Raw genomic sequence first — 144,179 nt, 5'->3', positions numbered from 1 at the left:
CTGCTCAGGGAAAACTTTCTAGCAATTATGTGTTTAACAAAGCCTTAGAGTGCTTTGCTAACAGTGGACATATTAAGGTTATGTATATAATACATGTGCATGCAATGAATGAATGAATGCAGTGAATGCTTTGTAGGGATAGAAGGGACAAGATAAACCATCAAAACTCTCATTCTACAAATGAGATACTGAGAGTGGGCACCTAGAGACTTGCACAGGTGCACACAGCTAGTAGGTGGCAGTGACAGAACTAGAGTCCAGGGCCCCTGACCCTTAGCACTCAACACTGCTAAGATCTGTTGTGACTTCACAGAATCAAGAAGGAGCTGTGGTGTGTCAGATCCCTTCCGTCTCCAGGCCAAGTCCAGTAAGGGCCACTTGGATGCAATCACTAGCTGTTGGCAGGACACTGTTTAAGGTTTAACTTAGGTTTAACTTAGAACTGCTGATAACCACAGTATTTTGTGCGTGGATGACTCCCAGTAAACATTGATGGTAATAGTAGTGGGAATGCTGTTTCTTCTGCCCTGGGAAGAGACACACTGAATATCTTCTACATATCATCCAGGTCCCCTGTGACTGCAGCCACTGAAAGCAGTCAGGGTGCGCTGAGGTTTGCAGCTGAGAAAGTGCAGTATTCTCTTTCCTCTTGAAGGACATAACCCTAGCAAAGTCCTAGAGAACGTGGTTTTCTACTGTTTTAATATTCATTCCCATTATTCCCCTTTTCCACCTGTTACATTTTCTTCTCCCTACCTCTTTCTTCCCATGTTTTCCAAAAACCTCCCAGCACATATATCAAAGGACTATAAATGGCATCAAATAAATCTATGGTTCTTAAACCATATTAAAAAGTGTTTTATTATGGAAAATTTCAAATGTACACAAACATAGCAATCATGCCTATGTCCATATTACTTACCCTCATCAATTGCCCAAAATTTGCCAAACTTGTTTCAACTACTCCCCCTTTGAACTCTTTCTTTTGAGTATTTTAAAACATATCCTAGACACCATTGAATCTCTGAGAAGGAATTTTTAAAAAACACAATCTCTATGCCATTAGTACACAAACAAATTAACAATAATTCCATAATATCATCTAACATTCAATTCATGTTTAAGTTTCTCCAGCTACCTCAGAAATGTATTTTTATAATTGCTTTGACTCAAACAAAACAAGGTATAAGTCTATTGCACTTGGTTGATATATTTCTCAAGTTTTTTAAAAAAAATCTATCAATCATGAACTTACCTATTTTATTGAGTAAAATTTACATAACATGAAATTAGCCTATTTATTTATTTATTTTTGAGACAAAGTTTTGCTCTTGTTGCCCAGGCTGGAGTGCAATGGTGCAGTCTCAACTCACTACAACTTCTGCCTCCTGGGTTCAAGTGATTCTCCCACCTCAGCCTTCAAAGTAGCTGGGACTATAGGTGTGTGCCATCACGCCTGGCTAATTTTGTATTTTTAGTAGATACAGGGTTTCACCATGTTGATCAGGCTGGTCTTGAACTCCTGACATCAGGTGATCCACCCACCTTGGCCTCCCAAAATGCTAAGATATAGGTGTGAACCACCACACCCAGCCAAACTTAGCCATTTTAAGGAGAACAATTCAGTGGCATTTAGTATACCCACAAAGTTGTACAAATACCACTTATATCTAGTTCCAAAACATTTTCCTCACACCAAAAGGAAACCCAAAGCCCTATTCATTAAGCAGTTGCTTTTCATTCTCCCCTCCCACCAGCTCCTGGCAACCATCAATCTGCCTTTTGTTTCCATGGATTTATCTATTCTGAATATTTCATAAAATAGAATTATAAAATATATGTCTTTTTGTCTGGCTTTTTTCCCTTAGCATGCTTTTGAAGTTCATCAATATTGTAGCATGTATCCGTACTTCATTCACTTCATTCCTTTTTATGGCTGAATATTTCATTGTGTATGTATACCACACTTAATACATTAATTTGTTGATGGATGTATTAGTCCATTCTCACACTGCTATAAGGGCGTAATTTATAAAGGAAAGAGGTTTAATTGACTCACAGTTCTGCATAACTGGGGAGGCCACAGGAAACTTACAATCATGGCAGAAGGGGAAGAAAACACGCTCTTCTTCACATGGCAACAGAGAGAAGAAGAATAAGTGCCCAGTGAAGGTGGAAGTCCCTTATAAAGCCATCAGCTCTCGTGAGAACTCAATCACTATCATGAGAACAGGATGGGGGAAATGGCCCTCATGATTCAATTATCTCCACCTGGTCCTTCCCAGGACACGTGGAAATTATGGAAACTACAATTCAAGATGAGATTTGAGTGGGGACACAGTCAAACCATATCAATGGACATTTGGGCTGTTTCCATCTTTTGGCTATGGTGAACAGTGCTGCTATAACATGCATATACATGTATTTGTTTGAATACCAGTTTTCAGTTATTTTGGTTATATACCCAGAAGTGGAATTGCTGGGTCATATGGTAACCTTGTTTAGCTGTTTGAGGAGCCACCAAACTGTTTTCCACAGAGGTGGCACCATTTCACATTCCCATCAGCAATGTATGAGGGTTTCAAATGTCTCCACATCCTTGCCAGCACCTGTTATTTTCTGTATTTTTGAGCATAGGAATCATACTGTGTGGAGTGGTGTGAAGTGGTACCTCCTTGTGGTTTTGATGTGTGTTTCCCTAATGAGTAATGATGCTGGGCATCTTTCATGTGCTACTTGGCCATTTACATATCTTATTTGGAGAAATGTCTATTCAAGTCCTTTGTCCATTTCTAAATTGGGTTGTTTGTCTTTTTGTTATTGCTGCCTTTTAAAATCTAATAGTTCTCCTGACTCCTCTCCTTTCTCATGCTATTTATTTACTGAACGAACCAGGTCATTTGTCCTATAGAATTTCCCTCATTCCCCACTTGGCTGTTTACTCATGGTAAATTATTTGTGGTATAATTTAACTAGTTTTTCTATCCTCTTACTTCCTGTAAAGAGATAATTTAGAAGCAGAGGCTTGATTAGATGTGTTTGTTGTTATTTTATGGGGGTACTTCACAGATGGTAAAGGTCCATGCCATTTCTAGAGCATTACAGTGAGAGGCACATAATACCTAGTTGTCCACTTTTTAATTATCCCCACTGTATGTTGAGGAACCTAAGGCTCTGCAGGGTTGCTTAAGGACCCTGAAAATGTTTAATTCGAATTTTGTTTTAAAAACACACAATTGACCATTGTTTTCTGGACTTCCTTAGGTTGGAGAGGAAGCCAAGTAGGTGAACCCCTGCCCTCTAACCTCCTTCAGAGTTGCTCTGCATTTGTGTATTTGGGTTCTAGGTAAGATTTCATCAGAAAAAGTATTACACTAATTTTTAAAAATATAAAATAAAATGAACAGTATAATAAAATGCATCCCTTCTAAAATGTTAGCTGATTATGTAATTCCATCATAACTGGGGACTTTGGAAGACAGCAAGACCTTGAGACCCAAAGGGAAGAAAGTTATTTAATGAATGAATAGGTACATTTAATGAGAGACAGGGTGAAATCTTTTTGGTGTCCCTGAAATCATACAAGGGAATCATAGTCTTCCCAGATTACACTCCCCAGATTGCCTCCCATTCATATCATATGTTCCTGCCTCATTAAATGGAAGTGGACTTTTAATAAAAGCAATTCACATTTTACAGTACAGCCCAAAGTTTTATGAGAGAACCACAATAAAAAATGGAAGGTGATGTGGTAAGAATATCTGAGAACCTGGCAATTGCCTCTGGTGTAGTATACAGTTGCCCTTCAGACGTCTTTTGCTGGAAAGATCTCTAATTCTGGTCACAAGAAAAGATCCTCTATCTTTCTGACACAGAATATACACACTTTTTGTAATACCTTAAATCAATACCTGATAGTCCACTAGGCTCTTTCCTTGGCATTCTATTAAAATTGAGCTCCTCTCTGTAACTGAATGTTGAACACATCAAGGTGATGGATAGTGCATCAGTCCCTGTCCCCAGGATTTTGGAGGCAAAGTCTCCAACCTTCTTGTGGCTAGAAGGAGATTTATGAATCTTTGCCTCACTTCCAGTTTAATCCTCAAGTGTCTGCTTTTAAATTGTCAAAGGCCTGTAAAGTCTGCCCTTCATGAAAATAGGAACAGCAGGATGGACATAGAACTGGATCACATTGTAAGGAGACAGAGTGATCACTGAGTGCCCGTATTTCTTCTGGGATGAGAAGACTTCAGTTCTAATTACCCTGTTCTTCTGCTCTGTAGTATTGTTTTCGGACAAGAAGATTTTGCCAGTAGAAGGAACACTTCAGCCAGAGTCATTGCTTATTCATTGAATACAGTTATGCGCCATGCAATGATATTTTGGTCAACAATGAACCCCATATATGAGGATGGTCCCATAGGATTATAATGGAGCTGATAAATTCTTATCATCTATCAACATTGTAGCCGTTGTAACATCTAGTGCAACATATTACTCATGTGTTTGTGATGATGCTGGCATAAACAAACCTACTGCCGTGCCAGCTGTATAAAAGTATAGCACATACAATTCTGTACAGAATGATAATTAACTAGGTTCCTGGTTTATATATTTACTATACTATATATTTTTTACTGTTAGAGTATACTCCGTTTTTTAAAAGAAGTTAGCTGTAAAACAGCCTCAGGCAAGTTCTTCAGGAGACATTCTAGAAGAAGGCATTGTTATCACAGGAGATGACAGCTCCATGTGTGTTATTGCCCCTGAAGACCTGCCAGGGGGACAAGATGTGAAGGAGGAAGACAGTGAAATTGCTGATCCTAACCCTGCCTGTGTAGGCCTAGACTAATGTGTGTTGCTTGTGTCTTAGTTTTTTCTTTTTTCTTTTTTTTAAACAAAGTTTAAAAAGTAAAAAACAAAAATAAAAAATTTAAAAATTAGAACAAAGCGGTCGGGCGTGGTGGCTCACGCCTATAATCCCAACACTTTGGGAGGCCAAGGCAGGCGGATCAAGAGGTCAGGAGATCGAGACCATCCTGGCTGACACGGTGAAACCCTGTCTCTCCCAAAAATACAAAAAAAATTAGCCAGGCTTAGTGGCAGGCACCTGTAGTCCCAGCTACTTGGGAGGCTGAGGCAGGAGAATTGCGGGAACCCGGGAGGTGGAGCTTGCAGTGAGCCAAGATTGCACCACGGCACTCCAGCCTGGGCAACAGAGTGAGACTCCGTCTCAAAAAAAAAAAAAAGAAATTAGAACAAAGGTTATAAAATAAGGATATAAAGAAAGAAAATATTTTTTGTACGGCCGTATATGTGTGTTTTGAGCTAAATGTTATTGCAAAAAAGAGAGATACATTTTTTTAAGTTTCTAAGGTAAAAATGTTACAGTAAGCTAAGGTTAATTTATTATTGAAAAAAATTAAAAATTAATTTAGTGTAGCCTAAATGTACAATGTTTATAAAGTCTACAGTAATGTACAGTATGTCCCAGGCTTTCCCATTCACTCACCCTCACTCACTAACTCACCCAGGGCAAATTCCAGCCTGCAAGCTCCATTCCTGGTAAGTGCCCTATACAGGTGTGCCATTTAAAAAAGCTTTTTATAAATAATTTTTTCTATACCTTTTCTATGTTTAGATATGTTTAGATACAAAAATATTTACCATTGTGTTACAGTTGCCTATGATATGCAGTACAGTAATACGCTGTACAGGTTTGTAGCCCAGGAGAAATGGCTATATCATACCATCTAGGTCTGTCCTCACTCAGACAGGATCAAATCCCCACTGTACCCCTTGGTCAGTGTCTGATTTTAGACCAATCACTTACGCTCTCTGTGCTTAAGTTCTTATCGTTATAATGGCAGCGGCTGCGTCACAGATTTGTGAAAAGTAAAAACGTTACCCCACGCCTACTCTTCATAGCAGCGATGAATACATTGTAAGTACACTTTAAATGGTACACATTCATATATTGGAAACATGTTAATAACAGAAAAAACTTCAGCTAATATTTCTAAGTGTGAAACTAATGGTCAGTGAGGAATATTGGATTTTAGTTGACATTTTAAGTGTAGCACATGCCTCACTCACATTCCCCTGCGGGTCCTCTGGCTCAGATGATAAATATCGGTCTGTGGGAACTGACAGAATGGCTGCCAAAGATCTGGCAATAGGAAGGATCTTCTTATCACAGGCTGTGCTTCGAATCCTGGGGAATTTCTGTTTTCTTTACCATTAGCTCTTCCTTTACTTCACCGGGCTCAGGTTAAGGTCTACAGAGCTGATTATCAAGCACCTGACTGTAGTCAACTCTTTATTCTTCCCCTCTCAAAGAGTTTGGCAGACAATAGCAGCTTTGGGGTGGAAACCTTCCCTGAGTGATTTCAGATGTAAACTTCTTTTCTATGTTCACAGAGTGGGTAGGGGCGTTTCCACTGGCACCACCTGCTTGTGAGTGTCTTCCAAAGGATCACAGTCAGTCCCAGGAACTCCAGGTGGGCAGAGTTGAAAGTGAAAGCCCCTAAGTACATTGGTTCCTCCATATTCCTGTGGTGGATCCTGTAAATTCTGGTAAACATCTTTTTCCTATGTATGTGACTGGCAAATTGAGTAACAGAAACATCACAAAGACAAAAGATTTAGGATACTACTCTCCTGTTGGTCCTGACAAAAGCAGAGAGTCACTCCATGCCACATTGCTACTGTTCCCAGATGTTTTATGTTTGAAAATCATGCCAGTGGCTCCATGGTTTTCATTGTTTACAGGCACGAGCAGCAAGTCCAATACATACATAGGACCAATATACCCCCAGATTCTTCCCTGAGTCCAGAGCTATCAAAATCATGCTCCTTCTGGTGAGCACTTTTTTTAAAAAAAAAAATCATTTTATGCCCCCTTCTTCACCTTTCGTTTAGCTCTTTTTAATACTCCTACTTGGCTGATGGTGCACTTTTCTGTAACAACCAAGTCAAGTTTCCCAAATGGCAGCCCTTTGTTCTTAAGAGTAGAGACTCCCCAGTGTATTCAAGCTTTGCTTTTTCTGGGTAAGTAAACCCCCTAATCTCAGAAATATGTGAATTACATGTGTTTGTACAATCTGCGTCTGTATAGGTACACTCTATGATGTTCACACAATGATGACATGACACCTAACCATGCATTCCTGAGACTGTATCCCCAACATTAAGTGACATGTGACTGAAGTTCTATTATCATTGCTGACATCATCATCATCACCGTCCTCATCATCATCACCATCATCATCATTATGCCTGTATTCCAACATAATGTTAGAAGAGAGGACAATTAATGCCTCTGTTAACCTTCTGTAACTCAGAAGAAAAGGGCTCAGAAGCAAAGGAAGAAAAAGCAGCCAGTCCAAGGCTCAGACCAGCTGCTGGCCCCACAAACTCCATATGTACTGTAGGAACTTAATTGCCTTTTTAATTGTCTAGACAGAATTCTCATGGATTGGCCACGAGAATTTTGGCTCGATTTCACCAGCTTTTATTGAAGCTGATAAAAAGAAGTATATACAATAAAAGTGAATTTTTAGACACAAATATCAAGGTTCATCAGCCCCCAAGCCCTTTCTCCAAGTCAGTCCCCAACTATGACTATAAGCCAAGGTGAGCAGAGACTGTTAAAAGAAAGGTCACCTCAGGCACACACACAAAGTAAAACTGCATAGCAGGCCTTCTAGGGGCCTCCTCGCTATTCACCAAGGCTGTGTTCCTTATAATCTAGAAATCATGCTTTGTGTGTACAGAGTTAGGTGTAAAATGTTCAATATGTCCAACAACTGGAGAAAACCTAAATGCTCAACAGTGGGAAGACATGTAAGTATAAGTGAATTTTGAAACATTAAAAAGGATGCTGCAGAAAATGGATTGACGGGGGAAGATTTTCATGATAAATTACTTACAAAATAAGGCAGGGGGCATTTTACATATTTATACTATTTCTTTTAAGTTTTGGGTATGTTTAGTCTTGAAGGAACTATGTGTAGTTTATATGGGAAGAGAAAGGAGTTTCTACTATAAACCTTTGATGTATTTGCACGGATTGGCTTATCAGGCTAGCTAACTGTAGAAGGCACAGACATTTTGGAGCAACAGGAATGAGGCAGAGAGTGAGAATGGCTCCACTTGGGAAGAGGAGGGAAAGGGCTTGGGGAACAAGCCTAGATCATATAGAAGCAGTACTGCCTGGTTAACGGGGGAAGGTGCAGATGGAAAAATCAGTGGAGTAAATGAAGGCTTGGTGTGATGCACCAAACTCCAGACTTTGAGCCCTTCTTAGTTTGGTCTAAGTATGTGGGGTAGTAGGGTAATGTCAGGGCCTGGGCTCTAGCTGACATGAGGCGGGATAGGAGTGACCCTGCGATGTTTCTATTTTGTTGTTATTGTTTTGACCTCTATATTCTTTCTTTAACCTACTTAGTTCTGAGTGGGGAGACTTGACTGTCCCCTCTTGAGTATCTTAAAGCCCAGGAGTGATGCAACAAACATCAGCTGAAAGAAAACAAGTGGGTTCAGGGGGAGGGTTAAATGCGGACAACACACATGCGGATCCTTTTCTCAAGTAGCAGTTCACTGCCCTAAATGTACTGCCCCGGGTAGAAGATGGGTTAGGATTCAGAGCCTAACATCAAACATTGGGTACTTTGTTTCAACAGGTTAAAAAGAAACTCATGGTGTCACTGCAAACATATCTGAAAGGTGTTGGCAGCTTCAAAGGGATTCATTAAGAGATTTTCCCATTAAAATACTTGGAAGTTTACTAAACTGCATAAAGGTGCTTTTATAAAAGCAGGCCCAGGAGGCATTTTAATAAAGACCTCCAGTTAGATAACTGGACCAAGAGAGCTGTGTTAAACGCTTGGAAGGGAGAGCAGTTTGCTGTAATACATCTTCAAGGCTGAAGTTCCTAACCCTTCTCACCTTGACTTTCCCTTCTTTAAAATGGTAATAATAATAGCCAGCCTAAACTGGGTGCTGTGTGGAGTGCCTGTAGTCCCAGATACTCAGGAGGCTAAGGCAGGAGGATTGCTTGAGCCCAGGAGTCCAGCCTGGGCAACATAATGCAGACCTTTGCTCTAATAATAAATAAATAAATAAACAGACAAAATACTCAGCCTTACACTGATGTTGAAAGGATTAAATACTCTTTTTATTTATTTGTGAACAAAGTCTATTATAAAATTGAAACTAATTAATGTTAATTCTTTTATAGGTAATACAAAAGGTACTCAACATTACCATCTGAACCAAAATCTGTGGCACTTGGTTTAGAAAGATCCTAGGTTTTCTCTCGGAGACTCATACCTAAAAGACAAGTGATAGAAGAGGAAGGTTCAACTCAGCCCACTCCTCAAGGCTCAGAATGATGAAAATGGTGGGATGTTCAAGGAAGGAGGTAGTCAGAAGGTCAGAATTTGAGTAAGAATGGAAATATTTTCTCATCCCCATCATGTTCAAGTGATACTTGGTCTTAAGAAGTGAAACCTATAAGGTCTGATAAAATTTTGGAGCTTTCTGAAAGAGTGCTCAAAAAGTTAAGAAAGAAGAGAGAAGCCATTGTTGAAATGATATATACACACTGTAATAGTGAACCCTGGACAAAGAGATACACCATGATTGCAATTTGGCTTTCAGTCCAGAGACCAGTTCAGCCAAATACTTTGTTCATGCTTTTTAAAACTCAGTGGCAAGTACATAAAAATGTCTGCAACCCTGAAGAGGTTGTTAAATTCTTTCTTAAGAACAAGACAGAAAGGAGAAGTGATTTACTGGAGTAGGTTGCTGGGTTTGTTTTTTATTTTTATTTTTGCTCTTCTAATTCCCAAGCCCACAGCAGCCCGTCTAGTTGAATCTTGATTTGTTTTTGTCTCATATGAATGTGAACATCCATCCTCCCAGCAGAAATGGTAAATAGCTGTACACGTCTCTGTCATGAAGTAGTCATAAATAACCATCATTTATGGGGCTGGTGGGAGGGCAACTTTTGGGCTTACAGAATTACCTGCAGAAACACTGTTCTGTGAAGTTTTTTTGTAACTAAAGGAGAGAAAACACTGATTTTTGTTGTGATTGCTTAAAAGTATTATTTTAAAGTAATACATATACACAGTTAAAAAAAAGAAGCTGCCATGTCATAGAATGGCATTAAATGAAAAGACTGTGTCCTGTGTGGTATCCACTTCTCTGCCCCAGTGGTATCCACTTATGGATTATAAGTTTTAGGTTACACAAATCATGCATGAATATGATTGTAAAAATTTCAAACCATACAGCATACAGATAACCTTGAGTCCCTCTAGACCATCACTCCAATTACATTGCCCTTCTCAGAGGTAACCGCCATTGTTAACACTAGTTGGTTTTCTCCCAGATCTCTATGATCTTTATAAGTATGCATGTTTTGGTTTTTATTTTACAGAAATGGTATACCACATTTGTTATCTAGCTTCTTGCTTTTTTGACTTAACAATACGTTTTGAATATCTTTCCATGTCAGTAAATATATCTTCATTTTGCTTCTTTAAACTGCTGTATACTATGAATGTGGGATAATTTATTTATGTACAGTAAACATTTAGATATTTCCAATTCTTCATTATTACAACATGGAGCTGCAATGAACATCATTGTCCCTACTTTTTGGTATATACATGGAAGTTTTTCTCTGAAATAGATAAAAAGTATCAATTTCAGCTTGTAATCCCGGCTACTCAGGAGGCTGAGGCGGGAGAATCACTTGAACCCAGGAGTCAGAGGTTGCAGTGAGCCGAGATGGCGCCACTGCACTCCAGCCTTGTGGACAGAATGAGACTCCATTCCCCGTCACCCCCCAAAGTATCAGTTTTCAGCGATTTGTATTTTTAGTTTTGTGGTTTTTTTTTTTTTTTTTTTTTTGAGACAGGGTCTCACTGTTGCCCAAGCTGGAGTGCAGTCGCGCAATCTCAGCGCAACCTCTGCCTCCCAGGCTCAAGTGATTCTCCTGCCTCGGCCTCCCAAATAGCTGGGACTATAGGCACGTGCCACCACACCCAGCTAATTTTTTTGTATTTTTGGTAGAGACAGGGTTTCGCCATGTTGGCTAGGCTGGTCTCGAATTCCTGGCCTCAAGTGATCCACCCGCCTTGGGCTCCCAAAGTGTTGGGATTACAGGCATGAACCACTGCAGCTGGCCTATTTTTAGTTCTTTTGTTGGCTAGTTATTGTAATCATTTAGAACAATATGCTAATTATTTATCTCTTGATTTACCAAATATAGATCTTATCAATTGACTTTTTACTATGAAAGATGAGGAATTTAGCTATATATATGACTTTTCACTCCCAAGTTTTATTAAATATATTTTTATTATCGGCTCTTCTGTTGGTTACAACTTTATATAGCACACTTAAGTGTCTAGTTCTTACACAGTCAACTTTAGACAATATCTTTTCATTCTCTACGATTAACAATGACGATACTAATATTTCTACTTCATCTGCTCTTCTCTTCTCCCAACCTGGGTCAGTTATAGTACTACTTTTCCTCTGTCCAGGTGTATAAATTTTTCATTCTATTCTATAATTATTTCATTATATATTATACAACCCTGCCTTCATCTTTTATGTGCTTTTGGGGCTACCAAATGCACTGCTTTTACCTGTAAATTAAATCTTAATCACTCTCTTTTTTCCAGAAAGTCATCAAATTCACTGGTATATTAATGGATTCTCCCTTCTGTTCTTTTTGTCTATCTTTAATATTATTTCAGTAAGAATTTGGATGAAGGGATTGTAAATGCATGAGTCCAGACACCCATCTTGAACCACACAAAGCAGGAATTTGTAAAAGATCCTCTTCAGTGTCACTGTTTCTTTTAAGGCATTTTCAACATTTCATGGCAGCCAGTTTCAGCAAACAAGGCAATTCGTAGTTTTTAATTAGCTAAAGACAAGTGAAAGTGATCTATAAACAAAACCACAGAACCAAACCTTAAAACCCAGCAAAAATGGTATTCATCACTGATTCTGTTACAAGACACCTAGCTGAAAAACTTACCTCTAACTCTTATCTGTCATCTTGGATAACAAGGGGAGGGACCGGGGGAAACCCCAGTGATCATAATGGAGCTAGGAAGATAGGTTGTTTAATGGCGCATGCTGTGTTGGGGCTGCCTCCGGAAACTGGCACTGCTCACAGTCGGCAAGGCAGTGATTCCAAATTTGGAATCCAGGAATTCTGACACTTCAGAGCTGCATGAGTTTTCGCTACTTAATTTCTTAAGTTTCAGCTTCCTTATCTATAAAGTAGGAGTAATAATAGTGTCCACCTCATAGGGTTGTTATGTGTATTAAACGAAAATACATGTAAATCATTTGGTTCAATGCCGACACATACTAAGCATTCAATAAATGTTAGTTGTTTTTATAATGGACCTTGCATTCTGAATATCACAGTCCTCTGTGGAATTCCAGAAGGAAACAATATGATCCCGACCCTCCATGGAGCTCCTAGTCTAAGATGGAGATGTGGCCAATATTTTCACTCTATAGTGCTTCACACATGGCAGGAGTTTAATGGATATCTGTTGATAAGGAATTGAAAAACCCACTGGTCCAGATGGAAGAGATAGCTCTTCCTTTCAGCAAATACTCTCTCAGGGAATTTCTATTTCTTAGGGAATATGTGAGAAATAAGACACATGTTATACAAACAAATATGGAGTACATTTAATCACAGTTCACTCAAATAATTCTTTCAACCAATATTTGTTACTCCTTTCTATGTGAAGAAATTATGTTAGGAAATGTAATAAGATGTGCTTCCTGCCTTCAAAGGAATTACAGTCTAGTAGATAAGATTTATACACAGAGCTAAATACATCAATGTGAGGACATTACTGATTAACTGGGGTAAGGCAATTTTCCAATTTTTCACCTCATTCCCATGTCCAAGTCCTCCCTCCCCTCTTTGGTCACCACCTATCTCTCATGATGTGTCTGTAGCAATGTTTATTTCTGAGGTTATAAAAAAATCATGTGACCTGTGTCTGAAAAAAAAAAAAATGGGATAGGTACATAGCTTCCTACCTCCCTAGATAAATCCATGGGTTTAATCTCCTTGCAGGCCAATGAGTTTCCCAGAGACTATACATTCATATTGACCTCCTAACCCTAACCATTCATTGATTTCTTTTCTATGTGATAGAAACCTTTTACTTCATTAGTTATTTTATTAATACATACCTATGGAGAAGTTGGAAAAAAATCTTGTGCTTGTACTTTTTCTCCACCATCACCTCAAAGTCAGTGTGTTATATTTCTGGAGGGAGAAAATGGTGTGAAGGAAAAAAAAATTGAAGCCAGACACACATGGGTCCAAATCCAGTCTATTCCTTACCATAGTAATAGAATTTTTAGCTGGCTATGAGGTTACCTGGAGTAGAACAAGCCCTCCTTGTCTAGGTAAATAAATTCTGATCAGAGAGATGTAGGTGGAAGCAGTGATATACTAGTAAATGTGTAACTGGCTCTACACACACACACACACACACACACACAGAGAGATCACACAGTGGTGCGATCATGACTCCTGCAGCCTTGACTTTCTGGCCTCAAGTGATCCTCCCACCTTAGCTTGCTAGGTAGCTGGGACTACAGGCAAGTGACACCATGCCCAGCTAATTTTTACAAAATTTGTGTAGAGACAAGGTCTTGCTTTCTTGCCCAGGCTGGTCTTGAACTCTTGGGGTCAAGCAATTCTCTCTTTTGACCTCTCAAAGGTGCTAGGATTATAGGCATGAGCCACAATGTATTGCCCACAATGGTTTGATTAATTTTTGCTGAACTCTTACATCTGTATGCAACCTATGCAATTCCACCATGGCTTGACAGATGGAGTTGCATTCCAATTCACTAACTCTTTCCTTAATAGTTGTATTGTTATTAAATCTGAAATGTGATCTACAATTAAACTATTTTTCATCCTTGTACAAATTATATTCATTAAACGGAAATCTCAGCTTCAACACCATATATCAGAACTTCATTTATTTATCAATGAGGGAAGTCATTTCTTTGCTGAATTTAATAACAATTTTTAAATACTGGAATAATATTTCCTTAATGTTTTGTTCTATTCATAATGTAATTATTACAGACACACCATGCTTTTAAGTTGAATCTACATTTTTAACATTTTTCTCTATCACATTCTTAAGTTTAGACCATCAATAAAGTAGTAAATCAAACCCTGACCTGTAGCAGTTGCTGATTTCTATGGTGCAAATATTCCCATCATGGTTATGTTCAAACTGCCAGGAGGTCACTGAATGCAGAGTTGGGAAGAAATATGCAGTGTTTCCACCATATGAATGCAATAGATCTTTTGTATCTTTATGGTTATTTGGAATTCTTCTCTGAATTGTCTATTAGTATTTTCTTATCATTTTTCAATTAGGTTGTTTCTTTTTCTCTCACTTGTAAGAACTCTTTGTATATTATCAGTCATATGTATCATTTGTCAATAGAATGTAAACTCCATGAATGTAGGGATCTTGTTTGCTTTATTTAGCACTGAAATCCCATAGCACCTATCACATAAAAGTTATTCAAGCAAATATTTGTTAACTGAATAAATGTGTTGCAAATATTTCCCCAGATAATCACTTGTCTTTTTATTTTTATGCTTATGTTTTTTGCTATACAAAAATGTTAAATTGTATGTTGTCAAATATGTCTGCCTTTTTCATTTATTGCATCTGAATGTTCTGTCCTATTTAAAAATATTTCTCTCATCCCAAGGTTGATTATTCTCCTAAATTTTCTAAAAATTTTATTTACTTTTTTGCTACATTCAAATCTGGAATCCATCTGGAATTTATTTTTGTATACGACATGCATTTCTTCCAGATGGCTGGCCCATTGTGCCACTTCTGTAAATAAATTACTTTTCTCCACTAAACTAAAATTCTACCTTTATGGCACATTAAGTTTCCATGTATACTGGACTCTATTTACGGTTCTTTACTTTGTTCTTTTATATATTTGCTTACTTCTGGACCTTTGTGGTACTCTTTTGATGCACCAACTTTATGGTACTTGTAATATAATAACATGCTGCAAATTGTAGTATTTGCCATATATTATTCTGAGGAATTTACATTAAATCCTCACACAAACTCTATGAGGTAGGTACTATAAATATCCCCATTTTATTGATAATGAAATTAAGGGACAGAGAGGTTAAGAAACTTGCCCAGCATCGTACCACCACTAACAAGCAGAGCCTTAGTTTAATCCATGCATTGTAGTTCCAGAGTCCATGCTCTTAACCATTATGCCAAAGTGCTTCCCTGTACAGCCTGTGACCCTTTACTTATCTTTTTATTTTATTGTTTTAATTTTAATTTTAATTTTTTTGAGGCAGGGTCTGGCTCTGACACCCAGGCTGGAATGCAGTGGCATGAACACAGCTCATTGCAGCCTTGAGTTCCTGGGCTTAAGCAATCCTCTCACTTAAGCCTCTCATGTAGCTGGGACCATAGGTGCGTGCCACCATGCCTGGATAATTTTTGTTTTATTTTTACTTAATTTTTAATTTTGAAAACGGATGTGATCACGCTGTGTTGACCAAGCTGGTCTTGAATTCCTGGCCTCAAGTGATCCTCCTATCTCCGCCTCCCAAAGTGCTGGGATTACAGGTGTGAGCCATCATGCCTGGCCTAATTTTTAAATTTTTTGTAGAGATAGGGTCTCACCTTGTTGCCCAGACTGGTCTTGAACTCCTGGGCTCAAGCGATCCTACTGTCTTGGCCTCCCAAAATGTTGGAATTATAGGCCTGAGTCACTGTGCCAGCCTTATCTTTTCAAAAAATATATTATTTTTTACCTTTTCTTGGTACTTATTCTTACATGTTCTTCTTTAAAATAATTTTGTTCAGTTCAAAAATAAAAATAAAACCTCTCTGTTGGAATTCTGATTAGAATTGCATTAACTTTATATATTAATTTTGAGAGGCACATATTTTATAAATTAGGTTTTCCATTTAGGTACATGATAAACTTTTCTGTATGTTCAAGTCTTATTTTAAGTATTCCTCATTAAGATTTTATAGTGTCTATTATACAGGTCCTATACCTAATAATATTTTATCAAAATATTTTTAAGTTTTGTTATTGTGAATGAAATTTTCCCCACTGTTAAAAGTATAGAAGAAAACATCGATTTTTGTTCGTGTGTGTAATGTGTGTACGTGTATATACACTGCTCACTGATCAAATTATCTCATTAATTCTACAGTGTTTTAATTTTATCACTCAAGTTTTCTAGGTAAATTATATCCCTTGTAGTCGAAATAATACTGTTCTCTGCCTATCTTTCCTTCCTTCCTTCCTTCCAACTTTTCATGTGAGAATATAATCCAGGTTGCCATATCATTCAGTCTTTTAAAAAGAACTAGACAGTCTCTTAGGAGGATCTGGAAAAAAATAATAATAAATGGAACTAAAAAACTTGATTTAATATTAGATCTTCTAATTTAAATATTGTTTTGAATTTTTCAAAAGTATTTTTCAGGTCAAACAACAAAAGGATAGAAGATGCCAGTTGTAAAAAAAAATTACATTTTTATTGAGATATTGTCCTTTATTTTAAAATATTTGCAGTAACTCTGTATTTTTTTGCACTCTATGCCATTAGCTATGGCCTCCAAAATATTGAGTTGTAATGGTGATAGCATTACTATTTGGTTTTGCTTTTAATAGCAATGGCTTAGTAAATTCACTTTTTAGCATGATTATTGCTATTCACTTTTGGTAATAGGGCTTATGATAATTAAGTAGTTTTCCTTAAGTCTTTATTAGAAATAGATGTGATATTTTTCTCTTTTACTTGTTAATAACATTAATTACACTGATACATTTGCTACACTTAAACAGTCTGAATTTTGGAATAAACCTAACCCACTTGGCTGGGCGCTGTGGCTCAAGCCTATAATCCCAGCACTTTGGGAGGCTGAGACTGGAGGATCACGAGGTCAGGAGATCGAGACCATCCTGGCTGACATGGTGAAACCCCGTCTCTACTAAAAAATACAAAAAACTAGCCGGACAAGGTGGTGGGTGCCTGTAGTCCCAGCTATTCGGGAGGCTGAGGCAGGAGAATGGTGTAAACCTGGGAGGCGGAGCTTGCAGTGAGCTGAGATCCAGCCACTGCACTCCAACCTGGGTGACAGAGCGAGACTCCATCTCAAAAAAAAAAAAAAAAAAGAAAGAAAAACCTAATCCACCATGGTGTATTATATTTTTTAATATACTGATAAATTTAATTTTTCATATTTTATTTAGATTTTAAAAATCTTCCTCATAAGTAAGGTTGGTCTATTATGGTCATTTAGGGGAGGAGTTCTATTTGTATGAGGTTTAAGTATTAAAGTTTTGTTAGCTTCATAAAATAATGATTTTTACATATTTTTAATTTGTCACCACTAGACCAACCCTACAAGAAATGCTAAAAGAAGTTCTAAATATTGAAACAAAGGTTTGGTATGCATCAGTATAAAAACGCTTGAAAGCATGAAACTCACAGGGCTTATAAAACAATAACACAATGAAGAAAATAAAGCAGCCAGGTAACAATCAACATGATGACTGGAACAGTACTTAACATATCAATATGAATGTTGAATGTAAATGTTTCTACGTGTCCCAATAAAAGATAGAGATTGGCAGAATGAATTAAAAAAAAAAACACACAAACCAATATCTGCTGTCTTCAAGAGACCCACCCAACGTGTAAAGATTCTTATAGGCTCAAGGTAAAGGGAAAAAATATTCCATGCAAATGCAAACCAAAGGCAAGCAGGAATAGCTATTCTTGTATCAGATAAAACAGACTTTAAAGCAACAATGGTAAAAAAAAAAAAAAAAAGAGAGAGAAAGATAAGGTCGTTATATAATGATAAAAGGATCAATACAACAAGAAAATATAACAATCCTAAATATATATGCACCTAAATCTGGAGATCCTAGATTCATAAAACAATTACTACTAGACCTAAGAAAAGAGATAGACAGAAACACAATAGTAGTGGGAGACTTCAACACTCCACTGACAGTACTAGACAGATCATTGAGCAGAAAGTCAACAAAGAAACACTGGATTTAAACTGGACTCTAGAAGAAATAAACTTTACAGACTTTTACAAAAATTCTACTGACAAACTGCAGAATATACATTCTTCTCATTAGCATATGGAACATTTTCCAAGATAGACCATATGATAGGCCACAAAACAAGTCTCAATAAATTTTAAAACTGAAATCATATCAAGTATCTTCTCAGACCACAGTGAAAATAAACTAGAAATCAGTTCCAAGAAAAACCCCTACAAACTTTACAAATACATGGAAATTAAACAATTTGCTCCTGAATGATCTTTGGTTCAACAATGAAATCAAGATGGAGATTAAAACAATTTTCAAAATGAACAACAGTGAGACAAATTATCAAAACCTCTGGGATATAGCAAAAGCAGTGCTAAGAGGAAAGTTTATTGCACTAAATGCCTGCGCCAAAAAGACAGAAAGATCACAGATTGACAAACCTAACATCACACACCAAGGATCTAGAGAAACAAGAACAAACCAAACCCAGAGCTAGCAAAAGCAAATAAATAACAAAGATCAGAGCAGAACTAAATAAAATTGAAACAAACAAAAAAAAATATGAAGGATCAATGAAACAAAAAGTTGGTTCTCTGAAAATAAAAACAAAATGGATAGACCACTGGCTAGATTAATCAAGTAAAGAACAGAGAAGATTCAAATACATTCAATCAGAAATTAAAATGGAGACATTAAGGCTGACACCACAGAAATACAAAGATCATTTTGTATTTGTGAACCACTGTGAACATCTCTATGCACACCGACTAGAAAATTTAGAGGAAATGGATAAATTCTTGGAAACATACAACCCTCCAAGCTTGAATCTGGTATGAGATCATTTAAATAGCATTGGAATAACTGATTATTTAAAAGTTAGCTATAATTTAATTGTAAGACTGTTAGAACCCACTGACTTACAAAATATAGACCCTTAATTACCTTTAAAACTTTAAAAAAGTATAATGGTTTATATGAATTTCCTGTTTCTTCTTGGGACAATTTATATTTTTACTACCAGTACATTGCACAAAAACTCCTGAGTGAAATTTCGCCTTTCAACTGTCCCTTTAATCCTGCCCAGTGGGGTAGTCTTGGATAGGTCTAACTTAGGCAGGTCTTGGAAAATAGAAAGTTCAAAATACCCAGAGTCACAAAAACAATCCCAATTGTTTAATTACACTAGTTCAAAACACTAATTAACACTTCAGTCCTCATTAAGAGTCATGACTTTCCCCTGCTTTTCCATCTGGGGTAGGCGGTAAGTAGGAGAATGTGCTCAGCTTTCTTTGGTTGCTGTAGCTGCTGCCGCCACTTTGTTCTTTTCTTCTTCTTCTTTTTTTTTTTTCCGGGGGGAAAACGTATAACTTTATTTTAACATAATAATTAATTCCTCCACAGAATAGGGACAGTATGGGATTTGTTTTTCCATTGAATAAATACAAATGAATAAAAATACTTTGTTTTGTAATGAGAATGCTTCTCCTCCCTCTCCATATCTCACAGAAGCCTCCAGGCAATTACCTGCCCCTCTGGGGCCTATAATCACAGCCCGGTCTACTCACACAAACCACTTTTCTTTACTCCGTGGGCTACATCTTATTTGCCTGCAAATATTACTTAGGTACAATAACTCTCCTTTCCACATTTCCAAATACAAGTTCTTGTATTGCATTTCAAATTTTCAGGACTGGGCACCGTGGCTCATGCCTGTAATCCCAGCACTTTGGGAGGCTGAGGCGGGCAGATCACCTGAGATCAGGAGTTGGAGACCAGCCTGGCCAACATGGTGAAACTCTATCTCTACTAAAAATACAAAAATTAATGGAGTATGGTGGCGCTCGCCTATAATCCCAGCTACTCAGGAGGCTGAGGCAGGAGAATCACTTGAACCCGGGAGGTGGAGGTTGCAAGGAGCCAAGATCACACCTCTGCACTCCAGCCTGGTGACAGAGTGAGGCTGTCTCAAAACAAACAAATGAACCAACAAAACAAAACAAAAACCCTATAAATTTTCAGTGATTCCCTTCTCAGAAGGAAAGAATCTGGCATCCACAGAAGCCCAACATGGATTTCCTTCAACCGGTAACTGTCAACCATGATGTTATGCGTGAGGTCTCAGTCAAACAGACTACAGTCCACTGGATCCATTCTGAAAGAGAAGAAAAGGATCATATAAAATCTACTGTCTGCTTCATAAACCATCCCTTATTTGAAAAATAGAAAATCCTGGCTGGGCGTGGTGGCTCAAGCCTGTAATCCCAGCACTTTGGGAGGCCGAGACGGGTGGATCACGAGGTCAGGAGATCGAGACCATGCTGGCTAACACGGGGAAACCCCGTCTCTACTAAAAATACAAAAAACTAGCCGGCGAGGTGGCGGGCGCCTGTAGTCCCAGCTACTCAGAGGCTGAGGCAGGAGAATGGCGTAAACCCAGAAGGCAGAGCTTGCAGTGAGCTGAGATCCAGACACTGCACTCCAGCCCGGGAGACAGAGCGAGACTCTGTCTCAAAAAAAGAAAAAAAAAGAAAAAGAAAAATAGAAAATCCTATTTAAATTTAACCTGTTTGAAATAGGCCAAATATTTGATTCTGCATGCAATAGATCTGTTGTTGCTTAGAATGTGAACTCCTGACCCTGTGCTGCTCAACTGGCCATGTTAGAGAACATTAGAACCACATCATAAGTCACAAAAAAGTGATCTGTCTCCAGCCTGGGGCCAGGGGACCCCGCAGGCCTACCTCCACAAGCCCATTTACGTTTGGGGACTAAGGCACTCCTCTGTGCTCTGAGCTAAGTAATGGCAGAGTCCCTCTGACTTTGAGTTTTGAAGAATGATTTTGTACCAATAGTTAAACTTCCAGTGCAACAGCAAAAAAATGTACAAAATGCTAGAGCTTCCAGTTTTTAGACTGGAAAAGAAAAATTCCTGTAGATCCAGAAGAAACTTTTACTGACACCTTAAAGATCTCACCTGCACCTGCTCTAGTAAAGCACTAGTAACTAAGACACAAATGTAAATTTTTAATAAATATGATCAGGAAAATACTACCAGTCTTTCTGACCAGCAATAAATTTCTTTTCCATATACCCCATTTCTTATTAGTCCACATTAAATAAAATAGCATTTCCTGAAAGTATTTCTAAGTGTGATGGTTTGTAATACAAAACAAATGAAAAAGATGTAATTAGATTATAAGAAAACATTTGCTTGTAAAATATGAATAAGAAAGGGGCCGGGCACAGTGGCTCACACCTGTAATCCCTGCACTTTGGGAGCCGAGGCAGGCAGATCACATGAGGTCAGGAGTTCAAAACCAGCCTGGTCAACATGGTGAAACCCCATCTCCACTAAAAATACAAAAAAAAAAAAAAAATTAGCCAGGGCTGGTGGCGGGCACCTGTAATCCCAAGCTACTCAGGAGGCTGAGGCAGGAGAATCGCTGGAACCTGATGGTTCAAGGTGGAAGTTGCAGTGAGCCGAGATGGCACCACTGCACTCCAGCCTTGGTGACAGAGTGAGACTCTGTCTCCAAAAACAAAAACAAAAACAAACAAAAAAAGAAGTAAGAAAAAGGAGGCGATGGATTTCTCATGTGTGCACAGAAGGAACTAGGAGGGACGTACAAAGAGCACCCCAGCCCTTTCCCTATGATGTAGCTACAAGGCCTCATTTCTTCGGAGGGAACACAGTTGGTATTCCATTATCTTCTGGAAGCCTGGCAGGTACAACCCCTCAACACTCCAGGCAGGAAGAGAATTCACAAGAAGTCATGAACTGCTGGGTTTGCTGGTGCTTCAGCTGAGAGAGATAGTGCTAATAGCTTTGACAGTCTACCTGAACCATCTTGTGAGGAATGCTGTAAAACTGTAGTAAGCTGTCAGTATTCTACATAAGCTGCTTTGTTCTTGTTCTTGTTGTCTTCCTCCCTCTCCTCCTCCTGCTCTTCTTCCTCTTCTTCTTTTTAACATTTCTTATTGTAAAATAAAACACAAATATAGAAATCTGCGTCAAATAAATGTATTAATTAATGAATTATTTGTAAGACAAACACCCTTGAGACAATCACTCAAGTCAGGAAGTAGGACTTTGTCAGCCATCCCGGAAACCTCATCCATGTGTCTCATTCCAGTCACACCTCTCTTTCTGCCTGCAACCACCATCCTGACTTTTAGAGTAATCACTTTCTTGTATTTTTCACAGTTTCATCACCTATGGTGCATCCCTAGACATGATAGATAAGTCTTGCCTATTTAACATTTTTTGCATGCTTTAAAGGTAACTTTTAAACTATAGTTCCTTCTCCATGTCTTTCTTTTTCTTACAATTTGTCTTTCAAACACCCAAGATGTTTCATTTGTAGCATTTCCCAAGGTCTGGATGTTGCTGATTGCAAAGTCATGTGCAGGTCAACATGTTGCTCTGGTCTCTGTATTTTCTGAAAATTGGAAACTGTATTCATATATTTGTGGTTTCTATATCAACATTCCAGGTGGTGGCATTTTCTTTCACCAAGTGACACACAATTGCAGGTTGTTTTTTCTCTTGTGATATTAGGAGTATCAATGACCAATGCCTGTATCTATTAGTTCAGTGTGGGTTTGAAAATGGTGATATTCTAATTCTACCATTTTGTTTTCATTGTCACCTGCAATACTTTATGAAAAATGCTTCCCCTAACTACTTTTGGTTATCCAGTGGTAAAAATTTATATCGGTAAGACAGAATAATGCTTGATTCTTTCTCCTTTATTTACTAGCTTTCAAGATAATGCATTAGTTTCCTATAATTCTCTGAAGGTTATCATTAGCTTTTTCCCGTTTTTTAAAAGTTGCGGTAAAATACACATAACATACAATGTACCGTTAGTGACATTTAGTACATTCACAATGTTGTGCAGCCATCACCACTGTACAGTTCAGAACATTTGTTTATCATCCCAAGAGGGACTCCTGTGAACAAAAGTTTTGTGCGAAGGAATTTGGAAGACAGAGACCGTTTGTCCATTATTCCAATGAACCGTTTGCAAACCAGGGAGACATAGCCTTCAGTGTAAAGCAAAGGTGCATTCCAGAGAACAAAGAGAGGTTTGGGTATTACAGCAAAAGTTCCCTCCCAGGTTCCCACTCAGGTTCCTTTATTTAACTGAAAAATTCAAACTTGCTTCATTCTGATTGGTTGATGCAGCTGAGTTCTGATTGGTAGATAAGCCAAACCCTGGTTGGCTGAGGCAGATGAGTTGTGATTGGTTGATTGAGGTAAGCTCTGAAAGTCCCAAAGTTTAAAGTATGAGACTAAGTGGAACTCAGAGTACTTGTGTAACCTTTGGTCAGCAAATGGCCACTTGGCTCTGTTTTAAATTTAGACCCAGTTAGTCACTCAGGATCTATCTTGAAGGACTGGCTTTTCCAGTTCACCTTTCTTCAAAACCCCTGCTCTTTCAGCAGTCATTTCCCTTTCCTCCTGGCCCCAGACACTGGCAACCACTCATCTGCTTTCTGTCTATATGCATTTACATACTCTGGATATTTTATATAAATCACATAATATGTGGCCTTTAGTGTCTGGCTTGATCAATTAGTTTTTTAAAAATTATAAATTTGTGAATTTAGACATATTTGATGGATTTCAATCAATTACAATTATTATCTTTTGAAGCTCCAATTTTCTTATGGTTGGTCAGCATAAGTCTCTTCAAGGTGGCTTCTGGGTCCTTTCCATGTGATCATACTATTCCTTGGTAAATGGCATTACAGGATATTCTAGGCTTATCTTGCATATTTGTTGCTGCAGACTCGTAACCAGCCGTTTCTCTAAGAAACACAGGTTTCTTTTAGTGAGAAATGGTATTTCAAGACTACATTTTGGGTACTAGATTAGCTCATTGCTATAGGATTCATTATTGTTTTCAGGTCTTTTCAGTGGACAAAATTAGATGGTATCTATGTCTAAATCTATATTTTCCAAGATAAAATATTCCATGAGTTTATAGTGCTATTTCCAATTCAAATTCAGGTCTACAGGTTTTTACTTACCCTCTTTTGTGTTATAATTGTATCTACTGATTTCCACACTAAGAATCCTGCTTCTCAAGGTCACAGGGGATAACAGAATTAGAATATCCCATGATTACTCATTTGCTTTATCCAAATATCACACATACAATCTCAGTAAAACAATATTTAGTGAGAACAATTGAAATGTTTTGTTTTACATTGTGTAATCCCTATTCCCTCTCATTGTTTTTTTACAATTGTACTATATGTACATTGCTTAAGCATATAAGCATTACATGCTATACCTGCTTCCTTGTAACTCTCATTTAGTCTTAGCTCCATAGATAATTATATATTGTATATTTAATATTCACCAAAGTCCTAATGTTGATATCTCTCCAGTCATTTTGCTAGTCTGAAGTTCATTCTCTAGTAGATTTTTGGGGAAGGGCTCATGGGTACAATATTCCCTGAATGTTGCTTGTCAAAATATTTTATCTATGTCTTTTGTACTTGAAAGTCTGTTTTTCTGAATACAAAATACTTGGCTTAAATTTTCTCTTTTTGAGTATCTTAAATATGTTACATCACTTTTTTCTGCTGTTGAAAGGTTTGATGTTAATCTAATTTTCCTTACCTAATAGGCCACTTGCTGTTTTTGCCTGGATAACCAAGGGATGTTTTCTTTTCTTTTTTCTTTCCTTCTTTTCTTTTCCCTTCCCTCCCCTCCCCTCCCTTCCCTCCCTCCCTCCCTCTCTCTCTCTTTCTTTCTTTCTCTTCCTTCCTTCCTTCCCTCCTTCCTTCCTTCTTTCCTTCCTTTCCTTTCCTTTCTCCCTTCCTTTCTCCTTCCCTTCTCCTTCCCTTCTCCCTTCATTCTCCCTCCCTTCTCCTTCCCTCTCCTTCCCTTCTCCTCCCTTCTGCTTCCTCCTTCCTTCCTCCTTCCTTCTCTCTTTCTTTTCTTTTCTTTTCTCTTTTCTTCTTCTTTCTCTTTCCTTTCTTTCTATCATTCTAGAATATATATTGGTGTGGTTGTTCTGGGTTGATATTCTCAGGAACAGATGAGTCCTGTAGTTTCAAATATTTTTGCACTTCAGGAAAGTTTTTTTTCAATTAGATTTTTTGATAGTTGTTCTGCTCCCTTGCTTTGGTTTTCTTCCCCAGGATTTTTATTTTGTGTACATAGAATCTTCTTTGTCTATCTTCTTTTTTTTTCCTTTTTGAGACAGGTTCTCACTTTGCGTCCAGGCCAAAGTGCAGTGGCATGATCACTGCTCACTGCAGCCTTGACCTCCTCAGCTCAAGCAATCCTCCCACCTCAGCCTCCCAAGAAGCTGGCTGGACTACAGGCACACACCACCATACCTAGCTAATTAGAATTTATTTTATTTTATTTTTGTAGAGAAGGTGTCTCATTGTATTGCCCAGGCTGGTTTCAAACTCTTGGACTTGAAGTGATCCTCCTGCCTTGGTCTCCCAAAGTGCTGGGATTATAGGCATGAGCCACTGCTCCCAGCCTCTTTTCTATCTTCAATATGTGTTACTTTCTCTCCAATCCTTTTTAAAGTTTCTTCATTTATCATTCATTTTTAAAAATTAGAAAAAGTTCCTTTTCTTCACCTTCTATTTTCCTGGAAGCATAATATGTTGTTTTTATTAGTTCTAGGTTAGTGTTTACTTTTGAAATTTTTTTTTCTTTCATTTCTAATTATTTCCTGAGATTGGTTACCTCCTGTCTGATTCTTTTCTATGTTTTATTTATGTTGTTTTTTCAAATATTATATTCTTTTCTTTATGTCCTTTAGCTCATTTTGAAATAGTTTCAACAGTTTTGATCTGTTCTGTAAGCATAACTGAATGCTTTCACTGTGGATAGCAGTGGATCTTGAAGTGTGGTTCAAGACCCTTTCAGATGCTCTGTGAGGTAAAAACTAATTTCATAACTTTACTAAGATGTTATTTCTTTCCTTCACTGTGTTGACATTTGCAATGATAGCTCAAAGCAAGAAGACAGAAAAGGCTTGTGTTTTATCATGAATATAGATAGTGGCATCAAAATGTACTACTAGTCATTTTACACAGTTTTTTTTGAAAGTCATTTCCCTTAATGAAACAGTAAAAGTTAACAATTTTATTAAATGTGATTGTTTAATACACTCTTTTTTTTTTTTTTTTTTTTTTTTGAGATGGAGTCTCGCTCTGTCACCCAGGCTGGAGTGCAGTGGCGCGATCTCGGCTCACTGCAAGCTCCGCCTCCCGGGTTTACGCCATTCTCCTGCCTCAGCCTCCCGAGTAGCTGGGACTACAGGCGCCCGCCATCTCGCCCGGCTAATTTTTTTGTATTTTTTTAGTAGAGACGGGGTTTCACCGTGTTAGCCAGGATGGTCTCGATCTCCTGACCTCGTGATCCACCCGTCTCGGCCTCCCAAAGTGCTGGGATTACAGGCTTGAGCCACCGCGCCCGGCCTAATACACATCTTTTTAATGTTCTGTGTGACAAAATGGGAAGTACACATAAAACACTAGCTTCATACTAACATATGAGGTTGTTTCAGAAAGAGTATTGTAACTGCTTGAATTGTTAGTTGAACTAACCACTTTTTTTTTTTTAATTGGAATACCACCTTTACTTGAAAGAATGACTATCAGATAAACTCTGGTTACTCAGAGTTGGGGCATTTGGTAGACATAGTTTGAAAATGAAGTAATTGAGTCTGAAACTTCAAGGGAAACCATGATAGTATTTGTTGCCAATAATAAATTTTGAGCTTTCAAGTAAAAATTAGAATTTTGGAAAATGTGTATTTGGCACTGTGATCTTAACAGTTTGTTAATACTGAAAAGACTTTTCTGGTGACATTGGTGGTAGTATTTACAATGTGACTTTTTGCTATTGGAGAATGAAATGTGTCAACATTTGGAAGTTCTACATAATTCAGTGAACCAATATTCTCCAAGTAATCAACATATTGTTAAAAAGTCATGCAAAAGGTAAAAGATACATTTAAAGATAAACCAATTAATTTTAATAAAATTAAGTTTGAAAAGTTATTTGACAGAATTTTGTATTCCATGCTGCAACTAACTTCAAGCATCTACCAGTTGTCAAAGTTTGATATAATGTCAAAAAATATTGTAATCAGAGTACTTTGGGAGGCTGAGATGGGCAGATCATGAGGTCAAGAGATCGAGACCATCCTGGCCAACATGGTGAAACCTCGTCTCTAGTAAAAACACAAAAAATTAGCTGGGCGTGGTGGTGCATGCCTGTAGTCCCAGGTACTTGGGAGGCTGAGGCAGGAGAATCTCTTGAACCTGGCAGGCGGAGGTGGCAGTGAGCCAAGATCACACCACTGCACCCCAGCCTGGTAACAGAGCGAGACTCTATCTCAAAAAAAAAAAAAAAAAAATCACAATTATCTGAAAAGGCTAAGATACTTCTTCCTTTTCCAAATATATATATCTGTAAAAGTTGTATATTTCAATGAAAACAGCGTATCACAACAGGTGGAATGCAGAAACAGATGTGAAAATCCAGTTATTTTCTATTAAGCTCAATATTAAAATGATTTGCATAAATGTAAAAAAATGCTATTCTTCTTAAATTACCTTCTATTATTTTGAAAAATATAAGTTTTTTTCATAAAATATATTACTAATGTTAACTTATGATGGGTAAATTATAATTTTAAATGCAACAATAAATATTTTAAACATCACTCGATTTTAATTTTAAAGAGGGTAATAAATATCAGCAGATATAACCCATATATATGAAAGCTTTCTGGGTTATCACAATTTTTTAAGAGCATGAAGCAACACTGAGAACAAATGTTTGTGAGCCACTGAATCATGGAGATGCTATCCTATTTCTTATTTTCTTTTATCATATAATATTATAACTTTGTGTGAAATTTGATCACAATTCTTTTTTATTTTTTTGGTAAGAAAGGTTCTTATTCTTTAATATAAAACTAATTTTTCTGAACTTTTTCAAGAAAGTATAATTGAGCATAACTTCTGTTGTTTTCATGTAACATTAAAAATGATGGCAGCATGTTTTCAGAAATTTTAATAGAAAAATATTGATTTCTTCTATTTTCAAATATATAGCCATAGAGTTCAAATTAATATTCACTCACAATATATTCTCATAATATGTGTTTTCTTATTCCCAATCTTGTGTTTCTCTCTTCTATATTTTTTCCCTTAATTAGATTTGAGGAACATTTACCTATTAAGCTTGGTGACTTTATTTATAGTTCCATAATTTTAGAAACATTTCAATAATTTTAACATTTGTCTTTATTAATTCATTTCTTTTACTTTCTTTTGGTTTGTTCATTGTTATTTTGCTATTTTACTACTTTCTTAAAAGTGAAACTCATTTACTTTTGGTACTCAGGCTATAAATTTCCTTGGAGTACAGTTTTAGCTGCTCCCCATTGGTTTTCTTATAAAATACTCTCCTTTTCATGATTTTCTATAAAATTTGTAATTTCAGTTTTAATTTCCTCTTTAAGAAAATTTCATATAAGAATTAATGGAATAAGAAATAAAAGCCATACAGATGAGCAATTATACCACAAAGTGAATCTGATCCCCCAAATTTTAGATCATATCAAAGCAGTACAGTAATTCACTAAGAGGAAGGGATAAATTTTGAATAGAATTAGTGAATACATTGTTGGATTATTTGATAATTCAATTAATGAAGATCACAAAATCATATAACGTAATGGAAAAGCATTTGTGTTACTTAGTGATTTGACATAAAATATTGGAGAAAAAATAATTATGTAAAACCTATGTAAGTCTTGTAATGAGGGCAATGATGACAAATTAGCTAATGAAGATCATCAATTCAGAGAGAACTTAAGGTTAGTCATCGAACAAGGAAAATTGAAATGACCTGAAATCTTAGTTCATACATGAAGGAAACTTGATAGAGAGTTCCCCAAATTTAACGAAAATCCTACAAAGTTACATGGTTACATGACAATAGCAATATCACACTGTAATGCTGCAGGAAACTTTTCTAAACCATTATTAATAAAAAACAAATTTTAATCAACTATGCTAGAAGAAAAACTAAATTATCTATTTTTTCTATGAAAAATAATATAAAATCATTGCCATATAAAGATACAAAGAATCTGTGGCAAAAATATTATAGAGGTATATCGATATTAATTGCCTATGTCAGGCAGTTAATAAAAATATTATTTTCTTTTACTATTTTATTTTTCTGTATTTTCTAATGTTTGCAGAATGCATTAGCTTTATAAAATTTTAGTTTACTATTATTTCTCTTTTCATTCAAAATAAATATTCATGTTTATATCTAGTTTTGCATTTGGAATTTTACATTATGTTTCTTAAAGAATACCCCTTCTTTTCCCTTCCACACATTTACATGCTTTAGGCCTCATGGAGCTTGATGCCCAGACTTGGACTAATTCCAGTTTCTCTGCTTCTCATACATAAACATACTACTTATACTAGCTTTTTTCTTGAGGGATAATGATAGTGATTTCCATGTATTACTTGGGCTGGGTTTTCCAGGGGATCTGAAGCTGAAGATAATATCAATTTAGTTTTCTTACTATGCTCCCAAGCATTGTCTAAAAAAGATAAAATGCAAAATGGCTTTTGAACCACTTGGCAGCCATTTGGAAAACTAAAATGAAATTGGATCACTACCTTGCTCTTTGTATCTAATACATTCCAGGTGGATCAAATATCTAAACACAAAAAATGAAGTTATAAAATGCTAGCAAAAGCATAGGAGAATTTCTATATAATAACCATGTGGGAAAAGGCTTTTTATGTTTGATACAAATCCCAGAGGCCATAAAAAAATGATTGATAAATTTTAATGCAAAAAAATGAAAAAGTTTTACTTGCCAAGAAATAATAAAGTTAAAAGACTAATAACAAGTTGAAAAATGACTATAACACATATCCCATAGGGCTTATTTCCTTAACATAAAAAGAATTCCAGGCCAGGTGCAGTGGCTCACGCCTGTAATCCCACCACTTTGGGAGGCCGAGGTGGGCGGATCACCTGGGGTCAGGAGTTCGAGGCCAGCCTGACTAACATGCAGAAACCCCAGCTCTATCACAAATACAAAATTAGCCGGACATGGTGGCACATGCGTGTAATCACAGCTGCTGGGGAGGCTGAGGCAGGAGAATAGCTTGAACTGGGGAGGCAGAGGTTGTGGTGAGCTGAGATCGCGCCACTGCACTCCACCTTGGGCAACAAGAGCAAAACTCCATCTCAAAAAAAAAAAAAAAAAAGAATTCCAACACATTAACAAGAAAAAGGACAAGCAGCCTAATAGAAAAATAGGCAAAAGAGATTAACAGATAGTTTACAGAAATGGAAATAAAGATAAATTGTAAACATAGGAAAAGTTGTTCAATCACTCTTATTATAAGAGAAGTGAAAATTGGAACTGACAATCAGATTGAGGAAGATCCCAAAGTGTGTAACACATTGTATAGGTGAGGATATTGGGAAGTAAGTACACTATTGGTATAAGTGTAAACTGATACAACTTCTGGAAAGGGCAGCTTAAATTTGACACGACAACTTCATTTCTCAGAATTAATATTATAGGTACATTTGTAAATTGTTACAAGTAGAAGGACATTCACTGTAGCATTGTTTATAATAGCAAAACGTCAAAATAACGTCAATCTCTATCAAAAGGGGACTTGTTAAATACATTTTGATATATCTATCAATGAAACATTACGTAGTCATAAAAAAAATAAAGTAACTCTGTATATGCAGATATGAAATCTGGTATGGTTTGAATGTGTCTCCCCAAAAGCAGGTGTTGGAAACTTAATCCCTAATGCAACAGTGTTAGGAGGTAGGACCTAATGGGAGGTGTTTAGGCTATGAGGGCTCTAACCTCATCAGTGAATTGATACCAATTATAAAAGGGCTTGAGGCTTTGAGTTTGATCTCTGGCTATCTGTTTTTCATGAGTGCTCTCTTGCCTTTCTATCTCTGCCATGCAATGTGCTCTCTTGCCCTTCCATTTTCCACTAGGAAGTCTCTAGCCAGATGCGGACACTTTAACCTTGGACTTTCCAGCCTCTAGAACTCTGAGTAATACACTTCTTTTCTTTGTAAATTACCCAGACTGTGGTGTTTTGTTATAGCAAGACAAAATGAACTAAGACACCATCCTAAAGACATATTGTTAAAAATGCAATATTCAGGGTACGACACTGACATTTAAATGGATAAAGTCAAGGCTTAAAGGTAGTGGTTGCCTCCAGCAGAGAACTAGGGAGTGGGGGGTAGGGGGCGGGTAATGAGGTGGGCAGGTGGGTGGGAAGACTTACTTTTCACTACATATCTTTTTGTACTTTTGAATATTCTTTCAAGTACCTATATTACTTATCAAAATGATATAATTATTTTTTAAAAATAAGAGATACCCAGTAACTAGGTTAGTTCCTGGCCTAGACAATTTATCCTGTGGGTATCTGAGCACTGTTGGTAGTTCTTTCCCTGAAAATACATATTTAGCACATGGAGAAAAAAGCAAGGTAGCCCCAGGCTGAAATATAAGGTTGTCCTCTGTAAAGAAGATCATCACTCCAACAGTGATCTATGAATGACTGCTTAGGAGTTTCTTAGCTGTTGAAATACCAGTCATGGTCTAAGCTCAGGAGAACATAGAAAGCTTAGCATATCTAAAGTGGAAGGCTATTCAGCTGTCCAATGTGGAGGAAGACTGAGCTGATAGATGGGAGCTGGGCAGTGTGTGATCTAGAAAAGGGAGTCAAAAATAGAATTTGACAGTATTCATCTAGTACTGACTGAGGGAGAGGATGCTTTCTGTAGTGTACAGTTACGTCTTTTAGTTTTCCTGTAAAATCAGTAACTACCATTTCAGTGATCTTTGAGTAGTGGCTAAGAACATGGCTTTTAGAGACAAATAGATCTGAGTTCAAATCCCAGTTTTTTTTTCTATCAGCTAGATGATTTTAGGCAAATGCTAATTCTCTGAGCTCCAGTTTATGTATTATTAAAATGCGGATAATAACCTTTACCTCAAATACTCTTGTGGATTTAAAAAAAACAACATAGCAAAAGTCTAACACAGTGTCCAGCATAGAGTTGGTGCTCACTAAATAATAACTATTATTTTTTCTTTACAGATGGCTTTTATCCTCTCTACCACTTAAGTGCCTAAAGATCAACTAATAATTGGAATGAATTAAATTGAATCAAACATTTAACATCTTGCTATTAGTAAGATAAACATAGCCTTCAGACAGGGTCTCTCAGACGAAGAGAGAAGCTTAGACCTTTTTCTTTCTTTCTTTTGTTCCTTTATTTATTTGGAGGCTTTTAGTAAAAAAAATAAATGGGCCAGACGCGGTGGCTCACGCCTGTAATCCCAGCACTTTGGGAGGCCGAGGTGGGTGGATCATGAGGTCAGGAGATCAAGACCATCCTGGCTAACACGGTAAAACCCCATCTCTACTAAAAATACAAAAAAAAAAATTAGCCGGGCGTGGTGGCAGGCGCCTGTAGTCCCAGCTACTTGGGAGGCTGAGGCAGGCAAATGGCATGAACCCGGGAGGCGGAGCTTGCAGTGAGCTGAGATGGCACCACTGCACTCCAGCCTGGGCGACAGAGAGAGACTCCGTCTCAAAAAATAAAAAATAAAAAACAAATAAATAAATAAATAAATAAATGAAAAATTTCAAAACTGTGTTCCAAAAAATCATGGTGTCTTTTAAGTATTGTTTACATGAAATGTAATAAAATATATTTGTGTTATTCACATGAAAATAATATTTGAAATATGAAATGTATAGTGCACCACAGGTAGGACACAAGATAGATGAAAGTTTCTTTTAGTCACTGTGTGCCTCTGGGACTGGATGAATGGTGTCCTTCGATGATAAAGTCAAATGTCAAAAGTTGAAGTTCTTCATGGAGATGAGAACCAGCCAAATGGCCATCTGAATCCCCAGGCCCTGTTCTATGGAGCAAAGCAAAATAGAAAGGCAAACTCCTAAGGACAAGAACCACATGATTATCTCAATAGATGCAGAAAAGGCTTTTGACAAAATTCAACAGCCCTTTATGCTAAAAACGCTCAATAAATTCGGTATTGATGGAATGTACCTCAAAATAATAAGAGCTATTTATGACAAACCCACAGCTAATATCATACTGAGTGGGCAAAAACTGGAAAAATTCCCTTTGAAAACTGGCACAAGACAGGGATGCCCTCTCTCACCACTCCTATTCAACATAGTGTTGGAAGTTCTGGCTAGGGCAATCAGGCAAGAGAAAGAAATCAAGGGTATCCAGTTAGGAAAAGAAGAAGTCAAATTGTCCTGTTTGCAGATGACATGATTGTATATTTAGAAAACCCCATCGTCTCAGCCCAAAATCTCCTTAAGCTGAGAAGCAACTTCAGCAAAGTCTCAGGATACAAAATGAATGTGCAAAAATCACAAGCATTCTTATACACCAGTAACAGACAAGCAGAGAGCCAAATCAGGAATGAACTTCCATTCACAATTGCTTCAAAGAGAATAAAATACCTAGGAATCCAGCTTACAAGGGATGTAAAGGACCTCTTCAAGGAGAACTACAAACCACTGCTCAGTGAAATCAAAGAGGACACAAACAAATGGAAGAACATACCATGCTCATGGATAGGAAGAATCAATATCGTGAAAATGGCCATACTGCCCAAGGTTATTTATAGATTCAATGCCATCTCCATCAAGCTACCAATGAGTTTCTTCACAGAATTGGAAAAAACGGCTTTAAAGTTTGTATGGAACCAAAAAAGAGCCCGCATTGCCAAGACAATCCTAAGTCAAAAGGACAAAGCTGGAGGCGTCATGCTACCTGACTTCAAACTATACTACAAGGCTACAGTAACCAAAACAGCATGGTACTGGTACCACAACAGAGATATAGACCAATGGAACAGAACAGAGTCCTCAGAAATAATACCACACATCTACAGCCATCTGATCTTTGACAAACCTGAGACAAACAAGAAATGGGGAAAGGATTCCCTATTTAATAAATGGTGCTGGGAAAATTGGCTAGCCATAAGTAGAAAGCTGAAACTGGATCCTTTCCTTACCCCTTATACGAAAATTAATTCAAGATGGATTAGAGACTTAAATGTTAGACCTAATACCATAAAAACCCTAGAAGAAAATCTAGGTAGTACCATTCAGGACATAGGCATGGGCAAGGACTTCATGTCTCAAACACCAAAAGCAACGGCAGCAAAAGCAAAAATTGACACATGGGATCTAATTAAACTAAAGAGCTTTTGCACAGCTAAAGAAACTACCATCAGAGTGAACAGGCAACCTACAGAATGGGAGAAAATGTTTGCAATCTACTCATCTGACAAAGGGCTAATATCCAGAATCTACAAAGTACTCAAACAAATATACAAGAAAAAAACAAACAACCCCATCAAAAAGTGGGGAAAGGATATGAACAGACATTTCTCAAAAGAAGACATCCATACCGCCAACAGACACATGAAAAAATGCTCATCATCACTGGCCATCAGAGAAATGCAAATCAAAACCACAATGAGATACCATCTCACACCAGTTAGAATGGCAATCATTCAAAAGTCAGGAAACAACAGGTGTTGGAGAGGATGTGGAGAAATAGGAACACTTTTACACTGTTGGTGGGATTGTAAACTAGTTCAACCATTATGGAAAACAGTATGGTGATTCCTCAAGGATCTAGAACTAGATGTACCATATGACCCAGCCATCCCACTACTGGGTATATACCCAAAGGATTATAAATTACTCTACTACAAAGACACATGCACACGTATGTTTATTGCAGCACTATTCACAATAGCAAAGACTTGGAATCAACCCAAATGTCCATCTGTGACAGACTGGATTAAGAAAATGTGGCACATATACACCATGGAATACTATGCAGCCATCAAAAAGGATGAGTTTGCGTCCTTTGTAGGGACATGGATGCAGCTGGAAACCATCATTCTTAGCAAACTATCACAAGAAGAGAAAACCAAACACCGCATGTTCTCACTCATAGGTGGGAACTGAACAATGAGATCACTTGGACTCGGGAAGGGGAACATCACACACTGGGGCCTATCATGGGGAGGGGGAAGGAGGGAGGGATTGCATTGGGGAGTTATACATGATATAAACGTCATGCACATGTACCCTAGAACTTAAAGTATAATTTAAAAAAAAAAAAAAAGAAAGGCAAACTCCTCTAATGGGCTACAAAACTTCCATACACATTTTTCTCTTCCACTTGTTCGGCATTTCTAAGTTGCTAATGACAAAAGCCGAGCATTTGTGTCTCATGTCTTCCTTTTGGCTGGTGTGACACAGTCTTTAACACGAATCTGGGCAGGTTGCCACTTGGGGGCCAGGATAATGCCCTTGTAATGCAGGGAACACTCAATACACTCACATTTCCCTGTATCATGGTGAGCTGCTTCAGCCCAGTTAGAAATCAAGAAATGATACAGTTAAAAGACTCTTCAAGAACCAAGAAATAGCTTCTAAGTGGGGTCTTCAGTTGGATGCCAAAGAGAAATGGCTCATTTTCTCCTTGGTTGAGTGAATTTTTGCTGCTGACCTGTAAATTCTAAACTATTTGAAAGTTACTGGCTGGTGAAATTAATGGAAACTGAGCTGGAAATTTTTCCTTTCTTACCCTTATGTGTGATGCCTTATTTAAAATAATTCAGACTCAAAGTGAATTTCTAGCAAATGGTGCTATGGCTGCTATTAAATTTATTGATGGCGAATGCATCATCCTTGCTTTTTATGTATGATGTCGCTGATGTGGTCATTTTTTTAAAGCTTCATGGTGAGACTTTTTAAAAATTCACCTCTTCCATCTGCCCCATAGTGCTAAGTGACTTCAGGTTAAGATGCCATTTAGCAAATTAATTTACCATGTTGATATTTTATGGTAAAGCTTTGGAAAACCATTAAAGAAACCACACTTATTTTTTATATATTGGGATTTTTTTATGTGCTAAGATTTTATATAAATTTGTTATTTATCTTGATGAAAGCCAGATAAATAAATGCTCCTATTGTGCCTAATAACTCAACTCTTTGCTTTCACAAGGCCAGAGCAAGGCTGAAAGGAAATTCATCTCAAAGCTATTAAGAAAAGCCAGATAGAAGGAGAGCATAAAAATGAAATGAACTATGGTGAAAAGGCCAGACCCTCTTCCAGCCTGCTCTACATCATCCCATCTACCCAGATGGAACAAAGATTTAGAGTTCCAAACAGAAGTCAAAAATAGAAAGAAATGATGCCGGATGGTCTGAGAAAGGGATCAGTCCATCCTGTGTTCATAGGAGACACAGGGAGAAAAAGAAATCATTTGGTGAAAAGTCTCAGCAGCCCAAAGCAGAAATAATATGACCACCCCCAAACTGCCACCATGGCCCCCATTTGAATACACCTCAAAAGCAGCCCTTGCTTCTATTACTCTCTTTATTCCCCATATGTGTGAGGAGATGAAACAAAGGAGTGAAGAAACTACCTGGGTGCCTCTTCCTTCATACTTGGGGGAGGGTTTGGTCCCAACGTTCAAATTTACTGAAGCCCCTGGTGGCCAGAATGCAAAGAACATGACAGGTGATACGGACTTTGAGGATTTTCTCTAATAACCTACGGTAGGTGAGCTTTCTTTTTTCTTTTTCTTTTTCTGTTTTTTTTGAGACAGAGTCTCATTCTGTCACCCAGGTTGGAGTGCAGTGGAGCAATCTCAGGTCACTGTAGCCTCCACCTCCTGGTTTCAAGCAATTCTCCTGCCTCAGCCTTCCAAGTAGCTGAAACTATAGGCAGGCACCACCACGCCATGATAATTTTTGTATTTTTAGTAGAGACGGGGTTTCCCAATGTCTGGCAGCCTGGTCTTGAACTCCTAACCTCAAGTGATCCACCTGCTTTGGCCTCCCAAACTGCTGGGATTACAGGTGTGAGCCACTGCATCTGGCCAACCTTTCATTTTAAAATCCCTGCAGCTGCACAGCTCAGAGCACAATCTCACTCTCCTGTATCATGTGATTGAGTCTGCATATCTTATCTTTCCATCAAGTTGGATGTCATTCCAAATTCCTGAAGAATCCAGTTTTTAACTCCCACCTACCTAAGGCTATTCACTCAGCTATCATGTTCTTCCCATTTTTCTTGGTCCAAATCCTGTCCACCCCTCAAGAGTAGCTAAAGTTATTTCCACTTTAAGAAACCTTTTGTAACAGCATAGGTCATTCATTGGGGCCACCTTTTCCCTATGTTTGGAGAACGACTCTTCTAAGGCACGTCTACCTTTCCCTACCACCCTAACGATGCTGGATACCCATGTCCTCGGCTTCCTTTGCAGGTAGGGTGTGGTCATGTGACCTAGACTCTCCCAGTGAAATGCCCACACCCTAAACTAGCTGTGAGAAGAAGGTGGGAAATTGTAGACTCCTTTCCGGTGGCCAGTGGGGCCAGCAGCAGTGGCAGACCACCTGGCTCCCAGAAGCAGTAAACAGCTGTGCTTCCTGCAGCTGAATTCTGCTTTGGTGGTAGTGTCTTGGTAAGCAGCACAGTGTGTGCTCAGTAGTAGCGGCTGTGATATCTTGCTGTTCCAGTTGCCTGCATAATTTGGAGCATTGTTTCTGCCTGCACAATCTAAGACTGGTTCTCCAGCTTCTCAGAGATTCTGTAATATACCTTCTAGGTTTTTGAAAACAGTTTTATTGTAATATGATTCACATGCCAGATAATTCACCTATTTAAAGTATGCAATTCACTGTTTTTAAGTAAATTCATAGAATTGTGCAATGATCAACACAGTGTAATTTTCAGGACGTTTTTGTCCTCTAACTGCCCCCCCACCACACACATAAAAAACATACTCATTAACCACCAGTCACTTTCCATTCCTCCCTCAACTCCCAGCCTCTTAGGCAACTGCTAATCTACTTACATCTCTAGGTTTGCCTATTCTGGGCATTTCATACAAATAGAATCATAGTGTGTGTGTGTGTGTGTGTGTGTGTGTGTGTGTGTGACTGGCTTCTTTCACTGAATATGTTTTCAAGGTTCATCCATGTTGTAGCATGTATTAGAATTTTGTTCCTTTTTATGATTGAATAATGTTCCATTGCATGGATATACCAATTTTCTTTATCCATTCATTAGGTGATGGACGTTTGGGCTGTTTCTACTTTCTGACTGCTATGAATAATGCCTCTATGAATATTTATAGGTATTTGTATATTTTGATTTCTCTTGGGTATATACCCAAGAGATGTTATATTTTGATCTCTCTTGGGTATATACCTAGGAGTGGAATTGCTATGTTATATGGTAGTTATGCTTAACCTTTTGGGGAACTGCAAAACTTTGAAAAAGTGGCTGCACTACTTTGCATTACCATCAGTAAGGTGTGAGAATTCCAATTTCTCCATTTCCCTGCCAGCACTTGTTATTATCTGTCTTTTTTATTATGCCATCCCAGTAGGTATGAAGTGATATCTCATTGTGGTTTTGTCCACTTTTTTTTTTTTTTTTAAGACAGAATCTTGCTTTGTCGCCCAGACTGGAGTGCAGTGGCACAATCTTGACTCTCTGCAGCCTTGACCTCCCAGGCTCAGGTGATCCTCCCATTTCAGCCTCCCGAGTAGCTGGGACTACAGGCGCATGCCACCATGCATGGCTAATTTTTTGTATTTTTAGTAGAGATGGGGTCTTGCCATGTTGCCCAGGCTGGTCTTGAACTCCTGGGCTCATGTGATCCTCCCGCCTTAGCCTCCCAAAGTGCTGGGATTACAGGGATGAGCCTCCATACCTGGCCTGTCCACTAATTTTTAAATAAATTCTTTCTGCTTAAATTTATTTTCCTACAACTAGAACCCTCACTGATCCATTCCTTATTCAGACTGAAATTTATCCAAGTGTGGATAAATCCCTGGATGTAAGATGCATTTCTACTTTCCTGGGTTGTAACCTACTGGGAATCAGAGAGCTGATCACCTACTTCTGTGTGTTTCCTGTAGTGCCTAACCTGGAGCTGAGCAATTAGAAGGCTTTAAATGCACACTTGTTTATTGGGGGATTGTTGATTGGTTAATCAAAACAGTTCCTTACTTACCTCAAAATTCTGGAAACTTGTCTTTCATACTCTCATTAAGCAGACTCAATCATGGAGAAATGTAGCAGGTGCTAAGGACATGGATTTTGGAGACTGCTCAAATTTGATTCTAATTCTATCTCTACTTATTACTAGCTGTGGAACCCAGGACTAATTAATTAACCCCTCTGAGCTTTGGCTTTCCTATTTACAAAGAGAGATGATAACAGGTATCTCAGATAAGGGTTATGGGGATTAAACTATATCCTGCATGTAAAATAATAGAACAATGATGCATGAAAATTGCTCGATAAATGTTAGTTTCCTCTGCACCCCCACATCTCCTCCAATCCTGTTCCTAGTTATCTGGCTGAGAGATGCACCCTAGCTAAATTTGCTGTTTTACATTGAGTACACAAGGACACAAAGAAGGAAGTGATAGGCACTGGGGCCTACTTGAGGGTGAAGGGTGGGAGGAGGGTGAAGATCGAAAAACTACCTGTTGGATATTATGCTTATTATCTGGGTGACAAAATGATCTGCACACCAAACCCCTGCGACACACAATGTCCCTGTGTAACAAACCTGCACATATACTTCCTGAACCTAAAATACAAGTTGGAAAAACAATTTACTGTTTTACAGCATTATCAGGAGGATAGAGCAATGCTGCTGCTTACATGACTTAATGTTCTTGCAAATGAGTATTATGTCAAGGGATTATAACCATCAGGGGAGAGAGGGAAAGACCTCACCCAAACCCAGTTTAGAGAGCAGAAAGCTGTTGATTTCAGAGAGCGCAAAGGTAAAGTTGCCACTGGGAAGGAAGGAACAGGCTGCAAGGGAGGCCTGAGCTCTGCTGTTTACATGTCCTGTTTCCCCAGAGGACTCTTTTTTTGGGCTATGACCACATAGGCATAGAATCTTTTCGAAGCAAAGTTGATGTTTATTTCAGATGACCTATTTCTAGGGGGCATTGTGGGATCGGACTTGAAGAAGCCATGTATATACTACAGGCTGAAGGATTAATTGTGGGGTATCTTGCAGGAATGTTGGTGTGTTTTGTGAAGATCGTTGTCTGTCACAGCTGTCTTTATCCATAGTATATTCAGAGAAAGTTTCCATCCTGGGGGCTTAAAATAAACCATCTAATTGAGTGAAACTTTTCCTGTAATGATGGTGAGAGGGTTGAGCTACATATTTGTGATAAACTAATGGCAGTTGAATCTGGCTTTTGAATGAAGCTTACCTGGGGTACAATATAACCTGATATTTAGTGTTAAAATTTTCTTTATCTTTTACCAAGTAATTTAAATTCCTTCAGCAGAGGTCAAAATGATGCTACAGATTCCTCAGTGAGAACTCAATAAATAAATCTAGAGGAGTTAACAGATGAATTTTTTAAAAATTAATGTGTAAATTACTGCATGGAAGGCCTTTGTGAGAGTGGGTTTTAGTAGTGAGCAGAGGGAAGTGATCATGGCGGGGAATCAGATTTCTAAACAGGACACAGTGAATGAGAAAACAGCAGGCAGGATGGAGAGGCTGCAGATACAGAAGTTAATTTAATGTCTTGGTTTCCCAGAGACAGCTCTACCTGGTTTCATTCAATCATTCAACATTTAGTGAGCACCTACTATAGACCAGGTTCTGTGCTGGGAACTTCGATGACAAAGCAGGGCCTTTATTGTGAAAATCTTTTTGTTGTGTACAGACCTGAACCTAATCTTCCTCCCGTAGATTGGATCCTGGAACTCAGGAACCTGAATTCTAGCTTAACCCACTTGAGCTGTAGCCAGCCTTTAGATCTGTGAGCATTGAGTATAAGGGACTGTTGTTGTAAGCCTCTGGTTTTTGGGGTAGTTTGTTACATAGCATCATTGTGGCAATAGCTGATTAATACATTATAATAGATTTGGATTGTCTTCTGAAAGCATTAAGGAGCCACTAAAGAATATTAATCAAGGGAGAAGTAGATAACTTTTACCTTTCAGAATGATCAGCCAGAGAGGCTGCAGTGGTCTCCTGGGTAGCCACTGCTCCTCCATCTTGGGTACCAGCATGAGATACATGGAGCAGTACTCAACCCCAAAGTAGCTGCTGGTCCAAAGACAATGAGAGCCAAGCAGAGCATATCCTAACCAACCTGTAGCTTGCAACCTAAAGAATGGATTGAAGATGGCAAGACTAGACAGAGACAGACCATCAAGGAGACTGTTGCAATTATGTAGGCTTGAACTTGGGAAGTGACAGTGGGAGAGAGGGAACTATTTAGGAGGTAGAATTCACTGGCTGTGGTGATGATCAGATGTGAGAGTTGCAGGAGAGAAAGGTCAAGGATAACTTGGTTGTCAATCAGGCAGACAACAGTGCCCTTCACTGAGATATAACACTCAGGGGAACATATTGTTTTCTAGGGGGAGATGGCAGGAGAGGCAAACAGCAGATTCATTTTAGAGCATGTTGAATTTGTGTGTTCATGAGATGTCCAAGTTATGTCCAGAAGACAATTAGATATTCAGTTGGTGTTATCAGCAAACAACAGCAAAAGGACCCCAGCAAATAGATGAACCTTCCCAAGGAGATTATGTAGTCTGAGAGTAAAAGAAGTCCAAGGACAGAACTCCAGAGAGCATGGACATTTAAAACATGGATCAAAAAAGAGGAGACTGAGAAGAAGATGTTGCAGAAAGGAGGAGACAGTGGAATCATGCAAATTGAGAGAGTAAAGAGTTGTACAAAGGAGGGAGTGGTAATGAGCAATTTTACATATGTATGCATGTATTTATTTATTTATTTTTAGATAGAATCTCTCTCTGTTGCCCAGGCTGGAGTTCAGTGGCATGATCTCGGCTCACTATAACCTCTGCCTCCTGGGTTCAAGTGATTTTCCTGCCTCAGCCTCCTGAGCAGCTGAGACTACAGGCACGTGCCACCACACCCAGCTAATTTTTGTATTTTTAGTAGAGATGGGTTTCGCCATGTTGGCCAGGCTGGTCTCGAACTCCTGACCTCAAATGATCTGCCCACCTTAGCCTCCCAGAGTACTGGGATCACAGGTATGAGCCATCACACCCAGCTATGGGCAAATTTTCCAGAGAGACAGAATGTATTAGTACATGAGCTAAAGTGGTTCAATTACTGGTACTGGAGTAAAAAAGAATTGGGTTTGAGTCCTGGTTCAGCAGTTTATAGCTATGTAATCCTTATCTACTTTTCAAAGGCTATTTTCTCATCTATAAGTTGGGAACAACCTCAGTATCTTATCTCATATGGCTGCTGAAAGGACAAATGAGATTGTGGATATATGAGTACTGACCTAGAACAGTATCTGATGTATAATGAGCCCTCATTAAATCCTAAATATTATTGTTATTGTTAGTTGTTACTTAGCAAAAGCAGGTCATTGGTGACCAAGATGAGGGCAGTTTCAATGACATGATGAGGCAGAAGTCAGGACACAGTGGGTCAGGGAGTGAATAGGAGCTGAGGAATTAAAGAAATTCTTGTAGAAAATTCTATTGCCTGACATGAAGCAGAGAAAATATGTAGGATAGTAATTTGACGAGAAGCACAATTGAAGAAAATTTTGCTTTGTTTTGTTTGTTTCTTTTACAGGAAATGAAGTTGGCATGCTTATAAGCTGTGGAGAGAGTTTCAAGAAAGGAAAGAGAAAGACAATTGGCAAAGTAGGGTCTTACAGGAAAAAACAAATAGAACCCCAGGAACGAGTGGTGAAATAAGCCTTTAATTAGTGAAGACAAAAACAAAAACCACCCAGGCTTTCCACTGGAAATGGAAATAAAGAAAAGTTTCTTAAAAGGTAAGTACAATGAAACGTTAAATTTTTGTTTTTTGTTTTTGTCTTCTTGTTTTGTTTTGCTTTTTTGGAGACAGAGTCTTGCTGGAGTGCAGTGGCATGATCTCAGCTCACTGCAACCTCCACCTCCCAGGTTCAAGAGATTCTCGTTCCTCAGCCCCCTGAGTAGCTGGGGCTACAGACATGTGCCACTACACTGGGCTAATTTTTGTATTTTTGGTAGAGATAAAGTTTTGCCATGTTGACCAGGCTAGTCTTGAACTCCTCCTTAAACCTGCCTCAGCCCTCTCAAAGTGCTGGGGTTACAGGTGTGAGCTACCAGGCCTGGCCCTCAAATTTTTATTTTCCAAATCCCAGAAAAGCTGGAGATGATCATCTGGCCAGGCAGGGCTGCACCTGCCTTAGGAAGTGGGCTGCACTTCCCAGAAGGCTGTTCATGGATGTGAAGGTAATCTCAGGAACAGGGGTTTTGGATGACTCCTGGGATAGGAGGCTGGGTATAAGGACACTGTTTTGGTGAGAAGCAGTGTGTGTTCCATATGATCCCATCCCACAACTCCTCAAGACTTCAGTGAAGTTATGAAATTCACAGAATCGCTACTGTAATAGAATTTCCTGCAGAAAATGATGAGAGGAGTTAAGGTGAGCCTCCTAGCTGCCTCAGCCTCCTGACAAAACACATGCAGAAGGAATAGACAAGCCAAAGGCAAGTAAGTGTTGTATTTGCATAAGCCTTGAGGAGAATCTTCCGACTCATACTGGGAGGGAAGTTGAGAGTTTGGGTTAGGTTAAGTTACTTAAGTCTCTGCTGGGCAGAGGGACACCCAAAGTGACATCTCAGTCATATAAGTTTGTTGGGGAGGGTTGAACAATTTTGTCGAGGTTGAACCTATCTTACTATACCCCCCTACGCTATATAATTTTTTTTGTATTTTCCAGCTAAGTGGAAGACAAAGTCATTCAGGGTTTTTAGGCAGAGTCTTTATTTAAAGTCAGGTTAATCTGACCAAGGTTTTTTTTCTTCTTTTCCAGTCCCTACTGTATATTTAATTTCACAACTGACAAACCCATATTAAACTTTAAATCATGAAATTCTAAAAAACTCAATTGATGAAAACTCATTTTCATCCAAGTTTCAGGACCATGTCATTTGTGTAAAGTGAGGTGCACCTGTGCCAATAATTTACAGTAAGCTTTTATTTAAAGACATTTACATCACATAGAATTAAAAAAAAAAACAGCAACAACAACAACCTTCTCATCTCCCAGTGTAGCAGAGACCAGCAAGTATGACTGTCTCCATCTTGCAGGTGAGAAGCTAAAGCACGGTGAGACTGAATCACTTCTTCAAGGGTCTTTTGTATTCCAGGGCATCCCAGCTACTGAATATGTGGTAAATCACGTAAACTCCCAAACAAGAACAGTGAACAAATAAGCTATCATCTGTTAATATTTATGGAGCTCTTGTGTCATGCTCATCCTATGGTGATGCTATAAATTATTAAAATAAAGATGTGAAATGCACATTCCTGGACCTAAAAATCCTATAGTTTGGTTAGGGAAACCAAACTTCAACACTTAAAAGTTTACAAAGAATTTGAGAAATAAATAGCCTTTGGAGACAATGGCAGGAAAAATCCTGAGGCATTTGTGATGTGAGTAGAAAATAGAATAAAAAATAAATTGGAGGTCAAAAGAAAGGAGAGGCCAGAATGGGCTGGAGTTGACGGAGAAGACATCATGTAGGGGAGGGAATTTAACTGGACCTTGGAGAATGGAGAGTGGTCATAGGGTCATCTTGTCATTATCATCTTGCTTATGCAAGAACAGATGTATAAACATGGAACCTCATGAGTTTCCATCTGAGAGGACACTTTCAGACCTGTCTGAAAACAATTCAGACTTCTGAATTAGCGTCAGTAAGTGTTAAGGTGGGGAGGTGATGGGAAGAAATGCACTGAAAGCTAACTTTCCTAAGATCTCATCTCCCCCCCATGGCAAGAACCAGCTCTCGGGATTAGAGGAGTTTCCTTAGGATTCTCACAACCCTGAATCTCACACATGTTCCCCTGTGCCTCAAATCTCTGGACTTGTGACATGAATGAATCCTCCAGCTGCCCTAGTTCTTGATGGTCTATTATAGTTTGCTCTTCCATGAGGTAAAAGTAAGAGAACTCTTTCCTAAACCTGTGCATTTTCCAAAATGTTCACTTCAGAGTTTCCTGAGACAGCCTCCTGGGATTGGCAAACATTGTGGCCTGCATAGAGTCATGGCAGGGCAGGGTGTTGCTACCACTTGTTTCTCAACTGGAAATCTGGTGGACAAGAGCTATAAGAATAGATAGTTTAGAGACTCTACCCATCTGAATACTGGATGGTCAGTTGATGGGTATAAAATGGTCGTTGAGTCCTCTGGACTCACTTGGTCCATTCTGGGCAGTGGACTCACATTGGAACAACTTTTTAATAATAGGTCCCTGGCATCCATAACCTGAACTCAGCAGGCTCTGAACTTGTCCATTCTCTCCCTGGCTTTCCCAAACACACACCCATGCCCTTTGTTATTCCTGAACACAAAAGCCTTATTCTCTTATTATCTCATGCAGTGGAGGTTAGGTGACCCATAGAACTTATTTGTAAGTATGTAGCCAACCTTGTTAGTAAGAAATAAAAATGCTGGTGTCAGAAATTAAGAGAATCTACAGAGGTACAGGTATTTACATTTCATGAGCAATCTCACTACCTTAGGGTATGGATTTTAACAGCTGGCAAGGAGGATGGCCAAGTGTCGAAGTCTCTTATACATGGACACAGGTTATACCTGGGCTTCCTACAGAGCATGGGTCAGGCTTTCATCCCTGGGTTATGAATGTCAAAAGAGTCAGCTAAGAGAAACCAAAATCCTTATTCTGTGCTACCGATGCAGGCTCGATTTCTCACAATATTCTCATGATACAGAAGCCCTGAGCCAAGCTTATAAACGAAATACTTGCATGGAATCAGAGAATCCTGTTGAAACCACAGCAAAGGAAGCTATGGAAAAGCTCCACGGAGTCATCTTCACAACCCAGGACACAAAGCAAAATAGACTTCAAGTGTGTTTTAAAATGTTCAAAGAAAGAGAGGAAGGAATAGAACTTGTAAGGGAAGAATAGAACATTATTTTTATTTTTATTTTTTGAGACAGAGTCTCACTCTGTCACCCAGGCTGGAGTTCAGTGGTGCCATCTTGGCTCACTGCAACCTTTGCCTCCCAAGTTCAAGCAAATCTCATGCCTTGGCCTCCCCAGTAGTTGGGACTAAAGGAACCCACCACCAATGCCCGGCTTATTTTTTGTGTTTTTAGTAGAGATGGGGTTTCACCATGCTGCCCAGGTGGTCTCGAACTCCTGAGTTCAGGCAATCTGCCTGCCTTGGCCTCCCAGAGTGCTGAGATTACAGGCGTGAGCCACTGCCCCTGGCCAGGACATTATTTTTTTTTAAAGGAGGGATTTAAAAAAGAATCATGGTAGATTGTATCTTCCAAAGTTTGTTGCAGATAGTGGCCACAACAATGCTTTCCTATCTCACATGCTTTTCTTACAATGTGTACTTGTATTCTTTCCATTAAGAGGTAGGGTCCCTTCCCCTGAGGGACATGCTTATGACTCTCTTGTGATTAATAGACTGTGGTATAAGTGATGCTGTGTGATTTCTGAGGCTAGATAGAAATGTGAGTCCGTTTTTGCCTGCTTACTGGATCACTTGTGCTGGAGCTCTAAACTACTGTGTAAGCAGTCCACCTGCTTGGAGGCTGTCACGTGTGAGGAAGCCAAAATTAGCCCATGCAAAGAGACTACACGTAGAGAGGTGCTGTAACTGCAGAGAGGAAAAGAGCTATCTGGCCATTCCCCAACTTCTCCAGTCCTCTGCTGTTCCCGCTGTAGCCACAGTCTGACTGCAATTACTTAAGAGACCCTAAGGCAAAACCTCTAGTTGAGCCCTTTTTGAATTCCTAACCCAAAAAATCATGAGCAAAATAAAATGATTGTTTTGGGCTGCAAAATTTTGAGGTAATTTGTTATGCAGTGATAAATAATTGGAACATATAGAAATTCTAGAAGTTAAAATTTTGAGGAAACCAGTGAATGGATTAAATCGTAATTTAGATTAGTTGAAGAGAAATGACAGAATTAGATATATTCTAATCACACAGACTGGAGAGAGAAAAGATAGAAAAAAATTAAAAGGAAATTAAGAGACATGGAATTTGAAATAAAAGATTACATTATACTTCTTTTTTTTTTTTTTTTTTTTTTGAGACGGAGTCTCGCTCTGTCGCCCAGGCTGGAGTGCAGTGGCCGGATCTCAGCTCACTGCAAGCTCCGCTTCCCGGGTTTACGCCATTCTCCTGCCTCAGCCTCCCGAGTAGCTGGGACCATAGGCGCCCGCCACCTCGCCCGGCTAGTTTTTTTTGTATTTTTTAGTAGAGACGGGGTTTCACCGTGTTAGCCAGGATGGTCTCGATCTCCTGACCTCGTGATCCGCCTGTCTCGGCCTCCCAAAGTGCTGGGATTACAGGCTTGAGCCACCGCGCCCGGCCTACATTATACTTCTAGTAGAGATTGCAGAGAAAGATAATAGAGAAAGGAGGAGAGAAAGTTTTGAAGAGATAATGGCTGAAAATTTTCCTGAATCAAAAACATGATTCCTCAGGCAGAAATTGCACAAATAATTGAGTAGAATAAGTAAAAATAAATCGAGATCTAGACATGGTGTAGTAGACATATAGAAAGTCAAGTGAAAAGAGAAAATCTTAAAGCTTTATGATGGAAAGCACAGATTATCTATTGAGTTAGGCAATACGAAATATAGATCAACTGTAATTCAAAAATGATTGAGTAGGACTTCTACTTATGCGTATGAAGGATTAACTGCTATGGGAATTGCCCTCCCTATGAAAATAGCTAGAAAACCAGATAAAATGTATTAACCCAAATGTTCACTAATTTGTGAACAAATAAACAGATTGTGATTTATCCACATGGTGGAATAGTAGTCTGCAATAAAAAGGCAGTAAATAACATGAACGAACCTCAAAAGCATTATGCTAAATGAAAGGAACAAGATACAAAAGAGCATATGCTGTATGAGTCCATGTATGTGAAATTCCAGAAAATTCAATCTAACCTTTAATGACTAAAAGATTGGTGGTTGAACTCGGTGGTGGCCACTGCGCAGACCAGACTTCGCTCATTCTCGCGCCTCGCTCAGCTTTTCTTCCGCAACCATGTCTGACAAATCCAATATGGCTGAGATCGAGAATTCGATAAGTCGAAACTGAAGAAGACAGAGACGCAAGAGAAAAATCCACTGCCTTCCAAAGAAATGATTGAACAGGAGAAGCAAGCAGGCGAATCGTAATGAGGCGTGCGCTGCCAATATGCACTGTACATTCCACAAGCATTGCCTTCTTATTTTACTTCTTTTAGCTGTTTAACTTTGTAAGATGCAAAGAGGTTGGATCAAGTTTAAATGACTGTGCTGCCCCTTTCACATCAAAGAACTACTGATAAGGAAGGCCGCCCCTGCCTCTCCCATCTGTCTATCTGGCTGGCAGAGAAGGAAATAACTTGCATGTTGGTGAAGCAAGAAGTGAGGTGGAAGAAGTGGGGGTGGGACAACAGTGAAATCTAGAGTAAAACCAAGCTGGCCCAAGGTGTCCTGCGGGCTGTAATGCAGTTTAATCAGAGGGCCATTTTTTCTTTTTTTTTTGTTCAAATGATTTTAATTATTGGAATGCACAATTTTTTAAATATGCAAATAAAAAGTTTTAAAACTTAAAAAAAAAAAAAAAAGATTAGTGGTTGCCAGGAGCCAGAGGGAAGAAGAGGGACTAGAATATAAAGAGTCAGGAGGGAATATTTTTGGATGATGGAAATATTTTATACCTTGATTGTGATGGTAGTTACTTTACTGTACATTTATCAAAACTTAAAATTGCATACTTAAAATTGGTAAATTTTGTCTGGGTGTGGTGGCTCACACCTGTTGTAATCCCAGCACTTTGGGAGGCTGAGGTGGGTGGATCACTTGAGGCCAGGAGTTGGAGACCACCCTGGCCAACTTGGTGAAACCCTGTCTCTACTAAAATCAGCCGGGCATGATGGTGCACATCTGTAATTCCACCTACTCAGGAGGCTGACGTATATGAATTGCTTGAACCCAGGAGGCAGGGGCTGCAGGAGCCAAGATCCCAGCATTGCACTCCGGCCTGGGTGACAGAGTGAGACTCCGTCTCAAAAAAAAAAGGTAAATTTTATTGTTTGTAAATTTATCTCAATAAAACATGGTCAAATACTAGAAATTTTATATGGTTCAACTGGATAGAAACACCGAATGACAGCAGACTTTTCATCTGTAACAATATATGCTGAGAGACCATAAATAATATTTTCAAAGTAGTAAGAAAAAAAATAGTATGCATGTAGGAGTCTTTAGCTAGTTAAATGAGTAGTTTTCCAACATTAGTGATTTTGCATCAAAATCACCTGGAGGGTTTATAAAAATGCAGATTGCAGAGGCAATCCCTGGAATTTCTGCTTCAGTAGGTCTTGGGTGGGCTGAGAATATACCTGTCTAATAAGTTCCCCTGTATTTCAGATTCTGCCATGAAAGGAACTATACTTAAGAACCACCAAGATAAACCATCATGTGAGAGGGCTAAAAAAGAAAAACTTCAGCCTTACAACAACTAAGAGAGTTTAGCACCTACACACCCTATCTGAAAGAACTAGTAAGAGCTTCTTCAGTATAAAAAAGACCAAATCAGAGCCGGTGAACGGGAGGTAAGAAGCCCTTCTTTAAATATTACCGACACATCTCTCCCACCAAATTGCCAAAACAGCATTCTCTGGAGGAGAGTCTCTTTTATTCCATCCCGTGGAAGGTTCCCTCCCACTTGCCAAGAATATGTTGAATCACTTCTTATGGCAATAAAAAAGCAGAAGGGAACGGAAGATTTGTTCTCTTACCCTTAATAGACTGAGAATTATTTTCTTGCTATGAATGTAAGAAGCAGTTAGCCAGCAGGAGGAGAGACCAATCAGGGTACACATTATAGAAGCCAGGCCTTTTATGTAGTGGCAAAACAAGTGTGGGGTGGCGGGAGTGATCCCTGGGTGCAGGCCATAAGAGGTGCATTTTCTCTAGGGAATCAAAACAATAATAGAGTCGAGCTAAAGTATATATACTTTCTATTATCACTACATGCCATCAATTCTAAATAATGTCAGTGATAAAACACTCTTCCCCAATAAAAATCTTTTGTTTGGTCTAAGTTCTAAACAATTGCTGAAGTTACCTGTTAAATTTTAGTAATATATGCAAACTTCAAATTAACACATTTTTATTACTTATCATTTATTATTATATTATACATGATAGTTAATATGGAGAGTTGCCAGTTATACAGTTGTCTCCAAATATATTCAGACTTAGGTACATGCTTTTGTTTTAAGAATAAGTTAGTAATGGTTCAAAATCACGTGAACTTGCTTTGTGTCTCCAACTCTAGAGATATTACATATTCCTACGTTTAAGCAGTAGATTAGAAATAAGTGCTCATACCAAAGTGATTATAAAAACAAAGAAACAAACGAGTTACTAAAATTCCATCTTTCTATGTAACTATTTAGACTTTTAAATTATTTTGGAAATTTAAATCAGTGGAACAAGATATAAAATTTGAGGTGATATATTTTGTTTAATAAGTGCAAATTTTAGTTCATTAATTTTGTTACCAACTAATATCTTTAAAATGAAAATTTCTGCCTTTTGAGTTTTTCTGTTGTTTTAAACTGTCATTTTTCATTATTGTAAAACACCAATATGTAAGTATAAACTTTTCTAAATCTTTGACTCCAAAAATGTATTATAATCAAAAAGTGTTAATCTATTACTGATTTCCTTTTATGCATTGCAATATTTATATGCAGTATTTACTTTTTTACTGTCATGTATGTGCATATATACATACATATATCATACACATTTAAATAAAATAAAACCCCCATTATCTGTGTTTCTTTTCTAGCCATCATGATTATTTGTTCAATTTCATGATTATTACTGAAAGCGATTTTGTCATATAGAGGAGATGTTAAAAATGACCTGCTCTGGTGTGGGCAGATAGGAGTAGGTGTATGTGCCTTCTGGAATGGTCTCCTGGACACTGGGCCCAACTCCTTCAACAAAAAGGACAGAAAAATGGAAATAAATTTAATTTTGTGGTTTTAACTCACTGCATTAAGTGAGAAAGCATCCCTTTAACTCCAGGGAATATGGGGTGGCGGCAGTGTTGGGGTTGAAATGGAGAGCTGATACTGTAGCAATGGTGGTGATGTACTGGCCGCTGCACAGGGAGGCTGTGCACAGAGAACAGTAACAGGAGACTCACAAAAACTGAACAAACACCATTTTTACAATGGAGAATTGACTAGATGAGGGCATACACCACCTATAATCTCTGGAAGAGAAGAGACAGGGAGGTTTGGAGGGAAATCAAAGCCAAATATTATTTCACTTGTCCTTCAAGCCTATAAATGCCACTAAAGCAGATGAGGCTTCAGTAAACAAAAGTTATCTTGGCTTGAAAGTAGTCTTCTCTAAGTATAGTCCTATGACATGAATCAATTATATTTTGAGTAGCAGTAGCATGAAAGATATATTGTATTTAAGAGTATATATGTGTTGGCCTATTAAGAAATTATGCAGGCCGGGTGCAGTGGCTCACGCCTGTAATCCCAGCACTTTGGGAGGCCGAAGTGGGTGGATCACTTGAGGTTGGGAGTTTGAGACCAGCCTGGCCAACATGGTGAAACCTTGTCTCTACTAAAAGTACAAAAATTAGCCAGGTGTGGTAGTGGGCATCTATAGTCCCAGCTACTCGAGAGGCTGAGGCAGGAGAATTGCCCAAACCTGGGAGGCGGAGGTTGTGGTGAGCTGAGATTGTGCCACCGCACTCCATCTAGCCTGGCAGACAGAGTAAGACTCTGGGGGAAAAGAAAGAAAAGAAAGAAAAGAAAGAAAGAAAGAAAGAAAGAAAGGAAGGAAGGAAGGAAGGAAAGAAAGAAAGAAAGAAAGAAAGAAAGAAAGAGAAAGGAAGGAAGGAAGGAAGGAAGAAAGAAAGAAAGAAAGAAAGGAAGAAAGAAAGAAAAAGAAAGAAAGGAAGGAAGGAAGGAAGGAAGGAAGGAAGGGAAAGAGAAAGAAAGAGAGAAAAGAAGAGAAACGAAAAGTAAAGAAAGAGAGAAAGAAAAAGAAAGAAAAAGAAAGAAAGAAAGAAAGGGAAAGAAAGAAAGAGAGAGAGAGAAATTATGCAAAGGAAACTGCCAGAAGCAACTCTCAACTTAATTTAAAAGTTAGTGAAGTTCAGCTTCTGTATCTGGCCTCATTCTGGTGCTTTTAACCTCTGTTGTGTGCCCACTTTCTTTTCACAAGGCACCCAGGGTCATCCTGTTCTCCCTGAAGGATCGTCCATCAAAATATTTTTTACACTAAGGTCTGAAAGACTAAAAAAAGCCAAATATGATCTCATCTGGTATATTCTTTTTTTTTTTTTAAAATAAGCTTTTTATCTTGCAATAATTGTACTTTCACAGTTGTAAGAAATAAAACAGAGATCTGGTACACCCTCTACTCAATTTCTTGCAAAACTAGAGAACAATATTACAACCAGGTTATTGAAATTGATTATCAAGATACAGAACTTTTCCATCAACACAAATATCCCTCATGTTTGTCCTTTGAGAGCTTCACCCACTTCCCTCCTGCCCCATCCCTTCCTTAACTCCTGGCAACCACAAATCTGTTCTCCATTTCTGTAATTTTGTCATGTCAGGAATGTTGTATAAATAGAATTATATGGTATGTAGCCTGTGGGGATTGGCTTGTTTCACTCAGAATAATTCTCTGGAGATTCATCCAGGTTGTGTGTGTCAGTAGTTTACTCCTTTTTATTGCTGAGTAGTATCCATGGTATGGATATATCACATTTTGTTGAACTATTTTTTATTTATTTATTTTACTTTAAGTTCTGGGATACACGTGCAGAATGTGCAGTTTTGTTACATACGTATACATATGCCATGGTGGTTTGCTGCACCTATCAACCTGTTATCTAGGTTTTAAGCCCTACATTCATTAGGTATTTGTCCTAATGTTCTTCCTTCCCTTGTCCCCCGCCCCCTGACAGGCCCCATGTGTAATGCTCCCCTCCCTGTGTCCATGTGTTCTCATTGTTTAATTCTCACTTATGAGTGAGAACATGCAGTGTTTGGTTTTCTGTTCCTGTGTTAGTTTGCTGAGAGTGATGGTTTCCAGCTTCATCCATGTCCCTGCAAAGGACATGAACTCATTCTTTTCATGGTTGCATAGTATTCCATGGTATATATGTGCCACATTTTCTTTATCCAGTCTATCATTGATGGGTATTTGGGTGGGTTACAAGTCTTTGCTATTGTAAATAGTGCTGCAATAAACATACATGTGCATGTGTCTTTATAGGAGAATGATTTATAATCCTTTGCGTATATACCCAGTAATGAGATTGCTGGGTCACATGGTATTTCTGGTTCTAGATCCTTGAGGAATCACCACACTGTCTTCCACAATGGTTGAACTAATTTATACTCCCACCAACAGTGTAGAAGCGTTCCTACTTCACAGCCTCACCAGCATCTGTTGTTGTTGAACTATTTACTTGTTGAAAGACATTTGTGTTCCAGTTTTTGACCATTATGAATACAGTTGTTAGAAACATTCATGTGCCAGTTTTTATGTAGACATACATTTTCATTTCACTGGAACAAATGAGCAAGAATTCAATTTTTTGGTCATGTGATATTTGCGTGTTTTTTTTTTTTTTTTTAAGAAACTGCCAAATTATTTTCCAGAGTGGCTGTGCCATTTTGCTTTCTCACCAGCCATGTATGAGTCATCCAGTTGCTCCACATCTTTAGCAGAATTTAGTGTTGCCACTTTTTGTTCCAGTCATTCTGATAGATGTGTAATGGTATTTCATTGTGGTTTTAAAATGCACTTAATGGCTAATAGATACAGTAGAGTATCTTTTCATGCGTTTATGTGCCATCTGTATATCCTCTTCTGTGAAATGTCTGTCCGTTCATGTCTTCTCTTTTTTTTTTTTTTGAGACGGAGTCTCACTCTGTTGCCCAGGCTGGAGTCCAGGGGTGCGATCTCGGCTCACTGCAACCTCTACCTCCCGGGTTCAAGCGATGCTCCTCCTGTCTCAGCCTCCCAAGTAGCTGGAATTACAGGCACCCACCACCATGTCCAGCTAAATTTTGTATTTTTGGTAGAGACGGGATTTCGTCATTGGCTAGGCTGGTCTCAAACTCCTGAGTTTGAGATGATTCACCTGCCTCGGCCTCCCAAAGTACTGAGATTATAGGCGTGGGCCACCGCACCTGGCCTCTCCTGCTCATTTTCTGATTGGATTGTTGGTTTATTTACTGTTCAGTTTTGAGAGTTTTTTAATTTTAATTTTTATTTTTTTGAGACAGAATTTCCTTCTGTCACACAGGCTAGAGTACAGTGGCGTGATCTTGGCTCACTGCAACCGCTGCCTCTGGGGTTCAAGCAATTCTTGCGCCTCAGCCTCCTGAGTAGCTGGGATTACAGGCATGCGCCATGATGCCTGGATAATTTTTGTATTGTTTTGAGAGTTCTTTGTAGTTCTAGATATTAATCTCCTGTCAGGTATGTGGTTTGCAAATATATTCTCCCAGCATGAGGCCTACCTTTTCAGGCTCTTAACAGAGTCTTTCACAGAGCATATGTGTTAAAATTTTTATGAATTTCAATGTATCACACTTTGCTTTCATGGATTGTGCTGGTGGGGGCTCTAGGATAGGGCCAGGGTTTTGTTTTTTCCTGAGGTGTTTGGCTGCAGCACAGCACTTATTGTCTAAAAGTTTTCTGTCTTCCTAGTCCTTAGCTAGGTTTTTCTCGGCACGTCTTAACGTCTGTGCTCATTGGTATTTCCGCGTTGCCATTGTCTTTAGTACCCTGGGACATATAAGGCAAAAAGAAAACTGAGGGAACTCACCCCCATGTCACCCCTTGGGTCTTGAGTTCCCTAGTCTCTACCTTCTTCTCTCTACCACTCAGAGTTCTTTTGCTTTTTTATACACTATCCAGAGTTTTAGTTGTACTTAATGGGAAGAATAGGGAAAAGTGTGTCTACCCCATCTTCCCCAAAGAAAACATTCTGCATTTAATTTTTATTAGGGATTTAGAAGTAAAGTCAGATATAGGAATTTGGGATGTCATATTTTTAAAAATAATAAGGCCAGTCTTAGTAAACTCTAAGAACACAGTGCCTTTGAAGTCAAAGTCAGGTTCACGGAGATGGATGTACACATAGAGGATTCACAGATCTAACTTAACACATTAAGACAAGCCACAGATAAGCAGGGAAATGTGTATGTTAATACAGGTCAAGAATAGTTGCTTTTAAGGCAGGCTGAACCAAGTCAAAATAGAGGAAATAACTACAGGAGTGTCATGAGCAGAGCTCTTTCTTTGCATCAATCTGGGAAGGCTATCTAGAGGAAATAATGTTTCAAGAGCTGCTTTCCAGAATGGGAAAAAGACTTGCCAACTGGATGATTAAAAAATCTGCAAGATGTGATATTTTCTAGTGCATTTCAAATTTCAGATATTTTGGGTTTTTGTCTCTTAAAGTTTCACTTATTTATTTATTTATTTTCAGTTTTCTACTACTCTTAATTTTATTCAGGTTTTCAACTACCTTATTTAATGAATGGAACATATTTATAACAGCGTTTCTCTGTGGAAAAAGCACTGAGTAGAAAATGGGTTGTGGAGGAGCTTTGAGGTAAGTTGAAGAAGGTGATTGGGATGTAAAAGATGACAGAAAAAAAGATAAAATTAGCCTCAGAAGTTTTCAGATGAAAGTCCATGTGTATGCACACATACACATACATTTTCTTGCAGAACCACTTGAGAACATATAGACAGTGCCCTTTATCCCTAAATATTTCAGCCTGTCTTTTCTCAGCAAAATATATAATTACCATCCAATAATCAAATTCAGGAATTTAATATTGATAACAATACTATTATCTAATATTCAGCATATATTCAAAAGTCGAACATTCACATTTTGCCAGTTTCTCCAATAATGTCCTTTATAGTAATTTCGTTTTCCCTCTAATTTACCATCCAATCTGTGACTGTGTGTTGCATTTAATTATCAGGTTTCTCTAGTCTTTAATCTGTAACAGCTTCTTAACCTTTCTTTGTCTTTTATGACATTAATATTTTTGAAGACTATGATGAGGAAGTTGTTTTGTAGAATGTCTTTCAGTTGAGGTTTGTTTCCATATAATTACGTACAAGTAACATATCTTTGACTTGCATACTACCTGAGTGACGTGTGTCCTTTTTAGTGTCAAGAAATGCATAATGTCTGTCAATTTATCTGATTATTGACGATAACTTTGATCACTTGGTTAAGATAATGTCTCAGCTGTAAAGTTACCATTTCTCCCTTTATAATTAGTGAGTACTCATTTCTGGCATTCTTTTTTCTCTTGTGTAAATCCAAATTTCCACCTCTTACCATTTTCCATCTTCCTGAAAATTTTTCTTTATCATTTTTTATAGGAAAGATCTGCTGTAAATAAATTGTCTCAACTTTGTGTAAAATGTCTTTATTGGCTGGATGCAGTGGCTCATGCCTGTAACCCAGCACTTTGGGAGGCTGAGGCAGGTGGATCACTTGAGGTCAAAAGTTCAAGACCAACCTGGCCAACATAGGGAAACCCTGTCTCTACTAAAAATACAAAAATTAGCCAGTCATGATGGTGCACAACTCTAATTCCAGCTATGCAGGAGGCTGAAGCATGAGAATTGCTTGAACCTGGGAAGCAGAGGTTGCAGTGAACCAAGATCGCATGACTGCACTGCAGGCTGGGTGATGGAGTGAGACTCTGTCTCAAAAAAATAAAAATAAAAATAAATAAAAATTTAAAAATTAAAAATGTCTTTACCTTCATTTTTGAAATACAGCTTTGTTGGAGAAATAATTCACTTTGGGAGGCTGAGGCAGGTGGATCACTTGTGGTTGAAAGTTCAAGACCAGCCTGGCCAACATGGCAAAATCCTTCTCTACTAAAAATACAAACATTAGCCAGTTATGGTGGTGCACACCTCTAATTCCAGCTACTTGGGAGGCTGAAGCATGAGAATCGGTTGAACCGGGGAAGTGGAGGTTGCAGTGAGCTGAGATCGCATGACTGCACTGCAGCTTGGGTGATGGAGTGACTCTGTGTCAAAAAAATAAAAATAAAAATAAAAAACATTTTTTAAAATAAAAATGTCTTTACCTTCAATTTTGAAATGCAGTTTTGTTGGAGAAAGAATTCTAGGTTTTTAGTTTTCTTCTTTCAGTAAAGATGCTTCTCCGTTGTCTTCTGGATTGCATAGTTTCTGATATATGTTGTAATTCTTAGTGTGTATCATGCCTTTCCTTTTTTTTTCCTTTTTTTGAGATGGAGTCTTACTCCGCCAGTCAGGCTGGAGTGCAGTAGTGCAATCTTGGCTCACTGCAACCTCCAGCTCCCGGGTTCTTGGGATTACAGGTGTGTGCCACCACGCCTGGCTAATTTTTGTAATTTTAGTAGAGACGGGGTTTTGCCGGTTTGGCCAGGCTGGTCTCAAACTTCTGACCTAAAGTGATCTGCCCACCTCAGCCTCCCAAAATGCTGGGATTATAGGCATGATCCACTGTTCCTGGCCATATCATGTCTTTTCTGAATTCATTTGAAATTTTCTCTTTATTTCTAGTTTTCAGAAATTTGATTATAATGTTCTTGGGCATGGTTTTCTCCAGGTTTATACTGCTTCTGGAGGTAATGGCTTAGATTATTTTAGATTTTTCTGCCTTCTAACAGAAGTAATGAAAGCCATGAATTTCTCTCCAAGCATTGCTTTGTCTTCATACCATAAATTTTGATATGTTGTGTTTAATTTTCATCCAAACTAAGATGTTTTCCAAGTTCCCTTGTGATTTCTTCAATTACCCATGGGTTATTTAGAAGTATGCTGTTTACTATCTAACAATTGGAGATTTTCACAGTTTCTTTCTGTTGACTTCTAATTGAATTCTGTTGCGATCAAAGAACATACTTCAAATAATTTCAGTCTTTTTAAATTTATTGAAACTTGTTTTACGGCCTAACATATTGTCTATCCTGGAGAATGTTCCATAGGAACTTGAAAAAAAAAATGTGTATTCTGCTGTTGTTGGGGTTGTGTTTTACAAATGTCAGTTAGGTAAGTTGGTTGATAGTGTTCAAGTATTCTATATTCTTACTTGTTTACTGTTTAGCTCTATCAATTGCTGAGAAGAGAGTATTGAAGTCTCCAACTATAACTGCTATTTTTTCTTTCAATTCTGTTAGTTTTTGCTTCATGTATTTTAGAGCGCTATTATTAGGTGCATTTATACTTTTATAATTCTTCTATCTTCTTACTGATGTATTTTATCCTAATACAATCTCTTTTCTAATAATATTTATTGTCTGAGTGTTTGTTTTGTCTGATATTAATATGACCACTCAAGTTTCTTGTGGTTACTGTAAGTATGGTATGCCTTTCATCATCTGTATTAGCTGGGTTCTCCAGAAAACAGGATATATATACACATACATATACCTAGATATATGTGCTATATAATACATCTTAATTATCACAATCTACTTCAGATTAATACTGATTTAATTTCAGGAAAATATAACAACCATGCTCAAATATAACTCAATTTTCACCTCTTTCTTTTGTGCTAGTATTGTCATATATTTTAATGTATATGTATTATAAACCCAGTTAATAGTGTTATAATTATTGTTTTATACAATCTTATATTTTCAAAGAAATTTAGAGAAGAGAAAATATATTTATGTATATATTATATTTTATATATTTATGAAAATATATTTATTGTAGATTATATTTCTCTATCTTGTTAATTCGTGCACATATTTACTATTGCTGTGCTCTTTGCCCTGTGAATTTAATTTACCACCTGGTATCATCTTCTTTCAGCCTGAAGGACTTCCTTTGGTATTTCTTGTATGAAAGGTCAGTTAGCAATACATTCACTCAGTTTTTGATAATCTGGAAATGTCCTTATTTTTAGTTTTGATGGATAGAGAATTCTTGATTAAAAGGTCTTTCTTTCAGCATTTTGAATATGTCACTCTACTGCCTTCTGTCCTCCATTATGTCTAATGAGAAGTCAACTACTTTTTATTTTTATTTTTATTTTTTTATTTTTTATTTTTTTTTGAGGCGGAGTCTCGCTCTGTCGCCCGGACTGGAGTGCAGTGGCCAGATCTCAGCTCACTGCAAGCTCCGCCTCCCGGGTTTACGCCATTCTCCTGCCTCAGCCTCCCGAGTAGCTGGGACTACAGGCGCCCGCCACCTCGCCCGGCTAGTTTTTTGTATTTTTAGTAGAGACGGGGTTTGACCGTGTTAGCCAGGATGGTCTCGATCTCCTGACCTAGTGATCCGCCCTTGTTCCCGTGTAAAAGATGAGTCATTTTGCTATTACTTATTCCAAGATTTCTTTTCTTTGGTTTCAACTTTTTTTTTTTTGAGACGGAGTCTTGCTCTGTTGCCCAGGCTGGAGTGCAGTGGTGCAGTCTTGGCTCACTGCAAGCTCCACCTCCCGGATTCACGCCATTCTCCTGCCTCAGCCTCCTAAGTACCTGGGACTACAGGCGCCCGCCACCACGCCCGGCTAATCTTTTGTATTTTTTTTTTTTTTTTTAGTAGAGACGGGAGTTCACCGTGTTAGCCAGGATGATCTCGATCTGCTGACCTCATGATCCACCTGCCTCGGTCTCCCAAAGTGCTGGGATTACAGGTGTGAGCCACCGTGCCCGGCAGTTTCAACTTTTTTTATTATGATGTTTCTAGTGGTGTATCTTTTTTATTTTATAGTACTTGGGGTTTGTTGAACTTCTTGGATTTGAAGATTAATATTTGTAATCAATCCTGGAGAATTGAGAGTATTGTTAGTTATTTCTTTAAAAGTTTTTTTCTGAATCTCTCTCTCTACTTACCTTCTGGTGCTCCTATTACAGGTACATGGGTATGCTTGATGCTGTCCCACAGGTCTTTGAGACTGGTGATTTTTCATCGATTTTTTCCTTTTTATTCTTCAGATTAAAAAATTTCTATTAATCTATCTTCTAGTTGCTCATCTGCTAATTAAATTTTGTTGTTGAGCCCATTTGAGGAATTTTTCATTTTAATTATTGTACTTCTCAACTCTAGAATTTCCATTTGATTCTTTTTTTAATAGATACTATTCTTTTATTGAGAGTTATTTTTAGACATTTTCGTATTTTCTTTTAATTCTTTAAACATGTTTTCTTTAATTACTTGAATATATTTACAATAGCTTCTTAGAATGCTTTACACAATACAACATCTGGGCCTATAAAGTTAGTTTCTACTGATTGATTTTTTTCCCCTGAATGTGGGCCACATTTTCTTTTTCCCTTTTCTTTTGTTTTCTTTTCTTTCTTTCTTTTCTTCTTCTTTCTTTTCTTTTCTTTTTCTCTCCTCTTTCTTTTCTCTTTTCTTTCCTTCCTTCCTTCCTTCTTCCTTTCCTTTCCTTTTTTCTTTTCTCTCTTTCTCTTTCTTTTCTTTCTTTCTCCCTTCCTCTCTTCCTTTCTTTTTTCCTCCTTTCTTCCTTTCTTCCTTTCCTCCCCTCTTCCCTTACTCCCCTCCTCCCTTCCTCCTTCCTCCCTTCCTCCCTTCCTCCCTTCCTCCGTTTCTCCCTTTCTCTCTTTCTTTCTTTTTTTTTTTTTTTTGAGACAGGATCTTGCTCTGTCATCCAGGCTGAAGTGCAGTGGCATGATCAGGGCTCACTGCAGCCTTAACCTCCCAGGCTCAATTGATCCTCCCGCCTCTGCCTCCCAAGTAGCTGGGACTACAGGCTCATGCCACCGTGCCCAGCTCATTTTTGTATTTTCTGTAGAGAGAGGGTTTCACCATATTGCCCAGGCTGGGCTCAAGTGATCCAGCCACCTTGGTCTCCCAAAGTGCTGGGATTATGGGTGTGAACCACCAAGCCCAGTCTTCTTGCATTCTTATCATTCTTGGTTGATAACTGGGCATTGTCAATGCTATACGGTAGCAACTCTGTATTCTGTTTTTTTCCCCTGATTAAAAAGAAATTTGTTTGAACTTAAATGGTGGAATAATTTTCCCCTGCGGGTGTCAGGCCACTGCTGATGTCTCTGCTCAGATTTTTATTCTGATTTTTATTTTTTATCCAGGCTAACTAGAGTTCATCACTGTATCAGTATAGCTTAGTGGTCAGCCAATGATTTGAGCAGAGATTTTGCTTAAACACCTTAAGTCCACAGGCATTCCCTTACCCTCTGCTGGCCTATCTATCTGTAGATTGAGGAGTGGGTACATTCAAAGTTCAGCTAGTTCTCAAGTGTGCCTTGACTTTTTTCTTTCCACTGGGGCTCCCTTGGGTTTTCCCTGTATATGTGTATTGTTTTCTAGTCAGTCAGGGATGGGTGGAGAGCTAATCTAGATCATCTGTGACTATGTCATTTCTAGGATCTCCTTGTCTACCTGTTCTCACTGATTGACCCAACTTGTTCACAAACTCAGGGTAACAGAGTTGTGAGTTTCATCTCTTCATTTCCTACCAAACTTGCATTTTTTTTTTGACTGACAATGCTGCCATGCTTCCAATGCCTTTTGCTTCCTGTCCCAAGTCTAGTCTGCCCTCTCTGGCAGCAAAGCTTCTAATTTTTACAATCTGCCTCATCAGTTTAAGGTTATCTTTCTTAGCAACTAAACTGGGAATGGGAGAATGGGAGTGAACCCAGGCAGGAAGACCACAGACTCCTGAGATTCTGATCTGAGGTCCCAGCAATTTAAAAAAAATCAATAAATGCCTCATAATATATTTCCCTTTGGTCATTTTTCAGGGTCCTGAAATAGTTGTTTTTGACAATTTTTTCCAGATTATACTTGTTTTGTGAAGAGAGGACTTACCTACCTCTTAATTCTGCTATAGCCAGAAGCCCTGTCTACATGTTTGACAATTTTTTAATTGGATGCCAGACATTGTGTATTTACCTTGTTTGTTGCTGGATTTTATCTTTTAACTAATGATGGATTTTGTTCTGGTGCACAGCTGTTACTTGGCTTCATTTAACTTATTTTGAGGCTTACTTTTAAGCTTTGTTAAGGCAGATCCAGAGCAGCCTTTAGGCGAGAGCTAATTTAATCTTACTATTAAGGTGTTGCCCTTTCAAGAACTCTACTCAAGTCTTCATGTACTATGAGTTCTTTTTTTTTTTTTTTCTTCTTCAACTTTTAAGTTCCAGGGTATATGTGCAGGATGTGCAGGTTTGTTATATAGTAGGTAAACATGTGCCATGGTGGTTTGCTGCACAGATCAACCATCACCTAAGTATTAAGCACAGCATCCATTAGCTATTCTTCCTGATGCTCTCCCTCCACCCACCCCTCCGACAGGCCTCTCCATCTGTTCATGTGTTCTCATCGTTCAGCTCCCACTTATGAGTGAGAACATGCAGTGTTTGGTTTTCTGTTCCTGCGTTAGTTTGCTGAGGATAACAACTTCCAGCTCTACCCATGTCCCTGTAAAGGCCATGATCTCATTCCTTTTATGGCTGCAGAGCATTCCATGCTGTTTATACACCACATTTTCTTTATCTAGTCTACCATCAGTGGACATTGGGGTGATTCCACATCTTGGCCATTGTTAATAGTGCTGCAGTGAACATATGCATGCATGTATCTTTATAATAGAATGATTTATATTCCTTTGAGTATATACTCAGTAATGGGATTGCCTCTAGATCTTTGAGGAATCACCACAGCATCTTCCACAATGGTTGAACTAATTTACATTCCTACCAACAGTGTAAAAGCATTCCTTTTTCTCCTCATCCTCGCCAGCATCTGTTGTTTCTTGACTTTTTAATAATTACCATTCTGACTGGGTAAGATGGCATCTCATTGTGGTTTGAGGTTGCATTTCTCTAATGATCAGTGATGTTGAGCTTTTTTTCAGTTTTTTTGGCCACATGAATGTCTTCTTTTGAGAAGTGTCTATTCATGTCATTTGCCTATTTTTTAATGGGTTTTTTTTCTTGTAGATTTGTTTAAGTTCCTCGTAGACTCTGGATATTGGACCTTTGTCAGTTGGATAGGTTGCAAAAATTTTCTCCCATTGTATGGGTTGTCTGTTTGCTCTAGTGATAGTTTCTTTTGCTGCTGAGTTCTTTTCACTCTGAGCGGTAGAAGCATGAACTATTTTAAGATCTATGAATTGTTCTGCCTACTCCTTTCAGTTGGTTCTTTCTCTGGCTTAGGGTAGATTCTCTACGTATGTCATAGATCAATATTCAGAGAGAGACTTGATGAGATTTCTCTGCAGACCTTCAGAGTGCACTCTCTCCCTATGCTGCTCATATCTTCTCCAATACTCTACTCCACAAATTCTAGCCATCTCAGTCTTGCCTAGCTAGATCTCTATCTATGAAATTCATGGAGATCTGTTTGGTTTACCCCTCCCAGTGATATGAACTAGAAACTACCTGCAATTGTAGGGCTCACTCAATTGTTTGTTTCCCTTCTCCCAGGGATTACAGTCTTGTACTACCTGTCTGAAAAAGTTATTTTATTTATTTTGTTCATTTTTCCCATCTCTTAGGGAAGGAGAGTAGATCTTATCTCTGTTACTCCATTTTGGCTGAAAATAAAAACTAAACAATTTTAATTAGGGAAGAGAAGTCAGTTTGTTCATGATTTGAGATTACTGTGGTTGCTTTGTAGAGAATGAATTATATGGAAGTAAGATTTGCCAGTTAGGAGGTTTTAAGTAGTAGTCCAGGGCAGAGATGAATAGTTGCCTGGTCTAAAGAAGTTGTGGTTAATGAAAAGCAAAAAATAAAAAAATTTTTTAAAAAAGGAAAAAAGGATAGATGATTGGAATGTGTCTTGATGTATCTTGGACATAAAATGGATAAGACCTGCTGATTATCTGGATGTAGCAGGCAATGAAGGAAAGTGAGCAAAAAAGGATGACTCCTGACTAGCCTAAAGCCCAGCCAATTTTTATTTCCTTTAGCCTCTTTTAAACCTGTAATTTGGCTTCTTATTCTACCTTTACCATTCTGTTCTTTGAGCCCAATTTCCTTCCCTATTTCTTGCTTCCTTTTCTGACAACAGAAAATGTTGAATGGTCAACTCTGGAAATATGAAAGATAATGTGTTATGTATTTGATGGGCATTGAAGCCCTAGTAGAGACAACTGATTCAGTGGCCCATGTCAAATGGCCCCAAAGAGTAGACAAGGACTCAATAGAACCAAATCATGTAGGATGTATAGGATCCACTACTATAATCCAATCAGCAAGATTTCAGGCAAGCAAACAAAGATTTAAAACAGGTCTCACTTTAAGGAGTGTTCCCAAAAAGGGACGGGTTCTCCCATTGATTGAGGCTTTAGCTGGGGAAAACTCAGAGCCATGTGGTTGGCCCTATCCTGGGGCTGACAGTCATAGCAAGCATAACTTCCCTAGATATGAGGGGTTTTCTTGTTTATCCCAGTAGTCTGTGGCATTTGTGTTCAAAACAAGAGTCACTCCCCCTAAGAAGACTGCCCTTTAATTACAGGCTTTGTATCGGGAGATCCCAGAGCATGGAGTACAAGAGGCCAGGGAGATATCTTAAACTCTGTGTCAATGCAATGAACAAAAAACCAGTCACCCTTGAGGACTGGGCACGAGTCTGGAGATGGAAATCAGGCTGTTGCTGGGACTCTCTGGATTTCCTCTGCAGTTCTTAGTGCCACACAGTTTAACGTGGCATTATTCTGTGCATTATTCAATAACTGCTTTGTTATGTCTCAGTTTTTAAACCTTCAGTTAGTTTCTGAGGGCTGCTAGAACGAAGTACCACAAACTGGGTGGCTTAACAACAGAAATTTATTGTCTCACTGTTCTGGAGGCTGGAAGTTCAAAATCAAGGTGTCAACAGGGCTATGTTTTTCTTCTATCAGCAAGAAAAACTACTCAGGGACTGGCATATTTACTCTATTGGACCAGTCATGTCAAGTCTAAAGCTACATTTTCCTATGAAACCTATGGGGAAGAATTCTGCCTTGACTCATTTAGCTTCTGTGTTTGCTGGAATCTTTGGCATTCCTTGGCTGATATGTGCGTCATTCCAAACTCTTCCTCTGTTGTCACATAGCTATCTTCTCCCTCTTTGTCTCTGCACCTTTTCTCCTCTTCTTATAAGGAGAGTTGGTTATATTGGATTAGGGACTCACCCTACTCCAGTATGACTTCTTAACTAACACATCTTCAGTAACCCCATTCTTAAATAAGGTCACATTCTGAGGCACTGGGAGTTGGGACTTTTACATTTCTTTCTGGGAGAGACAATTAACCTATAAGGTTGGAAACCATGTCTCAGACTTTCTTCACTCCAAGGAAACTTAGAGCACTGCTCGGCAGTTTTCTGCTTTGGGTAGAAGTGAAGGAAAATTAAGGACTATGATTTCTTTTAAATAAACAGATTTCGGCTGGGCACAGTGGCTCACACCTATAATCCCAGCACTTTGGAAGGCCGAGCCAGAGGATCTCTTGAGCCCAGGAGTATGAGGTTACAGTAAACTATGATCAATACCACTACACTCCAGTCTTGGCAACAGAGTGAGACCCTGTCTCTAAAAAAATAAAATAAAATAAAATAAAATGAAACAAATTTTATATAAGGACATAATATATTTAATTGTAATAGAATAGTCCTTTGATATTAACTAAGTCCCCTATGATTCTTTTTTTTTTTTTTTTAAATCTTACAGCCCTTCCCTCATTCTTGAGATACAGATTGTCTTAGGAAAGGTTGTTGCAGAAAAATCGGAGAACAAAAGAGTGAAATTTTACCTTTTGAATTTTAAAAGCTTAGGTCCAGCAAGGCGAAAACATTTAGAATAATACTTGATTAATCAAAGATAGTTCTTTCTCCCTCCTTTCTATCTGAGATTAGATAGTGTCCAGAACTGGGGGAAGAATAAGAGGAGCATCTGAGAGAAAGCAGGACCAGTTTTTTGTTCCTCAGCAGGGGTCCTGTGGCTTGCCCCCAGGTTGATTCCTGGGGAGTATGAAGGAAGCAAGATCTTCCCCAGATGGGAATAGAGATTTAGGAGAAGAGGAAGATTATATCTTGCTTTCAGGGAAGTCTTAAGACTTGTAGAATTTTCCTGTCCAGGTAGGATAGAAGCAGAGTTGAGTGTTTCCTCTATCTCTGAGAGGGGCACAGAAGTACTCAAGGTAGAGCCAGCCTGGAGAGACCTAGTGGTCAGGAGCAAGAGGCTGAGATGGGCTCTGGGACCAAGGCCCAGCTAAATCATGGACATCCCAACACATGCAGTTACAGAGAGATGACGATGCCTCCCCTCCTATGCCTGAAACTCATGTAATCCCAAAGATAGGTCCCTGGATTGACTCACTATGTTTCTACTGCTATATGGAATGAGGCTTATAAAGTAAATTATGTTTGTTTATTAAAAGATAAAGTTAATTTCTTCCAATCCTTAATTTGTGGCCTGAGATTTATTTCAACTCCATAAAGAAAATGATCTTTCTAAACTTGCAAGCTGCCTCATATTTGTAGGTGGCCAGTGGGAACTGAAACTGTTCTTCGGGCAGCCAAGTGTAACATCAGCATTTTCCCAGACTACAGAAGTGATTTCTGAGATCTCACTGATTCAGTCTCCAGGAGAGAGGGAAAGAGAAAAGCAAGGAGTGGGAGGGGATAAGGGTATGTGATTAAACCACTTAAATTATGTTTTAAAGTTTTGACTTACTGTTCTGAAAGGGATTCTGGCCCTTTTAGAGAGGAAGTTCTAAGAAGCTCTGAAACTTGAGGTACCTGCAAAGATAACTTAGCTGTTGTTGCTAAGGAACAAGTGTATTTGAATCGTGGTATCAATGTCACCAGCTTCTGCTCAAATGGCAAAAAGTAAAGGAAAGATGTAAAACCAGCAGTGGGGAAGGAACAGTTCAGTGTGATAGGCCATGCGTTATTATTTAAAATTGTCTCTTCTCTGAAAAATATAGCCTCACATTTGAGGATGCCTCATAATTGTTCCCATAAGGTAAATATACCAGTCCCTGCATAGTTTCTCTTTGATGGAAGAGGAGAGAAAAGTAGGAAGACAGGGAAGGGAGCAGAAGCCAAGTGGCATAACTGACCTAATTAAAGGACATTTTGGAGGAAGAGGTCATAGTCAGAATGAGCCTTTGGAATTAAACTGAGTTTTAAGCATTGGTTTTGCTACTAACTAAATGACCTGGGGCAAATAATTTGTAACTATTCCCCCACCTTGAGTTTCCAATCTGTAAACTATGATGTGTTGTACTAAGATCTCATGAATTTTGCTATTTTGTCTCTTAATATTTATTTCTAAATCATTCATGTTTTTTTTTTGAAACAGGGTCTTGCTCTGTGGCCCAGGCTGGAGAGCAGTGGTATAATCATAACTCACTACAGCCTCCAACTCCTGGGCTCAAGTGATCCTTCCACCTCAGCCTCCTGAGTAGCTGGGACTACAGGCATGCACCACCACATCTAGCTAATTTTTAAAAAAATTTTTGGTGGCATCTTGCTATGTTGCCCAGGTTGGTCTCAAACTTCTGAACTCAAGTGATCCTTTTGCCTCAGCTTCCCAAAGTGCTGGGATTATAGGTGTGAGCCACTGCACTTGACAACTTTCATTTTTATTTCAATAACCCAAGGTGGTAGGCAGCCTCTGAAGTGGTCCCTAAAGATCTCCATTTCCTGGTATTCACGCTCTTGTTTAATCTCTTCTCCTTGAGTATGGGTTGGGCCTAATGACTTGCTTCTAATGAACAGACTATGGCAGAAATAATGCAGAAATAATGGGACAACACTTCCTATATTATGTTATAAAATGACTATGACTTCTCTCTTTATTTCATTCTCTTTCTCTTTCTTTCTTTCCTTCTCTTGGATCACTTGCACTGAGGGAAGCATGCTGTCATATTGAGAGCAATTCTGTGGAGATGCCCATGTGGTATGGTGAGGGACTGAGGCCCTCAAACAGAAAGACATTGTGGATCCTTCATCCACAATCACGTCTTGAGAAAACTGCAGCCTCAGGCAACAGCTTAGCTACAATCCTGTCTTTGAGCCAGAGGTACCCAAGTAAGCCACTCCCAAACTATTGTCCCATAGAAACTGGGAGATAATAAATGTTTGGTTTTTTAGCTTCTAAGTTTCAGGATAATTTGTAATGCAGCAATAGAGAACTAATACATGGCTGAGGTCCATCTCACAGTGGGCCCAATGTGTCCTGAAATCATTGTGTGTTTACTTCCTCAGTTCCAGAATGCATAATTAGAATAGACATACTCAGTAACTAGCAGAATCCCTGTAGTGGTTTCCTGACACCTGGAATGAGGGCTATAATGGTAGGAAACACCAAGTGGAAGCCATTTTGGTTTAGTAATTAAACCATTTTAGTTTAGTTACAAAAACAATAAACTAAAAGCAATACTGCATTCTTGGAGGAATAGCAGAGATTAGTGGCACTAAAAGGAATTGAAAGATGCAGAGGCTATGATTCAGCCAGATTGACAATGCACTACTTAATCAGGTAGTGACTACCATTGTAGTTGTTTTTCTAGATGTAGTTTTGTTGCTGGAGCAAATTAACAAATCCCTGGTATGCAATTATTAATCTGGCACATACTATTATCTTTATACCTGTTAGTGCAGACCATCAAAAGAAGTTGACTTTATCTGGCAAAATAGCAATAATATGTCTTCACTGTCTTACCTCAGGTGTATATCAGGTGTTTTAGCCCGTTGTCATAATCTGGTCTGCAAAGACCTTGATTTACTTTTCTCTTCCATGGGACATCCTTAAATTGATGACACTATGCTTATTGGACATAGTGAGCAGAAAGTAGCAACTACTTACTTTAGACACATCAATAAGACATTTTGGATGTCAGAGAGTGCAGAAGATAAATCCCACCGAAATTCGAGGATCTGCTACTTTGGTGAAATTTCTAGGGGTTCAATTATCTGATATATGAAGGGATTTCTCTTCGTCAGTGAAGGTCAAATTGCTGCATCAAGCTTTGGTTACTATTAAGAAAGAGGCATGATGCCTACTGGGTCTCTGGCATTTGAAGGCAATATATTTCTCATTTGCACATACTACTTTTACTCATTTACTTAGTGACCTGAAAAGCTGTCTGTTTCATGTAGGTCCCAGAGTAAGAGTAAGCTCCACAACAGCCCAAGCTGGCATGCAAGTTGTTCTGCCGACTGGATCATGTGATTCAGAAGACCTGAAGGTACTTATTGTATTAGTGGTTCATAGAGAGTCTGTTGGGAGCTTTTGGTTGGCTGCTATAGATGAATCACAGCAGAGACCCTTAGAATTTTTTAGTAAAGCCATACCATTCTCATGGGGTGACTATTTTCCTTTTGAGAAACAGCTTTTGACTTGCTCCTGGGCTTCAGGCTGAATATGTGACCTTGAGCTACAAAGTTACCATGTGGCCTGAGCTGCCTATTGTGGGTATTGTCTGCCCTACTAAGCCATAAAGTTGGACATAGACAGAAGCACTCCATTATCAAATGGAAGTGATTTCAATAAGATTGAATTTAAGCAGGTCTTGGAGGCACAAGTAATTTGCACGAGGAAGTAGCTCAGATGCCCATGTCTTCTACTGATGCTACATTTACTTCTTTCTCTCAGCCACACTTATGGCCTCGCAGGGAGTTCCCATGATCAGTTGACTGAGGAAGAAAACACTTGAGGTTTGTTTACAGTCCATTCTTCATGATATTTAAGTACCACCTGGAAGTGGATAGCTGTAACACTATAATCCCACTTTGGGACAGCCCTGAAAGACTGTATTAAAGGGAAATCTTTTCTGTAGGTGGGATTTTGAACAGGACATGTGGTGTTCATTTTGCCTAGGATGAGAGATGGCTAGACATATGAGTCTACATTAGTTCATGGGCGTGGCTAATGGTTTGGCTGGATGGTCAGGGACTTGGAAGGCACATTTGGAAAACTGATACGTGGAGAAGAGATATGTTAATAGATCTCTGCAAAGGGACACAGAATATGAAGATATTTGTGTCCCACATGAGTACTCACCAAAGGATGACTCAGTAAAGAAGGATTTTGATGATCTGTTCTATGGATGTCAGGCAGCCTTCTCCAGTCACTCCTGTTGTCGTCCATAGGGTTCATGAACAAATGAGGGTTATTCTGGGCTTCAGCATCATGAACTTTCACTCACCAGGGCCTGTTTGCACACAATCTCTGTTAAAGGCAGAGACCAATGCCAGCCCCCAATATGGCACTATTCTTTGGGGTGATCAGCCAGCTACCTGGTGGCAGGTTGATTACATTGGTCTGTTTCCATCACAGAAGGGATAGCACTTTGTTCTTACTCAATATGGAATTGCGTTTTCTGCTTGAAATGCTTCTGCCAAAACTATCATTTTGAACTGTCATAACACTTTATCTAAAAGGCATCACTGTTAACCAAGAAGCTCACTTCACAGCAAATGAAGTGAGGCAATGGACTCATGCTCATCGAATTCACTAGTTGTACCATGTTAACCATTATTCTGAAGCAATTGATGTGTTAAAATGGTAGAATAGTCTTTTAAAGGCTCAGTTATGGCACTAGCTGGGTGGCATCACCTTGTGGGACTGGGTCAAAGTCCTTCAGGTTGTGGTTAATGTTCTAAATCAATATCCATTCTATAGTGCTATTTCTACCATAGCAAGCTTCGCAAGTCTAGGAAGCAAAAGGTAGAAATGGAAGTTGTTGTTCTCATGATCATCCCTAGTGATCCACTAGCACAATTTGTTTTTTCATCCCCACAATTTTAGGCTCTACTGCTCTAGAAGTCTTAGTTCCAAAGGAAGAAATGCTTCTACCAGGGACACAGTGATTTCACTGAACTCACAGTTGAGAAGACTGCCACTTGGCCACTTTGAGCTCTTAATGCCACTGAATCAACAGCATATCAAGAAAGGGGTTACTACACTGGTTGTGCTGACTGACCTTGACTATCAAGGGAAAATTAAGTTGTTACCATGGAATGAACGGCTCTGTCTAGAATGCAGGAGACCCTCTAGGGAACTTTTAGTATACTTATCGTTTGTGATTATTAAGTCAGTGTAAAACTACAAAAACCTCCAATTCAAGCAGAACTGTTAATGGTCCAGACCTTTTAGGAATATATTTGGAAACAGATAAGGAACTGTGACTAGTTATGGGGCTTGATAAGGAAATATGAATGCGTAGTAGAAGAAGGCAGTTATAAATACCAGCTATGACCACATGACCATTGCAGAAAAAAGGACTATAATAGTTGTGAATACTTACTTCGATGTGCATATTATGTATATATTAACCAAATATTTTTGTTTTCTTCCTTCCTTCTCATCTTATCTAACATAACATATACTAAGTTAACTTTTTTCTCAATACTTAAGTTACAAGATGTCAAAAGGTGACATGTGAATCCGTTAGGAGAAGAATAAAAGATCACCCAAATAAAAAATAGGACTTTTTATTCTCTTTTGATAAAAGAATTAATGCAAGGCTCAACAAACTATAGTTCATGGGCTGGTCATCTATTTTTATAAATAAGTTTTTCTTGGAACACAGTCATATTCATTCACTTGTGCATTTTCTATGGCTGCTTTCATGATACAATGCTAGCATTCAATAGTTGCAACAGAAACCATGTGACCTATAAAACCTAAAATATTTGCTATCTGGCTCTTTAAGAAAAAGTCTCTGACCCCTGGGTGACCATATTTTTGGTTGCATGGTGATAATTGTATTACGTTAGGCAGAAGCATGACTTTATTATTTCCTTTATTTGGAGGTTAACTATGGAGATATGTATGACTGCAAACTTGCAAAGGATAGACTGAAGTGACTTTGTAATGTGTTGCCTTGACTAGGCTGAACTACATTTCCCAGCATTCCCTTTCTTGAATGTTTCCAGTTAGGCTGTATTACAAGGGAGATTCCCCTGGGGGATTTGGAGACTGTAAATGAAGCAATAGCCATTTTGAAACTCACATATCTTGTCTGTTTCCTTGTTGGTGTGGGCAGTGGCCAGGACTGGAACTGCTCTATCTTCCTCTGGATCCTCCTTCAGCTTATCTGACTCTTGGGCCAGGAGTATGTGTGTGTGTGCTTAGTTTCACGACAAAGGGCCCTGGCTTCTTCATGACCAAGGTCAGAGGCAACAAGTACAAACACAGGTTTTTGCCTGTCTTACTGGCTCAAGCTTGTGCTTATGGGTTCCAGCTTGTTCTTGCTCTCCCTACTTTACATCTTGACTGCCTGCCCTGAGGACTTCCAGCTCCAGCATCAGATGCAATGACAATACCCTTACAGAAACTAGTATTTAACCAGCAACCATAACTGCATAAGGTAAATCTCTATAACACATTTATATATTTCTTAAGGGGTCAATATCTTTGATTAAACCCTGACTGATACATGCAATAAACGTTTATAAAAAGGCATTCAAATGTTCTAATTAAATCAATTCTTTTTGCTATCCTTTTGTGGTTAATTTCTAAGTTTTTTGCATTTTCTTAAATAAATATGCTTGTATGAATGCTTTTCATTTATGAACATTTTCTTTATGGCCTAATACATGGTTAGTTGTAACTCTTTCTACATATGTTTCTGAACAATGTGTAATCTCTGTTGAGTGCAAAGTTCTATATAACTTGTTATCATGTTATTAACTCTTGCTATACTTAATTTTGTGTTTTCAATATTGTTTATAGGGAAATGTGTTAACTTTTAACATGATAGTCATTCTGTCAATTTCTCCTTGTAAAATGCTAGAATGTTTTCTCTTCATATTTTTTGAAACTATATTGTTAAGTGCATGGAAGTTCATGACTAATATAGTTTCTTGGTGGATTGTATATTTTATCAATATGAAATACCCATTTTTACCCCTTTTAATGTTTTTATACCACATTAGTATTTGCCATTTCTATTATATAATAATTGAGATAATATATAATGTGCTTAGTCTCTCATGTCTGATAATAGTAAGCAGGCAATAAATAGAGGCTGCTATTATTATTGTCATCCTTGTAATAAATATTATTCTATGTCCCACAGTGTGCAGATTGGTCTCTTTGGGAGACCAAGTGGGAAAGAAAGGACTAAAGGACTTCAGATTAAGAAAGAGAGCAACTGCCTCTCAGGCACTGCATAATGATGCTTAGAGTTTCTTCTCCTCTAAACAAGGTGATGGAAACTCCAGGAAAGAGAGGCCCCAGGCTTGGACAGATCACCAGAAAGCCTGCCAAAAGAGTCTTCCTAGGCAGCCAGGAGAATACAGCAGAAACAGATTTTCTTGTTGGATCTTGGCCTTTTTGCTTTTGAGGCCCAGCTGAAACTAGGAAGGGTAAAAGCAAAATAAGGTCAGACCTAATAGTAAATGTGTTTCTGTGGTTGGATGGTCAGAATTATCTCTTCAGAGACCCCCCTGAATTTACATATATTTATTCTAATTCTGATAATAACACTCTGATGTAGGACTGATGCACTTCATTTCCAGATGAGGAAACTGGTGTTCACAGAGGCGAGAGATGTGGTCAAAGTTTCAGAGCCAGTAAATGCAGAGCCAGGGTTTGAGTGCAGCTATAGCTCCAGAATCCATTCTTTCCACTCCGCCATGCTGCTTCTCAGAGCAGCTCTTAGTGAGTCATCTTGGTGAGGGGCAATGAATTTGGGGACAGGAGCAACCTTCAGCAAGAGCTGAGATAAAAGTGCAAAATAGAGAGTAAGCCACGAAAGAAATAGAAGTGTTTGGAAATGTTGGAGAAAGGCTCATGCCCATGTTGAAGCTACTCCCTGAACTCTGTACCCTTTTCCAGATGGACAGAATTGTGATGAGAGATGCAACAATAATTCCTCTGAATGATGTTTCTCAGGTCTGAAGAGATGGAACGCACTGGGGATTGTCTCAGCCTTGCCATTTGAGAATGGAGAATCAGGGAGAAAGCGAAGGGGCTGGAATTAGAAATTCAAATGCAATCTGATGAAACCACTTTCGACTCCACAGTTATTAACCCCAAGCTGGCTCATTTCTTTAAATCTTGAGCCCGTCTCAAATGTACTATACATTAAGCTCAGAAATTACTGATCTCTCTTTCCATATGGCCAGTGCATCTCCCCAACTCTGGAATGGAAGAAGCAATAAATGCTGAATAAGATATTTCTTTAGGGAAGACCAAGAGCAAACACATTCTAAAGATGAGTAACCTTGTGAAAAATGTAGACCCAGTGCAGGAAAGAAACAGGTTGCTTTGAAGGATCTGCTAGGAATTTTTTTTTTTTTTTTTTTTAAACTAGGAAAGTTTGCCCCAGGCACATTCACTCAAATAATAAAATGAGAATGGTGTGTGCAAGAATTTAAAAAGGTCCTTAAACTCCTTTCTAGTCAGAATAGATTATTACAAAATGTTCAAGATAGCTCTTCAGAATTTCATTTGATGACCTTGACATAAATTTAAAGCAAATCTCTACCTTAAAAGTTGTATTGGTAGAGTGATTAAAAGTATGTGATGTTCTTTGCAGAGAGGTGTTCATTTGATGAGAAACTGGAGAAAAGCTTTTTCCTAACAATGTTATTGCAGCTCTTTGCAAGAACTTTAGTAAATCCTGGCTTCTGTCCTAGGTTAAGTTAATTAGTAGTAAGTAATTAGCAGTATAGGTAAAGATAATTAGTGTATATAAGATAATGATTGAAGTTAAATCAACCAAGGATGGGGATGGAAAGGTGTGGGGGATAGCACAGGCCAAGTCCTGGAATTAATTGCCAGAGGCAAAGTGAGTGAGGTTCCTGAATAGGCTCTGGGCCAGATGGTAATCAGAATGATCTGCTCTAAAGAGACCTTTGATGTTGGTTCATTCTTTATGGGAGTCCCAGGATTGAAAGACAAGGGCAGCCTACTAAAGCCCTACTTGATTTGCAATTTTTTATAAAATAGGTCTGGTGAATAATACCTAATTTTCATTACTCCCAAATTAAGTCACAGCATTTCACCCAATTTCTACCTGGGTGAATTCAGTCCATGAAAAGGGTCAAGCTCTGTAAAATATTTGAAGAGAGTTATTCTGAGCCAAGTATGAGTAACTATGGCCGGTGACACAGCCCTCAGGAGATCCTGAGAACATTTGCCCAAGTTGGTTGGGGTGCAGCTTGGCTTTATACATTTTAGGAAGACATGAGACATCAATCAAATACATTTAAGATATACATTGGTTCAGTCCAGAAAGGCAGGACAATGCCAAGCTTCCAGGTTATAGGTAGATTTAAAAGTTTTCTGATTGGCAATTGGTTGAGTTATTATCCATAGAAAGGAATTGTCTAGGTTATAAGATGTTGTGGAGATCAAACTTTTATTATGCAGATGAAGCCTCCAGATAGCAGGTTTCAGAGAGAATAAATTGTAAATGTTTCTTATCAGACTTTAGGTCTGTGTTGTTAATGCTGGAGGGTATGAAAAGGCACGTCAGACCCTCACTTCCCGTCATGGCCTGAACCAGTCTTTCAGGTTAAATTTTAGAACACACCAGCAGATAAGGAAGTCCATTTAGATGGCTGGGGGTGGCTTAGAATTTTATTTTTGGTTTTCAATTCACAATGCTGAATTATTTCACTGAAGAAGTTGTTACAGGAAAGAGGTCCCAATTCAGACCCCAAGAGAGGGTTCTTGGATCTCATGCAAAAAAGAGTAAAGTGAAAGTAAGTTTATTGAGAAAGTAAAGGAATAAAAGAATAGCTACTCCATAGGCAGAGCAGCCCCGAGGGTGACTGGTTGCCCATTTTTATGGTTACTTATTCATGATATGCTAAACTAGGGGTGGATTATTTATGCCTCCCGTTTTTAGACCCTATACGGCAACTTCCTGATATTGCTATGGCATTTGTAAACTGTCATGGCACTGGTGGGAGTGTAGCAGTGAGGACAACCAGAGGACCCTCTCATCACCATCTTGGTTTTGGTGGGTTTTAGCTGGCTTCTTTACTGCAGCCTATTTTATCGGCAATGTCTTTATGACCTGATCTTGTGTCGACCTTCAATCTCATCCTGTGACTTAGAATGCCTTAACCGTCTGGGAATGCAGCCCAGTAGGTTTTAGCCTTATTTTAGCCAGCTCCTATGTAAGATGGAGTTGTTCTGGTTTATACACCTCTGACATTTCCCCCATCCCTTTTAAAGGAGATCCCTTAATCCTAAGGGTTGCACAGGGATGAAGATCCATCTTCTGTAACTTCTTCAGGCTGAATAGGAGTGATTATATTCTTGCCTAACTATTAGGGTCTTTTGTGTTTAGGGTAGAGAGGAGCTCAGTCAGAAAGTGTCGGTGTGGCAAGGGCCATTCAAAACACTGAATTCTGACAAAAGGTGATATCTGGAAGATTAATAAATGTCCAATTTAAGAAAACATTCAGTAAGCTTATCCTGCATCCCTACACAAAGAGTACAACAGCAATATATTTCACAAAAGTACAGCAAAATAAGTAAAATTATTCCAGTTAAACTAAATTAGAAGGCTTTCCATGAACTAGGCAACTGTTGGAAGCAAGTTGATATGGGGTTGCTAGAAGATTCCAATGTGTGCCCAGGATTAGAATATTGATCCATGTTTTTACATTACCTATCTTAGCAGCAGCCAGAGATCACTGGTTGATTCACAGGAATAAACAAGGTTAGCCTAAATTGCAGAAACAATTTTAAAAATAACTGATGAGACTAGAATCTAATAACAAGTATACCATAGTTTTTGAAACATAATTTTTCTCTCCAGTTTCCCATTTTCACTAAAGACAAATGATGGTAAGACTGATTTGCTTTATTATAGTTGGTCTGATTATTTGTACAAAGTGCAGCAAGAATAATTATTTTTTCACATAGACCTTTTGTAAATTGGCTTTGATGGAACTCTGTTTCATAGAAGGAATCTCAGAAAAGACTCTTTAAAAGCCAAGGCCAGCTGTGGGTTTGTGTCCTCAAATACCTATGAGTTGAATAAATTCCTCTCCTCTTGAGGGCCCAAGATAACCTGGGGCTCCTGGACCTGTTAGAAAGTGACATTCTTTACTTACAACAGGTCAGAAACCTTGTACAGGGACTGTTTTAGGCAAGGTATGAGGCTGGTTCCCCAAGGGGCTTTTATTGGCTCTATAAGTCAAATTTGAGTCCTCAAAGGAAAACGTGTCATTCCAGACAAAGTCTTCATAAAATAACCAATTTTTCCAACTGTGTCCTGTTGCAAAAGAAAACAGATTCTTATTGCACTTATGCAAATAACTATATTGCCATGAATTAAGAATACTTAGAAATAGTTTCCAATTCTGGAGAAAGCAGGTAGGAGAAACAAATACACTCCAAATTTTGTCCACAGGGGTATACTTTACTCAATTGTTGAAAGCTGTAAACAGCTTACAAGGAAAGTTTTCGTGAGGGGGAGGTTCCAAGATGGTCGAATAGGAACAGCTCCAGTCTACAGCTCCCAGTGTGAGCGATGCAGAAGACAGGTGATTTCTGCATTTCCAACTGAGGTACCAGGTTCAGCTCACTGGGGCGGGTTGGATAGTGGGTGCAGAACAGTGGGTGCAGCCCACAGACTGTGAATCAAAGCAGGGCCAGGCATCGCCTCACCCAGGAAGCGCAAGGGGTCAGGGAATTCCCTTTCCTAGCAAAGGGAAGGCATGACAGACAGCACCTGGAAAATCAGGTCACCCTCACCCTAATACTGCGCTTTTCCAATGGTCTTAGCAAACAGCACACCAGGAGATTATTTCCTGCACCTGCCTCAGAGGGTCCCACGACCACGGAGCCTTTCTGACTGTTAGCACAGCAGTCTGAGATCGAACTGCAAGGTGGCAGAGGGGCTGCAGGAGGGGCGCCTGCCATTGCTGAGACTTGAGCAGGTAAACAAAGTGGCCAGGAAGCTTGAACTGAGTGGTGCCCACCGCAGCTCAAGGAGGCCTGTCTGCCCCTGTAGACCCCACCTCTGGGGGCAGGGCATAGCTGAACAAAAGGCAGCAGAAACTTCTGCAGACTTAAACGTTCCTGTCTGACAGTTTTGAAGAGAGTAGTGGTTCTCCCAGCATGGAGTTTGAGATCTGAGAATGGACAGACTGCCTCCTCAAGTGGGTCCCTGATCCCCGAGTAGCCTAACTGAGAGGCACCTCCAAGTAGGGGCCGACTGACACCTCATATGCCCGGGTGCCCCTCTGAGACGAAGCTTCCAGAGGAACGATCAGACAGCAACATTTGCTGTTCTGCAATATTTGTGGTTCCGTAGCCTCTGCTGGTGATATCCAGGCAAACAGGGTCTGGAGTAGACCTCCAGCAACCTCCAACAGACCTGCAGCTGAGGGTCCTGACTGTTAGAAGGAAAACTAACAAACAGAAAGGACATCCACACCAAAATCCCATCTGTACGTCAACATCATCAAAGACCAAAGGTAAATAAAACCACAAAGATGGTGAGAAATCAGAGCAGAAAAGCTGAAAATTCTAAAAATCAGAGCACCTCTTCTCCTCCAAAGGAATGCAGCTCCTTGCCAGCAATGGAACAAAGCTGGATGGAGAATGACTTTGACAAATTGAAAGAAGAAGGCTTCAGACGATTGGTAATAACAAACTTCTCCAAGCTAAAGGAAGATGTTGGAACCCATCGCAAAGAAGCTAAAAACCTTGAAAAAAGATTGGATGAATGGCTAACTAGAAAAACCAGTGTAGAGAAGACCTTAAATGACCTGATGGAGTTGAAAACCATGGCATGAGAACTACATGACTCATGCACAAGCTTCAGTACCTGATTTGATCAAGGAAGAAAGGATATCAGTGATTGAAGATCAAATGAATGAAACGAAGCGAGAAGAGAAGTTTAGGGACAAAAAGAGTAAAAAGAAATGAACAAGGCCTCCAAGAAATATGGAACTATGTGAAAAGACCAAATCTACGTCTGATTGGTGTACCTAAAAGTGACAGGGAGAATGGAACCAAGTTGGAAAACATCCTTCAGGATATTATCCAGGAGAACTTCCTCAACCTAGCAAGGCAGGCCAACATTTAAATTCAGGAAATACAGAGAATGCCACAAAGATACTCCTCAAGAAGAGCAACTCCAAGACACACAACTGTCAGATTCACCAAAGTTGAAATGAAGGAGAAAATGTTAAAGGCAGCCAGAGAGAAAGGTCAGGTTACCCACAAACAGAAGCCCATCAGACTAACAGTGGATCTCTCAGCAGAAACTCTACAAACCAGAAGAGAGTGGGGGCCAATATTCAACATTTTTAAAGAAAAGAAGTTTCAACCCAGAATCTCTTATCCAGCCAAACTAAGCTTCATAAGTGAAGGAGAAATAAGATCCTTTACAGACAAGCAAATGCTGAGAGATTTTGTCACCACCAGGCCTGACTTACAAGAGCTCCTGAAGAAAGCACTAAACATGGCAAGGAACAACCGGTACCAGCCACTACAAAAACATGCCAAATTGTAAAGACCATCGAGGCTAGGAAGAAACTGCATCAACTAAAGAGCAAAAATAACCAGATAACATCATAATGACAGGATCAAAATCACACATAACAATATTAACTTTAAATGTAAATGGGCTAAATGCTCCAATTAAAAGACACAGACTGGCAAATTGGATAAAGAGTCAAGACTCATCAGTGTGCTGTATTCAGGAGACTCATCTCATGTACAGAGGCAGACATAGGCTCAAAATAAACGGGTGGAGGAAGATCTACCAAGCAAATGGAAAACAAAAAAAGGCAGGGGTTGCAATCCTACTCTCTGATAAAACACACTTTAAACCAACAAAGATCAAAAGAGACAAAGAAGGCCATTACTTATTGGTAAAGGGATCAATTCAACAAGAAGAGCTAACTATCCTAAATATATATGCACCCAATACAGGAGCACCCAGAATCTTAAAGCAAGTCCTTAGAGACCTACAAAGAGACTTAGACTCCTACACAAAAATAATGGGAGACTTTAACAACCCACTGTCAACATTAGAGAGATCAGTGAAACAGAAAGTTAACAAGGATATCCAGGAACTGAACTCAGCTCTGCACCAAGTTGACCTAATAGACATCTACAGAACTCTCCACCCCAAATTAACAGAATATACATTCTTCTCAGCACTACATCTCACTTATTCCAAAATTGACCACATAGTTGGAAGTAAAGCACTCCTCAGCAAATGTAAAAGAACAGAAATTATAACAAACTGTCTCTCAGACCACAGTGCAACCAACTAGAACTCAAGATTAAGAAACTCACTGAAAACCGCCCAACTACATGGAAACCGAACAACCTGCTCCTGAATGACTACTGGGCACATAATGAAATGAAGGCAGAAATAAAGATGTTCTTTGAAACCAATGAGAACAAAGACACAACATACCAGAATCTCTGGGACACATTTAAAGCTGCATGTAGAGGGAAATTTATAGCACTAAATGCCCACAAGAGAAAGCAGGAGAGATCTAAAATTGACACCCTAACATCACAATTAAAAGAACTAGAGAAGCAAGAGCAAACACATTCAAAAGCTAGCAGAAAGCAAGAAATAACTAAGATCAGAGCAGAACTGAAGGAGATAGAGACACAAAAAACCCTTCAAAACCTCAATGAATCCAGGAACTGGTTTTGAAAAGATCAACAAAATTGATAGAACACTAGCAAGAAGAAAAGAGAGAAGAATCAAATAGATGCAATAAAAAAATGATAAAGGGGATATCACCACCGATCCCACAGAAATAGAAACTACCATCAGAGAATACTATAAACACCTCTAAACAAATAAACTAGACAATCTAGAAGAAATGAATAAATTCCTGGACACATACACCCTCCCAAGACTAAATCAGGAAGAACTTGAATCCCTGGATAGACAATAACAGGATCTGAAATTGAGACTATAATTAATAGCCTACCAACCAAAAAAAGTCCAGAACCAGATGGATTCACAGCCAAATTCTACCAGAGGTACAAGGAAGAGCTGGTACTATTCCTTCTGAAACTATTCCAATCAACAGAAAAAGAGGGAATCCTCCCCAACTCATTTTATGAAGCCAGCATCATCCTGATACCAAAGCCTGGCAGAGACACAACAACAAAAAAGAGATTTTTAGACCAATATCCCTGATGAACATCAATGCAAAAATCCTCAGTAAAATACTGGCAAACCGAATCCAACAGCACATCAAAAAGCTTATCCAACATGATCAAATGGGCTTCACCCCTGGGATGCTAGTCTGGTTCAATATACGCAAATCAATAAACGTAATCTAGCATATAAACAGAACCAAGGACAAAAACCACATGAGTATCTCAGTAGATGCAGAAAAGGCCTTTGAAAAATTCAACAGCCCTTCATGCTAAAAACTCTCAATAAATTAGGTATTGATGGGATGTATCTCAAAATAATAAGAGCTATTTATGACAAACCCACAGTTATATCATACTGAATGGGCAAAAACTGGAAGCATTCCCCTTGAAAACTGGCACAACACAGGGATGCCCTCTCTCACCACTCCTTTTCAACATAGTGTTGGAAGTTCTGGCCAGGGCAATCAGGAAGGAGAAAGAAATAAAGAGTATTAAATTAGGAAAAGAAGAAGTCAAATTGTTGCTGTTTGCAGATGACATGATTGTATATTTAGAAAACCCCATTGTCTCAGCCCAAAATCTCCTTAAGCTGATAGGCAACTTCAGCAAAGTCTCAGGATACAAAATCAATGTGCAAAAATCACAAGCATTCCTATACACCAATAACAGACAAACAGAGAGTCAAATCATGAGTGAATTCCCATTGGCAATTGCTTCAAAGAAAGTAAGTTACCTAGGAATCCAACTTACAAGGGATGTGAAGGACCTCTTCAAGGAGAACTACAAATCACTGTTCAATTAAATAAAAGAGGACACAAACAAATGGAAGAACATTCCATGCTCATGGATAGGAAGAATCAATATTGTGAAAATGGCCTTACCACCCAAGGTAATTTATAGATTCAATGCCATCCCTATAAAGTTACCAATGACTTTCTTCACAGAATTGGAAAAAGCTCCTTTAAAGTTCATAAGGAATCAAAAAAGAGACCACATTGCCAAGTCAATCCTAAGCCAAAAGAGCAAAGCTGGAGGCATCACGCTACCTAACTTCAAACTATACTACAAGACTACAGTAACCAAAACAGCATGGTACTGGTACCAAAACAGAGATATAGACCAATGGAACAGAACAGAGCCCTCAGAAATAATACCACACATCTACAAACATCTGATCTTTGACAAAACTGACTAAAACAAGAAATGGGGAAAGGATTTCCTATATAATAAATGGTGCTGGGAAAACTGGCTGGCCATATGTAGAAAGCTGAAACTGGATCCCTTCCTTACACCTTATACAAAAATTAATTCAAGATGGATTAAAGACTTAAATGTCAGACCTAAAACCACAAAAACTCTAGAAGAAAACCTAGGCAATACTATTCAGGACATAGGCATGGGTAAGGACTTCATGACTAAAACACCAAAAGCAAAGGCAACCAAAGTCAAAATTGAGAAATGGGATCTAGCTAAACTGAAGAGCTTCTGCACAGCAAATAATAATAATACCATCAGAGTGAACAGGCAACCTATAGAATGAGAATTTTTGTGATCTACTCATCTGACAATGGGCTAATATTCAGAATCTACAAAGAACTTAAACAAATGTACAAGAAAAAAATCAAACAACCCCATTAAAAAGTGGGTGAAGGATATGAACAGACACTTCTCAAAAGAAGACATTTATGCAGCCAACAGACACATGAAAAAATGCTCATCATCACTGGCCATCAAGAGAAATGCAAATCAAAACTACAATGAGATACCCTCTTTCACCAGTTAGAATGACAATCATTAAAAAGTCAGGAAACAACAGGTGCTGGAGAGGATGTGGAGAAATAGGAACACTTTTACACTGTTGGTGGGACTGTAAACTAGTTCAATCATTGTGGAAGACAGTGTGGCAATTCCTCAAGGATCCAGAGCTAGAAATACCATTTGACCCAGCCATCCCATTACTGAGTATATACCCAAAGGATTACAAATCATGCTGCTATAAAGACACATGCACATGTATGTTCATTGCGGCACTATTCACAATAGCAAAGACTTGGAATCAACCCAAATGTCCATCAGTGACAGACTGGATTAAGAAAATGTGACACATATATACCATGGAATACTATGCAGCCATAAAAAAGGATGAGTTTGTGTCCTCTTTAGGGACATGGATGCAGCTGGAAACCATCATTCTCAGCAAACTATCGCAAGAACAGAAAACCAAACACCGCATGTTCTCACTCATAAGTGGGAACTGAACAATGAGATCACTTGGACTTGAGAAGGGGAACATCACACACCAGGGCCTATTATGGGGAGGGGGGAGGGGGGAGGGATTGCATTGAGAGTTATACCTGATGTAAATGATGAGTTGATGGGTGCTGACCAGTTGATGGGTGCAGCACACCAACATGGCACAAGTATACATATGTAACAAACCTGCATGTTATGCACATGTACCCTAGAACTTAAAGTATAATAAAAAAAAAAAAAAAAGAAAATGTGGCACATACACACCATGGAATACTATGCAGCCATAAAAAAGGATGAGTTCATGTCCTTTGTAGGGACATGGATGAAGCTGGAAACCATCATTCTCAGCAAACTATCGCAAGGACAGAAAACCAAATACCGCATGTTCTCACTCATAGGTGGGAACTGAACAATGAGATCACTTGGACACGGGGTGGGGAACACCACACACTGGGGCCTGTCGTCGGGTGGGGGTACGGGGGAGGGATAGTATTAGGAGATATACCTAATGTAAATGACCATTTAATGGGTGTAGCACACCAACATGGGACATATATACATATGTAACAAACTTGCACATTGTGCACATGTACCCTAGAACTTAAAGTATAATAATAAAAAAAAAAAAAGAAAAGTTTTCTTAACTCTGTAAAACAATGCTCTGTCGCCCAGGCTGGAGTGCAGTGGTATGATCTTGGCTTACTGCAAGTTCCACCTCTTGGGTTCCTGCCATTCTCCTGCCTCAGCCTCCCAAGTAGCTGGGACTACAGGCATCCGCCACCATGCCAGGCTACTTTTTTGTATTTTTAGTAGAGATGGGGTTTCACCATATTGGTCAGGATGGTCTCAATCTCCTGACCTCATGATCTGCACGACTCGGCCTCCCAAAGTGCTGGGATTACAGGCTTGAGCCACCATGCCCAGCCTAGGATCAGCAACATTTTAAGCAAAAAGTTAAAAAGATTACTTCAATTTTTGTATTGGTTCAGTTAATTTAGTTAACTCCTGTTCTGCTTGATATTTATGAACATTTCAGCTCTCTGTGAGAGTCTTGAAAATTTTTTCCTCTATCTTGATGTCACAATTTCCAAAGTTATCTGAAAACCTGCATTTAAGTGCACTTGTTGAAGTACTACAGTTGATTATGAAACTCTTTGAAAGAGGACCAAATCAAGACAACAATTGTCTGTGGATGAGAAAATGTCCTAGGACAGCCACAGTCAAAAACACAACTGACAAATTTGATTGTTTCTGTGGCATACAAAATTTTATGTAACAATTATAATTATTAATAACACACTAAATCATATTAGAATTATAGTTTTTAAAATAATTTTAGAACACATACCAGTAACATATTTATACAAATACAGCCCAAAGAAAATCAAACACCATTTCATATTTGACAATGCTTCCTGTAAGACTTTTATACCAAATACACCAAATTTCACCTTTACATTAATATACTATTGATCTCAAACCCAATTCTTAATGCAACCTTACAGACAAATGTATTCAATATTAATCAGTTTGATAAGGTAAGATTTTGATAAACGCTTTTATAACTCTTTACACATTTTTGTTAAAGAGCAGATCATAAGCAGGTTTTTGCTTTAAGAAAAACCTGTTGTGCTTTTATTCCAATGTTCAATTTACTGAATTTACTGAATTGAATGAAAGAACTGAATAATACCCCTTTAATTTTAGCCAATATGTTCACACACAGAATTTCTTTTACGATTAATTTTTCACAAACCTTCCACAATTTATTCAAATCTTTATATTTTTTCCTGTCTCACTTAAAACAATCCTTTAACCCTTTAAACTTAGGCAAGAAATCCACATTCCCATGAGTTCTTATAATTTTGTTTATCAAAAACACATTCTACTTTTCTCACACACCTTGCATGTAGAGTTATTTCTTTGGTAGTCTCATTACAATGTTAACTCTTAGTGACTTTTATTTTTGTTGAAAACTTTGGTAAGTTCAGAATTTTAATTACGTACTAGATATGGAGCCTAGCATAGGACACTAGGCAGAAGTGCAGATAAGGGCTGACTCCAGCACAGCTATGGGCATGGCTAACTCCACATGTCCTAAGCCTTATCTAGAATCTAATGCTCAAAAGTTAAAGAAGCAGTTTGTGGCCTTAAAGCATTTAGTACATTTGATATCTTACCTGCATAATTTAGACCAAGTATTTACACTTTTGAAGACATTTTTATTTTACCAATAATCTTTAAAACTATCTTTATTTCTCAAAGATTACTTAAGTCACATGAACTAAAAGGCATTATATTTTTAACTTTTCTGACAAAATATTTGGTTTAAGCTCGTATTATTAAAGCAATTAATCAAAGCTCTTTTGTATTAAACACACGACGCATATAAATACACAGACAGTGGAAGATAAAGAACTCATCCTCTAAGGCAGAAATTGAAGTCTGAACCCGGGCCACCATTGTGATGATGGAGACCAAGAGAAACCAAGATTGCCACGTGGTTACAAGGTCAAACTCCCAAAGACATGACTGACCAGTTTGTTGGGCCATCTTGAACAGTGGGCTTACAGGTGTCCTAGGCCCACATTCTATCCTAAGGTACTCCTCTCCATTATAGAACACGGGAAGAAAGGCACACAAAGCACACCAGATTCGCTACAGTTTAAGATTAGCCTCACAAGTTCTTTCTTCCACTAATGAAAACTTTACAGGAGATAAACAATGATATTTACCATTCATTCAACAAGTTTAAGAGAGAGAGGAAAGCATTGCTTGAGGCAGGGTGGGGAAGGCAAGGCACTCGGGAGGCCAGAGAAAGAACCACCCATTGCAGCTGACACTGAAAAGTTCAGGTGGCCACTTGGATCGTGAAAGGATCTTTTCCAGTAGTCCCATCAACTCTCAAGTCTCAAGTTTCCCCTTTGTGGGGAGGAGAAAGCTCCCCATGTCCCATGATCCTGTACATGCCTAATCCTGTCACCCACAGCTGTCAACAAAGAGTGCAAGGCAGATTGATCCAAAGAGAACAGCAGTTAACATTTCATAGTGCCAAACCCGTTCTTAGCTAAAAGGGACTTTAATGAGAGGGGACTTTAACCCCCTAAGTCTTAGAAGAGACTCTAATCCTCCTACATTGGGCCTCTAACCCAAGGTCAGTCAAGCGTCCTTGCTTTTTATTAAGAGGGTCTTCTAACTCACTCTGTCTTAGGAGAGACTCTAACTCCCCTAAGTTGGGCATCTACCCCAGTCTCATTCTTTACCTGGGTATATGCACCCCACTTACCCAAAGTCATCCAGTCAGTGCTGCAGTCTATTTCCTTTGGGTTGGCGGTCACCTCAGTATCACTCCTTCAGGGTTCACCAGAACGATGTTAACAGACCCCACCACTTACCTAAAGTTGGCCTTTGGGTCAGGGCTTCCCACAGTATAGTCTCTTCTGTGGTTGCCAGAAAGATGTTACAGGAAAGCGGTCCTGATCCAGACCCCAAGAGAGGGTTCTTGGATCTCGTGCCAGAAAGAATTCAGGGCGAGTCCATAGAGTAAAGTGAAAGCAAGTTTATTAAGAAAGTAAAAGAATAAAAGAATGGCTACTCCATAGACAGAGCAGCCCTGAGGGCGGCTGGTTGTCCATTTTTATGGTTATTTCTTGGTGATATGTTAAACAAGGGGTGGATTATTCATGCCTCCCCTTTTTAGACCATACAGGGTAACTTCCTGATATTGCCATGGCATTTGTAAACTGTCATGGCACCAGTGGGAGTGTAGCAGTGAGGATGACCAGAGGACACTCTTGTCCCCATCTTGCTTTTGTTGGGTTTTAGCTGGCTTGTTTACTGCAGGTTGTTTTATCAGCAAGGTCTTTATGACCTGGATCTTGTGCCGACCTTCAATTTCATCCTGTGACTTAGAATGCTGGGGAATGCAGCCCAGTAGGTTTCAGCCTTATTTTAGCCAGCTCCTATTCAAGATGGAGTTGTCCTGATTCACATGCCTCTGACAGAGTGGCTCACTATGCTTTAGGAAGGAGTTTATACCCACATCACAAGAACATACCGTGACTCTTCCTCCTCAATCTTCTCCAAGAGATCTGAAGCCACTTACTGGATAAGTGTGATTGAGAGAAAGGGAAACATTCAAAACATTTAGGGGCATTTCAACAATGACCATAGACTTAAACATTAATTTTTTGGAGCCCAGAACCATGGTAGTACTGACGCTTATGAGGAAGAGTTATTAAGTGGAATTTTGACCCAATGCCCGCATGATAGGTCATGTGAGAGTCCAAACTCTCATCTCACGGTTATCTCCCCTTACCTAAGACATACAGAATACAGTCAGAACTAGACGACCTCAGCAACTAGAAGAATCCTTACATTGACTGCTTGACTCATAGAGTATGGACTATTACAATAGGAAGGGTCAAGTATAAGTTCTTGGGGCATCTCCTCATTAGCAAAATACAGAAAAGCAATATTACCTCATGGTACCTATCACACCTGGTAATAGATTGTACAATTATTTGTTTGTATATGGTCTGTTTCCCTCCCTAGAATGCAGTCTCTTTGGGAGCAGATATTTTATTTGCCTGTTTACTGCTCTATCCCCAGCTCCTAGAACAATGACTGGCACATAATAAGTGCTCAATAAGTATTTATTGCATAGACAGATGAATATGTTTCTGAGGGAAATATCAGAAATCAGTGCCATCCTCAAAGACATGAAAGATACAGATGTGGCAATTCCTACCATATTCCTATTTTCTCCATTTTAGCCAGTGGAGAACATGGTTGAGTCTTGGAGTATGAAAGTGGACTGTCATAAACTTAATCAGTTGGTATTTGCCACTGCAACTTTTGTTCCAAATGCAGTGTTCTTTTTTTTTTTTTTTGAGATGGAGTCTCGCTCTGTCGCCCAGGCTGGAGTGCAGTGGCACCATCTCGGCTCACTGCAAGCTCTGCCTCCTGGGTTCACACCATTCTCCTGCCTCAGCCTCCCGAGTAGCTGGGACTACAGGCACCCACCACCATGCTCGGCTAATTTTTTATGTATTTTTAGTAGATGGGGTTTCACCATGTTGGCCAGGATGGTCTTGATCTCCAGACCTCGTGATCCTCCTGCCTTGGCCTCCCAAAGTGCTGGGATTACAGGTGTTAGCCACCGCGCCCGGCCCAAATGCAGTGTTCTTACAGGAGTAAATCAATACCACTGACAACTGGAACACAGCTAATAATATGTTAAATGCTTTCATTATTTTCTCCAGCCCAAGAAATATAAACACCTTAGACAGGTGCTTTCACTTGGCAGTGACAACTGTACAACATTGGTGTCCTAACTCAGCTGTATATAAACCTTTGTCACTGCACCATATTTGCTACACTGGACCTTGACCATCTCATTATCTCTCAGGACGTTATTCTGGTTTGCTCTATTGATGAAATCATGCTTATAAGACTGTGTATTTGTTAACTATTATTGCATATCAAATTGTCCCAAAATGTACTGGCTTAAAGTAAAAGTAATTAGTTACTTCTCATGGCTTTTGTAGGTAAAAAAATTAAGATAGGAAAAAGTGGGAAAGGCTTATCTCTGTTCCCTGACAAATAAGGCCTCAGCTGCAAGACACCAAGGCTGGCTTCTGGAATAATCTGAAGGTTTCTTCACTCATATGTCTGGCAATTGATGCTCCCTCTTGACTAGCTGGGTTCCAACGGCATGTGGAGGGGAGAGAGAGAAAGAGAGAAAGAGAGAGAGGGCGTCCTTCTTATGACTTAGTCTTGGAAGTCACATAGCATCACTTTGCTTATACTTCATTGGTTGGAGGAGTCATAAACTCCCACCCAGATTAAAGGAGGGAAAGCCTAGATTACATCTATTAGTGGGAGGAGTGACAATAACATTGTAAGAAGGGTATGTGGGATGGGGTAAATATAAGGCTTGAGTATCTTTTTTTTTTTTTTTTGAGACGGAGTCTTGCTCTGTCGCCCAGGCTGGAGTGCAGTGGCCGGATCTCAGCTCACTGCAAGCTCCGCCTCCCGGGTTTACGCCATTCTCCTGCCTCAGCCTCCCGAGTAGCTGGGACTACAGGCGCCCGCCACCTCGCCCAGCTAGTTTTTTGTCTTTTTTAGTAGAGACGGGGTTTCACCGTGTTAGCCAGGATGGTCTCGATCTCCTGACCTCGTGATCCGCCCGTCTCGGCCTCCCAAAGTGCTGGGATTACAGGCTTGAGCCACCGCGCCCGGCCGGTTTGAGTATCTTTGAAAATACACTGAAGCCTCTATCCATACTTCTTTAGTTGTTGTGCATAAAACAAATTTCCAGTTCTTTCTTCTTTCTTCTTCCCACTATTCTATATAGGTGTATCTGTGATGTTTAACTTTAAAATTTAGTCCCTAGATTGTAGAATATTAACATGGGATTGTATTGAACCAAAGAAGAAATTAAATTGCCTCAAAATCCTGCATGCAGTGTCTGATGAAACTGTGGATTGTCTCATTTCAGCAAAGATATGAGAACATTTTTGGTTATTATGAAGAAAAGGTGCATTCTATTTAGCAGGGTGTGTGTGTGTGTGTGTGTGTGTGTGTGTAAAAGTATAAAAATAAGGAAGCCAACCACCTTAAGTATTATGGAATAAAGGATTTAGTATAGAAACAAGATCCTTTACAATTATGGGGAAATTTCAGGATGTAAAGCCCAAAACAAGGGAGTTGGAGGATGAGAGAAAATCACTAATGAACCCTCCTGACACACTGGCATGATTGGGCAAGTCAGAGCCTGCTAGGGAATTGGGGAAGACAGGCACATCCAGATGCTGGAGTCGGACCATGATGGAGGCCTGGTGATGAAATCCATGGTGAGCTATTGCCTTTGCATCTGATAGTGGGTGTGAGGTCACTGTCAGTCAGCAGAGCCAGCAGTTGGGAAGAAGAGTTAGACACAGTGGAAAGAGCCAGGCTAACTTAGGACACATCGGCACCTCTGTATATCTGTCTCCCATTACACCTAACTACAACAACCTTTAGAGATTGGTAGTCATGCTTCATTGCTGCCTTCTAAGTCTTCCGTAAATTTTCCTTTTGGAAAACTCAAACACAGATGCATACAGGGAAGGAGATTTTGGGAAAACGTGTTCTACAACAAATATTTGGAGAAATGACTAATGTATTTTTCTTTTAAACCATTTAACCAAATTGCTAGGTTTTGCCTTCTCACTTTATTGATTCATGGATTCTTTCAGCAAGATTAAATTTTATTTATTTTTTTCTCATTTTACATATTTTTTCTTTTTTTTTTTTGAGGCAGAGTCTCGCTCTGTCGCCCGGACTGGAGTGCAGTGGCCAGATCTCAGCTCACTGCAAGCTCCGCCTCCCGGGTTTACGCCATTCTCCTGCCTCAGCCTCCCGAGTAGCTGGGACTACAGGCGCCGGCCACCTCGCCCGGCTAGTTTTTGTATTTTTAGTAGAGACGGGGTTTCACCGTGTTAGCCGGGATGGTCTCGATCTCCTGACCTCGTGATCCGCCCGTCTCGGCCTCCCAAAGTGCTGGGATTACAGGCTTGAGCCACCGCGCCCGGCCATATTTTTTCTTCATCATGATCACAATCACACAAACACGCAAAGACACACACACAATACACACTGACATACACATATCAGAAACTATGGAATGCCTTTAAGGTGTGTTAGAGATTGGGATCCCTAGAACCATCTCCTGAAATGGGGATTATTCTTTACGTGATTTATAGCAGGAACACTCTTCGGAAAGAGGACTGAGGGGAGCTGGAAAGAGCAGAGGAAGAACCTGGTCTCAGCTGGAAACAACCTCAAGTCTAATTCCATGAAAAGCTCTGTAGCATAAATTGTACCAACATTAGTCCCACCTCAAGGCAAAGGCACCAGCTCTTCCACCCCTCTGCCAGTGAGTCATTGACCCAGGTCTGCTGTTGGGGAGGTGGGTGGTTACAGGCCTGTTCTCCAAAGACAGCAGGCAGTGTGAGTGTTATCAGCCAACACTCAGATGGTAAAGGCGATAGGGTGAGGCCCACCAGCATTCATTCCACCATGCTTTAGGAGAAGAAATCTTCATATATGGAATGTGTGGAAACTCAGTCAGCTGGGGCAGAAGGCCACAGCGGAATCCCCTGTTTCCACTTCCTCTCTTTCTGCTGTGATCTCAGACATGTCTCTGATTCTGTAGCAGTTTGGTCTTCTGGCACCCACTTCTAGATATCCTTCTGTAGTTCAGTGTTTGGTTATGGATGCTACATTTGCATACCACCATTGGCCTTATAGTTCTTGCCTCCACTCTTCTGTTATTGACCTCGGGTTGTCTGGGGCTCATATTTGGGTGCCCACTTCGAATTCAGGCTCCTTTCTGCCCTGGTACCCCTCCTCCTACCTCAGCATTGTCATGTGCAACATAATCACATCCGTGGAAAGGTAAAGGGTTTCTACACAATAGCTGTTCTTTTCTCCTGTTCCCCAAAACTGGCCCTATTCTCATATTTGGTACAATCCCACTATTTCTCTCTTTTTAATTCTGTATTAGTTATTTACTGCTGTGTAACAAATTACACCCCCCAAACTTAGCAGCTTAAAACAACAAGCATTAGTTCTTAGTTACTGTGGGTTAGGAATTTGGAAGCACCCTAGCAGGGTGGTTGTGGCCCAGAGTTCTTTCACGGGATTACAGTCAAGATATCAGTTGTGGCTGCAGTCATTTGAAGGCTTAACTGGGCTAGAAGATCTCATTCTGAGATGGCTCACTCACATGGCTTGTTGCTAGAAGGCCTCAGTGTCTGGCTGGCTGTTTGGTAGGAGGCCCCTGTTTCTCACCATGTGGTCCTCTCTTCACAGGGCTACTTAAATGTCCTCATGACATGGCTGCTGACTTCCCCAGAGTGAGATGATCCAAGTGAGAGTGACAGGTACAGGAGGTAGAGAAATTCAAGGCAGAAAAAGGCAGGGTCCCTGGCGAAGCCCCACCCTTAAGCAGAAAAGTCTGAGACTGTGGCCCAAATCACTTACATCCCCGTTTTCCCGCTTGAATGTTGCCTTTTCCTAAACCACCCTGGCCCACCATGCTTCCCATCCTGTACCCATAAAAACCCCAAACTCCACTGGCAGAAGAGCAGAACAGCACAGCAGAATGGTAGAGAAGAGAAAAAGAGAAGCATCTGAACAATGAAGAGTCAGGGACCAGGGAACTCTCCCATCTCAAGAGCAAAGTGGAAGCTGCTTGTCCTTATGATCTAGTCTCAGAAGTTACAGCGGGTCACTTGTGACAAAATTACTCCTTAGAATTGAGTCACTAAATTCTGTCCACACTCAAGGAAGGGGCTTACACTCCATTTCTCACAGAGAGGACTGTCAAAGAATTTGTGAACATACATTAGAACAAACACATCCCCCACCACACTAGGGGCCCTTGAGCAGCTGCTCCCTGGTCTTCACATTTGCCTGGGATGCTTGAGGATTGATATAGGGGATTCTGAACCAAGAGGCTGAGATTTACCTCCACTAAGGGATGATCACATGACTGCCATTCCAGGGCATCTAAGAAGTGGTGGGAAGAGGGGAATACACAGTGATGGAAAAAGGTATAGGGAAAATGGCCTTTGGAGTCAGATAGATTGGGGCTCAAGTCCTCACTTTGACATTTCCAACCTGGCTTGGACAAACCACTTAATTCAACACAAAACAAAGCATGTGTTACACACTGCACTGGATACTGAAGATAGAGTGTTGAAAAAAAATTCACTCTTGGGGTGCTTAGAGTCTGGATAAGCAGACAGACATTAAATATGTCATTTTCATTGTGATGAGGATTATGTGCCATCAGAGCACATCCCAAAGGGAGTTAACCTTATCTAAAGAATTAGGGAAGCTCTCCTTGAGGAAGTGATATTTAAGTTGAGGATGATTAAGAGTTAGCTGGATGAGAAGAACAGATGATGTAAAGATCATGGGGTACCAAGACCCTTGAACTTCCAAGAAGTTGAAAGGAAGCCAGAGAAGCAGGAGAGTAGATGAAAGACACAATGGAGTGAGATAAGGCTGGAAAGCTGGGCAGGGACTCATACTGCCCTGAGTCTCAGAGGCCGTATTAAAGCTGGGGAGCCATATCTATAGGGCCGTGGCCAACTATTGGCTGTTATAGCAGGGGTATGGCTTGATGAGATTTGTATTTTATAAAAACTTCTCAGGTTATTCTATAGGGAGTGGGTTAAAGAAGGACACAGTGGATGTGGTGGGACCATTTAGGGAGAACTGCAGGAGTCCTAGTAAGGAGGTGATGGTAGCAGTGAAGGTGAGAGGCCATGAGGAGGGGAACAGCAGACAGGGCTTGACCATTGACTGTGGGCTGGGGACAGAAGAATTAAGGAATAAGAGCCAGGTTTTTCAGTGGTGATGGCGAGTGGTGGGTGGGTGGGGCTAGAGTATGCATTCGGCTTTAGACATAGGGTATTTCAGGGACCTGTGAGATATCCAAGCATAAGTGTTGTAAAGGCCTGGAGCTCCAAGAGAGGGCTGGGCTCAGAAGGTCTCGGTGAGTCTAGACATGCATGCTGCAATTAAAGTTCCTGGATGAATGAGATGGCCTAGGATTTGTGTAGCAAAACTCCGGGGCATGTCCTAAGGAACCTCAGTGTTAAAGGGGCAGGGAGAAATGGAGCCAGGAAAGGTCCTGAGAAGGAGCAGTGAGGGAGGAGGAGGAAAATCTGGAGAGTATGATATCACTGAGCCAAGGCAATGGTGTTTCTAGGGAAAGCAGTTAATGGAATTACTTTTCATTGGGATAATTATAATCTTCTCTCATAGGACTCTTGGGAGCATTAAATGAGATAACATATAAAACCATCTCAGTACTTCATAAAGTCTTTTCAATGTGAGGTGTTCTCTTTAGCAGAGGAATGGGAGTGTAAGGGGTAAAGGCTGGGGGAGCAGAGAAGTCCAGGATGCCCCTTCTGAAGTAGCTTCTTAGCACCTGACACATCCAAGCTTCTTGTAAAGGAACTAACCAGCATCTAACACATCTAAAGTAAACTTTCAGTCATTTATTGATATTTGGAATCAGCCTGTCTTTGATATAGTACAGTATAATTTTTAGAAACAAGAAAAGACTCCCTTGTTTTTGTTTGTTTGTTTGTTTTTGTTTTCGTTTTTGAGTTGGAGTCTCCCTCTGTCACCCAGGCTGGAGTGCAGTGGTGCGATCTTGGCTTGCTGCAACCACCACCCTCTGATTCAAGCGATTCCCCTGCCTCAGCCTCCTGAGTAGCTGGGACCACAGGCATGCACCACCATGCCCAGCTAGTTTTTGTATTTTTAGTACAAAGTTTCACCATGTTGACCAGGCTGGTCTTGCACTCCTGACCTCAGGTAATCCACCCACCTCGGCCTCCCAAAGTGCTGGGATTACAGGCGTGGGCCACCGTGCCCAGCCACTCCACTGTTCATAAAAAGAAAAAAATACCTGGAGCAGTTACTACTGTAATGTGAAAGAGACAGGTATAATGATGTGATCAGATCCTGTGTGTGTGTGTGTGTGTGTGTGTGTGTGTGTGTGTGTGTGTTCTAAGCCTTAGGAAGCCATTCAGAATGAGGAAGGAGCAGGGAACAGAGGGGAGGGGAGGCCAGGGCGTGGCCAATGAGGGGAAACAGGAGGGGTTGGAGATACCCAAGGCAAATTTCACTGACTTCACAGTTTTACAATTTTGCTTTAGGCAGTATTGGTTTCTCTTTACATCTGTCCAGAAAAAAATACAACTTTTGTGCAAATGTACATTATGTCCATCTGGGGTGGCTGGTGGCAACCCTTACCTCAGCAGAAACTATGCGTCTTTCCCACGTGTGCCACAGGAACGTATTCTTCTCTGGCGGCTGTAGGTGACCTAATGTCGAGAGTCTAAATACAGCAGATTCCCAACCCTGTCCCCTTTAGGATACGGGTGGTTTTGGTAGACCCGTGAGTTAATGTACTGAACTAGTGTGGGAATCACAAAACTGAGCCTTTTCTATGGTGCACCCAGGTAAATGGTCCTGGGAAACTGACCTCCCATTCACCTTCCCAGTAGTCACTCAGGAATATGCAGGGGTTGTTACTAGTTACTTAGACCTAATGAGCAGGCAGGTCACAAGCTAGAGTCTCCAGAATAGAATGAAGGGCTAAGAGAGTGATGATCCTTTCTCCCATTCCATGAGAACAGTAAAGGGAGCTTCTGATGACTGGTGGCCTCCACAGCCGAATGTGGTTGCGTCATAGCAAGGGCAGCAGTGCTGCTCTTGGGCACTGAGGGCTGCTGAGTCTCCATCTGTGTGTAATCGGCTGTATCAGGGCCTGTGAGGCTATTTCTGTCAATCACTGTAATCTGCACAATCAGGCTTTTATTGTATGAAACTGTTCCTTTTCTGGGTGCCATCTATGCCCTTGCGGTACATTAAACCCGTGAAGTTATCTGTTATAATGGGTTTTGAATGATTAACTGAAGGTGGCCTTTTAATTCACTGAATTTGCACTTACTAAGCACTCACTATGTGCACTCCTATTGGAGGCCGGAGAGGTGGAACAGTCCTTGTCCTCAGGGGCTCATCACAGTGACGACTCCTCTCCCAAGGCCATGGTTATCTCCCCTTATGCCTCTCTCCCCATTGCTCCCCTACTCCACAGCTCCTGGCCTGGAGGCAGAACTGCTGAAGAAGCTCCAAGGGGTCTCAGGTTCACCCTGGCTGGTCTGCTTTCTGTCTGAGCCTGCTTCTGTTAACCAGATGCTGTCGCCATCTTCTCTGTGTCTTATTATGATCTTCCTTGGATGTTAGCAAGTATCTGCAGGACCAGCCTCTGAGTCTTCCTTGTCAGAAGCAATGCCATCATCTCCCCATATCATTCTGGCATGAACTCTACTCCCCACACCCTACACACATTATATCCTCTGGTCCAATGTCACCCCTGTCCCCATCCCTGTTTGAATCATCCTTCCTTTGCCTGCAGACTGAACTTCCAACATCTATAGCTAGGTCTAGACTCGTAGTATACGTGCCTGCCCTCTTTCCCCCAATTCTAGTGAACAGACCTAATTCCAGAAATTTCTGCCCTAATAATCAGTCCTATTCTACTTCAATTAATCATAGATGGGCAGCTGTTTCTTGAGTTATGACACAAGAAAGGAAGTAAGAAAAAAGAAATACAAGACAACATGCATACAGCTGTGCAATGGTGTGGTACAGGGGACACAGAAAGACAACTGAACAAATTCAAAATGAGAACACAATGGGCATTCTGCTAGCCCAGACCTGTGCAGTTGAGAAGAGGAGTTAATGAAGGCATATTGTTTCTCATGATGCAGCAGTAAGGTTAGAAGAAAGGGAGAAAGAACAGCAAAAAGCTGATACTCAAGCCAAAGAACAAAAACAAAGTGACTGGCAAGCTGTACACTAAATTTCAACAAGTAAAAGAAATAATTTCACCCACTGGTTGGAGGAATTTTGGTCCTATGGACACTTAAAACATGAGGTCAAAGTAAAATTTATTAGCTTTTCTCCAAGTTTCCTTACTTGATTGACTACACTACCCAATCAATCAGACCAGAGATCTTGGTATTAAAGCAAAAATGAAGACTAAGAGTCCAAACATAGAACATGAAATATTATTGTCAAGCAGAGTGGCTAATCTGGCTGAAAATCTAAGCTCTGGGGAATAAAGTTCCAACAAGTCACAGACCATCCTGTATCATGAATGCACTCTGAGAGTTACAGATCAGTCAGCAGCAGCTGAGCATGTTAAGTGGGGCTGGGCTGAGGTGGATTCTGTCATGTGCATGAAGTACCCCCTTTGGGATAATGGCACTGGCTGCTTCTGTTATGTGCATGAGATGCCAAGGGGGGACCATGACCCTCAGGAGCCTGCACTGCTGTCAGCCGTCTAGGTAGCTGTTTAGGATGTGTTACTGGGAATCAACGTATTGCCTCCCTCTTCCAGAAACCCTCCATCCAACTGATGGCCAAGTCATTTGCTCACCTGTGTCTTTTCATTTCTCATATTTGACTCTTCCTCTCCATCCACTTTCACATAATTTAGTCCTAATCTCAGTAAATTTAATCTCATGCACCTCGTCTTTTAACTCTTAGCCCCCTCCCTACTTTTACTCCAGGTGCCTCTGGTAGCTCATTGTCTATACATTATCCCGTCATAGTGCTTGATTTGCTTGTGGCTTGATAGTGCTTGCGGTTGTCATTTGTCTATTAGTCTGTCCTCCTCTCTTGGACTGCAAGAGCATGAAGGGTAGTTCTTATATCTTATTTTTTATATGTCTTTAATAGTATATCAAGATTATACTATTATAATCCTGACATGCAGCAGGTACTTTAATAAATGAAAGTGGATAAATGAAGACCTATTAATATTTTTTCAAAAATTACATCATCTTCATGTCATTCATACATGTGAATAAATGGAGTGTATGTTTTAAACTGAGGTTACCTCAAAGCAGTGATCTCAAGTATATGACTCAGCTCATCAATAATCCTGGATGGCAGTGGTGGGAAGATTTTGCTATAGGGTGAATAAAGATTTTTGTCCCCTCTTTAGCCCTATTGCAGCCTGTCCTTTTTATCAAATATTTGGGCATTCAGTTCTTATAACTCATGAGTTCCTGTATATTCATCTTCTGGGAAAATTTAGAGAACATATTTGCAAATGGAAAATAATTTGCCTGTATTTTTTCTCCCTTTTTCGCACATGAATAAACTAACTGTTCTGAACAACTCAGTATCTCTTCCTTTGCCGACTTCCTTGCCCAATATATTTGTCTTCAGCAATTTCACTGCGGTTTTTTGTTTTTTTTTTTTTTGCACAAAGAAATATGTTTATTCACATTTAAGGGGTACACATTGTTGATCCCACTTTCAAAAGAGATGTGTTTCTCGATTTTGAAAGACTTCCAGCTGCCAAGCTCTGTCAGACCCCGCCTTGGCTTAACAAGGAATGTTTCTGTTTTTCTTAGGCACAGAAAAAAAAGTAAAGCCCCCAAATTATTTAAGTATCTTTCAGTTTAATTTAGGGGGCCAAGAGAGGCAGTGACGTGAAAATCTAGAGGAAAGAGCTTGGATTGAGGGCTTGGACTCAACTACCAAATGCTCCGCATGGCTTTGTGTAGATTGGTGAAGCCTCTGGTCCTCTATTTTTTTGACAGAGGAGGTTTAACCATGTGGTCTTTAGAGTCTGTTCTAGCTCTCAAGTTCTATGACTGCACGTGTTCTTCTCTGCTGTTGCTACCTAACTCTGTCTGTGCATGCCCTCTCCAAGGGCAAGACACTTTGTTTCATTATACTGAAGTGGCTGTGGACAATGGGAATGTATTGTTAGACAGTTTTTGACTTTCTGTTGAGGCCATGGTGGATGACAAGTGGTAATCCTGGGGCAGGAGATGAAGCAGGCTTCAGCTTAGGAGGGAGGGACTTTCTTTTCTCTCTGGAAACCTGACCGGCCTGCTCATGAAAAAGGTCTGGTTTGGGGTATAGCTTGTGGCTGCTGTGAAACCTCTACTGCCTGATCACCAAGTTTCCGTGGCATACCAATGCAGGAGAACATTTTCAGGTATATAGATGTTTCCCTAAAGATCTTTGGGTCTGAAGCACCCAAAATTGACAAGGCATTGGGAGGGAAGGGTGTTCTCATCCTCCCTGAACTCTCAGGAACCACCGCCAAACTGGCAGTGAGACACACATTCAGTGGTGATTCCTATAATGCACGAGGCTGGCACTGGACTGCTGGCTGTGGGGGCAAGGTAGGCACAATAACCTCAAGTCTTTCTGCCATGTACCTCTGCCACCATAGCACTTCTTTTGGCTAGAGAGTCTGATGGACTTCCTGTTTCAGCCGCTCTATAGTGAAGCTGTGCTTCAACAACGGCGGTAGAGAATGGTTTCTTTGGCAGACAGAATGGCCTTTCTTTGAAGTCATTTGGATAATCACCTGTGGGCTTCTAGAATGTATTCTCCAGGACCAGAGAATGCGTTTGGAATGGGGGTACAGAATTTTATTAATTTGATTATGAAAAGAGATATCATCTTCTTTTCAGTCTCAAATGGGTGAAGCAGATGTTTCAATTATACCATATATTTTAGCTTTTCCCACAGAAAACATTGATTCAATAAATGCTTGTGGACTGAATGAATGAATATAAAATAGAAAGTGATGTTAAATAGAAGCTGAGAATACAGGAATTCTATGGCTGTTAGCCATTTGTCTTGATTCCTTCTCTAAGGTGGGTTTGGTGTGGAACAAAGGGCGGGGTTTCCAAAAGGTGGGCAAGGATTAGCACTTTTCTTCATTTGGAGGTTTTGATTTTATTTCTTCCTTTTTGAGTAGATGTTAACCAACCTGAGACCCCTCCATCTTTTTCTTTTCATTTTCTCCCTTTCCTATACTCCATCCTTTCTCTTTCTCCTCTCTACAATCTTATTGTTCCAAATTTTAAAAGAATAATCAAGGGGAAAAATTTACAGCTGAAGGATACTAATCAATTTCAATATTGAGTCTGGTACATTCCTTTGACTATCTCCCATAAACACACCTGGAGCCCTGAAATGGTAAGCAGGCAACAAGTTCCAAGACATGCCAAACCTCAGTCTAATAGAGTGTTCAGGGTGCCAAGTCATTTCAGGTCTGTAGGGTTGCCTGGGCACTATACAAAGGGAGGTTCAAGTGCAAATACTTTCTTCAGGGTTATCTACTGCTGCATAACAAATGACTACCACATTTAGTGGCTTAAAACAACCATTTTGCTGTATTTCACTATTTGGGGAGTCAGGAATTTGGCAGCTCTCAGTCAGGTGATTCTTTTGTTCTACATGGTGTTGCCTGGGATTGTTCAGTAGAATTCAGCTGCAACTGGTCTGATCTGGAGGGTCCAAGATGACTTTGTTCACATTCCTGGCACCTTCACGGTAATGGCTCCGGTTGCAAGACTGGCTTGGCTTGTCTCTCTCTCTCTCTCCATGTAGTTTCATGACCTCTCCATGTGATCTTTCTAGCAAGACAGCCTGGCTTTGCATGTGGCTACTCAGGACTCTAAAAGAACAAAGAGGAAGCTGCCTGTTCTCTTAAAGGCTAGTCTTAGAACTAGCAGAGCTTCCCTTCCACTGCATTCTAGTGGACCAGCTCAGAATCAAGGGGAGGGCAAATGAAGCCCACATCTCTATGGGAGTAATGTCAAAGCATTTGCAGCCATTTTTAACCCGGTATAGAGGTTTATAGGTACACACAACTGGGATTTCCCTCTGCCAGGAATCAGGAGAGTGAGGGTCTATCATTTTCTGTGTCAAGGGATACCTGGCATGGAAACATCTTGGTCCACTGATCCAATATTTTGACTATCCTGATAGAGCAGAGCAGAGGTTTGTGTGCCATGAGATCCTATACTAACATCTGTCAAAGGTTCTGGTTCTAATAGCTGAAGTTAAAAAGAATTTTAAAAGTGCAATCTCGGCCTGGCGTGGTGGCTCAAGCCTGTAATCCCAGCACTTTGGGAGGCCGAGGCAGGCGGATCACGAGGTCAGGAGATTGAGACCATCCTGGCTAACACGGTGAAACCCCATCTCTACTAAAAAATACAAAAAACTAGCCAGGCAAGGTGGCGGGCACCTGTAGTCCCAGCTGCTCGGGAGGCTGAGGCAGGTGAATGGCGTGAACCTGGGAGGCGGAGCTTGCAGTGAGCTGAGATCCGGCCACTGCACTCCAGCCTGGGCCAATATTAAAAAAAAAAAAAAAAAAAAAAGTGCAATCTCTAGTATTGGCTATTGGATGGTTTCCCTTTGGATCCCTGAACTGTTTCCTCTTGTTGGCAGTGACAGAGAGAACACTGGATCTTTAGCCTGAATGTTCTTCAATGTCACCTCAGCTGCATTTCATTTTATACTGCTAAACTCAGTCTAACTTTTTGATAAAACTAACACAAAAACCCCCAATTATAGAGCGGCTGGCACTCTATACATTTTCTCTAATTTTCCCTGTAACTACGCAAGTTCCATATGCTAGCCCAATTTTCAGATGAGGGAACAGCAGCTCAGAAAGGTTAAGGCACCTAAGCTAGAGGTTACACAGAAAGCGATACATTTGCAAATTTGAACCAAGACCTTCTGGGCTCCAAAACCTGTTTCCACTACTCCATGTTATCTTTGGAAAATCACGGAACCTTAGAAAACATCTTTGGTGTACAGTCTGAGGAAGCACAGAGCCAGTGAGGCCAGCAGGAACATCCCCAGCTCGACTTTGCACTCCCCAGTGTTATCCACTCTGACCAAGACTACTGCTGGCCCACAAACTTGTTTTGACATCAGCTTCATCCCTTTTGAGAAATTTTGATATGCACACAAAAAAGTACAGAGTGATTTGTCCTTTCTCAAAAAATATTATTTTTTTTTATAAAATATTGCTCTGCTAAATTTCCTTAGGACAGATAGCCTTCACATGATATTTAAGGAATGATTAAACATGCAAAGAAGTGTGAAAAATAATCACCTTGATATTAATCTCCCTCATAATACCTGAGTTAGCCTGGGTCCTCAGAAAAGCCTGTGTGACAGAAACTGAGGTGAGCCAGTAAGGCTGGGATCAGACCCTGAGGGAAGGAGACAGTGAAGGGAGATTGGGTGGAGGTGTCCTAGACCACGGTGCAGTCTAGTGAAGATTTGGCAAGGCCACCAGGAGTCTTTGAGCCAAAACTGTCCAGCCAAAACCATATCATCTAGGAATGGGCCTGCCTAAGAATTCCTGCCCTGCTCAGTCACTGGCCGAGAGTGACCTCTGAGTGAGAGAGGCCTCAGCGCCAGAGAAATGGTGCATTTCAGCATGTAGGTGTTGGCTTCTTGGACAATTGAGCTCCCTGTAGTAGCTCTCATGGCTGCCACACTGCCACTGTACTGGGCATACACAAAGTGCTGAATAAATGTCTGTTTGTAAATGGTCTTCAAAGTAGTCTACTACTTTGCATTTCCAACTTCTGTGACTTTGCTCAAATTTGTATCTGCTTTGCTTGCTCTGCTCTCCTGTACTGACGTTCAGAAACCAGTGCAGATCCCACCTCCAAGCAGTTTTCTCCAATCTCCACAGTCAGAATTAATCTTACAAATCCTTTTTCTAGGCACCTGCAGCACATGCTATACTTTTATCATTGAATTTAAGATAGACTAATACATACGGGAATTACTCGTTGCATAGACGTGGTCCTGGGGACTTAGGGTAGTGGCTTATTCACTTTTTGTGCCCTACCAGTACCCCTATAACATTTTAGCACAGGGCTTTGCATATAGTAGGTGCTCAATAACCAGTTGTTGAATTTGTTGAGATTCTTGCAACAAGATGTACTCAAATATATCTTTAGGGGAAAAGGTAGTACGATTCTGCCCAGAATCTCTTACAAGAACTTCCAACTCAGCATGTCCCAAGCTGAACCCCTTATCTTCTCCTGAAACCTACTTCACATCTGTGCCGCCAGTGCCCACCACCCATGCTCCAGTCCCTAAGCCAGAGAACCTGTGTGTTCCCCTGGACTGCTGCCCTGCATCTCCTGAATCTTGCTGGTGCTACTTTGGAAGGTCCCCCCGATCATCTCTCCTTCTCTGAAGCCATCATCCTCTTTCACTGGGACTATTGTACTGGCCTCCTTATGGCCTGCTCTGATATATGTCCCCCTCTTTCTCCAGACCTCTGCATTGTCCCCAGAGTTAGGGCTGAGATAGGGTGGGATAAATGAGGTGCCAAGGGCACACAATTTAAGGAAGCTCTACTTCCAGGATTGTGCAAGTGCTGAAAGTGAAGGCCTCACATTTTGTTTCTTAAGGCTGGTGCAGTGGCTCACACCTGTAATCCCAGCACTTTGGGAGGCCAAGGTGGGCAGATCACCTAAGATCAGGAGTTCAAGACCAGCCTGGCTAAGATGGTGAAACCCCATCTCTACTAGAAATAAAAAAATTAGCTGGGTGTGGTGGCATATGCCTGTAATCCCAGCTACTTGGGAGACTGATGGAGGAGAACCGCTTTGGAAGGCAGAGTTTGCAGCGAGCTGAGATCAGGCACTACACTCCAGCCTGGGCGACAGAGCGAGACTCGGTCTCAAAAAAAAAATTTGCTTCTTAAGTGCCTCTCTAATCGCCTGGGCAGTCCCATGCTGCCCAGAGCCCAACTGCGATAATGACTTTCCTTTACTGGAAATCCTTCTAGCAATCTGTTTCAGTGGGTCCCAACCATAGCAGTGCATTGGCGTTACCTGCAGAGCTTGGTGAAAATACAGACTCTTAGGTCCCACCCAGATTGAATCGACTGGAAGTGGATAGGGCTTAACAATCTGCACAGTCACACAGTTAGATTTGGGAACTGCTGGTTCACAGGACCAAGTTCAGACTCCAGAATAACATTCAAGGTTCCTCTCAATCTGGCACCTGCTTATGTTTCTAGCTTCATTTTCAGCTGGTTTCCTCTTGACAGGCACTCCACAGGCCGATCACACCAGACCACTCATTGGACTTCATATGCTTGGCATCTTTATGTCTCTGTGTCTTTTGTTTTTGAGATGGAGTTTTGATCTGTTGCCAGGCTGGAGTGCAGTGGTGTGATCTCGGTTCACTGCAACCTCTGCTTCCCAGGTTTAAGTGAATATCCTGCCTCAGCATCCCAAGTAGCTGGGACTACAGGTGCCTGCCACCACAACAAGATGATTTTTGTATTTTTAGTAGAGACAGGGTTTCACCATGTTGGCCAGGATGGTCTCAATCTCTTGACCTCGTGATCCAGCCACCTCAGGCTCCCAAAGTGCCAGGATTACAGGCATGAGCCACCATGCTCAGCCTGTCTTTATGCCTTTTCTTGGGCTGCTCCCTCTGAAAGAGTGTTCTTCTTCTCCCTGCTCCTTCCAAGAGGCAAGATTCCTCTAAGGACCCACTTCAAATGCCATTTCCTCTCCAAAACCCTTTTGAATCGTCATTTCTTCCCTTCGATGTAACTCTTTCCCCATCCAGACTCTGCTGTATTTTATTCGTAACATCAGCAGCACCTCTCACGCTGTATCACATTGGTTCTATGAGGGTCCTCCTCCCTGCCCAGCTCAGAAACCAATAGTCAGAAACTATTAGGTTGGTACAAAAGTAATTGCACAATTCACATTGGATGTGTGGCACCTTGCACATTGCCTAGGAAGCTGTGAGAATGGATTAACTGTTCAATTGAATAGAAATAAGTACTAAAGACCAACATGGCTGAATAGGAACAGCTCCAGTCTACAGCTCCCAGCGTGAGCGATGCAGAAGATGGGTGATTTCTGCATTTCCAACTGAGGTATTGGGTTTATCTCACTGGGGCTTGTTGGACAGTGGGTGCAGCCCACGGAGTGTGAGCTGAAGAAGGGTGGGGCATTGCCTCACCCGGGAAGTGCAAGGGGTTGGGGAATTCCCTTTCCTAGCCAAGGGAAGCAGTGACAGAGGGTACCTGGAAAATCAGGACACTCCCACCCTAATACTGCACTTTTCCAATGGTCTTAGCAAACGGCACACCAGGAGATTACATTCTGCACCTCGCTCAGAGGGTCCCATGCCCACAGAGCCTCACTCACTGCTAGCACAGCAGTGTGAGATAGAACTGCAAGGTGGCAGTGAGGCTGGGGGAGGGGCACCCACCATTGCTGAGGCTTAAGAAGGTAAACAAAGGGGCCAGGAAGCTCAAACTGGGTGGAGCCCACCGCAGCTCAAGGAGGCCTGCCTGCCTCTGTAGACTCCACCTCTGGGGGCAAGGCATAGCTGAACAAAAGGCAGCAGAAACTTCTGCAGACTTAAACATCCCTGTCTGACAGCTTTGAAGAGAGTAGTGGGTCTCCCAGCATGGAGTTTGAGAAGAGAGAACGGACAGACTGCCTCCTTAAGTGGATCCCTGACCCCCAAGTAGCCTAACTGGGAGGCACGTCCCAGGAGGGGCCGACTGACACCTCATATGGCTGGGTGCCCCTCTGAGACGAAGCTTTCAGAAGAAGGATCAGGCAGCAACATTTGCCATTCTGCAATATTTGCTGTTCTGCAGCCTCTGCTGGTGATACCCAGGCAAATGGGGTCTGCAGTGGACCTCCAGCAACCTCCAACAGACCTGCAGCTGAGGGTCCTGACTGTTAGAAGGAAAACTAACAAACAGAAAGGACATCCACACCAAAACCCTAACTGTATGTCACCATCATCAAAGACCAAAGGTACATAAAACCACAAAGATGGGGAGAAACCAGAGCAGAAAAGCTGAAAATTCTAAAAATTAGAGTGCCTCCTCTCCTCCAAAGGAATACAATGGAACAAAGCTGGACGGATAATGACTTTGACGAGTTGAGAGAAGACGGCTTCAGATGATCAGTAATAACAAACTTCTCCAAGCTAAAAGAGGATGTTCGAACCCATTGCAAAGAAGCTAAAAACCTTGAAAAGAGATGAGACAAATGGCTAACTAGAATGAACAGCACAGAGAAGTCCTTAAATGACCTAATGGAACTGAAAACCATGGCACGAGAACTACATGACGCATGGAAAATCTTCAGTAGTTGATTCAATCAACTGGAAGAAACGGTATCAGTGATTGAAGATCAAATGAATGAAATGAAGCGAGAAGAGAAGTTTAGAGAAAAAAGAGTAAAAAGACACGAATAAAGCCTCCAAGAAATATGGAACTATGTGAAAAGACCAAATCTACATCTGACTGGTGTACCTGAAAGTGACAAGGAGAATGGAACCAAGTTGGAAAAAAAAAAAAAAAAAAAACACTCTTCAGGATATTATCCAGGGGAACTTCCCCAACCTAGCAATGCAGGCCAACATTCAAATTCAGGAAATACAGAGAATGCCACAAACACACTCCTCAAGAAGAGCAACTCCAAGACACATAATTGTCACCAAAGTTGAAATGAAGGAAAAAACGTTAAGGGCAGCCAGAGAGAAAGGTCGGGTTACCCACAAAGGGAAGCCCACCAGACTAACAGCAGATCTCTTGGCAGAAACTCTACAAGCCAGAAGAGAGTGGGGGGCAATATTCAACATTTTTAAGGAAAAGAAGTTTCAACCCAGAATCTCGTACCCAGCCAAATAAGCTTCATAAATGAAGGAGAAATAAAATCCTTTACAGACAAACAAATGCTGAGAGATTTTGCCACCACCAGGCTGGACTTACAAGAGCTACTGAAGGAAGCACTAAACATGGAAAGGAACAACCGGTACCAGTCACTGCAGAAATGTGCCAAATTGTAAAGACCATCGATGCTAGGAAGAAACTGCATCAACTAATGAGCAAAATAACTGGCTAACATCACAATGACAGGATCAAATTCACAGGTAGCAATATTAACCTTAAATGTAAATGGGCTAAATGTTCCAATTAAAAGACACAGACTGGAAAATTGGATAAAGAGTCAAGACTCATCAGTGTGCGTATTCAGGAGACCCACTTCATGTGCAGAGACACACATAGGCTCAAAATAAAGGCTCAATCTAACAAGCAAATGGAAAACAAAAAAAAGCAGGGATTGCAATCCTAATCTCTGATAAAACACACTTTAAACCAACAAAGATCAAAAGAGACAAAGAAGGCCATTATATAATGGTAAAGGGATCAATTCAACAAGAAGATCTAACTATCCTAAATACATATGCACCCAATACAGGAACACCCAGATTCTTAAAGCAAGTCCTTAGAGACCTACAAAGAGACTTAGACTCCCACACAATAATAATGGGAGACTTTAACACCCCACTGTCAACATTAGATAGATCAATGAGACAGAAAATTAGAAAGACATCCAGGAATTGAACTCAGCTCTGTACCAAGTGGACCTAATAAACATCTACAGAACTCTCCACCCCAAATCAACAAATATACATTCCTCTCAGCACCTATTTGTGCTTATTCCAAAATTGACCACATAGTTGGAAGTAAAGCATTCCTCAGCAAATGTAAAAGAATAGAAATTATAACAAACTGTCTATCAGACCACAGTAGAATCAAACTAGAACTCAGGATTAAGAAACTCACTGAAAACCATTCAACTACATGGAAACTGAACAACCTGCTCCTGAATGACTACTGGGTACATAACGAAATGAAGGCAGAAATAAAGATGTTCTTTGAAACCAATGAGAACAAAGACACAACAAATCAGAATCTCTGGGACACATTTAAAGCAGTATGTAGAGGGAAATTTATAGCACTAAATGCCCACAAGAGAAAGCAAGAAAGATCTAAAATTGTCACCCTAACATCACAATTAAAAGAACTAGAGAAGCAAGAGCAAACACATTCAAAAGCCAGCAGAAAGCAAGAAATAACTAAGATCAGAGCAGAACTGAAGGAGATAGAGACACAAAAAACCCTTCAAAAACTCAACGAATCCAGGAGCTGGTTTTTTGAAAAGATCAACAAAATTGATAGAACACTAGCAAGAAGAAAAGAGAGAAGAATCAAATAGATGCAATAAAACATGATAAAGGGGTTATCACCACCGATCCCACAGAAATAGAAACTACCATCAGAGAATACTATAAACACCTCTAAACAAATAAACTAGACAATCTAGAAGAAATGGATAAATTCCTGGACACATACACCCTCCCAAGACTAAACCAGGAAGAAGTTGAATCCCTGGATAGACCAATAACAGGCTCTGAAATTGAGGCAATAATTAATAGCCTACCAACCAGAAAAAGTCCAGGACCACATGGATTCACTGCCAAATTCTACCAGATGTACAAGGAGGAGTTGGTACCATTCCTTCTGAAACTATTCCAATCAACAGAAAAAGAGGGAATCCTCCCTAACTCATTTTATGAGGCAGGCATCATCCTGATACCAAAGCCTGGCAGAGACACAACAAAAAAATAGAATATTAGACCAATATCCCTGATGAACATCGATGCAAAAATCCTCAGTAAAATACTGGCAAACTGAATCCAGCAGCACATCAAAAACCTTATCGACCACAATCAAGTTGGCTTCATCCCTGGGATGCAAGGCTGGTTCAACATACGCAAATCAATAAATGTAATCCATTGGCCAGGCACGGTGGCTCATGCCTGTAATCCCAGCACTTTGGGAGGCCAAGACGGGCAGATCACGAGGTCAGGAGATTGAGATCATGCTGGCTAACATGGTGAAACCCCGTCTCTACTAAATATACAAAAATTAGCCAGGCGTGGTGGCAGGCGCCTGTAGTCCCAGCTACACGGGAGGCTGAGGCAGGAGAGTGGTGTGAACCCGGGAGGCGGAGCTTGCAGTGAATGGAGATCGCACCACTGCACTCCAGCCTGGGCGACAGAGCGAGACTCCGTCTCAAAAAAAATAATAATAATCCATCATATAAACAGAACCAAAGACAAAAACCACACGATTATCTCAGTAGATGCAGAAAAGGCCTTTGACAAAATTTAACAACACTTCATGCTGAAACGTCTCAATAAATTAGGTATTGATGGGATGTATCTCTAAATAATAAGAGCTATTTATGACAAACCCACAGCCAATATCATACTGAAAGGGCAAAAACTGGAAGCATTCACCTTGAAAACTGGCACAACACAGGGATGCCCTCTCTCACCACTCCTTTTCAACATAGTGTTGGAAGTTTTGGCCAGGGCAGTCAGGAAGGAGAAAGAAATAAAGGGTATTCAATTAGGAAAAGAGGAAGTCAAATTGTCCCTGTTTGCAGATGACATGACTGTATATTTAGAAAACCCCATCATCTCAGCCCAAAATCTCTTTAAGCTGATAAGCAACTTCAGTAAAGTCTCAGGATAAAAACTCAATGTGCAAAAATCACAAGCATTCCTATACACCAATAACAGACAAACAGAGAATCAAATCATGAGTGAACTCCCATTCACAATTGCTTCAAAGAGAATAAAATACCTAGGAATCCAACATACAAGGGATGTGAAGGACCTCTTCAAGGAGAACTACAAATCACGGCTCAACAAAATAAAAGAGGACACAAACAAATGGGAGAACATTCCATGCTCATGGATAGGAAGAATCAATATTGTGAAAATGGCCATACTGCTCAAGGTCATTTATAGATTCAATGCCATCCCCATCAAGCTACCAAAGACTTTCTTGACAGAATTGGAAAAAACTCCTTTAAAGTTCATATGGTACCAAAAAAGAGCCCGCATTGCCAAGATAATCCTAAGCCAAAAGAACAAAGCTGGAGGCATCACGCTACCTGACTCAAACTATACTACAAGGCTACAGTAACCAAAACAGCATGACACTGGTACCAAAACAGAGATACAGACCAATGGAACAGAATAGAGCCCTCAGAAATAATACCACACATCTACAACCATCTGATCTTTGACAAACCTGATAAAAACAAGAACGGGGGAAAGGATTCCTTATGTAATAAATGGTGCTGGGAAAACTGGCTAGCCATAGATAGAAATCTGAAACTGGATCCCTTCCTTATACCTTATACAAAAATTAATTCAAGATGGATAAAGTCTTAAAAGTTAGACCTAAAACCATGAAAACCCTATAAGAAAACCTAGGCAGTACCACTCAGGATATAGGCATGGGCAAGGACTTCATGACTAAAACACCAAAAGCAATGGCAACAAAAGCCAAAATTGACAAATGGGATCTAATTAAAGAGCTTCTGCACAGCAAAAGAAACTACCATCAGAGTGAACAGGCAACCTGCAGAATGGGAGAAAATTTTTACCATCTACCCATCTGACAAAGGGCTAATATCCAGAATCTACAAAAACTTAAACACATTTGCAAGGAAATATCAAATAACCCCATCAAAAAGTGGGCAAAGGATATGAACAGACACTTCTCAAAAGAAGACATTTATGCAGCCAACAGACACATGAAAAAATGCTCGTCATCACTGGCCATCAGAGAAATGCAAATCAAAACTACAATGAGATACCATCTCACACCAGTTAGAATGGCAATCATTAAAAAGTCAGGAAACAACAGGTGCTGGAGAGGATGTGGAGAAATAAGAACACTTTTACACTGTTGGTGGGGCTGGAAACTAGTTCAACCACTGTGGAAGACAGTGTGGTGACTCCTCAAGGATCTAGAACCAGAAATACCATTTGACCCAGCCATCCTATCACTGGGTATATACCCAAAGGATTATAAATCATGCTGCTGTAAAGATACATGCACACATATGTTTATTGTGGCACTATTCACAATAGCAAAGACTTGGAACCAACCCAAATATCCATCAATGATAGACTGGATTAAGAAAATGTGGCAAACATACACCATGGAATACTATGCAGCCATAAAAAAGGATTGTTCATGTCCTTTGTAGGGACATGGATGAAGCTGGAAACCATCATTCTCAGCAAACTATCACAAGGACAGAAAATCAAATACTGCATGTTCTCACTCATAGGTGGGAATTGAACAATGAGAACACTTGGATACAGGGTGGGGAACACCACACACTGGGGCCTCTCATGGAGTAGGGGGTCGGGGGAGGGATAGCATTAGGAAATATACCTAATATAAATGACAAGTTAATGGGTGCAGCACACCAACATGGCACATGTATACATGTGTAACAAACCTGCACATTGAATAAATATATGAACTGCATGAATAAATGTATTATATGAATTATATGAATAAATATTGCTGTATCATCTCGATCAATTAAAGTATTAACCACCAAGACAAAAAAAAAAAAAAGGAAAACCAAATTCAAAACAAGCAAAGTGTAGAAGCACACAGGGAGCAAAGAGGAATATGGGAGTGTGGGTAGGGCAAGTAGGGAGGCTAAATAAGAACTGAGGTAGAAAGTTCCTTGCAGGTGGGTGGGAAAGGGATGGAGCTGACACCATTGCTACAGGAGCTGAATAATAGCCCTATGGAAATAAATGCGTGGTGAAGGCATGCAGAAAGCAGTCTGGAGCTCAGAAGAGGCACACCAGCACAGTCTGGTAGGCTACAGCATCAAGTCTCTAGAGAAAGGCTGAAACACCCAGAACAAGAGAGACCAGGTCCCGGATGCCCAGCCTGTTCTGGTCACATCTGCCAGCAATCTGGCTGCAGAAAAAAAAGAAAGAAGTACTAACTAGTTAAATTTAACTTCTCACAGCACCTAACACAATGCCTTGGGCACAAATCTTTAAAATTATTTGTTAAGTGAGTAAACGAACAAAGCAGTGAGTATGGGCCAGAGTTTGTTACACCACTTGTCCACTTCCAGGGAACTTGTCTGTGTTTTGGGGTTACCTGGTAGAACTCAAATGTCAGTGTGCATAAATAAGAATCATTTGAGACATTATTAAATATGCAGGCTCCTGGCCACACTCCCAGAGATGCTGATTCAGTAGTTCTGGGTAGGGTCTAGAAATTTGCATTTTTAACAAGCATCTTGGGTAATTCTGAGACAGGTGGTCCACAGACAGAGTCTGAAAAGTACTTCAGGAGGTATTTGGTGTTCAGCAGGTGGTGTCTACTCTACGGATGGATTCTTAGACGAGCTGCCTAGAAGTTCAACCCTTAAAGTCAAAGATATTGTGGAGTACTATCAGGAGAAGCTGGTAAAAGTAGCAGGTCTAATGTGGCATCAGATGGGTCTTCAGATTCTGGGAAGGCCATTCCTGGCAAAGCCACAGTGTCCTGCAATAGCAGGAATAATGAAAGAATGACGAGCCAGGTAAGCTTCACCTTGGATACAGAGTCTCTTGCTTCTAGCTTGTTTCTGCTGCTAGGCTGCCCTGGTCTGACAAATGGCCTTGTTTGAAAGCCCCGATTCCTGATATTCACTGGGCCTGGGTGGACTCCTTGGCTTATTCCTATTCTTTTTGTTTTTTTTTTTGGGACGGAGTCTTGCTCTGTGGCCCAGGCTGGAGTGCAATGGCCGGATCTCAGCTCACTGCAAGCTCCGCCTCCTGGGTTCACGCCATTCTCCTGCCTCAGCCTCCTGAGTAGCTGGGACTACAGGCGCCCACCACCTCGCCCGGCTAGTTTTTTGTATTTTTTTTAGTAGAGACGGGGTTTCACCATGTTAGCCAGGATGGTCTCGATCTCCTGACCTAGTGATCCGCCCGCCTCGGCCTCCCAAAGTGCTGGGATTACAGGCTTGAGCCACCGTGCCCGGCCGGCTTATTCCTATTCTTTAGGCTCAGCTTCTGGTGGTTCCCACAGGGCCACTGCTTTCATCACCATCATTCTTTGTCCAGCCTCACCTCCACAGGGGTGAATTGGTGTTGCTCTGGTGGAAGGAGTCCAGGTGGATGAGCCTGCAACCCTATATCCTGGTCTGGACTCTGCCACTAACTGCTCACCAGACTTACCAAAGGCCACTTATACAAAGTAAGCAGGAATTTACTGAATACTTGCATTATTAGTCCGAGTTCTTCAGAGAAACAGAGCCAACTAGAGATTTACTACAAAGATTGGCTCACAAGATTATGCAGGCTGAGAAGTCTATGATCCACAGTTAATAAGCTGGAGACCCTGGAGAGCTGATGGTGTGGTTCCAGACTGATTCTGAAGGCCTGAGAACTGGGTGAGTTGATGGTGTAAATTCAAGTCTAAGTCTCAGTATGAAGGCAAGAGAAGACTTTTGTCCCAATTTGAAGACAGTCAGGCAGAAAAAGAGAATTATTTCTTATGCAGCCTTTTTTTTTTTTTTTTTTAAATTCAGAAATTCAGTGGATTGGATGAAACTGATCCAACCTGCTTTACTGAGTCTACCAATTAATTCAAACATTAATGCCATTCAGAGACCCTCCCAGACACACCCAGAGTAATGTTTAACCAAAAAGCTGGGCTACCTGTGGCCCAGTGAAGTTGACACATAAAATAGAACTATCACAATCTGCTATGTGCAAAGCACCGTCAGCTGAACCTCTGGAGCCCCAGATTCCTCAAGTGTGATGTCTCTTGCAGTTCTAATTGTGCCAGTTGAATGCAAAGCCAACCAAATAAAACCTATTTCCTTTGAGGACCAGGAACAAAAACATTCTCTCAGAATAAAAACAGGAACTAGAAGGTCAATATTCAGAGTGGAGAGTCTGTCTTCCCTCTGAAAGATCCCTTGAGGGAGTGAACGATCTGTCTTCATCTTCCCTTCTGTCCTTAGTGTTCTTCTACATTCTGTATGGTGATGAAAGAAGCAGCCAACTGGACCAGACAGAAGAACTTCTGGGTGTGTGGAGCCTAGGAACGGAGCTGTATTCTGGGAAAACTTCAGCCACAGAAGCAGCATCTGGAAACTGAGGAGTCAGCACCCTTAGGGGGTCAAAAAGGGGTTGGGGAGGCTGGAGGAGAGAATGCTTGCACACCTCTGCAGTTCAGCTACACGCCTCTAGGCCATCTAACTGAGCATGCTAACTTAGCACCTTCTTCTCAAGTCTAGGCAGGAAGAAGGGAAGTCGGTACCAACACGGATAAGCTTCCAGTAAGGACAAGAGCCCATGAACAACACCCTGGGTCACTCCAGCTTGGTACGTCATAACCAAGTCTCACTAGTCTCAGAACCTGCACTTTCCATGCCAGCAGGCACGTCCCTCACCCCAGGGTTTTGATCCCTGCCTGCACTTCTTACTGAGATGTCCTGGGTCTTTCTGAAACTTTCTTCCTTTCTCAGCTCCTGTGAGTGTTTCCCGCTCCACAGTGGCTGCAGGTGCCCACTGCCGGAGCTTCCGTCTGACCCATAAGGGTCCTAGCAGGCCTCTCCCTAAAATGCTTTTGGTGTTTTCCTCAAGGGCCACCACATTTAGAAGAATTTAGTCCACTGATTACATTTATTTTGTAGGTATTAAGTTGGTGCAAATGTAATTGAGGTTAAAAGTAACAGCAAAAATTGAAAGTAATGGCAAAAACCTCAATTACTTTTGCACCAACCTGATATTTATTTACTACTTATCTAGTCATGGTAAATAAGTCAGTCACGGATTTCTCCATTTTTAGTACTCCAAGATGATCCAGCCTCAGAGGGAGTCTGTCTTCCCCTCTTGGCTATCCTTATAGTGTTCTTCATGCCAAAAGGACTTCTCAACTGCTCTTACTTTTTCTCTTCATACTAAATGTCAGAAAAGCTTTGGAATTAGACTGAGCAATTATTCGATGTCATATCCAAAATAGCTATTTCTCTATTCTCTAATAAATGGGAATGAATGGATGATTTTCAAAGAAATTCTTACCAAAATAGACTCAGAGATCTTCCAAAAACCAAACCATGGAAAAAGTGGATAATGCTACCATAAGCTCCCAAGGCCCAGGTCAACAACTTTCTCATTTTAAATCTTTAAGGGAGAGATGATTTTGTTGCTATTTAACTCATCCAGAGCATAAAGGAAAAATTCTCCTACGTATTTTAGGAAGCCAACATATCATTGGTACCAAAACCTCATAGAGATAACACTTATGTACCACACTCTATGAGCAAGCATTATTCTCCCACCAGATACACACACACAAACACTGCACGAATACAAACATCCACACAATGCACTCACAGATCACACATACCACACTCTGCCCAAATACAAATGTGTCTCACACACATACAACACCTACACAGTACACATATACCACACCACACAGACTCACCTTATATACACACCACCCACACCCCAGCACACATGCACTGCACAGATACAAACATACTGCACACACCCAGCCCATACCACACACCTATACCCATTGTACACACACACATACACACACATCTCAGGGTAATCTTCCTTTTAAATACAATGTAAAAACTCTAATAAAGATATTAGGAAATAGCCAGGCATGGTGGCCCATGCCTGTAATCCCAGCACTTTGGGAGGCTGAGGTGGGCAGATCACTTGAGGTCAGGAGTTTGAGACCAGCCTGGCCAATGTGGTGAAACCCTGTTTCTACTAAAAATATAAAAATTAGCCAGGCATGGGGGCACACGCCTGTAGTCCCAGCTATGCGGGAGGCTGAGGCATGAGAATCACTTGAACCTGGGAGGTGGAGGTTGCAGTGAGCCGAGATCATACCACTGCAGTCCAGCCTGGGTGACAGAGCGAACTGTCTCAAAAAAAAAAAAAAAAAAAAAAAAGCAAAAAAGGAAACTAGCAAATAGAATTCAGTAGTCCATTTAAAAATACCAAAGTGGGACTCATTTCAGCTGGATTTAATTTTAGAAAATCTATTAGTATAATTAACCCTGTTAATAGTCAAAGGAGAAAAGTCATGATTACTTTCAAAGGTATAGAAAAGAAATGTAACAAATTTCAGTATTCATTCACAGTAAAAAAAAAATAGTAAGAGCTAACATTTATTTTTCTTTTATTATGTATTGGGCACGATCTGGTACGCTTGTGTGCGTTTTCTTATTTAGTCCTCACCATCACACAATGAGGGAGGTATTACCTTTCATATTCAGTCTGTAGATAAGGACACTAAAGTCTAGCAAGGTTAAGAGTCTTGCCTCAGGTCACATATTAGGAGGTGGGTTGCATACAGCTAGTAAGCGGCATGTTCTTATGTTATTAATGAATGTGTTGAAATGGGAATATAAGAATACTTCCATAATACAATACACAGATGTATCCTAAATCATAAACCAACATCACAGTTAACAGACAAACAATGGAAAGTTTTTTGCTTAAATTAGGAATAAGACAAACATGTCTATTACTGCTATTAACTAACATTTTTTCTGGAAAAACTTTATAATTAGATAAGATAACCAGTAAAAGATATAAATATTGTAAGAGAGGGAGCAAAATTATAGTTACTGCAGATGATGTGACAATTCACTCAAAACTCCAAGAGAAACAACTGCAAAGCCATTAGAAACAATGTAAATCAGGGCAGTAACCAGTTATTTATTTAATATTTTAAAAACCCATAACTTTCCTGCATACTGAACAATCAGGTAGAAAATTAACTGGAAGAAAAGATCTTATTCCTAGTAGCAATTAAAAAACACTTCAGGCTGGCCATGGTGGGTCACTCCTGTAATCCCAGCACTTTGGGAGGCCAAGGAAGGTGGATCACTTAAGTTCAGGAGTTTGAGACCAGCTGGGCCAACATGGCAAAACCCTGTCTCTACTAAAAATATAAAAATTAGCTGGGCATCGTGGCGCACACCTGTAGCCCCAGCTACTTGGGAGGCTGATGCAAGAGAATCCCTTGAATCCAAGAGGCAGAGGTTGCAGTGAGCTGAGATCATGCCACTGCACTCCAGTGTGAGTGACAGAGGGAATGTGTATGTTTCAAAACACACACACACACACAGAGACACACACACACATTTAAGAATTAGTTAACAAAACTATATAACCTGTGCTATATGAAGAAAAAAGGCATAATATTGAGAGATACAAAAGATTTGAATTCATAGAGAGGTCCATTTTTTGAGTAGAAAAAATATATGAAGTGCCACTTCTCTCCTCATTATAAATTTAATGCCATTCTCTCAAAATATTTGCAGAAATTTTATAAAGAACTTGCCAAAATTTAGACTTAATCTAGAGGAATAAACTTCTGAGAACAGTTAGGAAAACTATGAAAAGTAAGGGAAGGAAACAAACCACATGGGATATTAGGCTGTATTACGAAGTTACAGTAACTCTAACACTGGTTCCAGCTCAGCAGGAGACTGGCAGGAAAATGAAACAGAATAGGGTGGCCCAGAACTGGACCTCCGAGCATATGGCAATTTACACAGAATGCAGGATATGATACAGGTGTCATTTCCAATCTGTGGGGGAAAATGCATCAATAAACAGCCTGTGACAACCGTGTTATCATCATTTGGAAAAATAAGAATACTGGATTGTCACCTGACCCTTATACTAAAATATGTATCAATGGGACAAATAAATTAAATGTATAAATGAAGCCATAACTGTATTAGAAGAAAACATTGGCATCTATTTCTATAATTTGGGAGTGGATAAGGTCTTTCTAAGAATGAAAATTCCTGGTTTCTGAAAAGAGAAACGTAACCACATAAAATAATAAGCTTCCAACCTGGCCAACATGGAAACCTTGTCTCTACTAAAAATATGAAAATTAGTTGGTATGGTAATGCACGCCTATAATCCCAGCTACTCAGGAGACTGAGGCACAAAAACCACTTGAATCCAGAGGTGGAAGTTGCAGTGAGCTGAGATTGCATCACTGCACTCCATCCTGGGCAAGAGTGAGATCCTGTCTCAATAATAATAATAATAATAAGAAGAAGAAGAAGAAGAAGAAGAAGAAGAAGCAGCAGCTTCTATCTAGCAAGAACAGAAATAAAGGACAATTTGAGAGGAAAGTACAATATATATAATAAGCAAAGAGTTTATATATAGATTCCTCTAGTAAAGAAAAAGCTCTTATATATCAATAAGAAAAAGATGAAGAGTGCAATAGAAAAATTGGGCAAAGGACATTAGAGGCAAATCACAGAAGAAATTAGTGAAGCAAGTGAAAAATTCTTAATGTTTTTTCCTTTTTTAGTTCTCTATAGTAGTCAGTACAGCAAGTGAAAATTTGCTCTATTTCACTAATAAAAAAATACAAAATAAAATAACAATGAGTTATAAATTTTTGCCTATCAGATTAGAAAATAATAGAAAATTTATAATATCCAGTGTCCATGAGAAACTGGTACTTTCATAAATTGTTGATGAGAATATACATTGGCATAATGTTTTTGAAAAAATGGCAGCATCTATTAAATGTTTAAAGTCTTTATCCTTCGAAAGATGTTATGAGTTAAACTGTGTCCCTTCCTTCCCCTACTTCACCTGCTCTCCACACAGAAAAGATATGTTGAAGTCCTAACTCTCAGTTCTCAGAATGTGACTTTATTTGGAAATAAGGTCATTGTGGATGTAATTAGTTCAGCTGATAGTGGAGTGGGTTTGGTCCCTAATCTAATGTGACTGGTGTCCTTATAAGAAGATGGCCATGTGAAAACAGAGACACACAGGAAGAGACTCCATGTGATGTAGAAGGCAGGGACTGGAGTTACACATCTGCAAACTGAGATTGCCAGCAAACCACCAGAGGCTAGGAAGAAGCAAGTAAGAATTTCCCCACAGGTTTCAGAGGGAGTATGGCCCTGCTTACACCTCAATTTTGGACTTCTAGCCTCCAGGACTGTGAGAGAATGCATTTCCATAGTTTTGAACTTCCCTGGTTGTGGTATTGTATATAACAGCTCTAAATGCAAATTCAAAGGCCAAATTCCATATCGGTATTAATCCATTTTCATACTGCTATGAAGAAATACCCAACGCTGGGTAATTTATAAAAAAAGAGAGGTTTAATGACTCACAGTTCCACATGGCTGGGGAGGCCTCACAATCATGACGGAAGGTAAAGGAGGAGCAAAGGCACATCTTACATGGCCGCAGGCAAGAGAGCAGGTGCAGGTGAGCTCCCCTTCATAAAATCATCAGATCTTGTGAGACTTATTCATTATCATGAGAACAGCATGGGAAAACCCACCTCCATGATTCAATTACCTCCCACAGGTCCCTCCCACGACACATGGGGATTATGGGAGCTACAATTCAAGATGAGATTTGAGTGGGGACACTGCCAAACCATATCAACATCTAAGAATTTATTCTACCCAAATACTCACTCAATTATACATATTCAAATATGTTCACTTCACTATTGATTTTAATGTTGAAAACCTAAATACTATCTAAATATTCATCAGCAGAGAACTGTTTCAATACTTATGGGATATCCTTGTGATGGTTAATACTGAGTGTCAACTTGATTAGATTGAAGGATAGAAAGTATTCATCCTGGGTTTGTCTGTCAGGGTGATTCCAAAAGAGAGAAACATTTGAGTCAGTGGGCGGGGGAAGGCAGATCCACTCTTAATCTGGCAGGCACAATCTAATCAGCTGCCAGCAAATATAAAGCAGGCAGAAAAACGTGAAAAACAGAGAATGGCCTTGCCTCCCAGCCAACATCTTTCTCCTGTGCTGGATGCTTCCTGCCCTCAGACTGCTGATTCCAAGTTCTTCAGTTTTGGACCTCAAATTGGTTCACCTTGATCCTCAGCTTGCAGACAGCCTATTGTGGGACCTTGTGATCTTATAAGTTAACTCTTTTTGATATGTCTATATCTATATCTATATCTCCTATTAGTTCTGTCCCTCTAGAGAACTCTGACTAACACAATCCTAATAGAATACTAAGGTGTGGCTAAAAAAGCAATGAAATAACTAAAAATGGACTAATTCATGAGACATTCAAGATAAATTAGTAAGTTCAAAGATCAAGTTGTAAGGTACAGATAGATCTTAAATTTATGTTTTTAAAAATCCACAATAACATGCTAGTATGTAAACATAAAAAGCATTGATGTACTTTTCATAAGTAGTTATTTGGGATTGGGGGATGGCGAGAATATGAAGGACTTTTCTGTATTATATACAGGAGGCATTTATAAGATTTGACTATATTTTTAAAATTGGCATGCATTACTTTTGTCATCAGAAAAGTAAAATCTTTCTTTTTTAATTTTGAGATGGGGTCTTGCTGTGTCACCCAGGTTGGAGTGTAGCGGTACAATCATAGCTTACTGCAGCCTTGCACTCTTGGGCACAAGTGATCTTCCTACCTCAGCCTCTTGAGTAGCTGGGACTACAGGCATGTGCTGCCATGCCCAGCTAATTTTCTTATTTTTTGTAGGGATAGGATCTTGCTTGTTGCTAAGGCTCGTCTCAAATTCCTGGCCTCAGGTGATGCCCCCACATTGGCCTCTCAAAGTGCTGGGGTTATAGGCATGAGACACTGTACCTAGCCTAAAAGCGTTTTTATTATACATTCTATGAAGGGATATTCACATCTCACCTTTCCTTCTTAGCCCATTTTGTGTTACTATAAAGAATACCACAGACTGGATAAACAATAGAAATTTATTTGGCTCATGGGTCTTGAGGCTGGGAAATCTAAGACTGAAGGATTGTCTCTGGTAAGGACCTTCTTGCTGTGCCATCACATGGCAAGAGGCACCACGTGGCAAAGGGCATGCATGAGAGGCAAGAGATTGCAGACTCAAGCCCTTTCATAATTGGCGTTAATGCATTCATGAAAGTGGAGTCCTTGTGACTTAGATACTTCCCACAAGGCCCCACCTCCCAATACTGTTGCATTGGGGATTAAGTTTCTAACACAAGCATTTTAGGGGACACAGTCAAACCATAGCACCCTATGAGTTTTTGAGTCAGTTTCCTTAGAACAACCACAATAATTTATTAACTTTCCAGAATTCATCCTTCTAACAATCTCTCTATCCAGAAAGTTGGCAATAACAAGGAAATTCAGTAGGACACATAAAAGTCCTATTTGCTCCCTCAGAGATACTCCCTCAGAAACTATTTACCTCTACTTCACATTCAATGTGGAGACCTGTTATTCTAATTTTTATGAATATTTTAATATCCAAACATATTCATAGTTCTTATGAATATAGCAGTTTAAGAGAGGGAAATGGAATTGCTAGTAGCAGGTACACTAACAACAGAAAAGAATGTTTTCAGAAAAAGTATATACATAAAAAAACTAACATTGCAAACCAGCCTGGGCAATAGAGCAAGAGACCCTATCTCTACAAAAAACAATTTTTTTAATTAGCTGAGCAAGATGGTGCTTGCCTGTAGTCCTTGATACTTGCGGGGTGGAGGCAGGAGGATTGCTTGAGCCCAGAACTTGGAGGTTGCAGGGAGCTGTGATTGTGCTGCCACTGCACTCTAGCCTGGAGACCTTGTCTTTAAAAAACAAAACAAAACAAACAAATAAACAAAAAACCATTACAAGGACTTACATGTATATAAATCTGGATCATTTAATAGAATAAACATCCTACATGTCTCAACAACCTCTGAGGTGACTTTTCTATGACAAGTAAATATAATAAACTATGGTTTTTTATAACTAGGTGAAGAAAATTTTAAATTATGCCTATCGTTTAAGAGCTCAGTTAAGAGTATGATATGTTTGATTTAGATTTCCATTTGAAATGGTTAAAATTAAAAGTCTGGAGCTTAAAGGAAAAATACTCAGTTATCTGAGAAATTTTACTGCCCAGAAAGACTCATTATCCAAAAATTCTGGATAATCAGGATTTTTCTTCTCTCTTCTTTTCTTCTTAGAGCATTTAATCAAGGCCACCCACAGTCTAGAGATTTTAGAAATTCCCAGTTGAGTAATTTACTCACTAGCAAAGTGAACCAGGAGGAGAATGAGTCTGGGAGTATGGGGTGCTAGGTGTGGCTCCATTTGCAGCCCCTCTCCTGAGATAGGATAAACAGTGAGGGGGCAGCAGGGGCGGGGGGTTCACACTGGCTTTTTTCTATCCCCTCTCAAATTTCCTTCCCCTAGCTAAGCTCAAAAATGGTTGGCTAGGCTGTAAAATAAATAATGCTTATTAAGCCTAATTACATGTAGCAAAAAAAAAAAAAAATTATGTAAGTCATAAAAAGAGTCAGATCAACTTTGCTGTGTTTTTTACTTTAGAAATGGCTCTGCAGTTTAAGTCTGCTCAGCTTTCAGAACTCATTGTTTTCTAGCAAACTAGGCTGCCTTAACCACCTCCCATTAGGGAGGAGAAGAAGGGAGAGGAGGGAAGAGGAAAAGAGACACATAACACTTACACACATACTTAAACACACACACACACACACACACAGACAGAGAAATTGTCCATGAGAAAATTTTAAAATTCAGGATAGGATAGATCTACACAAAGTAGGGCTATGGCAGTATGGTTGCAATCACTGTACTTAGGTGAAAATGTATGTGCTACATTCACCAACTTCCCCTTGTTCTATAACTAGAGCTAAGATTTAAGTTAAACTGAAATTTAATGTGCAATTCACTTTTTGCTTTCTCTCTCCTCTTTTAAAAAAGCTGGTAACCAACATTAAAGACATTGTGGTTGGTATCCTTATAACTAAAATATAGCTTCATTTCTGCTCATGGAAATATGTAGTCAATTAGCCATAATGTGGTCCAGACTCCCTTTGATATTCTAAAATAAAAACATTCCAAGTTATTTACTTGAGAAGAGTTGTTTCTAAGCATGCCCAGTAGCTGCTGTTTTTAATAATGCTGCTTTTAATGGGTGTGGGGCATTCTGAGTGAAAGGGGGTAGGGAATGTGTGGCTCAAAGTTCTGAACTGTAATCACTGGATTTTTGGAATAATAACCATGAGGGGTTATATTTAGATTCAACTATTATTGAAGTTCATTCACAGACATTTAACAATTCTTATACTCCTTTCTCTTTTCAGGCAAGTTGAAGGGGGAGTGAGGAGTAACCAGGAAAAAGCAGATGGGGACACCATTTACAAGGATGCCATGCCCCGGGAATCCTCCCCACAGGAGTAAGAAGGGAGCTACCCTTTACATAGCATGTCTGAAGAGTAGTCCCAAATACTTGTTCTTGGACATGGTAGAGCTGGATGCCCAAGAATCTCCTGGGAAACATTAATCACAAAAACCAAGCAAAACAGAACCCCTGGCTCCACGTTGTTTTGGAGGGGGTAAGATGGGATGCACCAAGCGTATGAGGGGTAACCACTGGTCTGGAAAGCATTGCTTTGCATTTGTAGTTAGATCATTTGGGCTTTCTGGCAATTCCCTGTTGTGTGACCTCAAGCAAATCAATTAACTTCTCTGAGCTTCATGTTGATTATTTAGAAAGTGATGATGCTATCAGTAAGTCCCACATTAAAGAGTTATCATGAGAATCAAATGAGATTAGGTATGCAAAAGCACTTATCAATCTGTCAGTTGCCCTCCAATTTTGGCTAAGCTTAGATATTTAAATCCTAGTAATATTTGTGCCAAGTGGTGTGGGAGATAAAAAAAAGAATCAGAATCTAGTTTGGAAGAAGTTTTCAACCTAACTGGAGAGAAAAGGTATAAATGAAATGGCATGAAAACTACTTGTAACAGCATACTAAGCCACTAAAAAGCATTTTTAGTGTGCACCATGGGCTCTGCACTAGGGTAGATAATGTGGGTGATTGAGAAGTATAGTATACAACATGGATATTCTCTGAAACCCCTCCCAGTTTTGGTGGTGAAAAGAGACACTTCTATAACAGCAAATAACAAAAAGATAATATAATCAAAGTAACTGCTAAATTTTATGGTACAGCCTCTAAAAGGTTACTAAGGAAAGTTCCAAAGAAAGAACAATAGGAATTGCTGTAGTACAGGAGAGGAGAGAACTTCAGCTGGGTCTAGAAGTTAAAACAGCAAAAGGAACAGAAAGAGGCTCATTTGTCAGGGGAACAGAAAAAGCCAAGTATAGAGACAGGAATGATCAGGGTGTATGCAGTACCAGAAAGGAGATCAAACTGGCTAGAATGGTGGGACAGATTACAGAGGGCCTTAAAAGCTCAGCTGAGAAGTTTGTACTTGATACATCAACGAATATTTTGTATGCTTGCTACTAGAATTCCAGACTTACACTTTATACACTTACCCTTGAAACTCTAGAGTTGTGTTGTCCAATATGATGGCAAGTAGCCACTGTGGCTATGAAGCACTTGAAATGTGGCTTGTCTGAACTGAGATGTGCTATAAATATAAAACACATACTAGATTTCAAAGATTAAGTGCAAAAAATATTAAAATATTAACATTATTTGTTGAAATGATAGTATTTTGATATTGAACTAAATTTTAAATATTATTAAAGTTAATTTATCTGTTTCTTTTCCTTTTTAAAATAAGGCTACTAAAAACTTAAAGTTACATAAGGGGCTTGCATTACATTTCTTTCAACGGTACTGTTCTATAATGTCAAGATGCATATTAAAGAATTTTATTTGCACAAGGAGCCCGGGAGAAAGAAACAGATAAGCATTTAGGTAGATGGCTGTGAAGATGCCTAGAAGACCAGAATTAACAGTATTGTATATTGTATCCCCCTCACCACACACACACACCTGGGATATACATTGAAGTCAAGGCAGTGGAACTCGGTCCTAGGCCAATGAATAGAGATTGATATAAAGAGATATTTTTGTGTGTAATACTAGGGGATATCCTTCCAAGAGAAGAGCCATTAAGAAACTGAGAGAGCAAGTAATGTATAAGAATTATAACAGGATTAGTGTTTGTTTAAGCACCAGAGCAACAAAAGTCATAAATCTGAATGAGAGACAGAGACCTGTCCCACTTTAGGAGAATATCACTAATGGCTCCATGAACCGCATGCTTTACCACTGGATAGGGCCAGAGGAGCAGAACAGCCATGGCCAGAAGAAAGAGGTGGTAGAAATAGCTCCAGCTACTAGGCAGCTGAATGGAGACCAGCAGTTCTGAGAAAAGAAGAGCAACCTTCTCCAAGGAGAACAATGTGCCCACAAGAGACTTAGCCAGGAGGTTTCCAGTAGTTTCTTTGTTTGGGCTTAGAGTCAAAAGTGATTTCTATTGCTACCCACACATTTTGAGAGAAGTATATATTTCCTTATATCAGAGGGAAAATTTGTTTTCTGTAACATGACTATCCTCTAAAGAGAATATGTTATGTTAATGAAGAGGTTTTTCCCCCTGAGCATTGTGATGAACATGTTTAGTAAATTTGGGTAGTGTCTACACCTTACGCCCTTCCCAGCTTCCTTTCAACCACCCCACATCCTCATCTGGGCTCTTAGCACTAAGGTTTCAGAGAGAGAGAGAGAGAAATCATTATGTTTAATCAAGTGAGAAAAATTTTGAGGGGGTTGTGTGTAGAGAAGAAGGACAGCCGAGGGAAGGAAGGGCTGGGAAGACAGGAGAAGGCTTCTTATTCTGTGATATGATCCTTTTCTTGTAACTTCAGCAGAGCTACAGTTAATTCTACTAAACTCACCCAAATTTGACATGAGTGGATTTCTTGAAAACACCAGCAAAGAGACTGAGTGTTGCCTCTGGGGTAATCTGGGGAGAAATGTACAGCATATCCTAAGACCCAGCCAGACCTCAAAATATGTCTCTCTGTTCCATCTCATACTGGGGAGACAGAGAAATATTTTTAAAAGAAGGAATTAAAAATATAGAATTGGAATTTAGAGATACAAAAATTATGCTCAGGAATAGCATGTGGGAGAACTGGCCCTATTGACCCTGCCCCTGTGTTCTGGCCAACAGGATTTAAAGGGAGTCTCTGGCTCTACAGGCTGTGCTGTTTTAAAGAACTGCTTGTCTCTCCAGGAAGGAGTGTTGAGTTTTTCCAAAGCTCTTTATCTCATCCACTTAGAAAATTGTCTTTCAGTTTTAGTAGAGCCTTAGTTGCCTCCAAGGCCAAAATGTTGAAAGACTGAGAAGTAAAAGATGCTAGGTCTCCAGACTTAAGCATTAGAGCTGCTTCAGATCCAAAAGTTGGGGGAGGAGGAGGAGGTTGGAATGGTCATGGGAGGGAGGCAGGGAAACTGGGAGGGGTGGGATCATGACACTTGCTTTCCTGTTCTCCTACTCATCTGTTAGTATTAGAATGAGTAGGCTTCTGGAATTCAGCTGAGCATTGAGGTTTTCTTTCCTGTTTCTTTTTGGGCTCCATGTGTTAACTGAGGATTCCCACATAGAGCTAGTTCCTCAGACTTTGAGCTCGCTCTCCAGCTGGCAGTGTGTGTTTCTGCCTGGCATTGGGGAAGGAGTGAGCAGGAAGAGGGACCTCAGTAAAGGGAGGGATTCTCAAGAGAGGCTCTGATGTGTCTTCAATGAAGCTTTCTCTGTCTGAGTTGACCAGCAAAGCTGTATTTACTCCAGCAAACAATCACCTTAGCAACCAGCATAGCCAACAGAATCTATGGATGTGTATATAAATATGAATTCTGTATGTGCATGTGTGCATATACAGATAATGCTGTGTATACATTTTTTCATGTGCTTGGCCATATTCATTTTTGCGCTAAAGAAGAACCCATCAGTCTGACATAACGAGATTTTCTCAGGCTATTTGCTTGTATTGTAACCATGCTGTCAATCCTTTGATGGTACTTTGGGTAACCCTGAAAATATGTTGAATACCGTATTTCACAATATGGTACTGTAGTCAATGTAGGGGAGTAGAGGGAAGGAGATGTCTACTGGCCAGCTATATTTTCCATTTTCACAGAGCATCAGATCTTCTGGGGTCATCAGGGACCTGGGGCCTGGTCCTCAGCTCATTAGGTCAGCCAGATACAGTTCTCTTATGAGTGATCAAGTTCTAGGACTCCCAATCATCAGACTTATTAGCTATTTTTAAATAACAGTTGCTAAGAGTACAACACAAATTCTTTCCAGAAGGAAGAAAAGTGAGAAGTAACATAATTCTAGGAAATCACTCGATAAGCACAGAAAGGATAAAAGGAGGTGAGTTATCCTAAGAAATACTGGTGTTTTGCTGTAACAACCATCTTTTTGCTAAAAGACGCCAGCCAAACGACCAGAAACATCTATATTGGGGTATTTTTTTGTCCCTGGTTAGTACAGAGACATACCAAGGCAAATGCTCATTTTAGAGCCTTTCTTTCTTAGATTATAAGCCCTTTCCACCCCAATCTTAGACAAAGTTAATCTGCTTCTGAGAGAAGAGTAGAAACAAAAACATCTGTCCCTGGAGAAGGGCAGGAAACCTGGTCAGGCCCAGTATCCTGCAGTGACACAAACAACATATCTGCTCTCATTGGAAATGAGGCAGGAAACCCTCTCTTGCCCAAGAATCCACACAGGTATAAGGCAGAAAATGGTTTCCATGGATGCGGGAGGGGCAGCAATGCCAAGCAAGTTTCACCCTCAAGGCCCAGGCACACAGAACCTAAGACCGAGGCTAAACTATGATAATAAAAAAGCCTTCCTCGCCCCAACCAAGAGCCTTGCATTGAGTAACAAGCCACTGCAGCCTTATCACTGAGCCAGAGGCAAAAGCATGGAGAGATGTCCCCATCCCCACCTGTGGCACAAGAATACAAAGTCCAAAGAGAGATGAGAGTGGAACAGGAACACTGAGAACACTCCTCCAGTGCTCCAGGCTCCACACTAGGAACAAGATAATAGCAGCTGATTATTTAAATGATTTGGTGCACTAAAGATCACTGTAGCAAAAACAAAACCCAAACCCAGCTCAACTACTGAAAAATTTGACAGAACTTCCCACATGAATAGCTGAACAGAGGAAAGACTTCATTTCCAAGAGTAAAAACTATTTACATCAGTCTCTACTACTCCTTTATCACAGGGTCCAACATTCAGTAAAAAATTATGAAACACACATACGTACAAACACCAGAAGAAAGACAACCCATTGTCCAAAGACAAAGCAATCAACAGAACCAGATCCAGAGGTGACCCAAATATTGGAATAATCAGGCAGTTGACTTTGAAATAATTATGAGTGTGGTATTATGGGATCTAGTGGAATGGATAGACAAGAGGCATAAACACTAGCTGGGCATAGTGGCCCGCACCTGTAGTCCTAGCTACTCGGGAGGCAGAGGCTGCAGTGAGCAGAGATGGTGCCACTGCATTCCAGCCTGGATGACAGAATGAGAACCTGTCTCAAAAATAAATAAATAAATAAAAATAAGCAAATAAATAAATAAAAGACAAGAGGCATAAACATATACACAGCCTTATCAGCAGATTGGATACAGTAGAAGAAAGAGCCAACGAACCTAAAGATAGGTGAATAAAAATGATGGAAAGTGAAATACAAATGAAAAAAAAGAGTGAGGGAGATAAACAGAATACAGCAACCAAGAGCTGCAGGACAACAGCAAAGAGTCTAATATACATATAATTATAGAAGAAGTAAAGAAGAGAAATTTGAAGAGAGAATAGCTGAGAATTTCCAAATTTGATGGAAAAAAAAGCCAAACAACAAATCACAAATCCAAACTCAGAGAAATAACCTGATTACAGAGTGTAGGAGGTTATAAACCTTGAAAAGTAACCAAAAGGGGAAAAAAGAAACCTTACATACAGAGGAACAAGATGATAATGGCAATAAACTTCTCATGAGAAACAATGCAAGAAAAAAGAAAATGGAGCAATATCCTTAAAATATTGAAAGACAAAAAATTATCAACTCAGAATATATTACCTGGTTAAAAAGATCTCAAAAATTAAATTAAATCAAATCTATTTTAGACACACAAAGTCTGAGAGAATTCATTTAGCAAACCTGAAATACAAGACATTAAAGGAAGTTCTTTAGTCATGGGTATGATACTGGAGGGAAATTTGGATCTACACAAAATAATGAGTTCCAGAATGGTAAGTGATGGTGAACAGATTATAAGTCTAACTCTGAGTTTTTGTTCTGTCATTACTATTTTGAACTTATTAAAATAATCAGAATATGGGTTATGTTATATGACTTATACTTTAACTTCTTAGCTATCTGAGAGAAACCATAGATCTTTGATAATATTTAGGAAGCATTCAAGTTTTATCAGTAACACATGTATAAGAATCTCTCGATAGATTACTTAATCAAAAGTGGTTAATCACATTCATTCAGATTTTATTATCTAAAATTTCATAAGGTGAACTTACCTCAGATTGTAGCAACACACGTACCTGTACACATACACAAAGATAGAACCATCTATATATGCACCATGTAAGCCCAAAGACATATAAATAGATATAAAAGATACACATATGTATTGATTCGTGACTCATTTATTACTTAAAGCAAGCAATTTACCTTTTACTAGGTACTAGGCTAGGGTCTAGAGATATAACCTAAATAAGTCATGATTAGCACCTGGCTTAAGGAAGCTCATGATCTAGTGGGAGTCAAATGCAAAATAAATAAATAATATAGAACCGAATGATCTGCGCCACATTAGCCATATACATAAGACATCAAAGCTGCACAGAGAAAGGTAGAATTAATTCTCTCTAGAGGAGTCAGAAAGGACAAGTAATGGTAGAAGATCCTGCCATCACAGGAATAGACATCTTTTCCATCACAGCAAAAAAAGTCATGTAGTCATGGGCAAAAAGATGGATTGAAGACAAGCTACTCTCCAGGAGGTTTGTATAATGGTTCAAGTAAGAGATAGTAAGTGCCAGATCTAAAGTAGTATTGGTGAGTATGTATCCTGGAGATATTTAGAATATAACAATCAGAATTGCTGAACAATTGGATGTGAAAGGGTGAGAGAGAAGAGGAATTTAGAGTGAATACTGATTTCTGGCAGGTGAGAAAATGAGTAATTATGTTACTAGTTAAGATGGAAATATATAAAGACACAAGAACAAAAAGAAGAGATATTAGCACCCAAGAGATGCAAACAAAATTTTGCAAGTTGGAAAGCAAATGAAGGAGAGATAACTGATTGCAGAGTGTAGCAGTTTATAAATCACTGAGTGGAACACTGATGGGTGGATAAACACTTGCAAATCCACAAGAACCATGGCAGGGGTGAGACATGACAATGAAAAATAGAGGGACAATTATAAGAGTAGTTGGATCCTCATTCCACTCCCTCTCTCCACTTTCAAAACTCTGAACAAATGGCATAATGCCATCTCAATGGGTGATTAGAGGATTCTTTCCCAAAGAAACTGGCTGTAGGGACAAGCATTCAACCTACTGATATTTGGAAATTCCTCAGTGAAATAGCTGGGTCCCCACCTGATCCATGTACAGTGAAGCCTACCAGTCAAAAGTTTGCTGCACACAAAACACCTTCTAGTTTCACTATCTTTTATTTTTATTTTTATTTTTTATTTTTTGAGACAGAGTCTTGCTCTGTTGCCCAGGCTGGAGAGCAGTGGCGCAATCTCGGCTCACTGCAACCTCCGCCTCCCAGGTTCAAGCGATTCCCCTGCCTCAGCCTCCCAAGTAGCTGGGACTACAGGCATGCACCACCATGCCCAGCTTTTTTTTTTGTATTTTTAGAAGGGATGGGGTTTCACCATGTTGTCCAGGATGGTCTCTATCTCTTGACCTTGTGATCTGCCTGCCTCAGCCTCCCAAAGTACTGGGATTACAGGCGTGAGCCACCGCGCCTGGCCTTTTTGTTCTTAAATATGAACAAATAGCAAAGGGTGATCAGACATTTGAAAAAAGCTTCTAAAATGAAAAAAGTGAAAACAAATGAGCAAAATAAAAGATCTTGAAATTAACTAAAAATATTTTAAAAACAGAAGATGCAATAAATTTTATGTTAACTATTAAAATGAATACAAATTCTAGCAAGACAATTGGACATAAAAGCAATATACAAAATGAACTATTATCTGCTTCTAGAAGGTAAAATAGACATAGTTTTCCCTATTCTCATGACCATAACTAAAAATCCTGGACATTATATATATAACAAACACAAGAAGGCTCTGAAGAGTGGAGGCAAGAAGACAGATTGATTAGGAACTTCAGGACCCAGAGAGAAAACCGTAGCTAGCAAGTTCCCTGGATTTGGTTTGTTTGGTTTTTTTGTTTGTTTGTTTTAGTTTTAGTTTTTGTTTTGCTTTGCCTCATAAGTCCCAGACTGGGTGCTAGAGAGCCTGGCATTCCAGAAATGTAAATGGGCACAGACCAAAAAAAAAAAAAAAAAAAATCACTAAAAAAAAGCCCACTCGCTCTAGCCAAAGGACCAGGAAATGATAAGCTTAACAGGAGAGAAAATTTAGAAAACTTATGGTTCTACTTCAGCCATACACCACAGAAAAAACTTTGACTCCATCCCTACCCATACCAGCAAAGATAAGTGGAGCACTTAGAGTTCCACCCTCACCAGTCACCTGCTGGTATAGTTTCAGTGAAAGCCAGGCAGGGCTTTCATCCCCACCAGGTGATAATAAATAACCCTTTTCCCTCTCAGACATGGCATTAGTGGAGACTATGTAGGGAGCTATGACTTCCACTCCCACCCAGCAGTAACAAGGTAACCCTACTCTTCCTAGCCAGGAAGTTATTAGTGGAAGCCTACTGAGGAACAGGAACTCTCAACCCCAACCAACTATACTGAGGAGCCACCCCTTCTCCTCGAGTATCAACAGAGGTTGAGTGGTAAACCTAGACTTCTACCCCAACCTGGCAGAAATTAGGTGGTACCCATTCTTCTCTTTCCACAGTGATGTCACACAGAGTTGGTTAAATCTTATTTAAATAAGAATCAGTCTGATAATGTAATACTCAAAATTTCTAGATTTCTGCCAAAAATCACTCATCATACAAAGTACCAGGAAAATCTGAAATTGAATGAAAAAAAATTATGGCAACACTGACATGACAGAGCTATTATTATTTGACAAAGCTTTTAAAACTTTACTGTCTCCACAAAGAAACAGAAAGCATCATCAAGAAAATAGAAGATACAAGGAAGAACCAAATAGAGATTTTAGAACTGACAAATACAGTAATAGAATAAAACACTCAATAGATGGGTTCAAACACAGAATGGCAGGAACAGAAGAAAAGATCAGTGAACTTGAAGTAGAACAATATAAATTACCTAATCTGGATAGCAGAGAAAAAAATAGAAAAAAATGAATAGCACCTCAGAGACCTATAGGACAACAGACATGAATGATATATATGTCATTAGTGTTCCAGAAGAAGAGGAGAAAGAGGACAAAGCTGGAAAAAGAAATGAAGAAGTAATGGCTGAAAACTCTCCAAATTTGGCAAGAGGCTTAGGTATAGATTCAGGAAGCTGAGTGAATCCTAAACAGGATAAACCCAAAGAAATTCACAAGGAGACACATTATAGTCACACTTTTGAGAACTAGAGAAAGAAAAATCTTGAAAGCTATAAAAGAGAATTGACACTTTACCAAAAGGAGAAAAACAATTCCAATGACAGAGATTATGGATGCCAGAAGAAAGTGGTGCAATATTTTTCAAGTGCTGAAGAAAGAACTGTCAACTGAGAATCCTATACCCAGTGAAAATATCATTCAGAAATAAACAGAAAATCAAAAAATATTCTCAGATGAAGGAAAACTAAAAGAACTTGGTTGGTATTGTGACTTTGCCTGTAATCCCAGTGTTTTAGGAGGCCCAGGTGAAAAGATTGCTTGAGGCCAGGAGTTCAAGACCAGCCTGGGCAACATAGTGAGACTGTCTCTACAAAAAGAAAAACAAAAAAAGTAGCTGGGCATGGTGGCATGGACCTGTAGCCCTAGCTACTTGAGAGTTGGAAGCAGGAAGACCACTTGAGCCCAGGAGTCTGAGGCTGCAGTGAGCTATGATCACACCATTGCACTCCAGGTTGAATGACAGAGCAAGACCCTGTTTCTCTTTATTGTTTCAGAAAAAAATATGTAAAATTTATTCATTAAGTGAGGCAAAATTTCTGTATCTCTGGCAAGTCAAGTTATGTCATCAAAGTTGTTTAAAAGTAGAAGTATGCATGGGCAATAGTTTTCATAAGAATCAGAAAAATTAGGTAGGTTTTACAATATGGAGTATCCTTTCTGAGACCCTGTTTCTATTAAAAAAAAATTGTCGCAATAGACCCACAAAGACCAGCTCAAGAATATTCTCTAAGGAAATATTCTCTAAGGAAATAATAAAAGCAGGAACCTTGGACTATCAAGATGGAAGAAAAAAATATAGTAAGCAAAACTATGGGTAAATAAAATTGACTTTCCTTCTTTCTTTGAGTCTTCTAAATTATGTTCAAGGGTCAAAGCAAAAATTATAACATTCTCTCCTGTGTTCTTCAATGTATATAGAGGGAATATTTAAAACAATTACATTATAAATGGGAGAGAGTAAAGAGCTGTAAAGGAATGTTTCTATACTCCACTCAAGGGAAATAAAAAACCACATGGAACCAAATGAAAATAAAAATACAACACATGAAAGAAGCTAAAACAGTACTTCAAGGGAAATTTATGGCACACAGCCATAGTAAATTAGAAAGAAGGAAAATCTCAAATCAATAATCTAAGCTTCCACATCAAGTATGTAGAAAAGCAAAGCAAAATAAAGTCAAAGCAAGAGGAAAGAAGCTAATAATAAAAAGTAGAAAGCAATGAAATGGAAACAAAAAAGTAGACAAAATCAATGCAACAAGAGTTTATTCTTTGAAAAGATCAATAAAAGAGATAAACCTCTAGGAAGACTGGCAAAGAAAAAAAGAAAGACACAAATTACCACTATCAAGAATGAAACAGTGGATGTTACTACAGACCCCACAGACTTCAAAGGATAAACACTCATAAATTTAACAACTTAGATGAAACAAGCGAATTCCTTGAGAATAACCAACTATTACAACTAACCCAATATGAAGGAGATATTGTAAATTGCCCTATAAGTATTAAGTAAATTTAAATTCTAATTTTTAAAATCCCAGAAAAAGAAATCTCCAGGTATAGATGGTCCCACTGGAGAATTCCACCTAAAGTTTAAGAAAAAAGGAATAAATTATTGATACATGACAATCTGAATGAAAATCTTGAGAACTATGCTGAGTAAAAAAGCCAACCCCTAAAGGTTACATACTATATGCTTCCATTTTTAAATGACAAAATTATAGAATGAATGAATTAGTGGTTGCCAGGGATTTAGGAAGAGATGAGGCTGGGAGTAAAATGGGTGAGGAATCCTTGTGGTAGTAAGTGTTCTTCATTTTGAGTGTATCAACGTTAATAACAATATTGTTATTGGTTGTGATATCATAAGCTAGTTTTGCAAGATGTTACCATCAGAATAAACTGAGTAAAAGATATATGGAATCTCTTTGTATTATGTCTTAAGATTACATATGATTCAACAATGATCTGAAATACAAAGTTTAATGAAAAGAAACAACAGTTAGATGAGAAAATTACCCCCAAAAAGCTGTATACAAGTGCATTGAAAGTATCAGGTACCTAAGAATAACTCTAATAATAAAACAGGTGTAAAAGCTCTTCGAGATTATTTTTAAAACTTCATTAATAGTCATTAAGGAAGACTTAAATAAATGCAGAGTTACCATCCATCTTGATGGATTGTAAGACTCATGAATTGGATATCAATTCTCTGGAAATGCATCTATAGCCCATAGATTGAATGGAACCACAATAAAAATTCTAACAATATTTTGAAACTTCGTGAGCTGATTCTAACATTTATACAAAAATACAAAAGATCAAAAATAGCCAATATACTCTTGAAAAAGAATCATATGGGAGGAAATGCTCTTCCACAAGTTATAATAAATAAGATAATGTGGTATTTATGTAGGGATAGACACAAAACCATTGGAAGAAATAGAGAGTGCAGTCGCCAATCCAGACACATATCATCATGGAATTTATTTAAAAAGGAGCTCTGCAGAGCACTGGTAAGAGAACACCCTTTTCAACACTGGTTGTTAGGTATCTGTATTAGTTCGTTTTCACATTGCTGATAAAGACATACCTGAAACTGGGAACAAAAAGAGGTTTAATTGGACTTAAGTTCCACATGGCTGGAGAGGCCTCAGAATTATGGCAGGAGGCAAATGTCACTTCTTACATGATGGTGGCAGGATAAAAATGAGGAAGAAGCAAAAGTGGAAACCCCTGATAAACCCATCAGATTTCATAAGACTTACTAACTATCATGAGAATAGCACAGGAAAGACCAACCCATGATTCAATTACCTCCCCCAGGGTCCCTCCCACGACATGTGGGATGGTAGATACAATTCAAGTTGATATTTGGGTGGGGACACAGCCAAACCATATCAGTATCCATGTGGAAAATGTTTTAAATTGCATCCCTACCTCACATAATACACAAAAGCTAATCTCAGAATGATTGAGATTGGTTGATATACGAAAGGAAAACCAACAGAATTTGTGGGAGATAATACAGAGTAATATAATATGGAAGAAGATCTTCATGACTTTGAACATATCTTAAATAAGGTATATTAAATAAGAAACAAAAGCACCAATCATATAAGAAAAGATTTAAAACATCAGACTACATTAAAATTAAGGACTTCTGTTTATCAAAATATACTAGAAAGAAATGGAAACAATAGAGTGGGAGAAGATATTCCCAACACATTCAGCTGGCAAAAGACTTGGATCCAGAGGGCAGGCTCAGTTGCTCACGCCTGTAATCCCAGCACTTTGGGAGGCCAAGGCAGGCACATCATGAGGTCTGGAGTTCAAGACCAGCCTGGCCAACATGGGAAACTCTGTCTCTACTAAAAATACAAAATTTAGCCGGGCATGGTGGCGAGTGTCGATAATCCCAGCTATTTGGAAGGCTGAGGCAGGAGAATTGCTTGAATCTGAGAGGCAGAGGTTGCAGTGAGCTGAGATCGTGCCACTGCACTCCAGCCTGGGTGACAGAGCAAGACTTTGTCTGGAAAAAAAAAAAAAAATACTTGGATCCAGAAAGGGGAAAGGACTTTGACATGTCTCACAAGTGGAAGTACAAATGGTTAATAAATATATTAAAAGGCACTCATTACATGAATAAACAAGGAGATACAAATTCAAACCACAGTGAAAAGCCACCATAAAAACATCAGTTAGGCAAAAATTAAGAAGTCTGACAATACAAAGTATTTGCAAAGATATGAAATAATAAGAAATTTCACACACAGCAAAAGTATGGGAGTGTAAATTGATACAACTTTAAAAACAATTTGATAGGATCTAGCAAAGTTGAAGATATGTATACACCATGAACCAGTAATTTCACTTCTAAATTTACACCCTACAGAAATGTATACACATATGTATCAGGAAATGCATACAGAAATGGCCATGTGAATAATGGCCATTATTCATAATCAGCCCAAACTGGAATCAGCTCAAAATATCCAACAACAATAAAATGAATAAGTGAATTGTGGTATATTTATACACTTAAATACTATATAGAAATACAAATGAATGAACTACAGCTACACAAAACAATATGAATCGATCATAAAACAATGTTGAGTGAAAGAAGTAAGACACAAAGGAATACACATGGTATTTATATAAAGTTCAAAACAAGCAAAACTAAATTATATTTTTAAGGGATGTTTATTTGGCAGAACTATAAAGAAATGGAAGTAATTACTATAAAAGTCAGGATAATAATTATCTCTAGAGGGAAGGAAGGAGGGAGTTATGATGGGGAAGAGACACATGAAGTAAGGACTTCTGGGATCCCAGTGATGTTTTTGCTCTTGATCTGCATAGTGATTACATAGTTGTTCACTATATTCCATCTCTGTGCTTTACATACTTTTCTTTATTTTATGATTTTAAAAGTTAATTAAAAGTATATATGCACATGGTTTTAAAAACCAGGCAAATGTGCATTGCAGGACTCCGGCTGGATTAATTTTCTTTTTACAGGGCCAGGCATGTGACCAAATCAGAGCCAATGAAAAACCAATCTTTTTCCAAGACTTCTAGAAAAGAGACTTTTGCCCCTTGTCACTATTTTTTTCCCACCCTAGAATGGTCTGGAGCTTCTACAGGGGCAAGTCTTCCTTTACTGGCTAGTCTAGTCCAGTCTAGTGTGCTCCAAGCCAATGAATTGAATAAGAAAATAAACAGTTAAACATCCATCACCTTGTTTCCAACTCCTGGTCAGCTCAGTGGGTGGTATAAGACAAGGAAAAAATATGATCCTTTATGTTTAATGATCTGACAACCTAATTTTGGAGACAGGACTAAAACATATGAAACGGGGCTGTGGTGGCTGTACAGGGCTGAAATATAGCTACACATCTGTTCAAGGAAACACCCTTACATTGCTAAGGTAATGTGGGAAAAAAGAAAAAGAAAAAAAGGAAGCACCTTTAGGAGCTAAGGAAATCCTGCCAGTCCTAACTTTCTCAAATTCCTTTCCAGCCAGTCTGCCAGAAAGTGGGTGTGCTTGTCACATCAAGATACAGAGACTTTCACATGTGCAAATCCAAATTTACTTGAAAGAGACACAAAAAACAGTCGAAATCAGAGCCTTACTTCTAGCAGAAATAAGTATTGATGTTTACCAAAAGATATGTACTAGAATGACAAATATGCACTACTTGTAATAGCCTCCTCCAACAGACAATTACCCAAATATCCATCAGCTCTAGAATGGATAAATTGTTGTCTATTCAGTCAATGGAATACCTTAAAACAAGTAGAATGAATGAACTATTATATGTAAAAACATGGAAGTTTAGTGAAAGAACCAAAGACAAAAGAACACATATTATATAATTCTATTTATATTAAGTATTAAAATTAAAAACTAATTTGTGCTCTTACAAGTCAGGATAATATAAGCCCAGGGTGAGAGGCGAGTAGGTGAGTGCCTGGAAGGGGCAGGCAGGGTCCCTGGGCTGTCGGTAGCATTCTGTTCTCAGTCTGGGTGCTTGTATGTTCAGTCTCAAAATTCAGTGGACTATACACTGATGACATGTGCACGTTTCAGTGTGTATCTTATACTTCAATAAAAAGTTAAAACTATAAGAAATCTAAAAATAAAACATTGACTTCCATGTAATTCTTGTATAGCATCTTACAAGCCGCAAAGCATGCTTAAACGAACTTGTAAGGTATGAAGTTAATACCTGTATTTTACAGATGTGGAAATTGAGGCTTAGAAAGATGAAATGATACACACATATTATCACACGGTCGTCAAGAAACAGAACTGAGAATGACCAAGGCATGGGGGATCTAAGTTCTATGCTAGTAACAGATGGTTATTTCCTTAGGAGAAGGAAGGCTTTTGGTTTGTCTATGCTGTTCTTCAGGAGCAGAGCTGGGGTGGGTAGTGGAAAGCAGTGTGGGGGGAAGCGAGCTCATGAGCAATACGTGTAAAGTGCATAGCTCTGAGCATGGCACAGCGGAGCCTTAATCAGCGCTACTTTTCTCCCTCCTCGTAAGCCCTTTTCCAGGGAAATAGCATGGGTCGGAACGTTGAACAGCACTGGGAGGTCTGGAACAAACACTGCTCACCTCCAGACGGAGTGACCAGGCTAGGGCCTCAGGCTTGTATCGAAGCCTCCTATTTTGACTGCTGGAGCAAAACTCTACTGGGATCAGGTCTGTGGAGGCAGCGCTTCTGATTTGGGCTCAAATTCCTTACTATCTATAGGGCAAGTCAGGAGCAGAGGAGCAGAGCCCAGAACATGGTGGAGAGACCCAGTGTGATAAGGGAGTTCCCTGACAACTTTCATGTCCAAAAAGTGTGTAGGTGTATATGTGTGTGTGTGTGTGTGTGTGTGTGTAGGTGGGGTCTGTTGTGTGCCCTCTGCTACATTCTTACTTTCATGTCATCTGAGCTAGCCTGGGCAAGGTGGAATGTATGCACTGGTTCCTGCTTAGACCCAAGCCAACCCTGTGCTCCGAGCCCCTCAGCACTCAGAAACTTGCGTTTCTAGGTCTGGAAGCCAGCCTTGTTTCTTTACCCGGAGGGGCTAAAAAGGTTTTCCCTGTAAGCCTCCCTGCTAGCCGTAGATTTCACATCATCACAGCGACACCTAGTGGCCAAGTGTGAAAGTCCATCCAGCCCCCCGCTTCTCCATAGAGGCTCTGGAAGCCAGGGGAGGAGGAGTTTATGGATTCCAGACACTTCTGCACTTCACATACAGCTTCCAGTAGTCAGTGCTCCCCGCGCTGCCAATTCCGCACAGCTCAGCTCTTAATCACATCCTGTCCTGAGTTGCCCTCGGTTTCATGTGTAATCATTTAAAATCATTTTATCTACCCAATTATACCAAGGATATGAGGCTAAGGCTATTAGAATCACATCTCTTTAGAGTTGATGACCTACTTGTTTTTCAGATGGGAAATGCAGATGCCGAGGGGTGAGAGGAATTCCCAGCTGCTGAAAAGTGAGGTTTGGACAAAAACCCGTATCTCCTGAGCACTCCCAGGGCAGGGCTTCCCATGGCACCATGCCATTTCCTTGCATCATCCCCAGTGCTTGCACACAGTAGGTGCCTGGCACACAGAAGGTCCTCTATAGACATGCCTGACTCAGTTCATAGTCTTCTATGCTTGCCACTGAAGTGACTTTCACTTGTCATCTGGGCCATCTCTTACTTCTCAGCCTCTTGAGAGATCCGATCAATTAAAGTGGGCACTCTCTCCATAGTAGGCCATTGACTTTTTTATTTATAAAGCACACTGTAGATTCAGGAAAGACGAAATGAAGATGAGACACACAATTTAAAGTATCTCAATCCCAGCATATGTTCAGATCAAGTGGCTACAGTGGGCTTCGTAAGCTTCAGCTCAGGGCTTCTTAAACTTTCACATGCATCTAAATCTCCTGGGAATCTTGTTCCAGCACATATTACGGTTCCATAGGTCTGGGGTGGCACCTGAAATTCTGCATTTCTAACAAGTTCCTCGAGGCTGTTGAGGCTACCCTTGCTGCTAAAGCTGGGAACCGCACTTTGAGGAGCAAGGATGCAGATAACTACTTCCACTCCAGCCAATTGCTTCTGAGAGAGCCCACCTCAGCCCCTGCTGCAGCCCCTCTGACCTGGCTTCAGAGGAAAAGAAAGGCACTTAAGCAACCGTGAGCACTGTGGCCCCTTGGTGAGTCATTCCAAGTCTCTTTCCTCACCATCTCCACTGTCCAGAAGCTCCTGCCCTCAGGCAGTCTGAAGCAAAGGTAAGATTGAAACTGAACAAAAATGACACAGAAAAGGAAAGGTAGACTTGCTGCTGATGTGCCTCACAGTGTTCCTGAGGAACAGCCCTGCTTGCTTGCCATTTTATAATTAGGTACTAATGACATCCCCATAAACCACAGGCTTCTCTTTTTAACTATAAAATAGACTTTAATTTATACAGCTTCATTGTAAGATACGTTTTTTCACATTTTCTTTTTCTTTTCTTTCTTTTTTTAAATTTATTTATTTTTTGTTTATTTTTTTTGAGACAGAGTCTTACTCTGTCGCCCAGGCTGGAGTGCAGTGGCATGATCTCAGCTCACTACAACCTCTGCCTCCCAGGTTTAAGCAATTCTCCTGCCTCAGCCTCCCGAGTAGCTGGAATTACAGAAGCATGCCACCACACCTGGCTAATTTTTGTGGTTTTAGTAGAGATGGGGTTTCACCATGTTAGCCAGGCTGGTCTAAAACTCCTGACCTCAGGTGATCCACCCACCTTGGCCTCCCAAAGTGCTGGGATTACAGGCATAAGCCACCTCACCCGGCCTCATATTTTCATTTGTACTATTCTTTTCCTACCACCAAACACACCAACAATGTTCACTAATGCTAAATTAAGAAAAGAAGGAAATGGGAATTTATTGAGCCATTATGATATGACCAGTACTATGATGAGTATCTCCATGCATGTTATTTAATCTTCATAATGCTCCTGTAAGGTGGGCTATTACCCTGTTTACAGATGGGGAAAACTGAAGCTCAGGGAGATTGAGTAAATTACCCAGGACCACACAGCAGGGATAGGAGCCCATATATATTTGATTGAAAAGTTATATTTAGTCAACAAATTCAATTCAAGAAATACAATAATAATAAATACTAGCATTTGCATTGTGTTTACCACAGATCAGACATTGCTCTAAGCATAATGCATTAATTCATGTAATCCTCACATCAATCTTATGAGGTAGGATCACCCCCATTTACAGATGAAGAAACTGAGTCACAGAAGGGGCAAATGACTGACCCAAGTCACACAGCTATTAATATGAAGTGATGGAACTGGGATGGCAATCCTGACGGCCTGGCTCCAGAGAGAGAGTCTCAAACAGTATTTCATATTGCCTATCAATTTCCTTCTAATTTCTTAATCTTATAGTTGAGTAGAAATTGCCTCTTCCCTTGTTGTTTCACCCTTTTCTTATTCAGTGTATACTGTACTGCCCTAAAAAATTTCTGTTTACCATACTAGTAAGCATCTATAGTTCTGTTTTCAAACTAGGACTGCTTAGGGCTTTGGGCTCTCTTTGTATGCAGCAAAGGCTGGGGTCTTCCTGAAGAACCTGTTTCTCCATTAGCTGGAAGTTGAAGGAGTCTGAAAGAGTTTAGGAAGTCATGAGCTTCTCCATCAGCTAGTCACCCTCTCCCACCTTGGCTGGCTGGCCTAAAGCCAGAGGACAAAAAGATGAGGCTCAAGGGTTGGCTGACAAACTTTGCCAGGCTGGCCCTGTAAGAGTCCACTCTATAGACACAATAAATGTTGGCTGCACACACAGGGCCCTTTCCCTACTACTGGCAGTGTTTTATCACTTTGCATTATTTTTTAACTCCCAATTTCCTATTTACCATACACAATTCTCAGTCTTGTTTTCCTACCTGAAGGTTTCCAGAGGGTGAAAGTGGCTTCATATGTCTGTGTGCACAGGAGTTGCAGCTTTATAGATCTATCCCAGCTCTCCAGGTAGCCGTGCAACTGTGAGTGGGTTATTTGAACTTTTCTTGAACTTTGGCTTCCTCGCCTGTAAAGTGGGAATAATGAGAATCTACTTCGAAGGCTTGCAGCATAGGAATAATAAATCTAAAGTGCCTTGCTTGTCATAGGCCCATAAAAAGTAGCCATTGATTAATACAATTTATAAATACATTCTCAATGAATGAATGATATGAATAAACAGAAGTTGAGACAGCTAACCTGACTCCCCAAACCAACAACTTTCTTAAACATGGACATTGAGAATTTTTTGTGTGTGTGTGAAAACTCAGTAAAAGGAGAAGCTCACTTAAAGTTGTATGGGAAGAGTACAAGGACAAACTTCCTCAATTTTTCTAGCTTTGCTAATTTCAGGGCCTATGCTGATCTTAGCAGCTAGGACAGGCCTCTCAAAAACTTCGTTTGTCTCAACTCTGACCCAGCTCCAAATTTAAACCCAAACCTTTCCACTCGAAACATCCAAAATGACTGGATGTTTTTCTTTTTGGGGAGGCTAGGTGAGAGGAGTGTATCATGTCACTGCTTTCTATAGACAGAACAAAATTACTTATTTTGTTGTTGCTTTCGGAGAGAAAACTAAGTTATCAAAGGAACTTAAGGTACTGTGGTAATATGAGTGCACCCACCGATAAGACTGAAAACTCTTTTGAAAACAAGAAACAAAGTCTGAAAGCAGAAAATACTTTTTCTTGTCTCCAGGATGATAACAGACTTTAAAATAATATGGGTTTTTTATCTATCTTTTTTTTCTGCATGCTGTGTCAAATGAAGGAGGATTTGTCTTAAAAACCAATTCATTTTTCAAATCAAGACACACCTGGTTTACTGATTATAGAATCCCTACTTTTTTAAAAAAAGGATTGTGTTTGACTTGTAAAAATAAAATACAAATAACATCACTCATATGCTCAATGTAATGGCACATGACTCTTTAAGTTTGAAAAGTTCTACACTTGGGTTTCTAATGTGATTACAATGGGTTGTAAAGTGAGTGAGAGAAACTCGTTTCCCAAGTTAGGATGTTTATTTACCACCTACTGGAATCCATGACAGTTTGGAGTAAGACAATAATAGGCTAGAAGGAAATGAGTACTGTTGACTCATGAATCCATGCACTCTGCACTAATTACAGTGCCTCAGTTTCCCTATTTTATAAAACGAAGCTGTCACTTGCCCGTCTCTCTGTAGTGTTTGGAAAGTCCAGGGAGATAATAGACTTTGAGTGCTTTGAAAATACCTAATATATTATAAATGCTAAATAACCATAATAATGGGGAGTCTTTAATAACAGGGGTCCTGTAATAATACTCATCAAGTATAATAACATCACTAACCAGAGTGCGTCTCTGTCCTCTTAATCATTGGTTTGTCTCATGGGAAATTGGTGGAGGATTGGAGCCTGGTACGGGTTGGTTTTAATGGATTTAACGCAGAGCCCCTCAGTGAGGCTTGCAGGGAACTCTCCAACGAGCAGGGTAGCTTTTAGGAAGACACGCCCGTGCAATTGGGAGAGAACAGAACAGAGGCATCTTCAGGGAACGTGATTTTAAAATCCAGTTCCTAGCAGGTTGGGGAAAGAAGGAAAGGTAACGTTTGGAACCCAAGAAATTTGTGGGCATGCGGATATGGCCGCTGGGGCCAGTGTGGCCACCCAGTCCTGCCACAAGATGGCGACAGTCCAGCTGGAAACGCCTGCCGGGGTCCCTCGGTTTCCAGGTCGGGACGGACTGTCCCCGCCGACACAAAGAAGGAATCTTCCAAATGGGAAAGGAGCCTGCGGTCGCCCTCCCGGCGGAGATTGGAAGAGGCGGTGACAAAGGCTGCCCGGAGAAGAAATGGGCAGCCTCCTTCTCAATTCCGTGGGCTTCAGCTTCACAGGGCCGATTCCCCTTTTTGGGGATTTTGTGCAAAAGCACCCGAGAAATTCCAGGTTTGACCCCACCCTCTGCCCAGAGGCCGGCCAGATGCTTCCCGGGGCGGCGACATTCCCAGGATTCTGGCAGGGGGAGTGGGAGCTTCCCGGGGCGGGGCCGGGCCAGGCTGGGCCCAGCCATGAGCCCTCCCCTCCCTCCCTGGCCCGCGCCCCGGCTGGGCAGGGCGAAC

General features: G+C 39.8%; 1 long non-coding RNA gene and 1 pseudogene across 2 annotated transcripts; one reads left to right on the top strand and one right to left on the bottom strand.

Moving 5' to 3' along the window:
• Positions 1-48,406: 48,406 nt before the first annotated feature.
• Positions 48,407-48,697, top strand: LOC117062335 (annotated as a pseudogene). Its single transcript, XR_004428310.1, has one exon. The product of XR_004428310.1 is annotated as a thymosin beta-4-like (transcript).
• A 1,252-nt stretch (positions 48,698-49,949) lies between these two features.
• On the bottom strand, positions 49,950-142,102 carry LOC117062336. Its single transcript, XR_004428311.1, has 3 exons — positions 141,962-142,102; positions 70,460-70,610; positions 49,950-50,339 (listed from the first exon to the last, which is right to left on the bottom strand). It is a non-coding gene; the product is annotated as an uncharacterized LOC117062336 (long non-coding RNA).
• Between the last annotated feature and the right edge of the window lie 2,077 nt (positions 142,103-144,179).

This window comes from Trachypithecus francoisi, unplaced genomic scaffold (genome assembly GCF_009764315.1).
Source record: "Trachypithecus francoisi isolate TF-2019V2 unplaced genomic scaffold, Tfra_2.0 Lachesis_group17, whole genome shotgun sequence".
In the NCBI taxonomy this organism is placed as follows: domain Eukaryota; kingdom Metazoa; phylum Chordata; class Mammalia; order Primates; family Cercopithecidae; genus Trachypithecus; species Trachypithecus francoisi.
The sequence above is the reverse complement of the archived record's forward strand: the minus strand, read 5'-3'. Positions and strand labels throughout refer to the sequence as shown.